Raw genomic sequence first — 144,179 nt, 5'->3', positions numbered from 1 at the left:
CGTTGCGATGGAATGTGTGTCCGTGGTCTCGGGCTGATTTAGGAGAGACTTTCTCTGCCAAGTCAGATCTTAAAGGAGAACTCTATCTTTTTCGTGGTTGTGTGTTCTTTAGTTTCTTTGTGCTTTTCGCATGCTAGTTATCACTCAATCCCTCCGCAGAAAGACCCACAAGTTTCCCACCCAAGCAGTTTAGACATGTCCTAACCTGCTCCAACACTTTTCCACAACCAACATCCCCAAAAGTGCATTAGACCTCCCTGCGTTTGTGTCTGGATTCAGTCATAGTGGTTGATGTTTAAACAGAGGTCCTTATCAGGGAGAACTGCAGCGGTCCACCCTACAAGGCTCAAACTCTCCGCCAACATCATTGCCCATGCCAAACTCTAAAACAAAAAACATGACAAAGACTTCATTCCCAGAGGACCAGAGTTTGGTAACATTGAGTTGGACAATGTTCTGTGTTTCTGTCAGTCCCAGTAGGTTTTCAGCAGAAAGGGAAACAGTTTTGAAACTCTGCGGGATCTTCATACTTTGGAAAAAAGGCTTGCTCAACCAGACCCTGACCAAAAAAAGGGAGTTTTGTAACATACTTGAAGAAACTGTCTTTATTTAAGATGTTTATTAGCAACCAGAAAGTCTGGAGAGGGCAGAAACAGCTGGAATAAATGTGATTATAACCCTAAGCACACTGGAATGCAACCCACAATGACAACAGTTCTTAGAACCTATAACGAAAAGGAGTGCAAATAAATTAATAAACACATAAATTCACAGGAGACGCAGTGGGGCTGTGCATTGTATACGACACTGCGGTACAATGACAGCGCTATGTGACAGCTTGTGAGACTTGTGTGCCTGGGCGGCCCTCTGGACACACTCAATCAAATGCACACCTAACATGAGAAGTTTGTCAGCAGATCAGAGGAGAAGGGAGGCTGCATCAGCAATCAACACCTCCCCCCCCCACCACCACCAGGCCAGGGGACATCATACAGGCAGGCAAAGTGAATCGTATCAGCTCCCAAAGGGGGCAAGCCTGGACCAGCGGAGGAGCAGAGGAGGGACATGCAGCAACACATCACACAACTGATAGTGTCGCTCTGTGTTTGTGAGACTCCCGTCAAGGTTCCCATTGCACTGCACTGCACACCTCCATGCAGTTTGTCCATATTAAGACATCGTGTGGGAATATGCGAGGAGATCTGGCAGTAACAAGCAGGCAAGCCCTGTGCTGGGCTCTGACCTTTCTTGATTAATACAGGTTTTCTTTGCCTCCATTCAAATACCAAGGGAGGAGAGAAAAAAGATGCTGGTGACAAATGCCTTGATTTTATCCATGAGAGAGAGAGAAAGAGACTTTGATGTTGAATCGCCTTTATTTATCAAAAAACAATCGTTGACATAATTCAAACAAGATAAATCTCATGTTAAAAATACATCAAAAACCATTTCCAATATAAAACACTGAAACCCATTAACCTGTTCATTTTTACATGTGGGGGAGCGAGAGACAGAAAAAGAGATAGAAAAGGAGATACAGAAAAGGAGACCTGGCTACAGCAGGTTTCCTCGGCGGTGGCTTTTGCTCTCTGTAACTCAGAACTGGGCGTCAGATTCTTGAGGGACTTCTGCGAAATGCAGCACAGCCCCTTCCTCTGCTAACCATATGGCCGCTGCAAAACAAGACTTTGGCTGCTGGGACAGATGTTCAAAGCAGGTGTGTGTGAACAAGCGCATCAGCACAGGAGAGAGAACAAAGGCAGACTGCACCGAGAGATAGAGGGGTGGGGGGGAGGGACAGGTGTGGAGGTTATGTCTTAGTGTCAATCCAGAGTAAACAGTGTGAGGTGTTGTAAAACACAAAAGCAGGCCATGTGAAATGGAAAATCAAACACAGTTTCATCACAGAGCTGGAGAGTTTCTTTATTCACTGGGTTTGGACAGTCCATAAATCTGCCATGTTGAATGATCAGTATTTAGCTTTGTACTCCCCTATGTGGTGTGATACCTTGGCAGACAGATCATATATTGATGTGGCAAAACACCAAGCACAAAGCCGAGCACGCACCAACACAAAATAACTTCCACTCTGCTGGTTCCTGGATCTGCCATCGCCCCCTGGTGGTGCTGGGCCAAAGCTGGACTTCCCCCTGTCTCACAGCAGGCGGCGTTGGGTGCATATGGGCACCAGACGCTGATGGGTGTGGCAGACAGGTGAGCCCTAATCAGGTAAATCTCTCTCTCTCTCTCTCTCTCTCTCTCTCTAGATCATATTACATGGTTCTCTGTCACAGCGCACATAGTCTGCACACATCAGCAATAGAGAGTGTGCATCACTCATTCAATGGAGCGTTCCCCACTGACGTGTACCCTGAGCTCCCTCCCCCACCACTTCCTCCCTCCTGTCTTCACAAACAGGCTTTTAGATCCAGACAAACGCCTCAGCATCCGTTCTCATATTCACAACAAGGGCCTGGGCCCGCAAGTCAGAGGTGCAAAACCTGCTTGTCATGTGAACCATGACAGTCAATTTCCAGCACGTTAATTTTTCAATCAATGTGTAGCGATGGGGAGCTCTGTGGGTTTAGGAGCCCATCTACGTCCTCTTCAAACATTCACTACATTCACTAAAACCACACAAAACATGAGCAGGAAAATCTAGCCTGGGAAATTGCTGAGGACAGGAAGCACGTAAACGGCTCTAAGGAATCCCCGTCTCCTTCAGCACGGTCCCATCAGGCTCTACAGCTGGAAAAACTGGAAACCCTACAGGAATTGACTAGTGGGCGGGCCTTTCTGAAACCACAATCCCAGACATTTAGACTAAACAATATGTTGCAATTTATTTATTTATTTATTTATCTATTTATTTATTTATTTATTTATTTTATGCGTGTATTTATTTATTTAGTTTTGTTGTGAACACACATGCATATCTATGTGCCTGGGTTTGTCATTTTGCTATAGCAAGGGAAAGAGAATAATTAAACCAAGAGATTCCAGTTGAGATAAGACTCAGACGCCTCCTAAATGAATAAGCTGCCGGCTACAAGCTGCTCCACATAGCTTTTGGAAAACACAAAAAAACACACACACACTCACACACATATACACATGCACACACACACACACACACGCACACACACACGTGTCTAATATGACAGTTGTTTCCCTTTGTCATTGCACTTTTCTTTTTACCATTTGCTATACATTGTCATACCTTTTATTGCAAAGTCTGATGCAAAACTGTGACTAGCTGCAAACCAATACAGATTTGTGCAGCTTGTTTTGGGGACAGCGTGGGCGGGGGTTCGAGTTCTAGACTCCAGGCTGTGGATTAAGTCTTTATACTAGAAATACTGGAGCCGTCACATCCTTGAGCAAAGCAGTTTATCTGGAATGCTCCCTTCAGCCCTACTGTATTTGTGGATACCAGAACTGGCCACTGCTATCCTGCTATGAACCACAGGTCTCTATTCAATGGGAGTCTTTACTCTGTTTGCTTAACACTACAAGGAGCCCAGATAAACTCTGGCCCTCGTGTTGCAGAGGGACTTTAAACTATAAAGAACCTTTGTGTTGTACAAATTTGAAGAAGCCTAACTCAAAGCCAGCAGAAATACTTTTTTCAGGGGTGCTTGAGAGAGAGCAAATGAAACTGATATCTCGTATTGATACCAGGGAGAAGGCTGATATTCGAGATTTCGATTTCAAGTGGTTGCGTTTGCTGTGTTTCAGGTGTGGCTTGGTCCAGACACTGAGATTAGGCCACAAACTCGAGTTAGCATTTGTGGAGTGGACTGGAAAGGCCCACAAAACCGCATTCCTGAGTGACGGTTCATCTTTATGGAGATAGTGAACAGCATGTGTGAGATGCAAAGCCTAGTTATCAGCTGGAATGTGGTCAGTTTCTGGAGCCCAGCTTCACTAACACAATATTATCATCTTATCTTAAAGAGGAAAAAAGCCACGCACAAAGCTCTGACTGAAACCCAAGACCCACCAAAGTGATCCTCTACAATTGTTAACAATGTGTACTATTATCATTGCTATTGTGACTTTACTGTAATTATTCAACCACAAAGTAAACAAGAAGAGCAACTAGAGAAACCTTGGAGCTGATCATCCCATCTCACAATGGGATCACATCCTCAGGGTGGCATCTTGATCAAAGACAACCCAGACAAAGACGTAGAATCATTAACCTGAAGGGGAGAGAGATGGACATTTTGGTGATTGACTGAAAGAGTTAAGCAGTATGCACCAATAGGTCACTTAGTGAATAAAGCAGCTATAAGTAGCTTAATTTTAACAAAGCATCGATTTATTTTTCAAATTAATTATCTTTAAGTGACTTACACTCAGATATTGGGAGTGTGGTAGATCTGTAAAAAATTATGCACAATATCTCAGGGTGGTGGATTTTGGAGCAGAGGGGGGAATCTTTTTAGGAAGTAGGAACAAGGAAAAGTAAATGCATTTTCCTATTGAATTAAAAGTTTGGATATTTTTAGTTTATTTCCAGTTTCAAAAGGTATAAGAGATTGAGCGAGAGAGAGAGAAAGAAAGACAGAATGTGAATGTGGCATGTGAATCTGTGTGGAAACTTTGGGCACGACTTGTCACTTTGTACATAAATATGCCCTCATCCATTCCCATGTCTTAGATCACAGTCTCGGGGTCTCGCAATTCCCTGACACTGAGACACGAAAGTCACATTGCTTGAGTCACTGGAGAGAGAGAGGGGGGGAGGGGGAGAGGGAGAGGGTTTTTTGGTAAAATATGGCGGCCTATTGCTTTTCTACTTTTTATTTTTCCGATTTGCATTTCAGGAAAGGGAGAGGTAGCGGGAGAGGAAGAGGGAGAGGAAGAGGAAGTGGGAGAGAGAGGTTTTTTTGTTTAAATATGGTGGCTTTTACTACTTATTCTTTTTCCCCATTTTTCATTTTTGGAAAGGGTTTTAACATCAGAAGCAAGGAAATCAAGCCACAGAGCTGATAGGATCTGTGAGTCATGCTGTGAGACGGGCAAGAAACCCGGACCTATACCGACCGCCTCGCATCATCGCATGCCCCGGTTGATAAGCAGGAAGAACGTTTAAAGGCGTAGACTCTGGTCAAGCGCTTTTTCCACTCGTTATTGAATGCATTCTGTGTTGTTTTTTCCTCTTCTGAGCGATGGCCTGATATGGGCTGTTTGATGTTTTAATGCACTCCCTGGCAGGTCCCTGAAACTGTAAATTGTAGAGTGCCCTGCAGCCTTGCCTACCAAATCAAAGTTGTTAGTATTGTATAATGCAATGTGTGACTTTAAATGTTTAAATGTTCAATGCGGGAGAATTGTTGGACTTTTTGGATGGGTTTAGACTGTTTATTTTTTTACAGTGGCCTTCCATAGGTGGGTGAAAATAGTATAGTTTCATGGTGAAGAGAGTTTTATTTGGCTTCCCGAAACAGCTACAGAAAGTTCCTAGCTTAGAGGATTCATAAGTGAGAAATCTCTCCCAAGCCTGGAGAATATCACTGGCTTCAGCAAACACTTGTCAATACAGCCGGGCCTGAAAACGATTTCAAAAAGAGGAACTTGCCAAAATTCACTGAGGTGTGTGAAGGAAAAAGAGGCTCTTTATTATTTACAAGAGAAACACTCAGGGGATTGTCGGGTGAAAACCCACATTACAAAGGCCTGAGCCATAGCTTCAGGGGCAAGCAGGTCACGGGCGCTCAGCAGTGCGTACGCTGGACGGCTCCTAACTGTGCACTCATCTTTCAAAGCAGTTTCTGTTTTGACGCTCACCCCCTCCTCCCCTGCCCTGCCTCTCCTGACTATCTCACTGCATTCCTTTTGTTCTCTGTCATGCTGTACCTGCTATTTTTCAGACAAACTCAACATTTTTCATTCTATGTTTTTTTTCTTCTTCACTGCCCTGCAAGGCCATGGACACCGTGCTAATTGACTAGTGAGGAAGATTTTCCAGAAGCCTGTCAAACAAGGCACAAGGGTTCAGCCACTCCTAAGAATGGAAAAGTCTCACGGCACCTGACAAAGTCAGTTCACAACAGGGCACAGAAAATTACCCAAGGGTACCAGCACAGTCCCACTTAATGAGGTTGCAGATACATTCAATCAGATAAATAAGAATCAACAAGCGGTCATTTTCACTTCTTTTCCCCCCGAATACGAGTTATCAGGAGTGGGTGCATTTAAAACAGGAAGAGGTCTAAATCGGATGATTTCATTCCGCCCACCTCATGCTCCTGGTTGATATAAGATGGATCTTCCAAGGTCCAATGGCACCCAATGGATCAGCGCCAGTCCACTGCTCTGCACCCAGTCTTGATTCTTAATTCAAGATTGATTCTTGATTCTTGATTCTTGATTCGATGGCACATCTAATGTCGTTTGTCTATGTATTTGTCGGGCTGCGACCAAGCTTGTTCCGTGTGAAACTTGTTTGTCCAGTAATTTGCAAGACTCAGTGCTCCTGCCTGGTAGGATCAATCAACTCCCTGACTTTCAGAAAATACGGAGAAGTTATACACAGCCCTCCAGCACCTGAGGGAAGATCTGACATATGAAGAATTTAAGTCATGTCCCATGCTGAAATCCCTTTCAGGCACTGAAGGCAGGATTGGCAAGCACAATAACCATCGATGTACGGCTGGGAAATTCGAGTTCTAGTCAGCCCAAGTCCAAATTGCTATTCTTTAGGTTAACTGTAGAATTTCCTGTTCCTCTCCTACAACTACAGCTGACCTGAGTTATTGACCTTTGCTCATCTGCTATCAAAGGCTTTGTTTTATTGTTTTATTGTATTGCACCTTGACGGGATCAAAGGCCCACAGCCACACCTTCAGACATCCCTATAATAGTAATAATAATAATAATAATAATAATAATAATAATAATAATAATAATAATAATAAATGTCCTGTTACTTTCAATGCGGATTACAACTTTCATTCTTGTCCTTCACAACAAGCAGGTAGGAGTTCTATACCAATTATACACCGGGACAAATGCTTTTCCAAAAGTGCATTTTATTTTATTTTTACCATCACTTGTTTCAACAGTTAGACAAAATGCATTGGTGTAGGAGCTGAGGGGACAGTGGTCATTTTGAGCATCTGCCACCTCCTCCTCTCTTCTCTGCACTTCTGCTAAATCAAGTTATTATACATCCTGCACTGGGAGCGAGTCAGGAATAAGCCACTAATGTAAAACCACAAAATCACCAGATGTGTAGATGGCTCTTGAGATTGGCATTCCTCCCAAGTGGCACCCAGGTGTGCGTGAGACATAAATGACTGACCTCTAATTCTGCAGGTTCCTGGACACCTGGCAAACTCATCCCACGCCTGCTTTTCAAAACAGGCCTCCTGCACAACAGAGTTTTAGAAATGCCTGCCCTCGTTAGCGTACAGAAATGTATACGTGTATGGAAATGAGCTGGAGACTTTGATCCTGCCTTGACTTCACCTCTGGCACAGCAAAGCCCAGGTCCAGGCAGAATAAGCCATGCCCTTATTTAAATACATAGGCAAAGCAGAGGCATTTGCCCATGAGCTTAATTCGGTACCAGCAGGACACCGCAGATGATATCCCATAAGCCACTGCTCTGCCTCTCACCTCCAGGCTGCTGTGCTGCTCTGCAAGGCAGTAAATAAAGGCATCATCTCACCCTCAGTAATGCTGGGCTGTGCCTGCTGTCTGACTCCTGTATGCATTATTAACAGGCTAACCCTGCCACGCCCTGGTGCTAAACAATTCATGAAGCAAGAGGGCTAACTGCACAGGGTTGTCAAGACAGCAGCATTGGTGCAAACTCTTAAACTTGTGAACGGGGAGAAATGGAGGTTGGAGCCATCTCTCTCTCCATGCTTTTCATTCTTTATCACAGAGAAAAGTTGTCTAACCTTAACATCCTACAAATGGAAAAAAACATAAAAATAATCTCTGTTTTTGATTATGCCACCATGCTAACCAAACTATAGCTACAACTATAGCAATTTTATTCAAAAATCGCATGCAAGATCTGAGGGGAAGCTTCTTTGTGTCGCACACTCCTCCGGGTGCCGCCTGCTGTGACACTCCATTCTTAAGCCTGGTCACTGTGAGATATCCGTGATCTCATCCAACAACAACACAGGCGGTGAAACAAAGCTGAACAAGTGAAAGACAAAATCCACAGTTCTCAGTTCAGGGCAGGGAGCAGAAAGGTAACAAAATGAACAATGGTAAAACCAACACTGCACAAAAAACACACAAGCGGCCAGACCGGATGAGTTCTGAGGAGGGTGGTAAATGACAGGCAGGCCCCAAGCAAGTCCTCAACTTAACAACTTAATGGCACACTTTTAACAACCTATACACTCACAGGTGTGCAAAGTTCTGGGTGATTGCTTTCCGGTGTTAAAGAATGACCCATGGGCTTTAATTTATTTGAGTAAAGTTTAAAAGGGGAGGGGGGTAATAAACTACGTTACACCCAGACCTTGAGAATGCGAGGGTGGTGGGATGGGTGTGGTGCCGCGCCCACACCGTCCACGCTCAGCGATGGCAACATGAGCCATGGGCTGCTTGGCATGTGTGGGGGCGGCCGTCCGGTAAGCAGAGAGATGCGGCCAGTTGAGCGTTACAGAGTGCTGAGTCAACAGGAACAGTAGAGCGTGTGCTAGTGCAGGTGTGTTTATGAATCAATCACAGATAAGCACAAAAGCGTGTGTGTGTGTGTGTGTGTGTGTGTGAGAGACCCGCAGATTACGCCAAAATACATTTCTGAAGGAGCCAGTGTTGAGTAAAGGTGTGTGGCTGTGTGTGCATTTAAGGGTGAGTTAAGGAATGCAAGGCTGGTTATTCAGAGTGCTCTTATGGGCCTCTGGGTCTATATATCCTATATACTGGTCTCATTGTAATCCTGATAAAAATATTTTGGGGTTGGATTTGTTTGGTTTTATGTTATTTTTTGACCAGTACACAAAAGACTGAAGCTGCTGAACCAAAATAAATAAAGTCAGAACAGTATTATGTAAGAAAGATAAGACTAAAAAAAAACCCAAAAAAACCCCAGTTAATTTAATATTTTCTGTCCTCTTTAAAGGTCTTTACCTCAACTGTCCCACTGTCCCTTGCAGGGCATTTTAAGTACAATTTAAAGCAATCATAATAACAGGTGTGGGCTGATTACATAAACCACACCTTTAACACGCGCTGAGCTTCTCCCATTGAGAGCAGTGGCGATCCTTCACGTTTTAAATGTTTCTTGTCATCTACTGCTAGTGCTCATTTAATTGCCGCAGTTGTTTTCTGACCTACAAAAGGCAAAATGAAAAGACAAAACTAACCCTGAGGGACTGGATTGACCTTCCAGACAGAATAGAGGTCAGTCTAGATCAAGGAAAGAATGCAGGAGCTATAAACACTGTAGGTCTCTTGTCCAGTCCTGTCCAGTCCTGTCCTGTGTGTCTACAATGCCTGGACTTGATCTGAGAGCTGCCCTTCATTGTTCACCCACTTGTGTTTTTGCACTAAGACTTGTACTGCAAGTTATAATGTATTTGGATTTATAAACATGAGTCATCTTGGATAATGACATAGGGCAAATAATATCAACAAGAGCAATAATAATACACAGAAAAAAAGGTACAACTTAGATGTGAATACAGTAGCCTAATTGTACCTGTTTGTAACTGATTTCAGCTTACAAATGCAGGAGAGGAGAGGTGATTATGTGCAACACCATTACAGGCATGAACCTTCTGTACAGGAATTCGATCCGGCACTAATGCCACTCCGCAATGACAGATGGGAACTGCCAATTATCTGGACTGCAGGGGCCTGCACTGCTTCCACTTTATCAGTTGAACTGTCCAGTCTATACCTGGACATTGTTGATAGGCACGTTCCTTTGCACGGCAGTAACCAGTTTGTCAAGACTGAACGTGATCTTTAGCCCCCAACTGGAGAGACCAGCTGAGGTGCAAATATTCAAACTTAGTAAAATGAGTATCTCTGCATTCTCTGGCCCTAATGCAATCTTCACCTCAGGCAGGGAGGGTGAGGTCTACCCCACAGCTTTGAAAGATGAATGTTATTTTACCAGCACATTAAGTCCAACCATATTGTTTTTCTTCAGATCCTACCCTTGTCAGTTCCTTCCAGAAGGAAATCGAGCAAAAAGGATCATTAGTCGCTTTATGATCAAAACTCCTTCTAAGGATGCAAACTCAAGAGATTAAAACCCTTGGGAATGTGTGCGATGTATTTCTGTGGAATGCTTCTTCGCTGGTTTTTGCGGATGTGTTCGATAGGAAAGCTGTCTGTTCGCAGGGCTTTAACCCTTGTGTTTGCTGCCTAAGGAAGCAGAGAGTTCTCCAGAACTGATCAACAATGTAAAAAACTGTTCGATGATCCCTTCACAGCACACAGTACAGTTCGCCCCTCGCTTCCCTTCCCTGCCCTGCCTTGATACGAGATACAACCGCAGATTGGCTTTAAACAATACGCACTCTGCCCCCGTCCCCTGTGCGTCTTGTTCCTTCTCCTTTATTAAGTTTGCCCTTCTCTTGCTGCATTCTTAACTCCGTTCCTGTTTTTCCTGCCCCGGGGAAGACTCTGCCTCTAGGTGCAAGCTGCCATGACAGGATGAGCTTTCCATACTTCCATTGACAGCTTTCTGCAAGTGGGCAGGCCTATTTCTCTTGTCACCTATACATAAAACAGCACTAAACAATTTAACATCCCAAACAGAGCCCTGCAGTTATTAAAATGAGTGCCATGTTCCTGTGCACAGAGCCTAGAATCAAACAGAGCTACTGCCCAGCTTCCACAACGCACTTATGCATCTGTGCCTACATGTATGTCTATGCCAGGCCCTGCATAATGGACAAGGTTGAGCTACCACATCACTGTGGTGTTGCGGTATGCTCCTTTTGTGCATGGTGGGGCGCAACAGTCTGTGTCAAGGCAGCTTGTTTTAGTACAGAAGGGCCTTGGTGCCTAGCCGCCCTGGGAATGTAGATAAAGTGCTATATTATGATTTTTGTAAATACTGTAACTCGCCTTGGATAAAAGGCATCTGCAAAACTAATAAATAACAAAACCAGCTTCTAGACTTTAAACAAGTTCAAGGCTGAAAGTCTCAAGAGCTGAGGAAATCCAATGTTTGTTTTCTGGTATGTCTGTCCCATTTGACAGGTTTTCTGGAACAATAAGACAAAAGGCGGAAGAATGAGAAAAATGGAGCAGGGAGGGAGGGAGAGAGGGTATGTGTGTAAGAGTGTTTTCCGCCTCAATGTTCAGTGAAGGTAAGGGTGTGGGGATAGGGTGGGGTGAGGTGGGGTGGGGGGGGGTGGCTGTACAGTATGGGGATCGTGGGAGTGATGTTGACCGAGGGTGGCACAGGGTGTACATAAGGATGGGTGTCTGTGTGTTTGTGCGTATGTTCCAATCACAGTCTTATCAAGCCCCTGAGAGCATCCGATTCATTACAGATATCTCATATGGGCATATCTGATTGATTCCAATCATGGGAGTTTAAAAAGAAAAATAGTTGCAAAATAGTTAGCCTGTCAGAGAATGCTTGACCCTAAATGAGTGTCCCACACCTAGAGGATGCTGGGATGGCAACAAAGGCCTTCACTGCTGAAGACCAGTACTGATTTATGATTTTTTTTTCTTAAGTTTTGTGTTTCTTTAAAGTGATTAAAGTGGACTCCTGCCTCCATTGCCCTCGAGAGCTCTGCTGTACCTTATCTGCCTGAATTAGAGGGCTGTAGCTGGTCTCCTAGTTTATCATCATCTCTCTCTCTCCCACCTCCGCCAACCTCCCATCACTCACGGCTGGCTTGTTGGGCCTTGTTCCTCTATCTCCGCTTGAAGCTGGCCTACCATAACAATGCCAGGGTGGGCTGAAAGCACAGAGCGCAAGGTAATAGCGAGTCCTCTTTCAGAAGGACAGGTTTTCAAACCAACCACTGACAATCGCATGTCATAAGCTCCTTAATGTGTCATTTAAGAGTTCACTCACTTGTAATAAGCTCTTGATATGAGCTGAAGTGACTAGGTCCCAAATTAGACATCGTGGGAGCTTGTGCACACCTGTGTGACGTACACCTGTGGGCAGGTGAAGGTGTTCCTGGAGCAGCAGCTCCTCCGAGTGCAGTTTTCACTATTCAAACAAGGTGCTGCAGCCAAACACGATGCATAGTCCAAGCATGGCGCCGGAGGACTCACTGTGTTTGTGGGTTTTCACTAGTTGTCAACTAATCACCTCCATATGTGCCACCTGGTTAAGAGCTGAGAAACACTAACAGGGTTGAAATAAGAGTCACTAGGCAATTGTACAGTGCCTTCAGATATTGTTTTAAATGCACTTCATATTCATTATTTGTTTATAATAAAAAAGAAAGGGAAATATGAAAAATAATTCCTATTATTATGATCATCATTCGTGTTGTGTAGGCAATGTTTCCTATAGAACCAGTAACACTGTAGCTCTTTAAATCATGACTTTACACCCCTGTACAACCATTCCAACAAAACATTCCCAGAATTCACTGCTGCTTGAGCACCGGGTACAATAATCCACTGAAACCTCGGCCCACTCCCACATCACAGTACAAAGGACTTTACCCCTTTATCTCTCTCAAGCAAGTCTCTGCAGATTGAGCTTGATTTCACCTCAAATGCTTGGCTTTTCCGATGCCTTGACACAATAAGGCTCTGTAGAAATCTCGACTGTTATTGTAAAGCCAATCAGTCTTCGTCAAGCGCTTAAGTCCCATGGTTGATAATATAATCCTGTCATGATCCACCTTGCTTGTATGTGTTAAACAGCAGCCCTCAATGATTAATCACACCGAGCAGACAGGTGGAGCGCAGTGAGAAAGGAGAACAATGGAGTTGATTACATAAGCACTATAGCAATAAAATAAAATAAATACAAATCAGCATCCATTTAATATACTCATCTGCATTAGCACGGATGCTTGAGTTGATGACTCCAGAAGAGGACAGCTTAAATCAAAACACCGGGCAGACTCCTAGATGAGGGAAAAAACTATAATATTTGCACCTTTAACTGAAGCAGTATTCTTATTTACCTTAATAAACTGGAATTTCAAAACCACTTTAGCCTCCCTGCCACCATGACAGTCCTGGATTTTACACCTAAGGACCAAATTGCATACCGTAGTGTGAAACCTCTCTCACGATCTTCAATTCATCATCAGTGTGTTCTGAGAATAAACCCGAATGCGGATTTGTAGGTTTCAGTGTTCACTCCGATGGCCCAACAAACAAAAAATGCACACATTCACAACTAGGACAGAAAAACTGATTGCGCTTCAAAATACTTTTGACTTGTTGACTGTGTGACTTTTCAGGTAATACATGTCGGTGGCGACCGTGTGAAGGAGCCTAGGGGTGCGGGGGGGATGCACTCTCTCCTCCCGAAACACCTGTTAACAACATGGCTACTTTCAGGTTGCTGTAATGGGCCGCAGCCTGCACCCTGGAGGTTCTCTTATCTGGCTAGATGTGAGGTTCAATTAGTAGGGTGTGGTGCCACGTTGAAGTGTGGTCACTCCTCTCTAGTGCGTCCTGTGAACTGGGGATTGTGGAAACGGGTGGATTCCCTGGTTTGGAAGTCAAAACGTTTACAAAAGGGCTCGCATCTGTAAAATGCGGTAGGATTGTGTCATAATGACTTAATTAGTCCTGACTTAATTAACCCAATCATAGTCTTGGCTGAGGGCAAGATTTGTGTGATCAACCTGTTTTTTTCTTATTAATCTATAACATTTAGTCACAATATTATGTACAACGTTATTACATTATTCATTATGTTTTTCTTACTTTGTTCTTTAAACTTTGAAAAAAGGGCACCAATGGAAAGTGGACCTTGAAGTGAACAAACTGATGACAGTATATCTATTTGAAGGTTGGATATTCAGCAGCATTTATGGATTCTTGCAAAAAAAAAAAAAAAAACATGGCACAGGAGCAAAGCCATCAGGAGTAAATGTAACTGGGTTGATGCAGTACACCCCACAAGGGACATCTTTCCTATAGATGAGGAGATCGGAACTTTCCCAACAACCAAATTTCAAAACAGACCCCATAACAGCCAAAAAAACTGAACGGCAGAAAGACTGAGATATAAACTCCATTCTTCCATTTGCTTCACTTCCCCCCCATTGCTGTAATCATAAGTCTGTGAAGTTCTGTAAAATATGTGGTTAGAGACACACCCTTCATGGCCAAGGTACACACACACACACACACACACACAACCTGACTGCAGTATATTATACCCTGCTAACAGCAGGCAGGGTCTATATAAACACAGGAACAAAAGCAAACAGTGTGCAAACCCCAGTCGCAACCAAACACATCAGATCTGCCTGACAACGTTTCAATGATGCATTAGTTTCTTTCTTATTTACTGTTAAACCTACGGTTTTATAACACTGGCAAGCAAAGTGCATAGCAAAAGTGTTATGGTGCCATTAGCAATAATTAAAAATATAATAATTAAAAAGCCAGAGGAGAGTACAGTAAACAGAACCTCTGTTTGTGATCTTCACAACTGTAAATAAATAAATAAATAAAAATAACCTGCCAGCTATGATTCATTAACAGGATGATTTTCACAACTCTTTTTTTGGTCCTAGTGTTAGATTCACACCAAATACGATAATACGATCCAGGCGAAATTCCAGAGCGATTATAGAAAGTGACACTCTTAAAGTTATCACACTTTTATAATAGTACAGTATGTGGAAAAGTATGGTATTCAAAATGTACTTATCTGGGATTAGGGCTGAGAAGCAGAAGCTAAAAAAAATTCTCACAAACAGCAGATTAATTTTCCGATGTGTTTTTGCTCGGTAATGTACTGCATGTGTATACAGTTCAGCCGGGGGAATCTCTGCTTTCATTTAGTTTCCTAAATCAGAAATGAGCACAGGTTATAGGCCGGCCTGTCTCCAGGGAGACTTTTCCAGAGTGATTGGCCTTGCTACTGTAAGAAAAATCTGTCTGTAATCTGCTGTAATATTTAGTGGTCTCTACTGATAAAACAGAGCTGACAACGACAACAATAAATCACTGACATGACACTGTGGTGACAATTTGTGCAGGCCGACATGGTGGGAAAAGTTTGTGAGAGAACCGCAAATCGGGACGGGTGATTGAACCAGTGAAGCAGGTTTATGTTGAAGTAAAACTGCAGATGTGGGGGAATGTTACAAATGCAAAGAGCTGAGAAGCCTGTGAATATGAAAACTGATTGTCATGTTTTTGGAATCCCAGCTATTTCACCTCTGCCCCCCAACCCAAATATATCCTTCAGATAGCACAGAGAAATGCAAGAATTCAGGGTTTTCCTGAAATGTTTGTGTTGCAGTTTAAAACTGTTGCGTGAAATAAGTTTTGGGTGAATGATAACAAACCAAAACACATGCACAGCTAATCATTCAAGGGGACAAGAAGATGGGCACATGACCTTTGTGACCATGATGATTTGCAATACCTGTCCCCCTAACTGCTGAAATACCTTACTGAGACTTTTTTGTACATTATGCCAGAACTGTGATTACCCCATTGGCCTACTGAAAAAACAGATCATTCTTCACATAGAAATATGAGAGGGTTTGTATTAGAAATCTCCTGAAGGAATCATTGACAGAGCCCTTGGGGGTCAATGGAATAAACTATCCTGTGCTACTACAAATCTGAAAAGGTCTATTTCAGCAAAGAAATCATTTATTGAAGGGTTCATCTCAGACACTGGGTTCCAAAGAACTGGGCTGGGGGAAATCGCTTGCCCCAGAACCTGAATATAACTTGTGGAACTTATTCAAATTTTAAGAATGATGAAGAATTATTACGTTTCCCAGAGTCAATATGGAAATTTACAGGTTGGCTTTTACACCTTTTACTTTCTGTATATAATCCCATTTCACTGGAAATGAATGAGAAACAGATGTATGCAGAAAAAGGGGTTGTTATAATTGTGGCAATAAACCGATGACTGATAGTCCCTTATTTGTTGTGCAATAATGCAATTACGGAGAAATACAACAGGAACTGATCAGAGTTATCAGAGGATTGAAACAAGATTGCAGTGATTCTTATCATATCACTTTTTTGTTTTGTTTTAATGCTACAATGGGGTGTGGTCATTTTTATGAGTTATACATAAAGTAAGCACAAGTTAACTTCTTTAAAGAAAACTGTGCAGATTTCATTCTTAAAAAGTGCAATGAATCAAATATATGGAACCTGTTTTCTTCTCACCTATTTTTTAGTCTCCCTTTTCAGAGGTGCATGAATGACCATCACAAAACTCACACACACACACCCCTTTAACAGCTCTTTGTTTAGTCAATGGCTGGCGATTGTGTCTCTGGTCTGGCTGGCTGTACGTGTTAGGGTGGGTTAGTTTCTGTTGAGATTGCTAGCCCTCAATTAATTAGCTTTTTGTTCAATTAAAATGGTGATTGGAGCAATCTGACCCTTGTGTTTGCCATATATATATATATATATATATATATAAACATATTTAATTCAACTAATTTAAAATGACAAATCAGATGGCCAGATGTTTTGGAAAGAGAACAAATGTAAATGAACTATGAAAATGAAATGAAAATGTATGATCGAAAAGGCAGCATTATTGTTACGGTCGCACAAGTGAAAAACAATTGAAAAAAAGATCAAACATCAGATTTAGGGTTGAAGATTATATTGATGGTTTTACCAGATACAAGAAATACATATAAATATATATACACACACACACACACACACACACACACACACACACACACACACACACACACACACACACACAAACTAAAAAGGAATTTCTGCTTTCGCCTTTTCCTTTAGTTTTTTTTTCAGCAAAAGTCTGAAGTCTCTCTCACTGATTTAATCGCTCTTCACTGTTCTATTAGACGCTCAGGGATGTGAGACATAATAATAACTGTAGCAGTTTAACGGTATGTGTGAAGTATGTAATGGAATGGAAAAAATGACAGGTATTTTAGTGAAACAACCACAGCAACTTGTGCCGCAGTATAACCCTGTATATTTCAGCACCCCTATGACTCCGTCTTGGAGCAAACTGCGCTTTGGAGTACCTCACACAAGTTACTTTTAAGTTGATGTTACAGGAAATAAAATAACCCCTCAACACACATACTTACACATGGGCATCAGCTATGAACACGTGTTTGTGAGAGATTTTACCCCTGTTCTGCAATAGTATATGTTATATATAATTTAACAGCCAGGAAACATTAAACTAAGGGTGCAGCTTTCTGTAAACAGTAATTAAGGCTTGTGATTGCAAGTAAAATCCTCTTTCTTTCCCTGCATAATGATACCATTATTTCGGTAGAGCAGTTTTTCAAAATAATAATAATTACAAAAATTCAACCCCAGCCTCCTCTATGCCAAGCTCAACTAGGAAACGTAAGACCAGAGGTGACAGAATGGCCATTAAGTGTGTTTAGGACTGATAAAAGGAGGCATCTCTTTATTCTAAGAGTTGCAGGGGGGTGGAACAAATTAGCAAACCACTGCCACCTGGCAGTCAAACAATTTCCTTTAATTAAAAATGATTTCTGAAAATGTTATCGTTCCATTGCATCATCTTAACATCAGTTCTCAGGCAACATAGGCAGTTTTGATATTTATTATTAACTATACATAACTATGCAATCTAGATAATCTGCCCAGAAACCAGGAAGAGGTCAGGGGAATCAAATCAGTGTTACACTCAGCTGGAAAAGATCTCTGGCAAAGCATGGGGATGACTGGCATCTCTCCCAGTTATAAATCACTCCCCTTTCTCTCACATTTTATTAGTATTATTTATTTATTTTGGTGAGATATGTCTCCCTTTCTTGCTTTAGGATCAACATTTTGAACCATGGAAAAATAAGGTAAACTTTGGACGAGTAACAACTTGCAATTACACATACGTATGTGTTTTTGTATCTCTATTTATTTATTTTTTGGCAGTTTACATTAGGTTTGTATGCTGTAGGACTGGAGAGAACTGCACTGTACGAAGATCAGGCCACAGGTGGGAGCAGACTGTGTGTTCACAAATAACCCACCCATGCCCTACTGCCACAAACACTGACACACAGGTACCACCAGTGACTAATCACCCAGAGAGAATCACATTCCACAGAGATGAGACCAGTATTATCCTTAGACTGAAGACAATACTGCCCTGACTTGTTGCTTTGTGGAACAGAAAAAAGCTTTAAAAAGAAAGCAAAAGAAAATGCGAGAAAAATGGAAAAGAGAAAGAAGAGATAGGAGGGACTTGTTGGCAGGTAATAACTCCCATTTTTGATTGGGCCAGGTTTCAGATTACCAAGCGACCCCTGCTCCTCCCTCCCTCCCAGCCCCGGCCAATGAGGGCCGGCCTTGCACCCCCTGCCTCTATGGCCTTAAATAAAAGGGGGCGGCCACAGAGAGAGTTCTATCTGCCTCTAGCTCTCTACAATACAGCAGGACAGCTCTCTCTCTCTCTCTCTCTCTCTCCCCTGCAAAACAATCTCAATCTTTGCCAAGATGAGGAGAACCGTGACAACCACCAGCAGGAGCAGCAGCAGCGGTGGCATGGTCCCCCGAAACTACAGCTCCTTATCCTACAGTGGCCCTTCTGTGGCCAGGAAGAGCTTCAGCACTGTCAGCAGCAGCATGGGGAGCTCTGGCAGGGCTGTGGGGGGTGGCTACGGGTTCGGGGCCGGCAGCATGGGCGGCGGGAGCTACATCTCCAGCTCTACGGCTTATGGAGGGGGCTCTGGCCTGGGCATGGGCATGGGCATGGGCTTCGGGGGGGGCAACGTGGCTCCGATCACGGCCGTAAATTACAATAAGAGCCTGCTGGCCCCCCTCAACCTGGAGATCGACCCCAAAATCCAGGTGGTCCGCACCCAGGAGAAGGAGCAGATCAAGACTCTCAACAACCGCTTCGCCTCCTTCATTGACAAGGTGAGTGCCACCCGCTCTTGGTTTTGGTCTTGTTGAAGGATCCAAGTGACTGCCAAGGCTTTAGATGAGGTTTAGCGAAAGGGTTGTAAACGGGAGAGAGAGAGAAACAAGGTGTTGTTGAAATGTAGGGAGTGCATATTTAAGAGATCTCTCCTATCTTTCTTTATGTCTTTTGCTGTGGCAAGATACTTTTGAGCCTTGATGAGTTTTTAGCACTTTGGTGTGTATGTGAGACTAGTGGGTCTGTGTTGTACAAGCAGACAGACATTTTAGCTTCATTATAACCAGCCTAGGGCACTCTGTAAGTGGTCCATAAGCAAAGGTCTTATTCTCCTGCCCAACACACCACCTAGAGGTCAAAGTAACCAAACTTAGGAGGTTTAAAGCTTTAACTTCTGGTGCTTTTGAATCCCTTTGGTGTACCTTAAACTCCTTGTGTAACAGTTGTTCTGATTGAGATTTTAGCCTTTCTGTAGCATATATTTTTCTGTTGTATCTACTGTTAGCAAAATAAATCTTATTTTTTTGTAAATCTTATGTAAAGGTGCAGATATATGTTAACATCTCTAGATGCGTTACTGAGCCAGATTGAAATTATTTGAGGAAAAATGCATTTGAAGGCATTCATTCATTAGATTTTCACTGACTAGAGTGCAATCAGGTTTCTTCCCCTAAAAGAAAGAATAGGAGAATTCTCAGCGTTTCTAGAGCAGAAGAAGGGTTTTCAATCTCAGAGATAATGCTGCTGTTGTTTTCTCCCCACCTTGGTTGTGGTTTAATTAAGCACAAGTGATTAGGGTGTGTAATTTTCTATTCTTTCTTTGCAAGCTTACCTTGTTTTATTGACTTAGCCTAGGGAGTGGCTGGAAGACTATTTCCCAACTGAAGACTGAAGTCACGCCAAAAAAGGGCATAACTAAAACGTTTAACAAAGTGTGGGATTCAGAATTGGAGTTGTGTAGTTGAGGGCTGAGGCTGCAGGCTGAGGGGTTTAGGGCACAGATGCAGAAACTTCTGGCAACACAACTGCATATTGGTTTTGCATGGCTGTTATCCCCTGACGTCTGCACTACCCCCGTTTATAGCTCATGGCGTCAATGTATCGATAATCAATTCTTACCTGAGTACCTGTGGATACCATGGCATTATCTGCCCCTCCCCAGTTTTCCCAGAGTAATAATGCAACTTAATAACTCATTACTGTTATAAAGAAACACTACTGATAATTATATAATTTTAGTCAGTCTTATTGTAATGAATTTAGCCATTTGAGTTTCGATTCTTTGTAATAATAATTAACAATAATCAATCATTGAAAACGCACAGGCGTCATGCTGTATCAAATAGGTGGTCTGGTTTCGTAACGGGTTATAGTGGGAAAAATAATGTTGAATTAGGGAAGAGCTGTTCAATGTCTTTGTACTTCAACTAAAGTCCAGGAAAATGTATATTTGCACTTGTAATATTTGGAATGCCTTTGCTAGAACAACTCACTGCAAAGATTTTGTATACAGCACACAAGTCTCTTTTTGCCGTTTGATGCCCTTCCCCCCTGGTTTAATATCCGTGCCTCTTCGTTAACAATTTACCTGTAACCATGGATGCCAGCCAACCTTGGCCTGCACACTCCTCCGCCCACCGCAGAGCAACAGCACAGCCTCACTTATCAGCTCCACTGAACTTTTCCCCTTTAACGGGAGGGGTAAACGGTGCCGAATGAATGGTCCGATACCAAAACAAAGGTATCTTATAGCGCAGCTCCCCTCAGATCTGCACTTTATGTGTAATACAACTGATTCAAAGTTGCAGATCTGTGTAGAACTGTGGAAATATGCGCTACAAGAATGCGATCAAACTCACAAATCTACGCAGACGCACCCATAGGGAAATATAACACGTCACTGTTCCTCTAACCTGTATACATCACAGGACATGCACATTTTTCAAATACCTGACATTGTCATTGCACTGTATACATATATATATAATTTTATTTCAGCAGAGAGCATACTGAACATACTGTTATTAATACTTGTACCTCACCCCAAAGCCAAATAACCCATAGGGTGTGGGGACTTTAATTCCGTTTTTACTATCTCAGATAATAGCTTCTAAAAGCTTCTACACCTTGTATTGAAACAGGGGAACAACACTAGCACTCAAATGAAGCCCCATCCCCAATTCATCTGATAAATGTGTTGCAATGAGATTTGTGTGAACCTCGGATGCCAGACTCTCACTCACAGCTGCTCAATCCCTGTGCCCCCATCTAGGTGCGCTTCCTGGAGCAGCAGAACAAGATGCTGGAGACCAAGTGGAATCTGTTACAGGGCCAGACCACCACCCGCTCCAACATCGATGCCATGTTCGAGGCCTACATCGCCAACCTGCGCCGCCAGCTGGACAGCCTGGGCCAGGACAAGATGAGGCTGGAGGCCGATCTGCAGAACATGCAGGGCCTGGTGGAGGACTTCAAGAACAAGTGAGTGCTCTCTCTGACCTCTCCCTCTTTCACACACCTGTATGCATACCTCCAGGGATTGCCACTTCATAGCGTGTCACTGTATCAGATCTGCCTCCATACGATTCTATCTATTTATGTTGTTTCTTGTCTCTCATCAACCCCCCCAACACATAAATACATTGATTAATTATTGCAATTGATTGAACAGTTGCATACAGTTTACACAGAGAATGAGAAGCTGGATTTGGGAACATTCTGCACTGATGTGAAAACAAAAGCTTTGAAAATAATTTGATTCAAGGTCTACTGGGTAATTAAATGTCTGGGTAATTTTAAATGTTTCTGCTGAGATCAGAATTTAGCATTCTTCTTCACTTTCATGGGCATAAATCAGCTGGATGGGGAAGAGGGAGGATGGGAGTAGACTGAATTTGGATTGGCTGTAAATAAAGTTGTGACAGATTTGCTGCACTATCATAACCTGCATTAACATAGAGGAACCAAATGGGAAAAGTCGAGGGACCATAAACTCTGCTAAGCTAGAATGGGACACAATAATAATGTGTCTGTGCATGCAGGGAAAGTTGTAAGTTAAAACACCTGCCAGGTAGGCCCAGCCTAACATTACCAAATGTCTCTGAGTAATCCAGCCAGTGCCACACCTACGTGTCAGCTCCATACTTGCCTCCACAGCACCCCCTCTTGTTGCAAACACAAACTGCACCCTGGTTCTACCCAAGGGAATCATAACAGATGGGCTCTGTCAACAAATCTGATTTTAACTTCCCATCTTTGAAGCATATTTCCTTCTTTTTGGCTTAAAGTCAAATTTTGCAGAATGACTGACCACAAAAATAAGAACCAAAAATGTCACTTTTGATTTTATGTTGTTATAACTTAATTTTAAGCTGAGGTTTTACAGCTGGATATGGCTTCAGTGGGTTCTTGGTGGATTTTTGTGAACGAGTCTTTAAACCCATTGACAGTTTGTCTTCATATCTGGATGCAAAGTGTCTCAGATTGTTGACTGTGGATCCTATGGTCTCTGAAATGCTTTTAAAGAGATTACAGCTGGGGAGTCAATAGTGCTACACATGTCGACAGAACAGCAGCATTAAAAAAGACAAAGAGATGACCCATTTTAAAATCAGTTCCTGAAAAGGGGTTATGGGAAAGGGCAATGTTTTGAACTTTTTAGGGATTGCCTTGAAAGTAAGTCTTTAGAGATCCAAGACCTGTTTCCGAGTGGAAAACGCCATGTGAGATTCCAGCACTAATCTTCAGGCAGTGCTTTTGCAAGCTGTTCTGCTCTTCCCACCTAACCCAGCCATCTCTTCTCCCTCCTCCCAGGTACGAAGACGAAATCAACAAGCGCACCGAGTGTGAGAACGACTTTGTGCTGATCAAGAAGGTCAGAGCCCCTGTTTACCTTCTCTAGTATCCCTTGACTCCTTGACAGTTGAATGTATAAATATATGCATGCATAAATTGAAATACACATACACATAGACTCTCTAACACCCTTATTTCAACATCATGGAGACCGGATCAGCAGACGCCCAGTTGAATAGCTGTGCTTTTACTGCATCCCTTTCCTTTCTTTCTCCAAGTCCCAGCCCATGGGACCCACTGAAATCCTGCATTTATGCTTTGTTCTCTATACAATACAAATGCTCAAGATTTTAAAATTGATTACTTAGGATCCAAAGCCTGGACCATAAGTAGGACTGGATTTTTAAAACCATTAAATATACCTAACAGCAAACCGACCTCTTTATTCCAAACTGCGATGGCTTGTAGAGTGGGGCCGATGTGGCCAACTGTGACCAATAAACCCTGGCTGACTCTCTTCTCCCCTTCCTCCCCCCCCTCAGGATGTGGATGAGGCCTACATGAACAAAGTGGAGCTGGAGGCCAAGCTGGAGAGCCTGACAGACGAGATCAACTTCCTCCGACAGATCTACGATGAGGTACCGTAATCTTTAGCACAATCCCAGCCTTATCTCTGCACCCGCACCAGTCAGTGCGTCACTGTTGCCTGTTATGATTAATCCAGTGGACTCCATTTCCTGGTCCCAGAGAGCCACCCTTCAGGTTATGTAGGTGTCTTCAAACGGGAACCAAAAGTCTTGCGGACTAAATAAGCCACACAGCAAGATTCTAGCACAGAAAATGTGCTTCAGAGGACAAGAGAAGAAATTCATTGGTGAGGTAGATTAAGTACACTGTTCCATGCTGTCTACAAGAAGCTCAAGTTGTCATGAAGTTCAGAGCAAGTTAATCAATCTTGGCAGGGCAGTACCACTACTTTTGGTTGGCTATTTTTATCATCTTGATCAACATTTCCATCCTCTCTCTCTGTCTCTCTCTCTCTCTCTCTCTCTCTCTCTCTCTCTCTCTCTCTTTCTCTGCAGGAGCTGCGAGAGCTGCAGGGCCAGATCAAGGACACCTCAGTTGTGGTGGAGATGGACAACAGCCGCAACCTGGACATGGACTCCATTGTGGCTGAAGTGCGCGCCCAGTATGAGGACATTGCCAACCGCAGCCGTGCAGAGGCCGAGAGCTGGTACAAGTCCAAGGTCAGTGTGTCCCCCAGTCAGAGATCTTCACAATCCAGCAAGCTATATGGATCTCTTTGTCCATCTTTAACAGTAAGGAAAAACAGCAGCTGTAGAAATGGGAAAAGGGAAGGGGAAGGATCAATTCAACTGTGTATTTAAAAGCTCAGTTGGAAGTGAAACCTAAAGAATTTGTAGTTCTATAGGAAAGGAGTGCTGAGGAGTATATATCCAAGAGGAGTACATGTTCTTGCTCATATATAGGAGAAAGCGACTTGAATTAGTCTGGATGAAGCGATACAAGCCACAAAGCAGGCTGAAGCAGTTAGGTTCAAGAGAATCTTGGTAGAGGGTGCCGGCTCTTCCAGACCTCATTCCATGTTCTGGTTTTCCTCCCACAGTACGAGGAGATGCAGGCCAGCGCTGGCAAGTACGGAGAAGACCTGAGATCAACCAAGACCGAGATCTCTGAGCTCACCCGCATGATCCAGAGACTGCAGGCTGAGATCGATGCCCTAAAGGGACAGGTGAGGATCAGAGAAACACACTGACCCGAGATAGACGGCTCAAGCACAAGCACAAACACAATGACACACATACACACACAAAACCTTACCATTTTCAACCACCACTGTATCAGATTTCTATAGTGCCTCCATAAATCACATTTTCTAGGGAAAAAAAGAAAGCCCTTAGCAGTACTTCCTGAGTAGGACTGGGGTCTTGAATGGTCTAGAACCTGTAGATAGTTCGCAGTCCCTCTGTCTTCAGCACATGAACTCTGACAATATCCTTTCTTTCTCGGCCCCTCCATCTCTGCAGCGCGCCAACCTGGAGTCCCAGATTAGAGAAGCAGAGGAGCGTGGTGAACTGGCAGTGAAGGATGCCAAGGGCAGGATCAAGGACCTGGAGGATGCCCTGCAGAGAGCCAAGCAGGACATGGCACGCCAGGTCCGAGAGTACCAGGACCTCATGAACGTCAAGCTGGCCCTGGACATCGAGATCGCCACCTACAGGAAGCTCCTGGAGGGAGAGGAGGACAGGTGAGTTCTTTCATGATCCATTAAAGACTTTAAGTCCACGAGTCGGGAATTCATCACAAGTCCTGCAGGCTCTCTCTAACCTGCAGATCATTGTTTTACAATTTCTCAGCTGTGACCGATTAAAGCCTGCCCGATCACAGGCTCTCACTGAGATCTCTTTCCTTGCATTCTTCCCCTAAGACTGACTCCCTCCTCTCTCTCTCCTTCTCCAACAGACTGGCATCTGGAATCAAAACCATCAACATCACCAAACAGAGCTATGGACGTAAGTTACTGTTTCGTTTGGTCTTGCTGTGAGGATTAAGTGCCAGATTTCTCTGAAATCTCTTTGCACTGTGTCATGCAATCCTAATTCGTTCTGAGTTTCTGGTACCAAGAGTTGCATTTGGCCTAGAAATGAACCCAGAGGTTACGGCGACAGAAGCCAGCAAACAGCCCAGCTTTTTAACACAGCAGTATATATTTCAAGTGTGCTGAGGTAGGGTAGAGATCTAATATCTGCTGGGGGGTACAACCTGACACAGTGTCTATGATCTAGCTGTGCTGCAACTCAGTAAAGGCTTAATTCATTGCTGCAAAATCTTGTGCTTTACATATCTCTACAAGACGTAGAGCGGTTACACTCCCTGTTTTCAGAAATAAAGATGTAACTTGTAGGTGTACCAGATTTGTTTGGGCTCAATCCGGGTTTTCCACTTTCCTTCTTTCTCTCCATATAGAGAACTACAGTTCCTACCCGCTGGAGAGCTCCGGCAACACATACAGCTACAGCAGCGGCAGCTACGGGAGTGGCTATGGCGCCGGCCATGGAAGCAGTCTCGGCGGTGGCTACGGCGGCAGCATCAGCAGCTACGGCAGCAGCAGCGGCGGATACGGCGTCGGAGGCGTCAACACGAAGAAGAGTGTGATCATCAAAATGGTGGAGAGCTCAGATGGCAAGGTGGTGTCTGAGTCCTCAGAGGTCTTTAAGGAATAGATGACTCCCCAGCTCCCCCGGTCCCCCCAAAACCCAGACTCCGCCTCCACTATCTCTGGCTTCCATTTTCCATAGCTTTTTGTGAAAGGGGATTTACACACCCCTCTGTCGCCCCTCCCACTCCACTTAGGTGCCTTTTTGATAGGATGCACAATTGCTCTGGACCTTCTGTCACAGTAGATATGTTACAGAACGGAAGAATTTGGGGGTAATATTTCAGGGGAGATCCACTAAACCTGCTGATTTAGTCTTGAAGTTTTCCCATGACTGAATGTCCAGGGTAATTGTTGCAATGAGCAATTCACTGCTACCAGAAGGAACAAATTAATCAGGACCAAAGTATACCTTTTCCCACTCTCCCTGCTGTACAGAAATGAATGTCTTCTGTTTATTACATGCACACTGCACAAGCAATAAACCTCTGTATGTGACAGGTGTTCCTATTGGCTGAGGAAAAAAATTATAATAATAATTTTCTTCCTTCATAGCCTGGCTTCACCAAGTGCCTTCTTCTAAAACTTGTCTGTTCTTCATTCTTTAAAGTGTGTGTCTTTAAAAAAAAAGTTTTGTTTTGTGAATCAACATCTTAGAAATGTTGTGCTCTGTGTCATCTTGCACCTTTGTCAATCTGAGGGTACAATTCTTCCTCTGCTTGTGCTCCGATCTTTTTCTAACCAACAAATAAAGTTTCTTCACTGTTAAACCAACACCTCCTATTATTTTTTGCGTGGGGAAATGTGGGATATGTTAAGCCTGCATTACAAGGCAATGTGTCAGGGGGAAGGAAATCAAGGTTACACCTATGGAAAAGCTGTGTCTGCTGCCTTCTTTTAACTTAACAGCTACAGATACAAGGGTCACAGCTGATGAGCATTTGCAGATTTAAAAGCTGTGTTTTAAATATTTTCAGGGTAAAGCAAAGACTGGCTAATGGTCTGGCAGTGCGTACCTCAATTTATAATATGTGACAAGCTATCAACAGATTGAAAAGAGAGCATCTGCTAAACACTGGGGGTGGCTTCCTATGAAAGCATCTTTCATCACATATGATGGAGGCATTACTAAATAATGTTCTCTTGCTCCATATATAACAAAACCACATATCCTCCCTGCAATGTATTTTTATAACTAACACAAATAGAAATGGTTGGCTTTTTAAAATTGGGGCTGAACGTTGCATTTTCTGGGCCAGTTTTCCTTGGTACCAGAATCAGCAGTTGGTAAGCTTAGCTAGTTGCTACAATACTAAGATAAAAAAGGGCTGCATCAGTAACAAAAAACAATCAGATCAAAGCTGCTGTAGACCTTAAAATCCCCTTCACATTTTTCATGAAAAATAATATAACAGGGCACTCTTACAAAAAGGACACACACGATGCTACCTTGCTCAGACAAGAACATTTATCTCTATGAGGAACATTCTAAACATAGTAACACTATTATTACTATTTTTCATTAATGCCACCGCTGCATCCAAGAGTGTAAATAAAAGACTTGCTATATTGCATTACAACAGTAAACATGTTGTAAACAAGTTCACTGTACAGTGGACTCAGATACCAAGGAGACCTTTGTTGGGAGTCCAAAACTAAATTATTTATTTGAAATATAAACAGTTGAAGGAAAGGGAAAGGCGTCTTTTTTTCCCTGACAAAGTACATAACAAAGAAAAACAAAAAACACAGGCAATATTAAGGTGGCTCTTCCAAAACAAAACTGCCTGCGATAGGAAATGGCTCACAATGTTTATTATACTTGTTTTACAGATCCTGCATACAAAGCTTGTCTATTTCTAACAGTTCTACTGGAACATACGTTACATGTACAATCTTTTTCAGTAGTTGGTGGGTCAAAAAAAGTTCCGCAGGAGGGGGCATTTTGATTGGGGGAGCTGGTTTATTTGTCATTTGGTTGACGCCAGTGAATCCAGCACCAAAAAGCCTAAAAAGCTACATTTGGTGTGAGAAGTGTGAGATACAATCCATGCCTCTACTGAAGAAAAAAAAGAAATGGATTCACAACACCCCACACGAAGAGAGGAAATTAAGGGGGGGGGAGTTCTGCCTCCTTAAAAAGCTGTCTGAGAGTAAAAACTGTTGTATTAACCCTGACTCAACTCACTTGTAATTTGTTATTTTGTTTGCGCAGTAGCAAAAAGCCTAAAGTGATACAATATGCATGGACTTAAGAGCCATGACCTTTACCAGGATGAGCAGAATAGGTAAATGAAACTAATCATTATCTGTAACATGTTGGTAATTGACTTTAGTACTGACCATAACAAATAAATCAGAAAATCAGCACAAATACAGTAATACTAATACTAATTCTAATTACACCACCATCAAAAGTTTTTAGAACACCTCCATTCCAGTTGTTATTGAAATGTATGCAGTTTAATGTCTCAATGCATTCTTTCTACAATAGCAATCAAATATTGTTCAGAAAGTTCTTCCCAACACTGTTTTTCTTTCACCCTTCTGTCCAGTTCATCCCATGTTTTGGGTCATTACCTTGCTGTAGGATGAACCCCCGACCATCTAGGCGCATACCAGAGGGTATTGCATGGCGCTGCAAAATGCTAAGGTAGCCTGAGGAACCATTCTTTCTCCTACTCAACAGCGTACAATAACCCTACGTGATGAACTGAAGATTTCTAGAAGATTTTGATTACTTTCCGGATGCACTGTGTGGGCCGATTATTCACAGTGCGTCACTTTTTCCACATTTTGTTATGATACAGCCTTATTCCAAAATGGATTAAATTCATTATTTTCCTCAAAATTCTACAAACAATACCCCATAATGACAACGTGAAAGAAGTTTGTTTGAAATCTTTGTAAATTTATTAAAAAAAAAAAAAAACACATGTACAGAAGTATTCACAGCCTTTGCTCAATACTTTGCTGAAGCACCTTTGGCACCAATTACAGCCTCAAGTCTTTTTTAGGATGATGCTACAAGCTTGGCACACCTATTTTTGGGCAGTTTCTCCCATTCTTCTTTGCAGGACCTCTCAAGCTCCATCAGGTTGGATGGGGAGCGTCGGTGCACAGCCATTTTCAGATCTCTCCAGAGATGTTCAAATCGGGTTCAAGTCTATGCTCCGGCTGGGCCACTCAAGGACATTCACAGAGTTGTCCTGTAGCCACTCCTTTGTTATCTTGGCTGTGTGCTTAGGGTCGTTGTGTTGTTGGAAGATGAACCGTCGCCCCAGTCTGAGAACCTGCTCTGGACTTCATCAAGGATGTCTCTGTACATTGCTGCATTCATCTTTCCCTCGATCCTGACTAGTCTCCCAGTTCCTGCCGCTGAAAAACATCCCCACAGCATGATGCTGCCACCACCATGCTTCACTGTAGGGATGGTATTGGCCAGGTGATGAGCGGTGCCTGGTTTCATCCAGACATGACACTTGCCATTCAGGCCAAAGAGTTCAATCTTTGTTTCATCAGACCAGAGAATTTTGTTTCTCATGGTCTGAGAGTCCTTCAGATGCCTTTTTACAAACTCCAGGTGGGTGGTCATGTGGCTTTTACGGAGGAGTGGCTTCCGTCTGGCCACTCTACCATACAGGCCTGATTGGTGGAGTGCTGCAGAGATTGTTGTTCTTCTGGAAGGTTCTCCTCTCTTCACAGAGACACACTGGAGCTCCGTCAGAGTGACCATCGGGTTCTTGGTCACCTCCCTGACCAAGGCCCTTCTACCCCGATCGCTCAGTTTGGCCGTGCGGCCAGCTCTAGGAAGAGTCCTGGTGGTTCCAAACTTCTTCCATTTACGGATGATGGAGGCCACTGTGCTCATTGGGACCTTCAATGCTGCAGATATTTTTCTGTACCCTTCCCCAGATCTGTGCCTCGATACAATCCTGTCTCAGAGGTCTACAGACAATTCCTTGGACCTCATGGCTTGGTTTGTGCTCTGTGTGTGGGACCTTATATAGACAGGTGTGTGCCTTTCCAAATCATGTCAAATTAAATGAATTTACCACAGGTGGACTCCAGTAAAGTTGTAGTAACATCTCAAGGATGATCAGTGGAAACAGGATGCACCTGAGCTCAATTTTGAGTGTCATGGCAAGGCTGTGAATACTTATGTACATGTGCTTTTTTTGTTTTTTATTTTTAATAAATTTGCAAAGATTTCAAACAAACTTCTTTCACGTTGTCATTATGGAGTATTGTTTGTAGAATTTTGAGGAAAATAATGCATTTAATCCATTTTGGAATAAGGCTGTAACATAACAAAATTTGGAAAAAGTGAAGCGCTGTGAATACTTTCCGGATGCACTGTAAGACCATCTTCCAGTCTTCAGTAGTCCACTGGTGGTGCTTCATGGCCCAGGCAAACATCTTTTTCTTATTTTGCCATCTTAGCATTGGCTTTTTTACTGCCACTCGACCTGCCAAACCTGCAGCTCGAAGTCTTCACTTCACAGTTGAAACTGAGACTTGCTTTCTTTGACCAGTGTTAAGCTGTGCTTGAAGCTATTGTCCTGTGAGCCGTCTATCACCCAAGCTGTTGACTCTCAGAAACTTGTTTTCTGATTGTGTTGTGGCTTTGGGTCTGCCAGACCTCTTCCTGTCAGTGTTTCCCCCAGTTTCCTCCAGTGCCTTTTGATGGTGCAGGAAACTGTATTTAAAAACTGCTTACATTTCAGTAAAAACTGGAAAAATGGGGGTGTTCTAAAACTTTTGACTGGTAGTGTATATACACACACTAATAGAGGAAGGGAGGGAGAAAAGGCGATATGTGAGCTCTCAACACTAAAGCACTCAACACTAGAGTCAGCCTGAACAAAAATAATTGATATTTTTATTGCTTCTTTAAGCAAAGCTACAGAAAGCAGTGGCACAAGAATGATGTCATTACATCATGAGACCAGTAGGTGGAGTGATTGTTCCAGAAAAACATGGGTAGTTGAACGTGCATGTGTAGGCAGTGAGCAAAACTGGCTACAGTTACAATGACCCACCACTGAAGGGCGATAGTAACCACAATACTTTTTTGCTTCAAGAAAGACATTGTCATTAGGTAAATTGCATGTCATTAATATTTTAAAATGGTTGCGGTAACAACTTGTATTTTTTTAACTGTAAAGAAAATGGGAAACAATGACTCTTTGTTTTAATGTGACATCACTTAATGAAGGGAATTAGAGTACAGTCACATATGTGTTTTCAATATTTATTCAGCTCAGGCACTGAAATAGGACAACTGAACAGCGTACCAATGGGGGGGCTTTGCTGTGTTCAGTAGCTCAGTGTCACAGTTTAGGGCTGCAGTGTGCAGAGTGCATGAGGCGTTCTGGAATAGAGGTTGCTCAATAGTTGTAAAATTAATAAATACATCAATATGAAATGAACTTAATGATGCCTTTAGGCAGAGATCTGTAGAAGGCAAAAAATGTGTTTGTACACACAGTTGAGCCAGATTAAACAGACAAGTGCCCATACCTGTCGACAGGGACTGGGTGGCTCTCAATCCACACACACTTCAACTCGGTTTGGGATTTACATGTGGCTGGAGAAGAGCTGTCAATGCACAGTGCCGTAGGTCAGAGTGCAGATTCCACTGAACACTTAAAGGTGATAGACTGATAGCTACCACTTACACTAGAGAATGCAGCCGCCTCGGTATTCAGTTATCAAAAGGCAAAAATTCTGACCAAGGTTGGGGGCACACCTAATTATATATATACTTTAAAAAAGAGACCTTCACTAGGCTTTGCATAGTTAATGACACGGAGCTGGCCAAGACAAAGGGTTAGATGCACCATTAGGGAAAGTGAAGCCCCTCAGCTTTTGCAGAGAGATGTTTTTGGTCAATCACATGGCTAAAACATTGAGGGGTTTGTCTCAGAACCCATCAGGATTCCACGTCAGCGCAGCCTTTGGGAATTCCGCCTAGAGAAGCATTGGTTCAGCATTAAATCATTGTCTTGTTTTGCTCACCAAATGATCTCTGTGAGAACTGAAAACGCCCAAATTGGGCACTAGCACTGCAAGTAAGTAAATGTATTTAAAACAGTTGGAATGCCTTTGCATGAACTACAAACACAGTTCTTTGCATACCAGCTGAACAGCCTCTGTGCTCCCTGTAGGTGTACAGCTCTGTTCCCAGCCCATGCATCCTTAAATTAAATATTTATCCACATTATAGGGAAAGGAGACAAGAACAACTCGGTCTTCTCAGGCTTTCAAAAGACACCCATGGGGGTGGTGGGGAGTAGGATTTGTCCTGTTTTTTAATAAAGGTAAACATCACTTCTTTGGACAGCAGGAATGAGAGGAGTTTGAAGCTGATTGGCTGATGAGCTGGAAATGAAGGGCTCAATCCTGCTTTGTGGGTTTGAGAAGCATCAACTGACTGAGGTGTCTCAGTATAATGAAGTTAGGTATTTAGGTATGGGGTTGCAATTGGTCAAGAAAAATAATAATTTTAGAGGACCTTGTTGGAAATCCATTCTTACACAAACAGGAAGCTCAATGGAGACTAAATTAACCAGCACACAACACCCTGAAGTTGTTGATCAAAACCAAATGCCCTGCAACTGAAACCATCGGTAGGAATACCTTGCCAGGCTAGCTTTCCTCACCTGATATGTCTTACGGCAACATATGTCATTTAAAAATGAAACAAACACAAACAATCAGCATTTTCTCTCTGACAGTGAAAGTAATAATTACTGGGCACACCTCAATCAGTTCTGATTAAAATTAAATTGGATACAATCTCTGGCAAAAAGAATCCAAGTCAAATAGCTCCTGTTGGCAGAGAGTGCAAAAATACAGGTTTCTTTACAAAATCATCGTAAAATTGATTGTTTGCAGTGACTTTGCAGTTAAAATAGCAAGACTGAAAATCTTCAGTTGCCCTTTGGTAAGAAAGAGACCTTTACAAGTAGCAGGCATCAACAGATCATGTTAACCATAACCTCTGGAATGTACTGAACCCTAAACTGAGGTTACATGAAGTCTAATGACCTTCATTCAAACCCGCCTGAAGCCTGTTCTGTTCATGTTTACAGGATGAAATATATATACTGTATTTAATTATGCCCCTCAGTTTACCAGAAACAGTTCAGTTGAACAGCCAGGATAGCTTTAATCACACTACTGTCATGATGTATTCAACTTGGCTGGGCCTTGTCAGAGCGAATTTCATGTCGGATAGGTAAAGCTTGGCTCTTTGGAGACAGTTGCTTTGTGTTTGTTTTGCGAATTATTGTTTTGATGTCCTTTTTTCTTTGTACATGAAGTTGAATGCCCAATTGCAATCCCCTTCCCTTCAGTTTGGTATAGGCAATACTACTCAATGTGATTCTGGTCTCTGCAATCCATGTCTCATTTCTTTCAGACCTGGAAACAATATATGTATCCTCTAAAACAGGGTGTCAGACTCCAGTCCTGGGGGGCCGCATACCTTACAATTTGTTACAACATTTCAGAGTCTGGAGAGAAGTGTTAAATGAATTAATGTAATTGTTTATTTAGACCAATTAAGGAGCCAAGAGCTGGGCTGGAGCAAAACCCAGCAGACACTGCAGTCCTCCAAGACTGGAGTCTGACACCCCTGCGAGTCTAAAAGGTACACCACCCCCAGAATGGGCCAGTGGCACAACCCAGTTTTGAACCTGCAATTTGCAAACCCCTTCTGCAACCTGAGCCGAGGATTTTACTAGATGTGCCTTCAAAGTCAATAAGAGGAAATTACACGGGGGAAGTATTTCAGTGCGGCACACAGAGAGTCTGAGTCTGGCTGGAAGTGGTTCCAAATTTATCAATTATTCCACCTTACTGTGTTTGTCTGGGTTTCTGTCAGGACAAACTCTACTGGCACTTTCTGGTCAGTGTGTCACACCACCTAGAATGACTATGCAAAGGAACCGAGCAAAACATGGCAGTCCTAATCCCCATTTCTATTTGCATAACCGAACGCTGCTCACACGTGTGCCAATAACCATTTCCGGCCATTCCTGCTCCTCAACACATCCTGTCCAGCCATCACAGGTTGAGTCACTCTTGCTTAAAGAGACAGGCTGGCGTTTTGTCACCACACAGAGGCGCAGCGACGCATTGTACAGCAGGAAAATGACAGACTTCTGCTCCCTGTGTTATCACTACCACAGCATCCCCACGAATCATGTCTTTGGCTTCCAGCCGCTGATGGAAACCTTTGATATTTTCCATATTATAAACACAGTGTCTATGAATACGGAAAATATTATGTAGTCATGGCCTCTTAATCTGTTAACAGTAAAGACCTACGTGGTTGATAGGATCACTAACAATGGGAGACCTATCAAATCCATTCATTGATTTAGCTACAAAAAATATATAATTCCACAACCACTGCCAACAGCACAGCTTGAAGTTAAACCCAATCTGCAACTATGTCTTAACCACCCTAGAAATGAAACCCTAGCCCTAACAGAGGTGTCTGTTTACTGGGAAATCTAATCCCTATCCCAGACCAGAAATATAAGGGACAGGTGATCCCTAAACTACATTCTTGTGCAAAACTTTTCAAAACATGAATTATGAATGCTCTAAAGTAAATGTAACCAGAGTGTGTGACTGTACTGTCCAGAGAAACAGTATATTGCTTCAGTGAGTTATGAGCGCAGTCAGGTTTGCATCAGCAGGTTATTACGTCACAGAGCTGCTGTGCGAAGTATACACTGAGTACTGGGGACAATGGGGAGACTGTATTAGCAGGGATGAGTCAAGGCACCAAAACTATAACTCCAAGTTGTTCACCAGGGAATTTGCCCATTTGCATTTGCTTTTGTGTTATGAATTCGTTTCCAGTGCACGTCTTGTATGAAATCGGCTAGACTTACTGAACCAGTCTGGGGCCTATATATCATGTTCAAAGGCTCAGCAGAAGATTACAGGAAGAAGACAGAACAGAAGGCACACAGGGGATGTATTTTAGCACAACACAACTGGTCTGACCCATCGTCGAGCATTAGAGTTGAGATAACTCATGGTTATCTGTGGCACTTTGTAGCCGCTTTTTCTCCCAGTTCAGTCACTAAGCATGTCAGACAAGCCCCTGCACCAGGTGGTCAAACACAGTGACAGGCATGTCTGTATAGAGCTTGACAGATCCAAGGCAGCTTCAGTGCGAGAGCTTTATTGCGAGGCCCTGTTGCTGTCAAACAGATGATTCATGAGGAGCCCCAGTATTTTATAAATCTGTCCACCTAAGCTCACAATCTGTCGCCCCAGGCCCACTATGCTCAGGCTGAAACATGTGTGTCTTTGATCTCCGCAGAAGTCTCCTAGCAATTTGAGCATTTGAAGGAGATCTCTGATAACAGAGCCTGCCACAGTGTTGCAGGCGTTTTTGGTTGTATGCGCATAAAGTTGGCCCCATTTGTCAAGTACAAAAAAGCCTCCCAGTCCACTCTCAATAACACCGTCTCCCCACCTCCCATGCAACCACCACCCTCTCCACCTTCGGCACATTTCTCCACTAGACACTGTTGGACCTCAGTGTGTCTCCCTCTCTGTGCACCTTGGGTGGAGTGACCTGCTCACCTCACCTGTCACTGGTGCCTCCCAGTCCCTGGAGCGAATAGTTTGTGAGAAATGCACCACAGAATGCTTAGACAGCACTGCTGGAGCAAGTCTGACCATGCTTGGCTGCAAAAAGTAAGCGAGAGAGAGAGAGAGAAACTGAGACAGAGAGAGACACACTGATACAGAGACAGAGAGACACACTGAGACAGAGAAAGAGAGTGTGTGAGTTGGTGTGTGTGGGTGTGAGAGAGAGTGTGCGTGTGTGAGTGTGTGTTTTGCGTGTGTATGTGTGTGTGTGAGTTCTGTGTATGTGTTTCAGTGTGTGACTTCTATGAGTATGAGAGAGTGAGTGTGCTTACTACAATATTTTCCTTGTGACAAGAAGAACAAATAAGTCCTCAGCTCCAGGTCAGCAAATATTTGGCCAAGTGCAGGTCAGGAGCGGCAAAAAAAACACAGTGTAAAAGTGCCATGGGGGCAAGTGGTAGAGGGAAAGGGGGGGGGGGGCATCAGTGGGTGTGGCATGGGTTGTTTACATGTCGGCAAACTTTGTGACTGCCACTCTTAAACCCTGTGCCTCCCCGCACCCCCACCCTGCCACCCCCGGCTGCTGATTTGCATTCTAACCTGCACTTTGCTTCACTGGCACACCCTCTCTGTCACTGTAGTGCGATTCATACAGTCCTAGAACCATGCCATGACTGTGCTGAACAGGCCTCAAGTTCTGTGTAACGCTGAAAGGGTTGTGTCTCTTAGGGCTAGGAGTAGCCACTGGCATCATAGCCTGGGGACTGAGGTTGCAGTGAGGTCTTCCCAAAAATTAAAATAAATTATAAAAGGAGGCTAACAAAACTCAAACAGTATCAACAGAAACCTGCTGCTAGATTGCATGCCCTACTGACTTCCTATACTAAATAAATTAAAACTTACATACATATCTGCATGCATACATAAAATAAAAGGAAAGTCTTTGCCTAAGCCTGTACACACTGTATAATCCAACGCACGATGTTCATCTTTTGCATTCATCTTTTGTGAGGCAACTGGTGCAAAAAAACAACAACAGGACACCTCACCCCCTGGCAGCTGGCCCCCTGGTGATGATGGTCCCTCAGGCTGCTGGCTCTTGGCAGCCCTGATGGTGAGCTGTACCAGGCCTGTCACAGCATGATCACAGCCGGGCAAGAAATGACCAAACTCTTGTCTGCAGGCAAACACAGCCCGCCTGCGTCAGACTGGGAGCAGCATGACTCACCCTGCCCACCTACCCGGACCCTCCACACCTTGGCACATACAGGGAACTAGGCAGCATTGTAATTGTTTTTTTTTTAATTTCATATTTTATTTTTGTTTGTATAATTTTGAAGCACCTAAACTCTCAGGATGTCTCGAAGAAAAGAACGGAAAAGGAATAAAACTCCACGCTTGCCTGAAATCTGATTGCTACCTTTCTCCATTACTCTGACCATCTGCTGTATGGACTGCTGTCTGTGTTTATGTTTATAGTTTTATTTAGTTTCAACATCATGAGGGTAATAGAAAAGTATTTGATCAATGCATACTACCAGTGCTCACCTGGTCACTTTGTGCAAAGATAATACCGAAACTGCGGACACAAAGGAACATGGGAAGACATGTTTTGAATAACAAGAGATAGAACAAGAAACGAATGGATTCAAGATCAAACCAGAATATGTGACATGATTGAAAGAGTGAAAATGTTAAAATGGCAATGGGCTGGACACATTGCAAGAAGAATAGATCAAAGACGGACAAAGGAAGCTATTGAATGGTTACCCAGATGAAAGAACACATAGAAGATGAACACATAAAAGATGGGAAGATGAAATCATAAACTTTACAGGTGTGACATGGACAAGAGAAGCTGAAGATCAATGCAGGTGGAAACATCTTGGGGAGGCCTTCATCCAGCAGTGGATCGATATAGACTGTTATATCGTTTTATTAAACACTTTTTGGATGCATAGGGGAAACACATTCGAGTTGCACATCCCCACTGAAGATGCATGAAGGGTAAAGCTATAAAACTTCCCTCCCTTTTCATGGTTTCATCTTGTTCAGCTATGGGAACCTTTCCTCACTTGACGATTTGCGTTTGCATATGTAATAATTTGGCGTATTTCGCTTGAAAATTTAGGCAACAAAGGGGAAAAAGGAAAATGGCAGGAAAATGAGATGGAAAAAAATAATCCTGTAAATGCTAATTTTATGTGTCTGTTCATCCCTGGGGACACACCTTTTTCACCTTTCATATACCTTTTCTCACCATTTTCTTTGGTGTATAATAATTATGCTGTCAATAATTTCTGGACGATTAGAAAGGTAATACCCAGGCAAGGAAAATAATTGACAAGCTAATTGACATATCTGATTGTCTATTTTATGCCTAATAATCTCTGTTATTAAAGAGAGATTAGCAATTACAAAAGATGACAGATGTGTAACGGGCAAGTCAGCGGATTCACACAGGGAACTCCTGTGATTGAGTGGTTGCTGGTGCTGAGGGCGATACAGCGCAGTATTTTACTCATTGTGTACTCAGCATTTAAGCAGCCTGGCCCGGTTTCCCGGCCATCGTGCTCTCCAACTTGCTGACTGCAAACGGCCAGTCGTGACCTACATTTGAAATGGGACGGCCCCGGTGCAGTGTGAGAGACTGTAATCCTTCTCTATCATATTCTCCACCCCGATGTCACCACCTTACCTCTCGGGCTTTTCTAATCAAAACACTGAAATAAGATCAAACAAAAAAAGAACCACAAGCTCCTATCAATGCCGCTGTCACACTGCCTTATGCAACATTAAACTATCATCGTATTTGAATCTGTAATTTTCATCCTCGGTACTTTTAATGCCATACTCTGGCTCGCTGATCCATGTTCTCATTCACCCTCATCCTATCATATCTCTCAGAGTTTATTGCTTTCTCTAAACAGTCGGCAATGACTATCAGACTGTTTTGGGCTCGTTCGTTGGTGGTCACTTGTTAAACCGGTCTTGTTAACACTTGTTAAGTCTGGGTCTTAAAGATCCAATGGTACTTCTGCCAAAAAGCGGGATGGCATCTAACTGCTGGAACAGAAACCTCACTACACATTTAAGGTGTTCTTTCTTGTTTTTATCATCCTCATCTTCATCATTTACCTTTTCTCACTTATCTGGCTGTTACTCCCACTTCTGATGGCATCACTCCCTACCTGGCAAACTAAGCCCCCTGGGAAAGCTCAGCGATAGCACGCCTCATACAAGCGACAGGTGAGCCTGCATGCATACGTGTCTAACTTTCTGTGCCCACACAGAGGAAGGTGATCTAGGCAATTTGACACAGATTGATTTATTGATGCCCAGACAGGGCAGTGTGGCAACTCCTAGTCACTCCCTTCCCTACTCCACCCCACCCTGAATACCACCTGCCAGGGCCTGACTACTAATGCAGCACCCGAAACACAAGTGAGCTCATCTCTCGCCGCCTGGGGCAAAACTAGAGCTGTGTTAATACAGTACGAGAGAATTACACTCCTGTGCCACACCCAGACTACTACTGCACAGTAAAAACCTAAGAGCAGCTTCACAGGAGAGAGAGAGAGAGAGAGAGAGAGAGAGAGGGAGAAACAGACAGACATTGTATCATCTTTGTTTTTGTGTATGTTTTCTTTGCCTTGCCCAATTTTTCCCCCCCTCACCTCCCACAAATCCAGGCAGAATCCGCACAATCCAGCTCCATGCTAACACGAAACCCCACTGAGAAAAACACGTTGCCAAAATCTCTGCGTATGCAGGTTCACACGGATTCCACCGACAACTACAAAGCCGTGCAAAGCTGCAGATGCCAAGCCGCCCCACCTAACGACGCCATGACTTGTAAAATTACTCACTGAGATCACCAAACTGACACAGACACGTTGGTTGTCCAAACCCAGTACAACTCCACCGTGCTCTTATTAAATGGTGTATCAATGCATTCAATGCACTCAAGCGGATGAATAAAAAGCAGCTGATATGGCATTACCTATTACACATCTCTTTACTGGAAACATATTGGGTGTAAACAATATGCCTATGAACTGGAATTAACTAGTTCATTCTCCAAAGGACATTTGCCTGGGAATTGTTGGTTGTCCCAAATTCATACTATGTATTATCCCTCCCCTGCTATCTCTTGGCTGCCTCGGGTATCAGCCGTCCCAAACTACAGTTACAGCTCTGGAACAAATTAAGAGACCACTTAACATTGATTTCTGAACTTGCAGTGGTCTCTTAATTTTTTCCAGAGCTGTATATACATACATATATATATATACACTCACCTAAAGGATTATTAGGAACACCTGTTCAATTTCTCATTAATGCAATTATCTAACCAACCAATCACATGGCAGTTGCTTCAATGCATTTAGGGGTGTGGTCCTGGTCAAGACAATCTCCTGAACTCCAAACTGAATGTCTGAATGGGAAAGAAAGGTGATTTAAGCAATTTTGAGCGTGGCATGGTTGTTGGTGCCAGACGGGCCGGTCTGAGTATTTCACAATCTGCTCAGTTACTGGGATTTTCACGCACAACCATTTCTAGGGTTTACAAAGAATGGTGTGAAAAGGGAAAAACATCCAGTATGCGGCAGTCCTGTGGGCGAAAATGCCTTGTTGATGCTAGAGGTCAGAGGAGAATGGGCCGACTGATTCAAGCTGATAGAAGAGCAACTTTGACTGAAATAACCACTCGTTACAACCGAGGTATGCAGCAAAGCATTTGTGAATCCACAATACGTACAACCTTGAGGCGGATGGGCTACAACAGCAGAAGTCCCCACCGGGTACCACTCATCTCCACTACAAATAGGAAAAAGAGGCTACAATTTGCACAAGCTCACCAAAATTGGACAGTTGAAGACTGGAAAAATGTTGCCTGGTCTGATGAGTCTCGATTTCTGTTGAGACATTCAGATGGTAGAGTCAGAATTTGGCGTAAACAGAATGAGAACATGGATCCATCATGCCTTGTTACCACTGTGCAGGCTGGTGGTGGTGGTGTAATGGTGTGGGGGATGTTTTCTTGGCACACTTTAGGCCCCTTAGTGCCAATTGGGCATCGTTTAAATGCCACGGCCTACCTGAGCATTGTTTCTGACCATGTCCATCCCTTTATGACCACCATGTACCCATCCTCTGATGGCTACTTCCAGCAGGATAATGCACCCTGTCACAAAGGTCGAATCATTTCAAATTGGTTTCTTGAACATGACAATGAGTTCACTGTACTAAACTGGCCCCCACAGTCACCAGATCTCAACCCAATAGAGCATCTTTGAAATGTGGTGGAACGGGAGCTTCGTGCCCTGGATGTGCATCCCACAAATCTCCATCAACTGCAAGATGCTATCCTATCAATATGGGCCAACATTTCTAAAGAATGCTTTCAGCACCTTGTTGAATCAATGCCACGTAGAATTAAGGCAGTTCTGAAGGCGAAAGGGGGTCAAACACAGTATTAGTATGGTGTTCCTAATAATCCTTTAGGTGAGTGTATATATATATATATATATATATATATATAACACAAAGCCATCCAGTGTAACCTGTGTGTTTTGTATATATATAATTTTACTACATGTCAGGGCGAGTGGGGACCCTTGCCCCTCTCTGCAGCCCCCAGTCTGTTGGGTTTCTGAAGTTGCACCTTGGTATGTCAGCAGGCTTGAAGGGATCCCAGGGCTACATTGATGCATGCTTTGGCAGAACAATACCGCGCCACTCCCTCTAAGCCCACAGACGTTCACACATTCCTGCTGCTTCTTCCCAGGCTACCGAAGCTAGAGACAGGGCTCGCAAAAATAAAAAGTCAAGACTAAATACTGCGTGTGTGTATGCGTGTTTGTGTGTGTGTTGTGTGCGTACTAGTATGTGGTGTCAGTTAGTGGTGTCAGGTGAAGGCCAGTGAAAAACTAAAACTGCTGATCTCACCCCTTCACAGCCTCCCCAAATACCAGGGTCTGCAGAATACAAGGCAGGGCAAGCACAGTCAGGCCTGGCCACAAGCACAACGACCGGGCTTGCTTGCACCACAGCTCGATTAAGGATTCCACAGCAACTGACAGATTACCAAGTCAGAAAAGCTATGGGAGTGCTGTTAGCTGAAACACAGGACTTCCTATTTGCCTACGCATTACAATGGGGAGACACGAGGGAAAGCCAAACAAGGGAAACAGGATGGGAGACTGTCAAATCAAAAACATAAGTAAATTATCCTAGAATTAGAACTCAAAAAAAAAAAAAAAAAAAAAGTAAACTGGTTGGCGTGTTTCAAGGCCCTCGTGCAGAAGGGAAGACCAGATGCCATTTGTGGTTATTGTTTTATACACTTTAGCAATGTTCTACAATTGCCTTCATCTTTATTAATCTGTTACAGGTAGAGACGTGTCACTGTGGAAATTGCAAAGGGCAGCTGAGGATAAAAACTGAGGCGGTATCAACATTTCACTGTTTTTTTAATTAGATTTTCAATTCTTATTCTTATCCTCAGGATCTGTTGCGGCCCAAAAGAGGAAACATAATAAGGAGCAAAACTTTGAACATTGTGACTTGGCTGTGTGAGGGTGCCCAGCATGCACTGTGAGAAGCTGATCTTGATTTATAAATGGGATAAATAAATACATACAAATAAATAAAAAATAATCATGCAACACAGGATTATGTCCGTTTTGAACGCCTAATAATAAATTCACTTAATTCGTAGGAGGTGGTAAGGCTTTTTCTCATATATTGTTCAGAGGGTGTGAAGCTGACAGTTTGGAATTCAGCCCCTGGTGCTTTTGTATTTGGAAAAACAATGTGACATAGCCCATGTGATTTATGTCTTACATAAACTTCTGCAGGTGACACAACTGCAAACTCAGGGAAGGGGTGTGGTCCATTCCACATAGCAGACAGGCTGGGAGGTATGACTGTAGTGGTTATTACTACTACTACTACTACTACTACTACTACTACTACTACTACTACTATAACCACTGCTGCTAAATACAGTACGGCCGTGTTCTCCCACTGTTGCATAAATACAGCAGGACATATTTCCAGTACATGAGGTCTTGTTTGTCAGTACTTTAACGCACAGGGCTGTGGAATTACAAGCGACTGAGAATGATATAAAATATAAATACAGGTGCTACCTTATACATGAACACCCTTGAGCAACTTCTATGGCAATAATAAAATGGATTAAATAATAATAATAATAATAATAATAATAATAATAATAATAATAATAATAATAATAATAATAATAATAATAAAACAATCAACACATTCATTTTCAACTGTTATACAGCTCAACCTTGCTTTTATTTTTTTTAATCCCGTAATGAGAAATCTTCTCCTACCCTCCTGTAAACGTTTGACAAGATTAGTTTTCGCTCAAATTTTCCTTTGAGTTGAGTTCTCATATTAACATTTTAGCCTTAATTATATATATATATATATATATATATATATATATATACACATATAAAATACATTAAAAAAACTGTTGAAATGTAGGTTTGGGGTAAAACACTAAACTGACTTGTGGCTATTCTGTCTTGTCAAGGTGGGAGTGCTGCTTTTATTGTTTTTGACAGCTGGATTAGGTTTAAACCAAGGTGAGACTGCTTATTCAGTCAATGCTGCAGAATTGTTTTCTTTTCCACATGCTTGGTTGAAGATCATTTGAAGGCCTCCCATCTAACAAAAGTACCAGAACAAAAACAAAGAGAACAGGGAAAATCACAAAAAGGAAGGCCTGTAGTGGCTTTTCATCTGTAGGGCTGAGACACAGCCACAGTTTAGCAGATCGACTGATAAGGCCGGTCACGGTCCATTTCGCACTGATCCATCTCACCCTGAAAGAAAGCAGGGTGGGAGCGAGGTGTGGTCAGGCTTAACTGGTATTATGAATAAAACAATAAACAGAAGCAAATCTGTCGCATACACAAGTGGGCCGTGAGTGTGGGCGTCTGCTAAGAAATACATGATAGTAATAAAAGGGGGAATGGCTTGCTGGCTGGCTGGCCCTGTGCCAATCTGATATAAAAAAACATCCTTTTTGATTAACTGTAAAGGTCAGATAGGTGATAATGACACAAAAGATACATCGCCTGCCACACCCTAGCAGAAAAACAACTGTAACCTAGTGTGCTGTCTGATTTAGCTCTGTATTAAAAATAGACTGGCAGCATCAATTATACACTTTAATCCAGTTGATTGTGTGGTTTGTTTAAATATTTATGAGGCAAATTCAACTGGAGGAGATAGGGGTGTTTTGCATCCATGTTACATTGAAGTCTAGCGTGCCTCCAAAGGCCCCGGAGGAAATTAACCACCCCTCAAAAGTGGCTGGCATGGCAGCGCTATTGCAATCCCGGGCACATTAAAAAGACCTAGTTCTGAGCAACCTAGAGTTCACAGGTTTGAGGGTCCAGATCTGCAACCACAGACAGAGGGTTGGAGACCTGCAGACTTTCAGAAACCTACAAATCGCTATTCTGCAAGCGATGATGTGAGAACATGAGCCACTGTGTGTTCTTGTCACGGTGCATCCAACCCTTCCACAACACACCCAGACCAGCGTCCCACTCGAAACGCTGCCAGTACAGGGCTTACTAAGTGGGGAACAAAGATTGTCTGAGTTTCTGGGTCTCTTTTGCACATTTCTCCTGAGACTGTCCTCTCTGCATGTGCTCAGTGGAACTCCGCTGGCTTCAAATGCCAACCCTTTTATGATACCAGCGGTCAACAAAAGATGAGCAAATATTCTGACATTGGTTAATCTTTCCTTATTTGCAAATCTCAAATATAAATTCAAAGATTCTCAGGTGCTGTAAGAACAGAAAAACACAAAGCACTTCTGAACCCTCCGATAGATGGCAGGTTTGAAGTGTAGTGGATTTATTCTCTGTTATCCACAGAGACTCTCAGATTCTCAGCTCTGCATATTTTATTCAATGCATGCAAGGGAAGAGCACCCCCTCACCCAGGAAGTGATGAAGCAACTCTTAAAGCATTGTCGGAAATAATACAAATATATACATGTAGTTTTGATGGGCATATTGGTTGGGAGGACACACACAGTAGTTGGTGTGACCAATCATGATATTGGTGTAACGTGAGACAGAGAAATGGACTAGAGATGTGACCACTTTCTCAAGCAGTCATCCTAATCCTATCATAGCGGGAGGTCACATATCTTGTTTCAGGGTTCCTTTGCTATATGCAGGCAATCAAACAACAGTTATACCCGACTCCTGAGTGTCTGCAAGCTTGACTGGCAAAACCTGTTTCTGGACAAGAGCTGTACCCAGCTATTGTCTTTATGCAAAGCTTGACCCCAGCCCATCTGCAAGTGAGGGCCATGACTAATAGAGTCCAGTTTGATATGAGGAAAGCTCATTTTTCTCTCATATGTCCCTCCTTTTGGACACCCGATGATACCCAATCCGGGGATCCAAACCAGAGGTTACTAGCACATGGTTTGTCTGCAGAGATCGTCTTAACCATGACCCTTAAATCCGCTCCCTTCCTTCTGATCCTTGTTTCAGCAGAGCATCGTCTTGGTGGGTGTAGTTCTCTCATCACACTGTCTTGACATCTCACACACAGAGACCAGTTTCTGTAGACTGGCCTCCGGTCCTTGATTCCATTTACAGAGTTGAATCCAGAATGAATTACACCAACCCAGCCTGAAAGGTTACTAAAGATCTCTCTCTTGATTCTGGATCCCGCATTGGCCCGAAAATAACGAATTTCTCTATGCAACAAATCATTTGGTATTTTTGTAATTTCCGAAATGTTGGACATCTGGCACAGCATAGCCTGGGCACACTATCCAGCTCCTCCCTCATTAATGTTTTGTGCCATGTTATACCTGTATGCAATGTTTTTGTAGATCCCACAGGAGTGAGCCTGTCTCAGGGACCTGGCCATGTCTCCGAACATTCTGACTGGGAAACTTCATTCTCTATCCAATGCCCGGGGTCAATCCCATCTCTATTCTGTTGGATTTTCTGGGCCTATTTCACATCTCATTACCATCCCTGCATACCTCATATTGAGGTCCCCATAACCTGCACATATGAATGATGTCTGATTTTCCCTACAGAGTTTGTGGTGGAACTATTTCTGTAACTGCCGCCACTGCTCCTGCTTGCAGTGAGTTTTCGTGGGGGTCCTGGTATCCCTGCTATGGGAATCATTTCATTTTTTTAATTCTCCACACTCTTGTTTTGCAATGCCCACACTCCAGGCACTGACTCACAGATTTGACCCCACTCGTTAGCAGGCCATTCCCAATTATACAGTTTAACAGAGCTAACATGGGTAGACTGTTTCACACCAGAAGCAAGCATCTTATCTCATTTTTTTACAGTTTATTATAGCCCTAACTGTCCTAGCACATAATTGCCTAGGATTGTTCCTTCACTTGTGTTGGATACATGAAACTGTGTAACTTTGAAAAAGCACCCAATATCTGATAATGTTTAAAAGTTTAAAAGTTTAACTTTTTGTACCACCTATCCCACACTCAGTAATTACATATTCCCTAGTAATGGAAAGAGGCAGGATAGTTATTGAGATGGAGGCTTGCACTGAGATGGAGGCTTGCATAAAGGTGTGAGAGAAAACATCTTTAAAATGCAGATAGAATGACAAATGGTTCACAGTAATGATGAACAAGGACCCAAAGAATTTTACCTTTGTAAAGGAAAACTACAGATATGTGGAAAATGACACATAAGTAGACGTTTTTGGAAACCACATTCTTTGAATCATTGAAAACACCAATGCAAAAACTGAGAGAAATGGCTATTTGTCAAATATTAATGTATAGGAGAGGAGCAGGCCTTCTGTATCCAGTTCTGACAGGCCACAGAGGTGAAGGGATCAGGGGGAAAATACATGGTTGCCACAGGCTTTAGTGCAGCCCTAGCCAGCGGCAAATAAATGATTGAATAATGCAGAGTCCTTCACTCTGCAACAGACAAGTGTAAGAGAATCAGCAGAGGACCAAAAATAAAACAGCAACTTGTCAAACCAGAAAGTCTTCAGGAGAGAAAACAATAAGTTGACTGGTGCATGTCTAAATGTCAGTAGGTGAGCAGTTTATTCTCCACACACAGAAGGTAATTAACATAAAAACTCCTGCAAATAATTAAAAAATATATAATTAATAGCAATAGAATGATACAGATGTGCACAGAAAATTATTAATTTTATTTATCAAGATTTCTTAAACACTTCCCGATAAACCGACAATGCTGCAGTGAAACCTTGCTCCTGTTTTGTCTGATACAAAAATGCATTTCTATTTTTGGTATTTCAGATAGTGAATATGTAAATAGTGGCAGTCTTTTACAATATGAGATGGAAATCTCTACTTTACAGAACTCTTGCACAATAGGTGTATGTCTCACCAGAATATACATAAAACATATTTAAAACATACTGTATGTGCAACTTGGTTCAATGCAGTTGAACTGAAATTATGATTGTTGATGTTACTTCAGGAAAAGTAGTTATTGCAATGTTTCCCGGAATAAAATAGGAATGTTTATGGTGATTGTGCACTACCATACATACCCTGCCACATTTAGCACACTGTCCCTCAGAGTATCACACTTTTACCAGACCTCTCCACACATTCACTATTTTTGATCATAGTACCCTACAGTAAGCCTTCAGAATGATTGTTCAATTAAACCATTTAATTAAAAGGTGCAGTTAGTCTAAGTGCATATGAAACACACACACACATATATATATATTCATGTTAGCATTTCAGAAACTATGTTCAGTACAGATAACTCGTTTAAGATGGCCTTTATGTTCGAGTTTTTTAATTACATTTTATCTTTCTTTCCTGTCAGTGTCATGTCTGCACGCATCTCTCACCTGCAAGGGGAGTGACTCGCCTCGGGCTGTCCGCACCATTCAACATTCTTGGTCTATTACAGTCGCTCTGTGCGCACTGTAGTAGTCTGGCCATGAAAGATATACAGTATGAATAAATACATTATCACATAGCTGCCATTTCATCGCACTTGCTTAAACTCCCATATTGAGTATAGTATATATTTCCATAAATAACTAACTTTATATGTCATCATTTTCTCTCTGCCGCATTCTGACTAGGCGGATGGGCACTGAAGAAATCTGCAAATCAAACATCTAAATGTACATGCATCCTTGAAAAGTCAATACAGAAAACTAACCATTAATTATTAATAACTTTTGATTTTGTTTCCCCACTTAATTGCACAGCAAGAATGTTATCTTTCTATTCTCTCATTTATGAAAAACAACAAATGGATACAATATATTCACCATTTATACTAAAGTCAACCAAAAATCAATATGAATCACATTTCACCTGGACTATAACCCGAAGCACAAGGCCACACTGGAATGCTTTAAAATGAAGAAAGTGAATGTTCTTGAGTGGCCCAGCCAAAGTTCAAACTTGAATCCAGTAGAAAATGTAGCTCCAGATTTAAAGAATGCAGTCCATCAACAATCCCCAACAAACTGAACTGATCAGAACTGGACTTTTTTGTGTGGAAGAATGGGCAAAAATGACACCATGAGTAACAATGACTGAATACTTGTACAATCAGTATACATGAATTTATAGATTTTCCTTAACATAAAACAGTGTTTTGTTTGATCGTTTGATGATGATGAACTTTGAAAAGTCATTATTTTGCGTGCAGTGGTGTACTGTATTGTTTGTTTGTTGTTTTTATAACTTAATACAGCACATTAGATATTAAGGAGAAAACAAGGGAATAGACCACAACTACACAACAACACAACTGTGTAAACTGAGTGAAGCATTAAACCACAGATTAGACAGGGTTTATGGAACGGACTGGGCCGCACACATAGAACACGTAGAATGCCTCAGATATGGCACAGCTGCAGTGTGAATTGTAAGACAGTGGCTTGAAAACACTTTAAATTGATGTTTTTATTTAATTATTTTAAGGATTTGGTGGGTTTAAACTTCTACGTTCACCCCCCAAAACAGTTCCCTTACACTGCTGCAGACACTAGAGTAGCTGTGAAAGATTAGTGGAGGGCTGCTGGAAAATGACATTCTAGTTGCCACAAAGGACTGGTTCCTCTGGTGCTGGAGGCTACAGAAGAGGGACTACTTGTTTTTCATCTTTTATGGCCCAGATGATGGATATCTCGGACAGGATTGTACAGTCAGCACAGGTGTCCGAATACCTGCCTGAGTGTCACCCCAGGCCAGTTGGGGTGTGGCTGCTTGACCAGTAGCTTTGTTGTAACACTGAGCTACTGGACACACTGCAACCCAGCACTGTGACACTGAGCTACTGAACACACTGCAACCCAGCACTGAGACACTGAGCTACTGAACACACTGTAACTGCCCAGCACTGAGACACTGGGCTACTGAACACACTGCGGCCCAGCACTGAGACACTGAGCTACTGAACACACTGCAGCCCAGCACTGAGACACTGAGCTATTGAACACACTGCGGCCCAGCACTGAGACACTGAGCTACTGAACACACTGCAGCCCAGCACTGAGACACTGAGCTATTGAACACACTGCAGCCCAGCACTGAGACACTGGGCTACTGAACACACTGCGGCCCAGCACTGAGACACTGAGCTACTGAACACACTGCAACCCAGCACTGAGACACTGAGCTACTGAACACACTGTAACTGCCCAGCACTGAGACACTGGGCTACTGAACACACTGCGGCCCAGCACTGAGACACTGAGCTACTGAACACACTGCAGCCCAGCACTGAGACACTGAGCTATTGAACACACTGCAGCCCAGCACTGAGACACTGAGCTACTGAACACACTGCGGCCCAGCACTGTGACACTGAGCTACTGAACACACTGCAGCCCAGCACTGTGACACTGAGCTACTGAACACACTGCAGCCCAGCACTGTGACACTGAGCTACTGAACACACTGCAGCCCAGCACTGTGACACTGAGCTACTGAACACACTGTAACTGCCCAGCACTGAGACACTGGGCTACTGAACACACTGCAGCCCAGCACTGAGACACTGAGCTACTGAACACACTGCAACCCATCACTGGGACAATGAGCTACTGACCACACTGCAGCCCAACACTGAGCTACTGAACACACTGCAGTCCAGCACTGTGACAATGCACTCAGTGTTGCAGTCGCTCTTATTGTCTGATTGTCTGCACATACTGCTGCTTGGCTCTGGCACGGCTGGCAGATCCGACCGCACCCTCGCTAGCTGGCACCGCTCCCATGGACAACCTCCCAGCCCGCACAGGCACAGAGCATGGAGGGTTGATGTTTCCATTCAGTTAACAATCAAAGGCGATTGTTTTCTCTTTGCGTGTTAGGGTTTGTTTGTGCCTGCATTGAAGATAAAAAAAAGAAAGCAGGAAAAAGGGAAAAATAAACGTGGCCAGGAGGGCGAGGCCAGGGCCTTACTGAATGGCAGTGTAACAGCAGGGACCCTTCCATTTTACTGAATAGGTAGGGTGCGGTTCCACCGGCGTTCATTAATAATTTGCAGACAACCGCCATATGTTAGCTGTATGTGTCTGAGTGTGTGTTTGACTGCATGTGTGTTTAACGCTGGTGGCTTGTGTGATGAGATTGAGATCCGTAAGCACAACGTCTAGATTTCCACACTGCTGTAGTAGAATAAGCACACAAGCAAACTAGATAGAGATATTAATAGATTATATTTATCAATTAATTAAATGCAAAGTGAGTGAACAGAAGAAAAATCTACATCAAATCCATATTTGGTGTGACCACCCTTTGCCTTCAAAACAGCATCAATTCTTCTAGGTTCACTTGCACACAGTTTTTGAAGGAACTCGGCAGGTAGGTTGGCCCAAACATCTTGGAGAACTAACCACAGTTCTTCTGTGGATTTAGGCAGCCTCAGTTGCTTCTCTCTCTTCATGTAATCCCAGACAGACTCGATGATGTTGAGATCAGGGCTTTGTGGGGGCCATACCATCACTTCCAGGACTCCTTGTTCTTCTTTACGATGAAGGTAGTTCTTAATGACTTTTGCTGTATGTTTGGGGTCGCTGTCATGCTGCAGAATACATTTGGGGCCAATCAGATGCCTCTCTGATGGTATTGCATGATGGATAAGTATCTGCCTGTACTTCTCAGCATTGAGGAGACCATTACATTTGTAGAAATGCAGCCCCAAACTTGTAAGGAACCTCTACCATGCTTCACTGTTGCCTGCAGACACTCATTTGTGTGCCGCTCTCCAGCCCTCCGTGAACAAACTGGCTTCTGCTACAGCCAAATATATCAAATTTTGACTCATCAGTCCAGAGCACCTGGTGCCATTTTTCTGCACTCCAGTTCCTGTGTTTTCGTGCATAGTTGAGTCGCTTGGCCTTGTTGCCATGTCGGAGGTATGGCTTTTTGGCTGCAAGTCTTCCATGAAGGCCACTTCTGACCAGAGCATGATGTGTCTTTCATCTGCTGCAGTAAGTTTCCTTGACCGACCACTGCGTCTATGGTCCTCAATGTTGCCCGTTTATTTGTGCTTCTTCAAGAGAGCTTGGACAGCACATCTGCCTTAAAATGTCTGCCTGGGAGAGACCTTGCTGATGCAGTATAACTACCTTGTGTCTTGTTGCTGTGCTCAGTCTTGCCATAGTGTATGACTTTTGACAGTAAACTGTCTTCAGCAACCTCCCCTTGTTAGCTGAGTTTGTTTGTTCCTCACCCAGTTTTATTCCTCCTACACAGCTGTTTCTGTTTCCTACATATTGAATTGATGATCATTAGCACCTGTTTGGTATAATTGTTTAATCATACACCTGACTATATGCCTACAAAATCCCTGACTTTGTGCAAGTGTACCTAGCAGAATTGATGCGGTTTTGAAGGCAAAGGGTGGTCACACCAAATATTGATTTGATGTAGATTTTTCTTCTGTTCACCCACTTTGCATTTAATTAATTGATAAATATAATCTATTAACATGTCTATTTTTGAAAGCATTCTTACTTTACAGTTTTTTTTTCACACCTGCCTAAAACATTTGTACAGTACTGTATATGAAAATGTGTTCTTGGGGCGGGGGGTCAGAAATACGAAACCAGGTAAAACAGATGGAGTTGCAGATCAGGCTGGCTGACTCACATATCCCCTCTGTTTATCTGTCCATTCTCTCCCCTGCGCTACACACACTCTGAACACCACGGCAACTAAACAACCTTCCGGTTTCCAAGACGACCTGGTAAGCACTGTTTGCATAGCTATCAAAACAAATGACCAGGAATGAAAGATATTCCTCTTGTAATTTACACTTCAGTCTGAACCACGTTCCTCCCCCACCACTCCCCTCTCTCTCTCTCTCTCTCTCTCTCACTCTGTCTGTAAACTACCTGCAGGATAACAATGACTGTGTACTCATAGCGGTTAACACCCTACAATAAAATCCACGTCTTGGGCCGTTGCCATATTGTACAAAAGTTATGGATTGCCACAACTATCAAAGTTAAACCCATCAAAAAAGTGTCCAACTTTTTAGAAATGAACTGTTGCCTTTGCTAAAGTCTGCATTAGTGTAATTGTATGTTTTACAGTGCTATTGTGGTGATCCTGTCACTAAGCACAGTGCAAAAAAAAAACACAACGCATCGATACACACAGCTAAATGTGCACATATACTACAGAAGCCTGTTATCTGATTTCCCCTGTTGTTTATTTTTTTCCTGATCCTAACTGCATGTTTTGCAAGACTTTCCCATAACAAAGCTGTGTAAATCTTTGTGATGCCGTTCTTGGAAGATTACATAGGAGTACAAGGGCAGCAAACTGGCCTCACACCTTGGCTAATATGGTGCAGCACTGCAAATCGCCCCTCGCCCCTTCTGTCATTACATTTTTAAATTCCTCTCGAAGATGACTCGAATACACGTATGGAATCAGTCAGCAGTAGCAAACATCGATCCCAGCAAGAAACAAGAATGTGAGAAACAACATCACGGGTCACTTTATCTACATGTATATAACCTCTGGGCTACACAAGGTCTGGATTCAATCGATTTAGTATCCCACTCAGCCTATTGAAAATTATTTATCTGAAGCCAGCAAAAATCAACTCTTAAATCTCTGGTTTTGGAATCATGGTGACTGGTGAAATTTGTATTATCATTATTAGTATTACTATATTAAACAATCTAAAACACATGCTACAGTCTTTCTGCAGCCCGAGAATACACTGGTTCCATATGCCGTTATTGCTGACTGCCAGTGCAACCGCTGACTTCAAAGATAAGACCGTCGACAATAAAGAGAGCCCGCACTGCCACACCCATAGGGGTCAGGAATGCAGGGCCCTGTTTACACACACACATACACACACACACACACACTCTTAACCTGCAGTCACCACTGACACGCAACCCGGTGCATCGTGCCCTCTGGTCAGTGAGGTAGGTTTTTGAGATGGAGAGAGTGCTGGGTATTGGGAGATTTTGCTGTGTGTTTTTTTATTGCAATTTTGATTTATATTGCACAGCACAGCACCTGGTCTTGAAGTGAGTGACTCATGGCTTGTCAGCCTCAGTGAAACTACACACACTACACACCGAGTTCACTGAGTCAACAGCACCGCCCACTCGCACCAGCCTGGGAAAATGAAAAAATACACGATCTAGAGAAACAGTTGTGATAGAGCTGCTCAAAAAACTTAAAAAGCTGTTTATGATCTATATTATTATTATTTTGTAGGTTTATTGGTATACGGTAGGACACAGGGCTTTGAAATTCTTCTGAACAAATCACTGTGAACAGGGATTTCCCCCGCACCACCACAGGGAAATGCAACCCATTTATTAATGACATGTCTTTATGAATATGTGCTGCAGGGTAACCAACTCCGTGTGACACATTTAGAGAAGGTCTGTTACTGTGCTGCTAGTCAGACTGTTATGGCGGGGGAGGCCATGCGCCAAGCCTTCACTTTCACCGCCGCCTCGTCGTTAAAGAGAGAAAGTGACACAAAGAGGCAGCACTGACAGGTCCTCTAATCCAACATAATCAAATTCAAACCATTAGTGTTGAAGATGTGCTTGAAGAGTGTCTAAGATTCTGTGTGTGCGTTTGTGTGTGTGAGAGAGAGAGTCTGTGTGTGTGGGGGGTATTATTATTACTGCCAATTATTTTAATATGAGCCAGAACGTTTGCAAAAACAGACTGCTTACCTCACTGTATCTGTACAGCCTATAGCGCTGCTCTACTGTACACACTGGCAGCCCAACACTGCTCTACTGTACACACTGCACTACTCTACCTTAACAAAATCAAAAAAACTATACCGACAGCATGCCAGTCAAAGGCTAAACTCCCTTACATAGCTGTGCATCAAGTCCTTACAAGGAGACTGAGAAAAGCAAACAAGCCTGGCTTCTTTGGGCATGGAGTTATGTGAGCAAAAATCAAAAAAATCACAAAATATTTGGTCGAGAGCCCATTGCAGCCGTATTTTTGCTCTGATTGCAGGAGCAATCCTGCCTCCTTCAAACTGACATTTCTAATCTGAGCTGCCGGCACATGAGCAGACGGATCTCTGTTATGCCCCGTAAACTTTGAGCAAAACCACCACTTTCCTTCTGGAGTGAAAGTGCGCTCTGCTGTGTAATACACACTAAATACATACTACATTAGTGCAGGAGCTGCGTTTAGGTAAAAAAGGGCAAGTTTAGTTTCACAATGTTAGCTTAGTGTAGTGTGTTCAGTAGCTCCGTGTCTCAGTACTGGGCTACAGTGTGATCAGTAGCTCAGTGTCACAGTGCTGGGCTGCTGTATGTTCAGTAGCTCAGTGTCTTAGTGCTGGGCATTTCATGTGTTCAGTAGCTCAGTGTCTCAGTGCTGGGTAGTTACAGTGTGTTCAGTAGCTCAGCGTCTCAGTACTGGGCTGCAGTGTGTTCAGTAGCTCAGTGTCACACAAACTGTGATACATGCAAAGTGGGACCTGGGATTGAGGGACATTGCAGCTGGGAGGAGGGGGGTGTTGGTGCGCTGAAATCCTCTGTGCAGATAAACGAGTTACAGACACATGATTATATGTGTGTGCGTGTGCGTGTGCACGTGTGCGTGTGTGTGTGTGTGTGTGACCATAACCCGAGGCAGTGTGTCAGCAGGACATGGCACAGGAGGCTAAATCAGAGCCAGACACCGCCAGCTCAACACTCGTCACACAGACTGATGGGCCGCTCGCCTCAACCAGGTTCACTGCTTTCTCAGTCACTACAGGACACTTCTGCAGGCCAACATTTGCTCCCTTGTACTTATGCACAAAATTTAATGGAGATATATACACTCACCTAAAGGATTATTAGGAACACCATACTAATACTGTGTTTGACCCCCTTTCGCCTTCAGAACTGCCTTAATTCTACGTGGCATTGATTCAACAAGGTGCTGAAAGCATTCTTTAGAAATGTTGGCCCACATCGATAGGATAGCATCTTGCAGTTGATGTAGATTTGTGGGATGCACATCCAGGGCACGAAGCTCCCGTTCCACCACATCCCAAAGATGCTCTATTGGGTTGAGATCTGGTGACTGTGGGGGCCAGTTTAGTACAGTGAACTCATTGTCATGTTCAAGAAACCAATTTGAAATGATTCGACCTTTGTGACATGGTGCATTATCCTGCTGGAAGTAGCCATCAGAGGATGGGTACATGGTGGTCATAAAGGGATGGACATGGTCAGAAACAATGCTCAGGTAGGCCGTGGCATTTAAACGATGCCCAATTGGCACTAAGGGGCCTAAAGTGTGCCAAGAAAACATCCCCCACACCATTACACCACCACCAGCAGCCTGCACAGTGGTAACAAGGCATGATGGATCCATGTTCTCATTCTGTTTACGCCAAATTCTGACTCTACCATCTGAATGTCTCAACAGAAATCGAGACTCATCAGACCAGGCAACATTTTTCCAGTCTTCAACTGTCCAATTTTGGTGAGCTTGTGCAAATTGTAGCCTCTTTTTCCTATTTGTAGTGGAGATGAGTGGTACCCGGTGGGGTCTTCTGCTGTTGTAGCCCATCCGCCTCAAGGTTGTACGTGTTGTGGCTTCACAAATGCTTTGCTGCATACCTCGGTTGTAACGAGTGGTTATTTCAGTCAAAGTTGCTCTTCTATCAGCTTGAATCAGTCGGCCCATTCTCCTCTGACCTCTAGCATCAACAAGGCATTTTCGCCCACAGGACTGCCGCATACTGGATGTTTTTCCCTTTTCACACCATTCTTTGTAAACCCTAGAAATGGTTGTGCGTGAAAATCCCAGTAACTGAGCAGATTGTGAAATACTCAGACCGGCCCGTCTGGCACCAACAACCATGCCACGCTCAAAATTGCTTAAATCACCTTTCTTTCCCATTCAGACATTCAGTTTGGAGTTCAGGAGATTGTCTTGACCAGGACCACACCCCTAAATGCATTGAAGCAACTGCCATGTGATTGGTTGATTAGATAATTGCATTCATGAGAAATTGAACAGGTGTTCCTAATAATCCTTTAGGTGAGTGTATATTAAAAAACGTACAGTTTTGGGTAATTATCTGCAGTCAGGTTAAAAAAACTCAAACAAAATAAAACCTTAGGAAATACAAATAAATAAATAAAATTTGTCTTTGGAGAGTACTGTACTAAATTCTGGAAAACATTCAGCGCATCAGCCTCATGGGAACTCCAGGCACTTCTCTGCCTAACAGTGATTTTGAGTATTGTTGAAGTATCTCCTCTTAAGGAGTTTCTGCTGAAGTCCTTTGCTTGCCAGACAAACACCCATCATAACTGGAGTCAGCTTTATTTGTTCCCTGTAAAATGTTTAAAAACGCCAGGCAAGTGCAGCAGAACACAAGAACTGTGTTTCAGTGGCTTTCAGCCCGCAGGACCCTTCACTTTCCCTTAGCACTTTTTGGCGACCATCTCCCTAGAACCATCTCTGACTTTTAAAAAACGGAGTGCATTAATCCTGCTTGCGCTCGATCACACACCCACCACAGACCAGCCCTGTGACCACTCTCATCTAGATAGACTGCAGATGCACACGGGTGACATTCAAGCTTTTCCCTTTGTTGAATGGGCTTCTTGCTTAACCACAATTTGCGTTCTCGGTTTCGGTATGGGGCCTATAATTTTTGTCAGGAATTACAAGGGAACAGAGTGGGCCTGGTAGACTAGACTGGACTAGCCAAAAATAATCAATTTACTCACAAGCCTAGCAGAGAAAATCAGACGAATCTACCAGGTTAAACAACTATTACCCAGTATAGGGTTTAGCTCTTTTCGTTTTTTTTTTTTTTTTCCAAATACAAGTTTAACGTCTGATTACCTCAAAACATGGCAAGTTCATGGCAAGTTTCGTGATTGATAACCAATTGTCTGTCTTTATTAACTGAACAGATGAAAGCCATGTCAGTTTAGGTTTGCCACCCTACCACTTGGCAGGTATTAAATCGAAAGTGATCACGTAATATCAATGCCCTGCGGTGTGCTGTACAATTGCGGCGATTGAAAGAGGCATTCAAAAAGAAAAACCAACTCTATGGACAGAATAAATAAAAAATCAGATATTAATCAGATAAAAGCAGATATTAAGATGATGTGATCAAAGTGTTTTGTTAAAACACAGGGTGAGAAAAAAACAGAGGCTGCCCCACCTAGATTAAAATCTCTGCTTCTTGCCAAGTAGCTTGTAAAGAACAGGGAACGCCTTGGCATAAGAATCACAATTTGTTTTCCCCATTAAAGTCATCTGGAAAACAAGAGCAATAATTCCTTTAAGTCCAATAAGTCCTTTACTGCTGCCAGTATACTCTGCAGTCTTGCATTTTCTCTTAGAATAGGTTTCCTTTCTCCAGATTTTACCCAGCGCACTCAATGAAAGCATTTCCTGTCTTTACAGCAGACGACTACTCGTGTGCTGCACCTCAACAATGAAAAAAGAACGGAAGTTAAGAAAAAGTTTCAAACGTCTCTTGTGTGAAAGAGTATTCCCTTTACAAACTTGTCAGATAGTAAAGTAGGCCTTTATTTGTTATGTTTTTATTTATGTTTTGGTCATTTGGCATTTGACAGCTGTGCTTTCTTACTTTTTAAATGGAGGAGCAACACTGAACAACCTGAGAGAACTACGTGTCCGTCTGGCATAAAAAAAATACTGAGATCTACAACACCCTTCCCACCCTTGCAGCCCCACCACCCTCCCCCCTTCCAAAACAAGCCAAACCAGAAATCCCCTGTCCCATTTGCAGGCTGTGTCATGCAGACAGCAAAAACAACACCCAGCCTGCACCAATTCACATCAGATGGGAGGCAGGCAGGCAGGTAGGCAACCAGCGCAGGGAGATTTAAAAACTGGATGACAGGTAGTTGTCAGGGTGGGGTGGAATAAAGATTTGTAACCTGAAACTGCCAGGGAAAAAACAGCAGGGCGGATGCAGAGAAACAATTGCAAGGAAGGATCCTGAGCTGAAATCTACATTTGATTCATTTCGTTTTAGTTATAAACAATAATTAAAAAACAGAGTATGGAAAAGCATTAGCAGATCAGTGCTAATTTGCAAACTTAATAATAAAAAGTAAACATTGGGGCTTCTATTTAGAGTTGTCATTACCATTGTCACTGTGTGTTCACTTTGTAATTTTGCTCTGTTGCCCCTACAATAATCCCAATTACCTAATGCAATATTTGAGCACCCAAAGATTTCACTCTTTCATTGCCCTGTGAGAGATGTGGTCCAGAGCACTTCTGTATGCAATCCTTAACTTGGCAACACTCTCAATCTCCCTTGCGCTGGAGTTGCTGTTATATATTTTCCCCCCTCGCCCATGTAATAAATCTGCCTTGTGTTCAGTTCAGCTCTCTGCTCTCTATACACTTTGTAATAATGAATGCCAGCAAAAGCATTAAAAGGAGCCCACAGACTACAACTAGGCATTTAACAGGGATGAGTAGAATAATCAATCCCTATACTGTTTTACAAAAAGTCTGTGCTGTGTATCTGAGTAACATCAGGTAATGTTTGGCTACAGATGTGTGAACAAAAGGTTTCAAAATGCAAGAAAGGTGATAGATGAGAGGAAGTCTCATCATCTCCCTGTTAGCTGATGCCATTTTATCAAGCCAAAAACCTAACAGCGGTTTCTTGCAGGATCCTACAGAAACAGCTTTAATGGCATGGCTAGGGCAGCGAGCTCCAGACAGCTAATTGCTTTAAAGGAGTGACTCCCAGCAGGACCTGTGATGACATGCAGAGTGAAAATGTCACAGCTGGATATTCAAAAGTCATGAATTCTACAGGACAAGTCCCTAACTGTTTTTGCGAAAACAAAGAAAGAGAGTGAGAGAGAAGACAAAAGATCATATTTCTATTCTATGACTCAGAGCTAGTATTCTTTATTATAGGGCAGAGCATTTTCAGGCTGCAGGCTTAAGAATAAACATTATTTAGTGCCTGTGCCAGAGCAATAACTACTCCACCTAGCCACCGCACACCCTTTCTTCTGAAATGCAGAAATCTGCTTGTTAGATTGTTAGAAAATCAGAGTTGGGGAAAATCTCAGAAGGTAATTGTAATACTGGGTTCTCTGATTGGGTTTCATAGCTTTATTTTGAAGGCTTTCCGTCACTGGCCTACTTGCACTGAAGTTCCTGACATAGTTCACCTCTCCAGTATCCAAATAGCTAAAATAACTGTAATTATTCAAGATTTGCAAACATCCAAGTCATCTTTCTCATCTCCCTCATTAACGTGCCAGTGAAACACAAAGCTTTTTTGACACCTGTCACTTCCAGCGTGTGTGGATGGGAGCTTGAAAACTGGAAAGAAATTAAGAAAACAATTTAAAGAAAACAAAATGATGTGTCCTAAACCACATTTTAATCACACTGCCAGAAAATGTGTGATGTAGAAAAGTTAATATTGTGTCTGCATTATGGATAAAAGCAACCCAGTCTATCCTGGGAGAAAAAATATCCTAGATTACTGCTAAGCAACAATCTTGTGCAAACACTTTCCCTGCTAGCAGTCCCTAATTATGCTATCTTCTATCAAAGTCATGAGTCACTCCTAAGTTACCCTGATCTGCATAATACTATACCATATCTTGCTCCATCTTGTACATTACTACTGTGATCCGGCTGGGATGTGGTCTGCAGTGTTATGGTTGCAGTGTGTGTGCGGCGTCTGCAGGAGCAATCGGTTGCCAACATGTAGGCAGGTCCAGGCCTTTAGGTTCGAGTTCCAGCAGGTTTTATAGATCCCTTTCCAAAAACTAAATAAACCTGATTAAAAACGGGTGATATGAATTCTTATCCTAGTAATGGCTGCAAACAGTCGGAATGAATCCCTGTGGTCCTAGAGACCCCCCTCCACCTCCTGCTTTGATTATCCATCACGTTCTGCCAACAGCCTAACCTAGACTGAGCACAGGGGGGTAGTGAGAGATGGGTCTTTTAAGGCCCATCATGCAGCCTAATGGCCTTCACTCACAGAGGCCTACAGAAGCTGGGTTTCACTCCATTGCTCGGCAGGTCTTCAGCTGCCAATGCTGGCATGTGACCTGGAAAGCACGCTGGCCCTCAAGGATTAGAAATGGGCATTATGAGGAATAATGGATCTGGTGGCCTACAGAGTCAACCATGGCTCTCCCATTGCTTTGCATTATCCCATTCTATTGAACAGGTAGTCATTTGACTAAGTCATCCGTAATTACTGAAGGGATTTGCCAGAATCTTCACTTATGCAAATAAAGCACTGATTGGATCAAAGTTCTATGGTACCATAGGGTTTCTGGGGTCTTTCAATACTCAGACAGAGTTCTATCTCCATTAGAGCAGTTTTGGTTGCAAAAAAACCCCTGAAAAGTCAGCTTTGAAGTGGGGAAAGGAAAGGCACTGTGTACAAGATAACAGTTGCATGGACTAATTCATGCCCTGTTTGCATGGACATGGGGTAAAAAAGGAAAATCATATTATGTTGCTCAAATGGTTACAAGTAAGCAAAAATGTACAATATGGCCCACAGTGAACGTCTCAGAGATGACTAGATACTGATCACTGTGCAGAGAGCCCATCAGCAGGCTAGCACACTGGATTGTGAGGCACTGCATTGCAAATGAGGAGAAAAAATGGTTTTGTATTAAGTTTTGAACTGAGAAATTTGCCCAGTGAAACACAAAAGCTGAGTTCTGAAGTCATAAGGGATTTGCATGGTTTTCTCCGGATTCTCTCTCAGCTCATGATTATTTTATTAATCATTCGTATTCTTTCGGTAAACAGTAACAAGTCCAGGCAGGGGCTCGAAGTCATTAGATCAAAGGCAGAGCCCTGACACCTTGAAAAGGTTTCAGGCATTAACTCCACCTCACAGCACTTTACCAATTTAGGAAATGTATGCCACTAAAAAATTAATAAATAAAAAATCCTGTGAGATGAGCTGAGAAAAGGGCGTTTCTCCACTCTACTCTGTTACAGTCTACAAACGTGTAGCAGTTTCAGGAACTGGATTGAATATACGGTGTAGCTATACATTACACACTTTAGCCATTGGGAGTGGGAGACCTGCCTTGAAAAAGCCCTCTCCTGTATTGGGCTAGACCATCTCTGCTGTCACTGTGACCTCCAGCGCAGTTTACCAGGGTTCACACTGATTATATAAGCAGTGTCTCTTCCAGCTAAACTGCCTTCGGTGCAGAGATGGCTGCCTGTGGGTGTGTTACCCTCACAAAAGAATCAGTTTTATATGTATTTGGATGTTACACACACACACACACACACACACATTCCCTAAATGGGGAGGGCTCCCATATGTAAAACTTACATATTTATAACATATGGCTAGATAATGATATTTTATTTGAAATATATTACAAATATATAAAAGCATATAAAATACATTGTAATTGTGAGTTTATGATGTGTGTTTAAATATTTCCCCTTCCACACTTATTTCCAGCCATATTCATGTGTTTTCCATGTAGGATTGTACAATGCTAGGAGACTAATCCTTTTTTGCACACATTGCAATATGAAATAAAGGTGATTACAGATATAATTTTGATTTATTATGGGTATTATGCTGATAATAATTATTATAATGATTAAGGCCTTGTCCTATCTAAAGCCAAATTGGCAGGTGATCAATTTGCAGGAGGATTTATCTATCCAGCGTGCAGAACAGTAACATTGCAGAAGTTCATAACTATTTGCCAAGCCTCACAGTATTGAGTGTAGAAAAATAACACATCATTGCTCACAACCTATGACTCACTGGTACTACGATTTGATTAGTGATGTTTGACCAACATTACATAGGGGTCCTTGTGATTGCATCCCTACACTAATCTTGCCAAGGTCCTTTAAGCAGCAGAAGCTAGAGCAACTGCTCTCGGGTTTGTTACGTTGGCATAAAATTCTTGCGAAGGTTCAATTTCAAACTGCAAGACGCCCGTGGCTGAATCTCACACCCTGCAAACAAATATAGACTTTCACAATGAAAAAAAACCCAGACACTTTTAACATCTGGAAAAGCAGAGACACTAGGTCTCTATCCCTGGCCAGGGTATGCATCACTGTGCCCCACTGAGATAGGGTGTGTAGAGGCGGATCTGTCTCTTCAACATTCCACAATACAATTAAAATGAACTTGCACTGTAAACTCATTACTCGTTGCTTAAAGCATTGCTTTGCTGTATTGGCTTCAACAGTCAGATAAGGTCTCATTTATCACAAATCAATGCTATTCTTGGCAAACTTGCAAGAAGTTAATTAAAAGGTAGCACTCTGATATGATTAAACACTTGTTAGGAGTCCTAGTGCCCCATTGGCTTTCAGATAATTGTTTAATTTATATTATTATTATTATTATTATTATTATTATTATTATTATTATTATTATTATTTATTTAGCAGACGTCAGACATATAAACAGCAATTAACAAAAGAAAATAGAGGAGTAAAAACAACAATAATTTTTGGGGTGTTTTCTCCCCCCTATGTTTTCGTAATCGCCAATTATGCTAATGCATCTCGGCCCGTCACCACGTCCCCCGCCACTACACATGGGAAGGGTAAGAAAGTATGACTGGGCTCCTCCAATCCCTGCCACCCTCAGGCCACACATCAGTTTACACGCTGCAGGCTATACAGCCCTCCCGGGAGGTTCAGTGCTGATTGGAGGAGAGGCACGCCCCCCAGGGCGGAACTGCAAACCTGCAGGAGCCAGGTAGACGGCAGGGGATGTTCATTAGTGACGAGTCAAGAGAGACTTGGCCAATATAGCCCTCCATAACCCGGCCAGACAATTGTGCACCGCCACTGAGCATTCCTGGTCACAATCGGCAAATGATGTGAGTTGGGCTCAAACCGACGAACCACAGCTCATAGGGCCATCTATCCAATGGGGTTCAATTTGCTTACCTTCGATGGCAAAGTCTACCTAATACAAAACAACCCACAGGTGAAGAGCTAGCCCTTTCATACACTCTCCTAGGGAGCTGGCGGAAAAGTAAACCCACTAAACTCTTAGTGTTCTTCCTGGTGAGCATGTACAATGAAGACACAGATTACCAAATAACAAAAACAAAAAACAGTCTAAAAAGGGAAGCTCTAATGAGTGTATGACTATTTTGTTCCCCTAACCCCCTCTCGCCTAATAAGCTGATCTAACATTGTTCTATCTTTGTGCCTAGCTTTACACAAGTGTTGAGAAGTTACAAAAAGTCCATCCTGTGACTACAATGAAAACTTCACCTTGGCAGTAACATCTCCCGCAACATAAAACATCTACAATGTCTGAATTTGTATATAACAATGAGGCTTGCATGTCTTTTATTGCATAAGAGGGAAAAATCAACACATTGTATTTCTTTCAACACAGAAAGACAAATGATGATGTTAGTCAAAGCTCCTGAAGATGACCCGAGAGGCTTCTGCAAGAGCAGTACAGGTGTTTGCTGTGGCTCTGGGCAAAATACTGCGTCTCATCCAGAATGTAACACGCAGTTTCTCATGAAACCCCATAATCAACAACTTTCTAAACAACAATGGAAACTTGGGACTGAATGTTTCTGAGTGTTGCTCACTGGACACTAAATAGGTTTATTTTGGATTCCTTGAGAAGGACGCTTGCTCTTTCATAGGGATGGATTTTGCATTGGAATCCCTGCTTAAACAGCACGAGCCTCTCTTAACACAGAATTGACCTGAACATGGTTAGAATTCATTACACTGCAAGTCAATTGTACCCAAAAGGGATTTTTATTTCCACTGCAAGGTGCCTGCACCCAAGGGCAGCGACATGTGATCTCTGTGGCAGGTTAAGCAATCTTGCCCATTTGGGTTATCACAGAGAGGGCTTGGTTTGGGTTGTCGGAGGCATCAGCCCTTTCAGAAGCAGGTTTGTATCAATTCTGCACCCAGAGCCATGTATGAATGATCTGAAATCAAGAACCACATGAAAGCACATTATATTTCCAATCAGGACAATACCACGCGGAATCACACACAATAAGGGACATTTCTATAGGGCCTGACATTGTCCAATTTAATGCCTAATTAATAAAATCCACAGGGAGTAAATCTGTTTTACAACGAGCAAATTAATCTGGCCCTGAAAGAGACTCAGAGAGTAAATTACACAAGCACTCAGGGAGGCATGGAGGAACATAAAAAGGTTTTGATGTAGGGCATCTGATATCAGGTTGGGGGGGAGGCTATGCTGTGCAGAGCATGGATTCCAATGCACTCCACTGTTAAGCTAAGGGGGATTTAGCAATCATACATTGGAACAAGGGGTGGCAGGATTTGAGAACGGCTTTTCTTTCTTTTTTTAATTTTGAGAACTCGAAAACACAACCAACCCCGTCTGTGAGGCTGTCTGAAGCGTCCCATGGATCCAAGAACAGTTCTAGCTACAGGCCTGTATAACTGCCAATTTCTCTTTCTCTCACTCTCTCTCTCGTTGTGAATAGGAGGGTGTGGCAGGATCATCCGTAATTATAAGGGTTTGGTTCGTAGGCTGACAGCCAGATACAGCTTTTTAAATTCTTCAGATTTTCAATTGCGAGAAAAAGACAAAGCCAAAAGAGGCCTGTTAGGACAATGTACAACCTGAAGGTTTTTATTCTTTTTTCTTTTTTGGATTCCTTCGCTGGGGATGGCGTTGCATATTTCAAAGCAGGAAATTCTGCAGGGCTGACTCTACAGGTTAATAAAAATGGGATGTAAGCTAAGTCTGTTCCTTAACAGCCATGCCCCCCACATACTCAGTTTTATTATGCCGTTAACATACATTTGAAGATATCCCATGTCTGTGGGTCATTGTAGTGATTATTTAAAGTAATAACTTCCATCTACAACCCAGATTGTGTGTCAGTGCCTGGAAAGTGTCTGGACAGAAACCAACTGGGCCAGATTTCAGATTTGAAGGTGATTATTTTCATGTACAAATGGTTTTGTAAATATCAGTAACAACCGAGTAAGTATAAGGTCCTAGTTGGAGAGTTTGTGCAACTTACTAAATAACAAATCCAGGTGGGTTTTTAGGAAACCCAGTGGGGCTTGTGCCATATTGAACAATGTGAGTGCTTAAGGCAGTGTATGTGAACAAGGTTTGTTTAGTTTTTGTAATGCAGAAAGATGATCACATCTACCTCAGCTCCAAAATCACAGGTTTGAAAAAATAAATAAAAAAATGGCACCTCACCCCACTGACACATTCACTGGGTGAGATGAGCAGTTTCTATTCTGCTGGCAACTCAGGGGGTTGGTTGATCACCTTCCTCTTTGTTCTTTGGAAAAATAAAGCAAGAACTTAAAATAAAAATCAATCAATCAATCAATCAATCAATCAATCAATTAAAGGACTTCATAAACTGCCCATATGGCAAATCTGTCCCCCAGCTCCCCTGAAAAAACAATAAATTGTAAAGGGACAACGTTACTGTTTAAAGGACACTAGAGGTCATTGCACTAAATGAATGAATTAATTAATTAAAGTCAAGAAATGTGCATATTACATTTAGCATAACACGCCAACTTTATCATCAGCCTCAAGCACATTCCAGAATGCCAGAGAAAACAGCATCCAAACCTGATACACACAGCTAGACACACACACATACACAAAACTAGAAAGTTAACATTGCAAAACCTTCTCTTTGTATGCGACAAACAAGGGTCACATTGCTAAAATACCACTTTTACTGGATGGGTGACTGGACAACTCTATCTTCAAGAACAGATAAATTATGTTTTTTGGCCCTTCCACCCTCAATTACACTAAGAGGCCTTGAGCTCATTCCAATGCAGAACCACACATTCCTTGGTGTAAAAAGAAAGATAGGCGTTCCTCTTCACCCATACAAGCTGCCCTATCTCACTCTCCATTTTCTTGCTGGTTTCATTGCTGCATGGTGATTCATTCATTAGTTTGGATTTTATACATCAGTGCTGAAGCAATCTTGGCTCCGTGCAAGAGTAAGGAGGGGAAAACACTGAGCTGCACCTATGCTACTGTCCACTGCAAACAGGCTCCAACTTCCACCCTGAATAGCACTTACTAAATAAAATTACTAATATACAATTAGGTACATTAATATTTGGACAGTGACACAATTGTCATCATTGTGGCTCTGTATGCCAGCACAATGGATTTGATAGGAAACAAATCAAGATGTGCTTTACATGCAGACTTTCATCTTTAATTTGAAATCAGTTACATCCAAATTGGGTGAACGGTGTAGGAATTACACCCATTGTTATATGTGGTCCCCCCAATTTTAGGGGCTCAGAAGTCCATTATAAGTACATATGTGGGAGTCCACAGTAGGACATTGGACTGTCAGTGTCCACAGGATGAACAGGGGAAATAACTGCTGATAATTTGTGCAAAGCATGCAGACTGCAGTGATATTAGAGAGCACATGCAGTCCCCAGGTGCTGGGACTTGGCAATACCAATGCCTTACCCCCCATTACACTGGTATTTTTAGTTCCTTCTCTTTGCAGTTTCCCAGAGATGTCTTCCCCACTGCATAGGGGCAACACCCTTGTTTAAGGTTCTTACCGTACATGTGAATCAGGAGTACAGCTCAGACACGGCATGCACAGACAAGCATGCTTAAAGCAGCTGTCCGTCAAAGGGCAACGCGGCGGCAATGGGTAGAAATCGTGAACAGTGCTAACCAAAGAACTACATTAATGACCAATGAATAGTTTCTGCATGACTGAGTTTAAACAACAGAGCCTCTTGCTGAGTTTCCCTGATGCTTTGGGCCATTGCATTTGTGTAGCTCGTTCACTTACAAATAACACCTGCATGCCTACCCATTATATATATAATGTTAAGGGAGACACAGACAATGTTCCCACAAACAGGGAGATCCATGCGTGGTGCAAACATTGTCTAGAACCAAAGCCATGAGGATATATAAGCATACATTTAGCAACCTACAGAAAGCAGAAACTCTTTCATATGCTAGCTCATTGTACTGGGATGGGTGCTGATTGTATCGCTGTGCTTTGTTATGTTTTGCAATGTTTCTTTTGTAAATTGTAAGTTGGCCTGCATAAGGGTGTCTGCTAATAAATACATGAACAAACAAATAAATAATAATAATAACGATACAATCAAAGGGGGAGAAAAGGTCAGGATCGCAGTGCCAAACTGAAGCATATTATCATGGTCGACTGACAGAACTGGAGTCGCCGTCCGTTCCAGAGCTATGGCTGCAAAGTCCGCCTGTGCTTTACTGCACACAACCCTCCCTCCCCCACCTCTCTGCACCTGGGTGTGCCAGGGCTTATCAGTTTACACTTGTTCCAGCACTGGTACCTGCCGGACAGGATGGGTGGGTCTACACAGAAGCAGGCTGCAAGGGAGAGGGCCAGGCCTGTGGGGGAAGGAGGGCTGCTGGGGACAGAGAAAAAGAGAAGTAGACACCTGAGAGGGGCGGAGCTAGTGTCCCAAGCAGGAGGGGGACCCGCCTTCTTGTGAAAGGCTTCATAAGCAGGGACCCATGAAGGTAGTGGCTCAGAGGGATTGATTCTCCTTCTTCTGATCACTTGCTCTTCCCCAGGGCAATTCTCTCTCCTCTTCAGCTGCTCTCCCTTTCTAGGCGAACTTCCTTGGTTTATTTTGTTTTAATTTAACTCCCCAACAACAGCAAAAATGACCAGCATGCGAACCTCGTTCAGATCCAGCAGTGGGGGGAGCAGCATCCGTAGTGGCGGTGGCGGCGGTGGCGGCGGTGGTGGTGGCAGCAGTTTTAGAAGCTTTGGCAGCAGGTCCTTGGCTTCAGCACCAATTGTGCGGAAGTCATCCTACTCTGTCCAATCATCAATGGCTGGTGGTGGCAGCTCTGGTTTCGGCTTTGGATCCGGTGGTGGCGGTGGTGGTGGCGGAGGATATGGAAGCGGCTTCGGATCTGGCGGCTTCGGATCTGGTGGCGGCGGTGGAGGTGGCATGTACGGTGGTAGCATGTTCAGCGGCGGCGGCGGCGGCGGCGGCGGCGGCGGCGGCGGCGGCATGTTCGGCGGTGGTGGCATGTTCGGCGGCGGCGGCGGCGGAGGCGCTGGTTTTGCCCCCATCACAGCTGTCACAGCAAACCTGAACTTGCTCAACCCAGTTGACCTGACAATCGACCCCAACATCCAGGTGGTCCGCACCCAGGAGAAGGAGCAGATCAAGACTCTCAACAACCGCTTCGCCTCCTTCATTGACAAGGTGAGTGCCCTAACCCTAACCCCCAGCTCATCTTGGTGACTCAGGGATGAGGCCATTGCAGAGATGTTTGCGGGTGGGGATTCAGAATACCTTGATGATGATTGCTGTTTGCAATATATATATATATATATATATATATATTCTTAAAATCCAGGGCATCTGTTCAGGTTTCTCCCAGATGGGGTTTCTTGTTGTTTCACAGATCAGTTCAATGGAGAAATGGGTAAAAGTGATCTGAATTTTAACAGGAGGGGGAAAGTGACAGTGTGTTGATGGCACAGTAATATTGGTAGTGGTAGTTTTCATTATTTCTTTTTGTATCTTTATATTCTGGACTATAGGATTAAGAAGCAAAGTCGTCACCCTGTTTCTTTTAGGGATTGTTTGTTTTTGGCTGCTCCCTGTCAAATGCCACAATCGATGCCTTGATTGCAGAGAAATATTCTTGAAAAAAGCATAACAATACTGAGAAACAGAAGTTAACAGAATTTAGAGTAGAGGAATGAAGTGGATGCAGATGCATATTGAAAAAAAAAATATATATTTTATTGCTTTATTGCACTAAACGCAAAGTGAGCTTTACCCTCTTGCATGGCTTCACAACAACTTCAACTGAATCTATATGACTGATTTGAAAAAACTTTGCTCTGTGTTTGTGACACTTCTCACCCCCTCCCCCCCAGCCTGCTGCTTCACAACTCTCTGGGGCAGGCCTACCTCTAGCCTTGATGTCAGAAACGGCCCAGTTTGGCCATTTTCATTGCCAATAATCATGTGACTGCTAAGACTGTCCAAACATAGGTGTTGCTGAAGTGCTCTTGTCTCCCACTGGGGGCGTTTCTCCATACTTTAAAGAGGGTTCAAAGTCTGAGTTATGTGAGGGGAATTGTAACAGACCTGCCTCTACTTAGTTCTGCAAAAGCTACTGGGCAACCTAACAGCCTTGATAAACCACTTTTTCCTCCCTAGGCTCTAAGTGTATAAACAACGCCCATATTTAGTGAAAAAACTTAGCCTAGCTCTAGGCAAACCTAATCAAGAGCCACACCCTGCTCATGAAAGAAAAAAAAGAAAGGCATCACACTGAATTGAAGCCACACCCGCATTTTATTTTACTTTTTTTTTTGACATTGAATGAATCTTTGAATTGAATTGAGATTTTACATATGTTTTATTCAGATTTGAAATCAAGTAAACAGAACCTGCAGCTCAAGCTAAACTTGCTTGTGAAACAGGATAGGGAATGTAGCCGTATATTCAAGTTCCAAGATAATGAATCCACACACAGCAAATGTGGTCCTTTGGGCTTTAACTGCAGGGCTACTGTAAAAATAATTGCTTTGATGTCCAGAGAAGTGCATTCCCTCCAAATGTCTAACCTGTGCATAAGCTTCCCATGGTTTACTGAACTTACATTATATGTGACATGTTTGCTGAAGGGGATTCATTTCTGGTCCGCCGGTGAGGATAGCATATGCTTTATGCAGAGGTTCTTGTAACAGACTCCAGCAGTACCTCAAACTGCACCAGTGGTGTGAATAGAAAGCCTTGTGTCACTCTCACTAGATGTGCATGTTCTTCTGCCTTTTAAACCCAAATATTTGCGAACAATTACATTTTAGGTCAAATCTTCATGAATAAAGAGTGACATTTATTATCCTCTGTCTTTTGAAATGGTTTCAGGAATACAATAATTATAAGAGATTAACTCCAGTCCTGAGACGATCATGCCTTAAACAGTATCAATGCTAATATTTCAAACAATGCTGGATGAGACATTTACCATGCAGGTCCCTTCCTTAATGCTGAGACACAGCATTAAAATTGGCATCAGTTTATGCCAAAAGATGAGATGAAGATAAAATAATGAGTTCTTTCAGGAGGTGGGGGCAAAAAAAAAATGTTAAGACTTGCTGTTGGACTTTCTGTATTAGGCAAGTTGGGACGTGAGTGTCTGCATACCACAGCTTGGTTTGTGGGGTGTTGCCCCGTGCATCTTGGATAAGAGGAATTCTGGATTAAGAGCTGAGAAAAAGTTGCAACACGCCCCAAGTCGTTAGATGTAATGCATAAACTCCCCTAGTGCAGCTTCTCCTCTTTCCTTCCATCATTCCACAATTACAGGAATGGGTAACGCCTCTCCCTTGACACACCTTAGCAATGGCGAATCAGGACAAAGAAGGCAGAGATCAAGGGGAAATTGGCAGGGTGTGGCTTTAAAAGACATTCGTTACAGAATCGGAGCCTTAAAAAAACACACAAAAACTAAACCTGAAGCTATGAAGAAAAGCAAACAAAATGTGGCAGGGCACAAACGAAAGAATCAAAGAAGGGCAGCTGTTCCAATCCAACACAACCCATGAGTATTCCAAAAGACAAAAATACAGGTATATGTTGAGGAAGGATTTTGGAATTCCAGGCCAAGACCAAATGTGAGGTTAATGGGGTCAAGGGCTTTATACTTATTTGTGGGGTCATTAATTTTTCCTGAGAATAAGGGTGGACACTCTTCACTAACCCTTCAACTCCATCCTTACCTTTGAATTTCTAGGTGCGCTTCCTGGAGCAGCAGAACAAGATGCTGGAGACCAAGTGGAGTCTCCTCCAGGACCAGACCACCACCCGCTCCAACATCGATGCCATGTTCGAGGCCTACATCGCCAATCTGCGCCGCCAGCTGGACAACCTGGGCAATGAGAAGCACAAACTGGAGAGCGAGCTGACAAACATGCAAGGGCTGGTGGAAGACTTCAAGAACAAGTGAGTCCCAGACACTGTCCCCATCCATTCACTACACTGCAAGAGATACTGAGGTCCAAGAGACACACTAATTAAGCTCTATCTTCAATAACACAATTGTTCAGACCATCTGCTCCACTGCTTGTTCCCAGGACCCTGTCTTCATTCTCCTAGTCAAGTCCCCAAACAAAGGGGAAGTGCCAATTCTAATTTCCCTGGAATAAATATACATATTTTAAATTACTGATGGATACCATCACTCATCAGCTTTGGTAAAATGTCTAGTTTTGAAGAAGATGTTATGCTACTGACAATAGCATAGCAATTATAACTGCATACCTTCTGCCAATTTAAAAACAGAAAAGAAAATAACATGTCCCCCGCTCCCACTCCCATCCCCGCACCTTAACAGGTACGAAGATGAAATCAACAAGCGGGCCTCAGTGGAGAATGAATTTGTCCTGCTGAAGAAGGTAAGAAATCTCTAATCCATGGTGCTTTAGGTTACTATACAGGTCCATGCTCTGCTGTTTCCCATTAACCCCATTTCCCCCCGTCCTTGTCTCAGGATGTTGATGGTGCCTACATGAACAAGGTTGAGCTGGAGGCCAAGGTGGATGCCCTTCAGGATGAAATCAATTTCCTCAGGGCCATCTACGAGGAGGTGAGCAGTGGGAGATCTTTACATAACATGAGACACTTAAACACCCCAAGAATGTTTAATGTTTGCCAAAATATATAATTTAAATTCCTGTTGGCGAGAATAGATAAAAATAGGGCAATCAAGACTGCAATTGTCTGACATACGAGACTGATCTCCAGGCGATGATTGGAAATCAGGTGGGCTTGACTTTTTGGACCACCCCAGAAAGCATCAGCCTAAAACACGTGTCTCAGTCTCTGAAAACTGGAGGCATTTTGTGACATTTGGATTGTACCTCTGCAGGAGCTGCGCGAGCTGCAGGGCCAGATCAAGGACACCTCAGTGGTGGTGGAGATGGACAACAGCCGCAACCTGGACATGGACTCCATCGTGGCTGAAGTGCGCGCCCAATATGAGGACATTGCCAACCGCAGCCGTGCAGAGGCAGAGAGCTGGTACAAGGCCAAGGTGAGAGCAGTGGACAGATGGGGCTTCATGCCCTGTGTTCATTGGTTTGTCTCTACAATACAGTTCAGGCAATGAACTAAGAATTTCACTCCTGTATCTGTTGGTGTTTCTTATTGTCATTATCATTATTATCATAATTATCATGCAAACACAGCCATTGTGGTTACCCCTTATCTGGTGGGTTATTCCATCTATCAGGAGATTGAATCTCATACTTAGGATAGTCATTCCTGATCAGGCCTGATACATGACTCACAGGTAATACTGCACATTGTACTGCACAAAGTTTAAAACCTGTGATATTAATTTATCTTTCACATAAACTGGCCTTGTCAAAAGAAACTGAAAACTACACATATCCATTTCCATTGAAAGTGTTAACAGCACGGAAACTGTGTGGCTGTTACCCACCATGAGATGACCATCTTGGTTTCAATCCAGGGTACAGGGGATATTCTCCACTTCCTGGTACTGAAGGCTTTTCTCCTATCCCCGTTTCCTGTGCATTTCAGTACGAGGAGATGCAGAGCTCAGCTGGGAAATTTGGGGATGACCTCCGCAACACCAAGCAAGAGATTGCTGAGCTGAACCGCATGATCAGCCGGCTGCAGAACGAGATTGAGGCTGTCAAGGGCCAGGTGAGCACGAGAGCACCATCATTCATAACCTTCTGATTGAGAAAACGGAAGTATGTGTGTTTGTAAACGCGTACAATGCACAACGAGGCTCACCTAGTTTCCATCTCTGTATTTCAGCGCGCCAACCTGGAGGCCCAGATCGCAGAGGCCGAGGAGCGTGGTGAGCTGGCGGTGAAGGACGCCAAGGCCAGGATCAAGGACCTGGAAGACGCGCTGCAGCAGGCCAAGCAGGCCATGGCACGCCAGGTCCGAGAGTACCAGGAGCTGATGAACACCAAGCTGGCCCTGGACATTGAGATCGCCACCTACAGGAAGCTCCTGGAAGGGGAGGAGATCAGGTGAGGGAGCGAGAGATACTCAAGCTTGTCAGATCTGGTCAGCTATATGATTATCAGTCAAAAACACAAACAAAGGAATGCAACAGAACGAGATGAAAGCACCATGGCTGCCCACCCCTGGGATAGAACAACTGTTCTCACTTAACTGACCTCTCCAAGGTGCATGATCTAATTGTGCTGTTGATTTCCCTCGGCAGGCTGACAACTGGTGGTGGACCTACAACCATCCATGTGCAGCAGAGCACTAGCAGTAAGTACCTGCATTCTGAGGAGGATATGTTATATATATATTTCATTTATTTGCTTTTGCAGTTTTTCAAACTCTCTAAAAGTGCTCCTAATTCAGGATTATGGGTACTTAATTGATCAGATTGATATTAATGAATTCATGAGTGATTTCCTTTCCATCAAGCTAAACTCTCTCTCTCTCTCTCTCTCTCCCTCTCTCTCTCTAGACTTCTCCGCCGGTGGTGGTGGTGGCGGAGGAGGATTTGGAATGGGAGGCGGTGGCGGCGGAGGCTATGGAATGGGAGGCGGTGGCGGCGGAGGCTATGGAATGGGAGGTGGTGGTGGCGGAGGCTTTGGATTGGGAGGCGGAGGCGGCGGTGGCAGCAGTTTTGGAATTGGTGGCGGCAGCAGCAGTTTTGGAGGTGGTGGCGGCAGCAGTTTTGGAGGTGGCGGAATGTCATCTGGTGGATCCATCTCAAGATCGTCCTATTCCACGACCTCCTCCTCGAGACGTCATTAAAGCTGAGAGAAGTCCTCCCGTGTCTCTACATATCCGATGTTTAACCCACCCAGAGCTAGTGACACAGCACCCAACCCTGATCTGAGGCTGTTTGGGTGCTGTTGTCGCTGCCTTTCTTGTTATTTTAAGTGAAACGAATTAATAAAAACCCAGCTGTTCTATCCCTCTATCTATCTGTACTCTTGCTGACACCTACCTTACCCTTTAAAATTAGAAAACAGGAAAAGAAAAGAAAAAACAAGAGAAGAATTAATTAAACTTTCCATAAGAGGAGTTTTGTCTGCTCCCTCCAGTCAGTTCTGTCTGTCTTTCTGTCTGTTCGCCACAGTGAGCAAGCAATCCCTTGTGGTATGTCAAGCTAGGAAAGGTGAGACTTAAAAAATATACCAAAGGTATAGAAAAACAAAACAAGTCTTGGGTGCTCAGAATGTGGCCTTTTAGCTGTTGGTCACCAGTGCAGTCACAGACAAGCTTAGGGATGACTGCATTCCTCAGACTGTCCTCCAGCTTCCCCGAACAGCACTCTGGCTTTAATGGGCGATACCACAGACCTTTGTGGTACAATGCTGTTTTATAGTCGGGCGCCCATTTGCTTTGCGAGGGGAAACTGAGAGAGAGTCCAAAAATGAAACTGGTGCACCAAATGCTAAGAGGCAAGGAGAATGTGACACGTTAGAAACATCCCTTCCTTCCCTTTACTTCTGCATCCGCTGAGCCCGCTGTGTTTGTATTAGCGCCATGTGACGATCAACTGAATGCAGACCCAATTGACTTCAAAGTGCGCCCAACTCCTCAGAGGTGGTTTGTAATGAAGTGGCAGCGCTGAGCCCCTTGGCTTTGACTGATCTAGTCCTTACATTCTGTTCACTGGTGTGGTTGTGAGTGCACTGTTGAAGACTAAAGAATTACAATGCAAATACAGAATACTGACTGTTGTAACCAGATTTAATTTTCTATGATTGGCCCTGTAACAGCAAAACTGAAATAAATATGAGTTTTTCAACACAAAGTGTCTTGACTTTTACTTTTCCTGTCTTTCATACCAGGAGATTAGGGTTTCTCGATTTTGTGTTTGTTCTTTTTAAAAATCTTTCAATCTTTCAATTAGACACATTTTATCTGATATGTAAGATTTTATTTAATTAGTGTTCATGGAATGAAACATTTAAAATAACAAATACAAGTCAGCTACAAACCCACTTGGAGCAATAAATGTTAAATATGTTATTATTATTATTATTATTATTATTATTATTATTATTATTATTATTATTATTATTATTATTGAGATATGAGTGACCGGAGAGCATGTGAAATACAAGATTAAGTAAACTCTTCCCTGTTTTAGGGCAAAAAGGAGAGGGTGGCTCCACCTACAGGTGTAAATAAATAGCAGAGGCACAGCACACTATTGCAGCTAGTGTTGGTAGTGCTCTGGGTTTGCTGGCTCCGACTCCAGAGTGGCTCCAGAGGTTCAGCTCCAACTCCAGGCTGGCTCTGAAGCTGATGGAGGCCACCTGCTCCAGCTCCAGGTCGGCTCCAGCAGCCCCAGCTCCAGCTCCACAAAAAACAGTGCAAACTAGGATGCGAACGTTATAAATAATGATTCCTTTCTTACTTCTTTTATGTAAATAACTGTCTAACAAAAACAAAATATTAATAACAAACATCTGTTTAACATGAAAAAGTAGAAACTTGTAAAGATGTCTGTGGCAATTAGAGTTGCCAGCGGACTGTCCGGTATTTGTACACTACATGGCCAACAGTATGTGGAAACCCCTTCTAATTACTGTGTTTGGCATGTGGGAGACTCTGAGACCAAGTAGAGGACGATTCTATGGTCTGATGAGAGCAAAATACAGCTTTTCGGCCTCAACACTAAGCGCTACATTTGGTGTAAACATAACACCACACATCATCCTGAGAACACCATCCCTACCATGAAGCATGGTGGTGGCAACATTATGTAAAATGTATGCAGCAAAGTACAGAGAAATCCTGTAAAAAAACCTGCTGAAGTCTGCAAGAGACCTGGGACTTGGGAGAAGATTCATCTTCCAGCAGGGCAATGACCCCAAACTTACAGCCAAAGCCATATTGGAGTGGCTTAAAAATAAAAAGGTCAATTTCCTGGAGTGGCCCAGTCAAAGCTCGGACAGCAATCCAATTGAGAATATGTGGAAAGAGTTGAACATTGCTGTTCACCAAAGGGCCCTATCCAACTTGATGGAGCTTGAGCAATTTTGAAAAGACGAATGGGCAAACATTGCTGTCTCCAGATGTGCAAAGCTCATAGAGACTTAAACACATAGACTCATGGCTGTAATTGCTGTCAAAGCTGTTTTGTATTTGTAATTAATTTAGAAAAAAATGCAGATCGTATTTTTCACTTTGACATTATGGACATTTTCGGTGTTGATTACATGTTGACTGACATGACTTGTGGAAAAGACCAAGAGGGGTGAATACTTTTGAGAGCCACTGTAAAATCAAGCCACACAGCAATCTCCTTAGACAAGCATTGGCAGTAGAATGAACTTTACTGTGAGCTCAATGACTTTTAATGTGGCATCGTCATAGGATGCCCTGCTAGAGCTGCCCTGGTGAGCTGTAAGTGCTGTTATTGTTAAGAGGAAACATTTAGGAGCAACAACAGCTCAGCCGCGAAGTGGTCAGCCACACAAGCTCACAGAACAGGACTGTTGAATATGTAGTTAAAAATGTTATCAGTACCCTCAACCCCCTCTAGGTTGACATTTCGCAACCCCCCCCCCACCAATGGTCCAGTATTTTCGTAGCTCAAAAGATGCAGGGGGCATGACTCCAGCATGCGACCTTAACTCCCTGGCAACCAACTTTTGGACAAACTAGTCAGGATATTTCAGATAACAGATGGCTATAAAATTAATACATTTTAGGTAAATTTAGGCAGATGAAGAATTTGGTTGGAATAAAATAATTTGGAAATACTTAAAACTTTAGAGTTAAAATGGACTTTACTTCTTTTACAAGTGGTTTATGAGAGATGCCCTGAGATTATAGAATCACTTCTAGAAAGTGAGAGGTGTGAGAAAGTGAAGGTGTCAAATAATTACAATTAATAAAAAATAATGTATTATGTACTAATAGCTGCAGTGAGAACTGATCTTATTTTCTAACTCCCAACACACAGCAATACCTATGAAGTTACATATTTTGTTAATTTTAGATAACTGGACTTAATATCTGGGTGAGTTTAATGAAGGGGGAAAGAGTGGAGCAGCTCCAGCAATGCCAGCTCCAGCTCCGCTCCGGCTCTGGAGTACAACAAACAAAAGCTGTCCAGCTCTGCTCCTGGCTCCGGGTCCGGGAACTGGCCAACCCTAATTGCACCTACAGAATATTCACTCCCATTAGCCTATAGTGTGAAGTGCTAAAGCCTGTTTGATTTGGCTGCATGAAAAGACTTCAGTTGGAAATGTCTTGAACTTTACATCTAGCAACTTTAATGGAAAGCTCAATCAAACTGAACTACCCTTGATATATAAGATGTGGTTTAATTGGTGTTTATAGAAAGGAAAAATAATAGAAAAAAGAAAAAGAAAAGAAAAGGGAATGAGAGCAATATTTTTCCAAACGTATCATTAGACAACATTGACCTACAAGGTGTGAAGCACTGATGCTGGTTTTCTCCACAAAAGTCAGACTATTTTTTTAATTGGGAGTCCAATAATCCTGGAAGACAATAGACAATGCAGCCACCTGAGTAGCAACCCATGCAGTTTACATTGTTCAGCAGCACACAGCATCAGCAGGGGAATGTGTACAAACTCAAGACAGCACTCTATGGGCCTGAGTAAGTAAATGCCAGCACTATAAGTGGGTGGAGCACTGGGAAAGAATGGGAACTTGGACAGAGTTTATAATCAATTCCTTTAAGTATGTAAAGACACATGGCTTGTGAATACACTCAGGGATAAAATGACAGATTGACAGAAATCAATCTCACTGAGAGAAGTATCATACCAAATGTAATGTGTGTGAGGCTTAGAAAGGACGTTTGATATCAGATATGAGAGATACTTGACAATTGAATGTACCTTTATGGTCCTACATTTCTGTACTTTTTTTGTGGAGACGTAGCTAGGTGGTTGTAAAGAACAGAGTTTTAAGGAGAGCTTGTTTGCAATATCTGGGAAATTGATTCTTCACTGGAAAATTCCAGCTTAATATACTGCTCCATTCCTTTATGGATTAATTCAGGGGCTGTGCTGTTAAATGGGTTGCAAATCCAGTCAATTTTACAGTTTCAAAAGGTAAATCCTATTGAACTTCACCATCATACAAATAGCAAATTAATACTAAAATCACTGCAAGTCCTGCTATATCCGTTGATTTATCAAGTTGAACAATGTTAGACATCGAGGCAGTGGGAACAAAGAATCCCTTCATCCCTTCATTGGGATCTGGTATAGGAAAAAAATATGAATTTAAGTATTTTAAGTTTAAATTACTGAGAATTATTAAATGGAATTTATTTTATAAGCTAAAAAACACAATATAGAATCACAACCAAGTGCAAGAAAAAATATAATCAGCTTTGGAACTAACCATGATCGATTGTTTCAGAGTTTTTCTGTTAATATGAATCTCTTAGTAGTTCATTTGTTTTGACATGCGGTTGCAGGTGATATAAATTTAAGAAAACTATGAAAAAACATATGTAAAAAATCCTATCTATTAACTTTTATCTGTGAATTCAGATCAAACCACCATTTTTCGATTTTAGTGGCAGAATACCTTGGTCCAACACCAATGTTCAGCGGGAACATAGTTTGAGAACCACTGGCCTACTGTGTGAAGTGCTAAAGTCACACACCAGCCTGTCTGATTTGGTTGCACGAAAACTGTTTCTTTGGAAATGTCTTGAACTTGAGCTTTAAAATGGTCCAGGACAGCTCTGATGAAGCGAAGCAACACATAGTAATTACAATAAAAATATAACTGAGATCTAATTCAAGTAAAAGGCTCAAATATCAGGATTTGACTTAAGCACTTCATTGTGTTCATATCTGATAAAAAGGTTTATTGGTCTTAAAAACAGCCCATTTGCAGGGTTCTAATTGTTGCTTAACCTGTATTATTCCAGTTAAGTGTTTGAAAAGTCCAGGGAACTCCCAGCAGAGAAACATGAGAGAAAACTCCCAAATATATTCTACTTTAATGCATGTTTTCTATTGGGGAGAGATAAAAAGAGAGGTAGGCACCTGAGAGGGGTGGAGGTAGTGTCTCAAACAGGAGGTGGACCCGCCCACTCTTGAAGGGTATATAGGTGGGGACCAAGGCAGGTAGCGGCTCAGAGGGGTTGATTCTCCTTCTTGTGATCGCTGCTGTTCCCTCCTCGCCTGCTCTCTCGTTCGAGGCGATACCTCTGGCTTATTTTACTATTACCATTTATCAGTTCTCAGCTTGACTTCGACCTTGCACAGGAAAAACAGCAACAGCAGCAAAAATGAGCAGCAGTCGTTCCTCTATCAGTTTCAGATCCAGCTCTGGGGGTGGGGGGGGCAGTGGCCGTATCAGCAGCGGCCGCGTCAGCATGGGCGGTGGCGGCGGTGGCGGCGGTGGTGGCGGCAGCGGGGGCAGTTATAGAAGCTTTACCAGCAGGTCCTTGGCTGCGGCGCCAGTGACTCGAAAGTCAAGCTACACTGTGTACTCATCAGGTGGTGGCTTAGGCTTTGGATCCGGTGGTGGTGGTGGTGGTGGCGGCATCGGCCTGGGAGGTGGCATCGGCCTGGGAGGTGGCGGCGGTGGTGGCAGCGGCTATGGAATGGGCATCGGATTTGGCAGTGGCGGTGGCGGTGGCGGTGGCGGAGGCGGTGGCGGAGGATATGGCATGTTTGGTGGTGGAAGCGGAGGCGGAGGGTATGGCATGTTCGGTGGCGGAGATGGCGGCGTCCCTCTCATCACCTCCGTGACTGCCAATCTGAAACTGCTGAACCCCCCGGACTTAGTTATCGACCCCAACATCCAGGTGGTCCGCACCCAGGAGAAGGAGCAGATCAAGACTCTCAACAACCGCTTCGCCTCCTTCATTGACAAGGTGAGTGCCCCCCCTTCCAGCTCCCTGATGGCGAGGTAGAGACAGGAGATGCTTGTGAGTGGCTGGGTGGGGGGGAAGTCAGAAGACTGTAATGATCATTATTATGGAAGAAGGTGTGATGCTGTTTGGGGAAAATATAAATATTCAATAGAGAAATGGGTTAAAGTGACAGTGTGACATAAGTATGATGAAGACACAGGAATATTACAACATTACATTAAGTGCAGAGCAAATTAATCACTGGTGGTTCTCTTTTTTCATGTTGAAACTTTGAATTCTGGCCTATAGGATAAAGCCCAGTATTTCTTACTTTTTCTGCTGCTCCCTGTGAAATGCCACAATCAGTTACAGCCTAGAAATACTGAGAAAGTTAAGGGAATGGGAAGTGGATGCAGGATCTAAGCAACGCTGATATTTAGCGGGACATTTAGCTCACCTCTAGGCAAACCTATGCCAGAGCCACACCCAGCTCACAGAAGAAAAATAAAAAGCCTTCACACTGAAACAGAGCCACACCTACATTTTAGTTTTTTCAGGAATGAATGAATCTTTGTATTTAAATTAGTTCTCATTCACATTTGCAATCAAGTGAACAGAACCCGCAGCTCAGGCAACACTTGTCTCTTGCTTGTGAAAGGGTACTTGGGAATGTAGCTGTAATAGCAAGAATTCAAGTTCTGAGTACATTAATCCATACACAGAGATTACATTATATGTGACTCACTTGCAGAAGGGGATTCATTTACGGTCCGCAGGTGAGGACAGCATATGCTTTAAACATGCAGAGGAGAATAAAGCTCCAATAGAATTAATCTGCTCTGTCAGTTTCTTGCTAAAGCGTGTCCTTCAAACCCCTCCCAACCCAAGCCCACCTCACCCTCACCAATCATGCAGTTAAAATGGAAGCCCAGATGTTACAGACTCCAGCAGTAGCTCAAACTCAGTGGTTTGAATTGATGAGCATGTTTTTTTGCCTCTTAACCGAAATATCTGTTACAAATTTGAAAAATAAAGTGTGAAATGATTTACACTGTCCTTGGTTTCAGTAATACATGACTAAAATAGATGAATTCCAGAACTGAGATGTTTGTGCACAAAATGTATCATTGTTAGTGTATATATATATATTGTATATGTAAAACTGGTTGAGACATTAACCACGCAAGTCCCTTCCTTAATGCCGAGATTGTAAAGCAGCATTAAAATTGACATCAGTTTATGCCAAATGATGAGACGAAGGTAAAATTATTCATTTGTCAAGATCTGCTGTTGGACTTCTTGTATACGGACTTAAATTGTTGGGCAAGTCAGGACGCTACTGACTAAATAACTCAGTTTGGCTTTTGGGGTGTTGCCCCGTGCATCTTTTAGGATAGGAATTTTGGATTAAGTGCTGTGGAAAAGTTGCAACATGCCCCAAATCATTAGGCGTAATGCAGAAACTCCCCTAGTGGAGCATCTCCCCTTTCCTTCCATCATTCCATAATTACAGGACTGGGGAACGCCTTCTCCCTTGACAACCTTTAGCAACAGCCAATCAGGACAAAGAAGGCAGAGATCAAGGGGTAATCGACAGGGTGTGGCTTTAAACAGCCCTGTCTCCAGGCACCACCATTCAAAAAGACAGAAGTAACAAAATCAGATCCTTAAAAAAAAAAAAAAAAAAAAAAAGTTAAACCTGAATCTATAAAGAATAGCAACCGATACATGGCAGGGCACAAAAGAAAGAGTCAAAGAAGGGCAGCTGTTCCAATCCAACACAACCCTAGATATCATGATCAATGAGTTTTCTAAAAGACAAAAATACAGGAATATGTTGAGGAAGGACTTGGGAATGCAAGGACAGGTCCAAATGTGAGGCTTATGTGGAGAGGGGCTATATGCTTAATCATGTGGTCACTCTGCACTACGAGGTGGACACTCTGCACAAACACTTCAACTCCGTCCTTACCTTTGAATTTCTAGGTGCGCTTCCTGGAGCAACAGAACAAGATGCTGGAGACCAAGTGGAGTCTCCTTCAGGACCAGACCACCACCCGCTCCAACATCGATGCCATGTTCGAGGCCTACATCGCCAACCTGCGCCGCCAGCTGGACAACCTGGGCAATGAGAAGCACAAACTGGAGAGCGAGCTGACAAACATGCAGGGGCTGGTGGAAGACTTCAAGAACAAGTGAGTCCCAGACACTGTCCCCATCCGTTCATCAAATTAACTCAATTGACCTTGCGTAAGCACCAGGGACTAGTCACATGCAAGAGACACACTAATTTAACACTATGTTAAAAAACACTGTTTGAGGTCAGCAACCTGTCCTTAGTTTCCTAGACAAGTCAAGTAATCTTTCTATACCAGTACCGATTTTAATTTGCCTGGAATATTTAAATTTACATTTCATATATATATATATATATATATATATATATATATATATATATATATATATATATATATACATACATACATACATACATACATACACACACACACACACACACACACACACACACACACACACACACACACATTTTAAATCGCTGATGGATGCCGTCAGTCATCAGCTTTCCCTATGGTAAAAGATGCCTAGTTTGGAAGACAATGTTATGTTACTGGCAATACCATAGTAATTATAACTGCACATCTTCTGCCAACTTAAAAACACTCCTGCACCTTTACAGGTACGAAGATGAAATCAACAAGCGGGCCTCAGTCGAGAATGATTTTGTCCTGCTGAAGAAGGTAAGAAATCTCTAAACAACGGTGCTTTGGGTTAGTATAAAGGTCCATGCTCTGCTGTTTCCTATTAATCCCATCTCCCCCTGTCCTTGTCTCAGGATGTCGATGGTGCCTACATGAACAAGATTGAGCTGGAGGCCAAGGCGGATGCCCTCCAGGATGAAATCAACTTCCTCAGGGCCATCTACGAGGAGGTGAGGTCATGCAGACTCTCTGAACCTCAGTTATTTTGGCAAAATCCCTTTGCTTTTTAACAGTGGGAGCTCTTTACGTATTATAACACATTCATACACACCAAGAACTGCCAAAATGTTTCTTTAAATTATTGTTGGCATTCAGCAAGAATGTATCAAATAGGGCAATCAAAACTGCAATTGTCTGATATACGAGACTGATCTCCAAGGCGATGATTGGAAATCAGGTGGGCTTGACTTTTTGGACCACCCCAGAAAGCATCAGCCTTAAACACAGTCTCTGAAAACTGGAGGCATTTTGTGACATTAGGATTTTGCCTCTGCAGGAGCTGCGCGAGCTGCAGGGCCAGATCAAGGACACCTCAGTGGTGGTGGAGATGGACAACAGCCGCAACCTGGACATGGACTCCATCGTGGCTGAAGTGCGCGCCCAGTATGAGGACATTGCCAACCGCAGCCGTGCAGAGGCAGAGAGCTGGTACAAGGCCAAGGTGAGAGCAGTGGACAGATGGGGTTTCATGCCCTGTGTTCATTAGTTTGTCTCTACAATACAGTTCAGACAATGAACTAAGAATTTCACTCCTGTATGGGCTGGGGTTTCTTCTTATCATTATTATCATCATGCAAACACAGCCATTGTGGTTACCCCTTATCTGGTGGGTTATTCCATCTATCAGGAGATTGAATCTCATACTTTGGATAGTTATTCCTGATCAGGCCTGATACATGACTCACAGGTAATACTGCACATTGTACTGCACAAAGTTTAAAACCTGTGATATTAATTTATCTTTCACATAAACTGGCCTTGTCAAAAGAAACTGAAAACTACACATATCCATTTCCATTGAAAATCCCTTAGTGTTAGCAGTGCAGGAACTGTGTGACTGTTACCCACCATGAGATTACCGTCCTGGTACTGAAGGCTTTTCTCCTATCCCCGTTTCCTGTGCATTTCAGTACGAGGAGATGCAGAGCTCAGCTGGGAAATTTGGGGATGACCTCCGCAACACCAAGCAAGAGATCGCCGAGCTGAACCGCATGATTAGCCGGCTGCAGAACGAGATCGAGGCTGTCAAGGGCCAGGTGAGCACGAGAGCACCATCATTCATAACCTTCTGATTGAGAAAATGGAAGTATGTGTGTTTGTAAACGCGTACAATGCACAACGAGGCTCACCTAGTTTCCATCTCTGTATTTCAGCGCGCCAACCTGGAGGCCCAGATCGCAGAGGCCGAGGAGCGTGGTGAGCTGGCGGTGAAGGACGCCAAGGCCAGGATCAAGGACCTGGAAGACGCACTGCAGCAGGCCAAGCAGGCCATGGCACGCCAGGTCCGAGAGTACCAGGAGCTGATGAACACCAAGCTGGCCCTGGACATTGAGATCGCCACCTACAGGAAGCTCTTGGAAGGGGAGGAGATCAGGTGAGGGAGAGAGAGATAGTCAAGATTGTCAGAGTTGGTTAGCTATATGATTATCAGTCAAAAACACAAACAAAGGAATGCAACAGAACGAGATGAAAGCACCATGGCTGCCCACCCCTGGGATAGAACAACTGTTCTCACTTAACTGACCTCTCCAAGGTGCATGATCTAATTGTGCTGTTGATTTCCCTCGGCAGGCTGACAACTGGTGGTGGACCTACAACCATCCATGTGCAGCAGAGCACTAGCAGTAAGTACCTGCATTCTGAGGAGGATATTTTATATATATATTTCATTTATTTCCTTTTGCAGTTTTTCAAACTCTCTAAAAGTGCTCCTAATTCAGGATTATGGGTACTTAATTGATCAGATTGATATTAATGAATTCATGAGTGATTTCCTTTCCATCAAGCTAAACTCTCTCTCTCTCTCTCTCTCTAGACTTCTCCGCCGGTGGTGGTGGTGGTGGTGGAGGAGGATTTGGAATGGGAGGCGGTGGCAGCGGAGGATTTGGAATGGGAGGCGGTGGCAGCGGAGGCTATGGAATGGGAGGCGGTGGCGGCGGAGGCTATGGAATGGGAGGTGGTGGTGGCGGAGGCTTTGGATTGGGAGGCGGAGGCGGCGGTGGCAGCAGTTTTGGAATTGGCGGCGGCAGCAGCAGTTTTGGAGGTGGTGGCGGCAGCAGTTTTGGAGGTGGCGGAATGTCATCTGGTGGATCCATCTCAAGATCGTCCTATTCCACGACCTCCTCCTCGAGACGTCATTAAAGCTGAGAAAAGTCCTCCCGTGTCTCTACATATCCGATGTTTAACCCACCCAGAGCTAGTGACACAGCACCCAACCCTGATCTGAGGCTGTTTGGGTGCTGTTGTCGCTGCCTTTCTTGTTATTTTAAGTGAAACGAATTAATAAAAACCCAGCTGTTCTATCCCTCTATCTATCTGTACTCTTGCTGACACCTACCTTACCCTTTAAAATTAGAAAACAGGAAAAGAAAAGAAAAAACAAGAGAAGAATTAATAAAACTTTCCATAAGAGGAGTTTTGTCTGCTCCCTCCAGTCAGTTCTGTCTGTCTTTCTGTCTGTTCGCCACAGTGAGCAAGCAATCCCTTGTGGTACGTCAAGCTAGGAAAGGTGAGACTTAAAAAATATACCAAAGGTATAGAAAAACAAAACAAGTCTTGGGTGCTCAGAATGTGGCCTTTTAGCTGTTGGTCACCAGTGCAGTCACAGACAAGCTTAGGGATGACTGCATTCCTCAGACTGTCCTCCAGCTTCCCCAAACAGCACTCTGGCTTTAATGGGCAATACCACAGACCTGTGTGGTACAATGCTGTTTTATAGTCGGGCGCCCATTTGCTTTGCGAGGGGAAACTGAGAGAGAGTCCAAAAATGAAACTGGTGCACCAAATGCTAAGAGGCAAGGAGAATGTGACACGTTAGAAACATCCCATCCTTCCCTTTACTTCTCCATCCACTGAGCCCGCTGTGTTTGTATTAGTGCCATGCGACGTTCGACTGAATGCAGACCTTATTGACTTCAAAGTGCGCCCATCTCCTCAGAAGTGGTTTGTGCTGAAATGGCAGCGCTGAGCCCCTTGGCTTTGACTGATCTAGTCCTTACATTCTGTTCACTGGTGTGGTTGTGAGTGCACTGTTGAAGACTAAAGAATTACAATGCAAATACAGAATACTGACTGTTGTAACCAGATTTAATTTTCTATGATTGGCCCTGTAACAGCAAAACTGAAATAAATATGAGTGCTTCAACACAACTTTTACTTGTTCTGTCTTCCATACCAGGAGATTGGTGTTTCTTGATTATGTGGTTGTCTTGTTTTCTAAACATGTTTCTCTTTGAAGGATATATATTTGAGTTCATACGTAAGATTTGATTCATTTAGTGTTTATAAAATAAAATGTGGCAGGAGATCACCTACAAACCCACTGGGACCAATAAAGGTAAAATAAATTAAGTATGTACAGACACATTGGCTTGAGAATACACTAAGGGATATAATGACAGGTAGCCAGAAATCAGCTATAAACCCACGGAGAGAAGTATGCAGCCCAGATTGAAATCGAAAGGCAGCCATTACCGAATCGGAAGACTAAAGCGAGTCCTGACACATTATTTAAGCCCCAATCCCATCATGGCAAGTGCAGCAGAGCCTAATGGCGCCTGTGTGCAAGATGCTTGTAGTACCTGAGTGCCCAGTGTGGGACGCAGCCGGTCCTCCACGTTGAGACGGTAGAACCTCGTGAAGGTCTGATGACCGGACCAAATTGCAGCATTACACAAGTCTGGTCTGTTCCCTGGTAGAGTGCGCTGAGATGTGTTCAGGCATGGGGACTTTAGCAGTCTCATAGGTGAGCCAGATCGTGTCTGCCACCCAGTGTGCCAGTTGTTGTTTGGAAACCGCAAGGCCTCTGGTGGGAGAACTGTAGCAGACAAACAGCTGGTCAGATCTGCGGCTGTGTGCAATCATCTCCATGTAACACTTTAAGGCCCGGACGGGGCAGAGTGTTGTAGTCTGCGGTCCTCATCCAACGCATGTGGAGGGGGGAGAATAGACTCCTGGACAATTGGTTGATTTATGTGAAACACCCACACGACCTTGGACAGGCTTTATTCACACACAAGGCGTGAATTTCATTAATTCTCCTTGCCGACATTATCGCTACAAGGAAGGCCACCTTGAGCAAGAGAAAACGGAGCTTGGTTGTGGAAATGAGCTCAAAGGGTGCTCAGCTAAGCCCTTGTAGAACTAATTCCAAGTCCCATACCGGAAATTTGGCTGTTACTGGTGGTCTCAATCGTCTCGCACCCTTGAGAAATTGGGTCACCAGGAAGTGAGCTCCTGGAGAGACATTTTCAATCTTATCATAACATGCTAAGATAGCAGCCAGATATACCTTCAGCGTGGATGCAAATTTCCCTTCCTCCAGCAGCTGTTGCAAGAAGCACAGGATGGTCGACATAGGGCACAACACCGGATCCACGAGTCTGGCTAGGCACCAGTTTTGAAAGGCTCACCATAAGTATATTGGGCTCTGGTAGAGGGGGCCCTGCCCAACTGTAGTGATGCCACGACATTATCTTGCATACAGCAGTTTGGTTGAGCAAAGGCGTCCACGCCCAGGGGCCCCCTAATGTCTCCAGTGAGAACCACATAGAGCAGTGGGTCGTTGCTTGAGGTCGACCCGAGCTCGTCCCAGCTTCTCCCAGATCTGTTCCACCACTTGAGGATTGAATCTCCATTCTGAGCTATCCAGACCTCCCCAAGAGAGAATGTCCACTGCTATGTTGCCAATCAGAGATTGTCCTGTGCCCACAGGAGAAGTCTGCATGCCACACGATGTAGTCTGGGAGAGCGCAAGTCCCCCTGGTGGTTGATATAAGCCACTACTGTCATGTTGCCTGTCCAAACTAAGACGTGTCTGTCTAACAGGACATGGCGAAAGTGGTGCAGCGCCAGCAGCACTGCTTGCAGCTCCTGTGCCTTGAGGTGGGCGGCCAACCAGAGTCTGCTCCATGTCCCCTTCACTCCTACTCCATTCCAGACAGCGCCCCAGCCTGTGTTTGAGAATCTGTGGTGATAACTTCCTTTCTGTGATTTTGCCTCCAGGACAGTGTCCTCCTGCATGTTGGGGTCACTGTCAATCTGTGATGTTTGTCTTTCGCTGGGTGTAACCTGTAGGCGTTTACCCAGCATTGTAATGGACGCATGTGCATGAGTCCAAGGGGAAGAAAATTCGAGGTGGCTGCTATCAGCCCAAACAGTTTTTGAAATTGGACCAGTTGGAGAGTGGATATTCTCATGAATAATGCAAGTAATGACTTGATTCTGCCTTCTGACAAATAGGCAAGCATGTTCCCAAGAACACTATAGTCTGTGCAGGCTTGATAGTGTTCTTCTCTGTGTGAACGGAGAGACCCAATGCAGTCACGTGACATATGACCTCTGTTGTATGTTCCTCAACCTGAAGCCTGGAGTCTGTGCATACCAGCCAGTCATCCAGGTAGTTCAGTATCTGTATCCCCTTTGTTCTGAGCGGGGCCAGGCCTGCATCCATGCACTTTGAGAATGTGCGGGGCACCAGATAGAGGCCGAATGGCAGCACACAGAACTCGTACAGCTGGCCCTGGAAGGCGAAGCGCAGGTATTTCTTGTAAGCTGGGAGGATGGGGATGTTGAAGTAGGCATCCCTGAGTTCAATAAAGTGCAATAAACTTAGGGCTGAAACGTTTTTACACAGTCTTATAGTATAAGTTATACCAGATATTCAAAAGTACAAACCGGGACACATTGAAACAATATATAAAACAAATGACATCACTTAAAATTTCATCTAGTTTATTTTGTTTACCAGCACATCGTAAATAACCGTGTTAGTTCTCCCTGTATCATGATCCGATTAACATTGACAATATAGATTAATTTAAGTATCCTAGATATTCTCCCTTATTATTTATCTGTGGGAGAATGAACTGCGTTGCATTATGAAATACCGTGCGCTGGGTTTAAATCTGTCCCATGTAGCCACTACATATCTATATAATGAAATACACAGTATGACAGTTACAGTCAGTTTCTTAAGCAAAACTCATACATGTATATATAAATACGGCTACAGCACTCTGGGATCCATAACTTACTCGAACAGTTTTTCCACAAATTCAGTGTTAGCATGTTTTCTCTGTGTACCTAAAGCTTTATCAATGTTGCAAAATAAAAATCACACATCAATAACATTGTGCGCGGCATCAAATTTAATTGTGAATGAGATACCTTTGACACCGCAATTAATGGATCAGTTTTATTAATCGCTAAGTTTTGTAAGGTTTGTATTTCTGCAGTCGGTAACGCGTCTATATTTGGATTACCATTAACATAGTTATAGCGATAATGAGGGATTACAAATATAATTAAAATATACGATTCTTCATTGCGATTGATCACATAAAAATTAGCCTCTTTTAAACATTTTAATAGTTTTAAGATAGTGTAAACAGGGGGAAGCTAAAAAACGTTCCATTTAAATAACTTTGAGAGAATTTATAAGACATCGGGACATTTAATTTAAATACAGGATGAATAATTCATAGTTGTGTGTATTTATAACAAAAAAAGGAATGCATTTCATCACGGCACACTGTATTTCAATTCGATGCAGTCGTTTCTCCAGCAGGAGTTTTGCAATCTTTTCAAATACTCTTAAATGTCTTTCTGCTCCAAGCAATTAATCCTGTGTGGCACTTTTCCACCGTGCATTAATAACAGCTCCAGATGAATCGTTTTCCCAAGGTAAACCCACATATTCCTTCATTGCAAAAGTTTCTACCGCATCTCTCGCATGGTTGAATAGTGAACATAGTGCTTGGAGGTGCTGTCCGCTGGGACTCTGCCGCTCTTTAGTCCTCCATTGCTCACCCGACAGCCCGACAGCCTTCGTTTTTTGCCATTTTATATATATATATATACTGTGTGTGTGTAATATATATATATATATATATATTTTTTTTTTTTTTTTCTTTTTTTTTTCACCACTGTTCTAGTTGCAGCACGCTGACACCATGTCGGGTTGAGGCGTTTAGAAAGGATTCACTTCTGCAACTGTAGTGTTATTCAACTAGTTTATTACAGCGTATTGTACAGACACACCATGAGGCTTCCCCAGCTCCTGGTGAACTCTCAACTCTCGCGTCACCCCCTCCATATGCATAACCCCACAAGGCGGAGGTGCAGCTGAGCCCTAGTGGAAACCCCCTGGCACAGCACGGCCATGCTGAGGTGCAACTAAACATGGCTAGTGGAAACAGGGCATACGTTTATTTTCTTCAAAAACATCTTGAGGCCCCTCAGATCAAGAATGGTCCTGAAGCCTCAGTCCTTCTTTTGCACTAGGATGTATCCCAAGTAGAACCTTGGTCAGGAGTCCTCTGCACCCACTAGCTAATTTCTCTCTCAACACAGAGATTTCCTGCGACAAAGCTCTCCACCTTTCGGGGCATCCGACAGTAGTGGTCAGCACCCCCAGAAGGGTGGGGGGCCAGAGTGGAATTGGAGGGCGTATCCGTGGGTCATCGTTGTTCACACCCAGGAGTCCTGGGTGCAGGCTTGCCATTGGTTGAGTCCAGTCGGTCTGTCGGGGGGTGGTGGGGGTGGCGATGGCGGCCGCATCCCTTCTGGGACACTCCTGCGGCTTCGTAGGGAGCTTACGGGGATCACTTTTGCCCCTAGGTCTCCAGCCAGAGAGCCTGTTCTTTCCCCTTTGCTGCATCTGGCCCCTGCGTCTGAAGCTGCCTTGGGCACTGTTGGTCTGTGGCTGTTGTTGTTGTTGTGGGGGATTTTGCTCCTAACCCACTGCCTTCCCTGGTGCGTAGGGCCAATGGTATGACTGGTGCAGGTCAGCATATTTTGAGGCCGTTTCCTTGGCCTTCGCTATGTGCTTAATGCTGAGGTCTACGGTCTCCCCAAACATCTGCTCCGGTGTAATACTAGTGTCAAGTAACACAGACTTGTCGGCATCCTGCAGCTTGGCCTGTGTCAACCAGAGATGTTGCCTCGGCACAACCATTGCCGCCAAAGACCTGCCTCTTTCCTCAGCAGCATGTTGGCTTGGACCAGGCGTGAGACACCCCCGATGAGAGGGAAGGGTCCCAGGCCCATCTGTTCTGCCGCTTCCATGACGCACATCAGCTCCACCTGACGTAATGTCATGGGTCCAGATGCTGGCTTCGTCCAGGAGGACTGAACTGCCTCCACGAACTCCTGAAAAAACGGGAGTGTCTCCGTGGACTTCACAGGCTTCTCCCTCATGAGATGGTTCCTGAGTGCCTCTGTATTTGGGTTCCAGGGAACATCCACCGACTCTGTTGCCCTGCCCATCAGCACCTTAAACTCTGCACTGGGCCCTGCAAATAGCGCCGTCAGTGAGCTAGCTTCCTCCGATTCCCCAGTGAAGGGGGGGCTCCGAAATGTCGGACCTGGAGGCTATACAGCAGAACCCCTCTTCCTGCTGGAGGACGGATGGGGGCAGGGTGCAGGGTGATGGCGGGGCCTCACGCTGGCTTCTGGACAGTTCCCTTTCTGCCCAGATTGTGCCACAGATCTGCTTCATAGTAGACATTTGGGTCAGAAGGGAGGCTCTGAAATCCTGCTCACCTTCCTGGTTGGTGGAAGTATCCCCATGGAGCGTCACTGCGGAGGGGGAATGGGGGTGGCTGACCTCTCTCTAGCTCAGGAGCCCCTTGGGCTAGAAGGTGAAGAAGCAGAAGAGATGCTTCTTTTTGGTAGCGAGGGCTGACGGATTGGTGGGGGTCGCCCTCCTGCGGAGCAAGCGGAAGACCCTCCAGCTGATCTCCTCTGGCCGCTTGTCGAAGCCCTGGAAGAAGATGGGGAGTGACCAGCTCTCCTACGCTTGTTGGTCTTGTTGAAGTGAGTGCAGCCCCCCTCTCCCCTGAGTTCCTGAAGTGCATGCTCAATGCCCAGGCACCACACACAAAGATTATGCCCATCATCTTAGGGCAGTTTTGCTTTGCCGCATGAGCAGCGGAGAAATGTTCCCTTTGGCTTCATTTTCATGAGAAGTTCCAGCTGCAAATCCTCCTCCCTCAGCCCTTCAATATAGATTGCAATGTCAGGCAGTGCAAACTCTCCCAGCTCCCAATAAAGCCTGTCTACTTCTCCCCGCCAGTTGGCATCACAGGTCTTGTGGGAGTCGACTGCTCGACGTGGGTCGACGTGAGCTGATATGTAAGATTTGATTTAATTAGTGTTCATAGTGGCAGGAGATCAGCAACAAACACACTGGGAGCAATACATATAAAATAAATTATTATTATCAATATTTATATTGAGATATGAGTGACTGGAAGGATTCTGCAGTACAGGATTAAGTAAACTCTTCCCTGTTTTGGGGCAATAAGGAAATGGTGGCTCCCCCTACAGTTTTAAATAAATAGCTATTGCAGCTACAGAATATTCAATCCCTTTAGCCTACTGTGTGTTACATCAGTTAGCGGGGCACTGGGAAAGAATGGGAACTTGGAAGAGTTTATAATTGATTCCTTTAAGTATGTATAGACACATGGCTTGTGAATATACTCAGGGATAAAATGACAGACAGAAATTAGCTACAATTCCACAGAGAGAAGTATGAAGCCCAGATTGATTTGCAACACAACACAGATCACAAACAAGCCTGACAGGATTCCAGGTAAGCAGCACACAGATCCAAGCTGCTATAGTAAATGCTCCTCCACTGTTTCAAGATCATCATTATTGATAATATTATTATAATGATTATTATTATTGAGATGTGAGTGACTGGAGAGCTTGTGCAGCATAGGAGTAAGCAAACTCTTCCCTGTTTTAGGGCAAAAAGGAGATGGTGGCTCCACCTACAGGTTTACATCAATAGAAGTGTCACAGCACATTATTGCAGATACAGAATATTCACTCCCATTAGCCTACTGTGTGAAGTGCTAAAGTCACACACCAGCCTGTTTGATTTGGTTGCACGAAAACTGTTTCTTTGGAAATGTCTTGAACTTGAGCTTTAAAATGGTCCAGGATAGTTCTGAAGTAACACATAGTAATTGCAATAAAAATATAACTGAGATCTAATTCAAGTAAAAAGCTCAAATATCAGGATTTGACTTAAGCACTTCACTGTGTTCATATCTGACAAAAAGGTTTATTGGTCTTAAAAACAGCCCATTTGCAGGGTTCTAATTGTTGCTTAACCTGTATTATTCCAGTTAAGTGTTTGACCAGTCCAGGGAACTCCCAGCAGAGAAACATGAGAGAAAACTCCCTTTAATGCATGTTTTCTATTGGGGAGAGATAAAAAGAGAGGTAGGCACCTGAGAGGGGTGGAGGTAGTGTCTCAAACTGGAGGTGGACCCGCCCACTCTTGAAGGGTATATAGGTGGGGACCAAGGCAGGTAGCGGCTCAGAGGGGTTGATTCTCCTTCTTGTGATCGCTGTTGTTCCCTCCTCGCCTGCTCTCTCGTTCGAGGCGATACCTCTTTGGCTTATTTTACTATTATCATTTATCAGTTCTCAGCTTGACTTCAACCTTGCACAGGAAAAACAGCAACAGCAGCAAAAATGAGCAGCAGTCGTTCCTCTATAAGTTTCAGATCCAGCTCTGGGGGTGGGGGGGGCAGTGGCCGTATCAGCAGCGGCCGCATCAGCATGGGAGGTGGTGGCGGTGGTGGCGGTGGTGGCAGTGGTGGCGGCAGCGGGGGCAGTTATAGAAGCTTTACCAGCAGGTCCTTGGCTGCGGCGCCAGTGACTCGGAAGTCAAGCTACACTGTGTACTCATCAGGTGGTGGCTTAGGCTTTGGATCCGGTGGTAGTGGTGGTGGTGGCGGCATCGGCCTGGGAGGTGGCGGCGGTGGTGGCAGCGGCTATGGAATGGGCATCGGATTTGGCAGTGGCAGTGGCGGTGGCGGTGGCGGTGGTGGAGGATATGGCATGTTCGGTGGTGGAAGCGGAGGCGGAGGATATGGCATGTTCGGTGGCGGTGGTGGAGGCGGAGGGTATGGCATGTTCGGTGGCGGAGATGGCGGCGTCCCTCTCATCACCTCCGTGACTGCCAATCTGAAACTGCTGAACCCCCCGGACTTAGTTATCGACCCCAACATCCAGGTGGTCCGCACCCAGGAGAAGGAGCAGATCAAAACTCTCAACAACCGCTTCGCCTCCTTCATCGACAAGGTGAGTGCCCCCCCTTCCAGCTCCCTGATGGCGAGGTAGAGACAGGAGATGCTTGTGGGTGGCTGGGTAGGGGGGGATTCAGAATACTGTAATGATCATTATTATGGAAAAAGGTGTGATGCTGTTTTTCAATAGAAAAATAGGTAAAAGTGACTTGAACTTAAATAGGAGTGGGGAAAGTGACAGTGTGGCATAAGTGTGATGATGACACAGGAATATTACAACATTATATTAAGTGCAAAACAAATTCCACTGCTCCCTGTGAAATGCCACAATCAGTTACAGCCTCGATTGCAGAGAAATATTTTCTTGAAAAAGCTTAGAAATACTGAGAAACAGAAGTTAAGGGAATGGGATGTGGATGCAGGCTCTAAGCAACGCTGATATTTAGTGGGACATTTAGCTCACCTCTAGGCAAACCTATGCCAGAGCCACACCCAGCCCACAGAAGAAAAATAAAAAGCCTTCACACTGAAATGGAGCTACACCTTCATTGTATGCATTATGGCATTAAATGAATCTTTGTATATAATTTAGTTTTTTAATTATTATTTTTCACATTTGCAATCAAGTGAATAGAACCCGCAGCTCAGGTGATGCGTGCCTCTTGCTTGTGAAACAGGACTGAGGAATGTAGCTGTAGCAGCAAGAATTCAAGTTCCGAGCGCATTAATCCACACACAAAGATTACATTATATGTGACTTGCATGCTGAAGGGGATTCATTTCTGGTCCGCCAGTGAGGATAGCATGTGCTTTAAAATGGAAGTCCAGGTTATCCGAGTACTGCCTCGCCCTCTGCCCTGAGGTTCTTGTTACAGACTCCAGCAGTGGCTCAAACTGCACCAGTGGCGTGAATAGAAAGCCTTGTGTCACCTGCAATAGATGAGCATGGTCTTCTGCCTTTTAAACCCAAATATTTGTTTAAGCATATTTGCTTAAATATTTAAATATTTAAGAATAAAATAATTAAATTAATTACTCACAGCTCCATGGTTCCGGGTTCGAGTCCCGGCTCAGGGGCCCCGTCTGTGTGGAATTCGCATGTTCTCCCTGTGTCCAGTTTCCTCCCAATGTCCAAAGACACATGGGTGAGGTTGATTGGTCTCTCTAAATTGCCCTGTGTGTGTGTCTGTATCTGTCTGTGTGTTGCCCAGCGATGGACTGGTGTCCTGTCCTGGGTGTATTCCTGCCTTGTGCCCTATGCCTGCTGGGATTGGCTCTGGCTGCCTTGTGACTCTCACCAGGCTAAGTGGATTCAAAGATAGATGGATAATAGCACTGTCCTTGGTTTCAGTAATACATGATTAAAAGAGATTAATTCCAGTACTGAGATGCTTGTGCAGTAAATGTATCATTGTATCATATATATATACTGACATTTGCCATGCAAGTTTATTCCTTAATGCTGAGATTGTAAAATGGCATTAAATTTGGCATCAGTTTATGGCAAAAGATGAGATGAAGGTAAAATAATTGTTAGTTTGTTAATACACTTCTTGTATAGGAACTTAAATTGTCAGTCAGGAAGCTTCTGTCTGAATTCCTCATCTTGATTTTTGGGGTGTTGCCCCGTGCATCTTTTAGGACAGGAATTTTGGATTAAGTGCTGTGGAAAAGTTGCAGCATGCCCCAAGTCATTAGGCATAATGCAGAAACTCCCCTAGTGGAGCATCTAGGGTGACACCCTCTCCCTTGACAACCTTTAGCAACAGCCAATCAGGACAAAGAAGGCAGAGATCAAGGGGTAATCGACAGGGTGTGGCTTTAAACAGCCCTGTCTCCAGGCACCACCATTCAAAAAGACAGAAGTAACAAAATCAGATCTGTAAAAAAACCTGAAGCTATGAATAAAAGCAACCAATACATGGCAGGGCACAAAAGAAAGAGTCAAAGAAGGGCAGCTGTTCCAATCCAACACAACCCTAGATATCATGATCAATGAGTTTTCTAAAAGACAAAAATACAAGAATATGTTGAGGAAGGACTTGGGAATGCAAGGCCAGGTCCAAATGTGAGGCTTATGTGGAGAGGGGCTATATGCTTAATCATGTGGTCACTCTGCACTACGAGGTGGACACTCTGCACAAACACTTCAACTCCGTCCTTACCTTTGAATTTCTAGGTGCGCTTCCTGGAGCAACAGAACAAGATGCTGGAGACCAAGTGGAGTCTCCTTCAGGACCAGACCACCACCCGCTCCAACATCGATGCCATGTTCGAGGCCTACATCGCCAACCTGCGCCGCCAGCTGGACAACCTGGGCAATGAGAAGCACAAATTGGAGAGCGAGCTGACAAACATGCAGGGGCTGGTGGAAGACTTCAAGAACAAGTGAGTCCCAGACACTGTCCCCATCCGTTCATCAAATTAACTCAATTGACCTTACGTAAGCACCAGGGACTAGTCACATGCAAGAGACACACTAATTTAACACTATGTTAAAAAACACTGTTTGAGGTCAGCAACCTGTCTTTAGTCTCCTAGACAAGTCAAGTAATCTTTCTATGCCAGTACCGATTTTAATTTGCCTGGAATATTTATATTTACATTATTTATATATATATAAATATACACTCACATAAAGGATTATTAGGAACACCTGTTCAATTTCTCATTAATGCAATTATCTAACCAACCAATCACATGGCAGTTGCTTCAATGCATTTAGGGGTGTGGTCCTGGTCAAGACAATCTCCTGAACTCCAAACTGAATGTCTGAATGGGAAAGAAAGGTGATTTAAGCAATTTTGAGCGTGGCATGGTTGTTGGTGCCAGACGGGCCGGTCTGAGTATTTCACAATCTGCTCAGTTACTGGGATTTTCACGCACAACCATTTCTAGGGTTTACAAAGAATGGTGTGAAAAGGGAAAAACATCCAGTATGCGGCAGTCCTGTGGGCGAAAATGCCTTGTTGATGCTAGAGGTCAGAGGAGAATGGGCCGACTGATTCAAGCTGATAGAAGAGCAACTTTGACTGAAATAACCACTCGTTACAACCGAGGTATGCAGCAAAGCATTTGTGAAGCCACAACACGTACAACCTTGAGGCGGATGGGCTACAACAGCAGAAGACCCCACCGGGTACCACTCATCTCCACTACAAATAGGAAAAAGAGGCTACAATTTGCACAAGCTCACCAAAATTGGACAGTTGAAGACTGGAAAAATGTTGCCTGGTCTGATGAGTCTCGATTTCTGTTGAGACATTCAGATGGTAGAGTCAGAATTTGGCGTAAACAGAATGAGAACATGGATCCATCATGCCTTGTTACCACTGTGCAGGCTGGTGGTGGTGGTGTAATGGTGTGGGGGATGTTTTCTTGGCACACTTTAGGTCCCTTAGTGCCAACTGGGCATCGTTTAAATGCCACGGCCTACCTGAGCATTGTTTCTGACCATGTCCATCCCTTTATGACCACCATGTACCCATCCTCTGATGGCTACTTCCAGCAGGATAATGCACTATGTCACAAAGGTCAAATCATTTCAAATTGGTTTCTTGAACATGACAATGAGTTCACTGTACTAAACTGGCCCCCACAGTCACCAGATCTCAACCCAATAGAGCATCTTTGGGATGTGGTGGAACGGGAGCTTCGTGCCCTGGATGTGCATCCCACGACTCTCCATCAACTGCAAGATGCTATCCTATCAATATGGGCCAACATTTCTAAAGAATGCTTTCAGCACCTAGTTGAATCAATGCCACGTAGAATTAAGGCAGTTCTGAAGGCGAAAGGGGGTCAAACACAGTATTAGTATGGTGTTCCTAATAATCCTTTAGGTGAGTGTGTGTATGTGTATGTGTATATGTATGTATATATATATATATATATATATATATATATATATATATATATATATATATATACACACACACACACACACACACACATACTCATTTTAAATCACTGATGGATGCCGTCAGTCATCAGCTTTCCCTATGGTAAAAGATGCCTAGTTTGGAAGACAATGTTATGTTACTGGCAATACCATAGCAATTATAACTGCACACCTTCTGCCAACTTAAAAACACTCCTGCACCTTTACAGGTACGAAGATGAAATCAACAAGCGGGCCTCAGTCGAGAATGATTTTGTCCTGCTGAAGAAGGTAAGAAATCTCTAAACAACGGTGCTTTGGGTTAGTATAAAGGTCTATGCTCTGCTGTTTCCTATTAATCCCATCTCCCCCTGTCCTTGTCTCAGGATGTCGATGGTGCCTACATGAACAAGATTGAGCTGGAGGCCAAGGCGGATGCCCTTCAGGATGAAATCAACTTCCTCAGGGCCATCTACGAGGAGGTGAGGTCATGCAGACTCTCTGAACCTCAGTTATTTTGGCAAAATCCCTTTGCTTCAGCAGTCAGAGATCTTTACATATCATAAGACACTTTCACACACAAGGAAGTGCCAAAACGTTTCCTTAAATTATTGTTAGCATACGGCAATGTATGTATCAAATAGGGCAATCAAGACTGCAATTGTCTGATAAACTAGACTGATCTCCAGGCAATGATTGGAAATCAGGTGGGCTTGACTTTTTGGACCACCCCAGAAAGCATCAGCCTAAAACACATATCTCAGTCTCTGAAAACTGGAGGCATTTTGTGACATTAGGATTTTGCCTCTGCAGGAGCTGCGCGAGCTGCAGGGCCAGATCAAGGACACCTCAGTGGTGGTGGAGATGGACAACAGCCGCAACCTGGACATGGACTCCATCGTGGCTGAAGTGCGCGCCCAGTATGAGGACATTGCCAACCGGAGCCGTGCAGAGGCGGAGAGCTGGTACAAGGCCAAGGTGAGAGCAGCAGACAGATGGGGCTTCATGCCCTGTGTTCATTGGTTTGTCTCTACAATACAGTTCAGGCACTGAACTAGGAATTTCACTCCTGTATGGGCTGGGGTTTCTTCTTATCATTATTATCATCATGCAAACACAGCCATTGTGGTTACCCCTCATCTGGTGGGATATTCCATCTATCAGGAGATTGAATCTCATACTTTTGATATTTATTCCTGATCAGGCCACACAGACTCACAGGTAATACTGCACATTGTACTGCACAAAGTTTAAAACCTGTGATATTAATTTATCTTTCACATAAACTGGCCTTGTCAAAAGAAACTGAAAACTACACATATCCATTTCCATTGAAAATCCCATAAGTGTTAGCAGCGCAGAAACTGTGGCTGTTACCCACCATGAGAAACCTTCTTGGGTTCAATCCAGCGTACAGGGGATATTCTCCACTCTCTGGCACTGAAGGCTTTTCTCCTATCCCTGTTTCCTGTGCGTTTCAGTACGAGGAGATGCAGAGCTCAGCTGGGAAATTTGGGGATGACCTCCGCAACACCAAGCAAGAGATTGCTGAGCTGAACCGCATGATCAGCCGGCTGCAGAACGAGATCGAGGCTGTCAAGGGCCAGGTGAGCACGAGAGCACCATCATTCATAACCTTCTGATTGAGAAAATGGAAGTATGTGTGTTATGTTTGTAAATGCTTATAGTGTGCAATAAGGCTCACCTAGTTTCCATCTCTGTGCTCCAGCGCGCCAACCTGGAGGCCCAGATTGCAGAGGCCGAGGAGCGTGGTGAGCTGGCGGTGAAGGACGCCAAGGCCAGGATCAAGGACCTGGAAGACGCGCTGCAGCAGGCCAAGCAGGCCATGGCACGCCAGGTCCGAGAGTACCAGGAGCTGATGAACACCAAGCTGGCCCTGGACATTGAGATCGCCACCTACAGGAAGCTCTTGGAAGGGGAGGAGATCAGGTGAGGGAGAGAGAGATAGTCAAGATTGTCAGAGTTGGTTAGCAATATGATTATCAATCAAAAACACAAACAAAGGAATGCAACAGAACGAGATGAAAGCACCATGGCTGCCCACCCCTGGGATAGAACAACTGTTCTCACTTAACTGACCTCTCCAAGGTGCATGATCTAATTGTGCTGTTGATTTCCCTCGGCAGGCTGACAACTGGTGGTGGACCTACAACCATCCATGTGCAGCAGAGCACTAGCAGTAAGTACCTGCATTCTGAGGAGGATATTTTATATATATATTTCATTTATTTCCTTTTGCCGTTTTTCAAAGTCATGTGGTCTTGAATAATTAGTGCTCTTAAGTCAGAATACAGGGTGCTGAATTGATCAAATTGATATTAATGAATCCATGATTGATTTCCTTTTCATGAAACTCTCTCTCTCTCTCTCTCTCTCTCTCTCTAGACTTCTCCGCCGGTGGTGGTGGTGGAGGAGGATTTGGAATGGGTGGTGGTGGTGGCGGCGGAGGCTTTGGAATGGGAGGCGGCGGCGGTGGCGGTGGCGGTGGAGGCTTTGGAATGGGAGGCGGCGGCGGAGGCTTTAGAATGGGAGGAGGCAGCAGCAGAGGCTTTGGAATTGGCGGCGGTGGCAGCAGTGGTGGCGGTGGCAGTGGGAGCAGTTTTGGAATTGGCGGCAGCAGTCTTGGAATTGGCGGTGGCGGCGGCGGCGGCGGCAGCAGTTTTGGAAGTGGCGGAATGTCATCTGGTGGATCCATCTCAAAATCTTCCTTTTCCTCGGTCTCCACCTCGAGGCGTTATTAAAGCCAAGAGAAGTCCTACCATGTCTCTACATATCATATCTAGCCCCACCCAGAGCTAGCAACACAGCACCCTTCCCTCCTCAAATCACAGGATAGCAGCATTGAGCCCTGGCTTTCAAACCAGCTCATCCCCTTATCCTGTTCCCCCACATTCCCCTGCCTGTGCTTGCAATCTATAGTTTTGGACAAATAACCCACTTCATCCATCCACACACAACTTCAAATTTCAAAGTATTCCAGTCTTGATTGGAAATCAGGTGGGCTTGACTTTTTGTGCATCTGTCTCAAAAGAAAAACACTTATAAAAGCCCTTTGCTGTCCCCAACCCTGATCTGAGGCTGTTTGGGTGCTGTTGTCACTGCCTTTCTTGTTCTCTTAATTGAAACAAAGCAATACAAACCCCTAGACTCAGCTGTTCTATCCCTCTCTCTGTACTCTTGCTGAAACCTACCTTACCCTTTAAAATTAGAAAACAGGAAAAGAAAAGAAAAAAACAAGATCAGAATTAATAAAACTTTCCATAAGAGGAGTTTTGTCTGCGCCATCCAGTCAGTTCTGTCTGTCTTTCTGTCTGTTCGCCACAGTGAGCAAGCAATCCCTTGTGGTACGTCAAGCTAGGAAAGGTGGAAGACTTAAAAAATATACCAAAGGTATAGAAAAACAAAACAAGTCTTGGGTGCTCAGAATGTGGCCTTTTAGCTGTTGGTCACCAGTGCAGTCATAGAGAAGCTTAGGGATGACTGCATTCCCCAGACTGTCCTCCAGCTTCCCCGAACAGCACTCTGGCTTTAATGGGCGATACCACAGACCTGTGTGGTACAATGCTGTTTACATAGTTGGGCACCCATTTGAAACTGAGAGGCAAGGAGAATGTGACAAGTTAGAAACATCCCATCCTTCCCTTTACTTCTACATCCGCTGAGCCCGCTGTGTTTGTATTAGTGCCATGTGACGTTCGACTGAATGCAGACCTTATTGACTTCAAAGTGCGCCCAACTCCTCAGAGGTGGTTTGTGCTGAAATGGCAGCGCTGAGCCCCTTGGCTTTGACTGATCTCGTCCTTACATTCTGTTCACTGAGGTTGTTGTGAGTGCACTGTTGAAGACTAAAGAATTAAAGAATACTGACTGTTGTCACCAAATTAAATTTTCTACATTGGCCCTGTAACATCAAAACTGAAATAAATATGAGTGCTTCAACACAACGTGTCTTGACTTTTACTTGTCCTGTCTTCCATACCAGGAGATTGGTGTTTCTTGATTATATGGTTGCCTTTTTTCTAAACATGTTTCTCTTTCAAGGATATGTATTTGAGCTGATATGTAAGATTTGATTTAGTGTTCATAGAATGAAAAAAATAAAATAAAATGTGGCAGGAGATGACCTACAAACCCACTGGGACCAATAAATTAAGTATGTATAGACACATGGCTTGAGAACACACTAAGGGAAAAAATGACAGGTAGCCAGGAATCAGCTATAAACCCACAGAGAGAAGTATGCCATTACCATATCGGAAGACTATCATGAGTCCTGACACCTGATTTAAGCCCCAATTCCATCATGGCGAGTGCAGCAGAGCCTAATGGCGCCTGAGTGCAAGCTGCTTGTTGTACCTGAGTGCCCAGATTGGGACGCAGCCAGTCCGCCAGATTGCGTCTGCCACCCACTGTGCCAGTCGTTGTTTGGAAACCGCAAGTGGCAGTGGGGGGAAGGCATACAGCAGTTTGGTTGAGCAGAGGCGTCCACGCCCAGGGGGCTGCCTACTGTCTCCAGTAAGAACCACACATGGCAGTGGGTCGTCGCTTGTGTAGCGAAGAGGTCGACCTGAGTTCATCCAAGCTTCTCCCAGATCTGTTCCACCACTTGAGGATTGAATCTCCATTCTGAGTTATCCAGACCTCCCCGAGAGAGAATGTCCGCTGCCATGTTGCCCTTATCGATCAAAGATTGTCCTGTGCCCACAGGAGAAGTCTGCATGCCACACGATGTAGTCTGGGGGAGCGCAAGTCCCCCTGGTGGTTGATATAAGCCACTACTATCATGTTGCCTGTCCGAACTAAGACGTGTCTGTCTAACAGGACATGGCGAAAGTGGTGCAGCGCCAGCAGCACTGCTTGCATCTCCTGTGCCTTGAGGTGGGTGGCCAACCAGAGTCCGCTCCATGTCCCTTTCACTCCTACTCCATTCCAGACAGCACCCCAGCCTGTGTTTGAGGCATCTGTGGTGATAACTTCCTTTCTGTGAGGGCAGACGATGGGGGAGCCGAGGTGCAGGTTGTCATGATTTTGCCTCCAGGACAGTGTCCTCCTACATGTTGGGGTCACTGTCAATCTGTGATGTTTGTCTTTCGCTGGGTGTAACCTGTAGGCGTTTACCCAGCATTGTAATGGACGCATGTGCATGAGTCCAAGGGGAAGAAAATTCGAGGTGGCCGCCATCAGCCCCAACAGTTTTTCATATTGGACCAGTTGGAGAGTGGATGTTCTCATGAATAATGTAAGGTACGTCTCCAATGACTTGATTCTGTCTTCAGACAAATAGGCAAGCATGTTCCCAAGAACACTATAGTCTGTGCAGGCTTGATAGTGTTCTTCTCTGTGTGAACGGAGAGACCCAATGCAGTCACGTGACGTATGACCTCTGTTGTATGTTCCTCCACCTGAAGCCTGGAGTCTGTGCACACCAGCCAGTCATCCAGGTAGTTCAGTATCTGTATCCCCTTTGTTCTGAGCGGGGCCAGGCCTGCATCCATGCACTTTGAGAATGTGCGGGGCACCAGATAGAGGCCGAACGGCAGCACACAGAACTCGTACAGCTGGCCCTGGAAGGCGAAGCGCCGGTATTTCTTGTAAGCTGGGAGGATGGGGATGTCAAAGTAGGTATCCCTGAGTTTAATAAAGTGCAATAAACTTTGGGCTGAAACGTTTTTACTATATCGAACACAGTCTTATAGTATACAGTACATGTATATATAAATACGTCTACAACACTCTGGGATCCATAACTTACATGAACACTTTTTCCACAAATTCAGTGTTAGCATGTTTTCTCTGTGTACCTAAAGCTTTATCAATGTTGCAAAATAAAAATCACACATCAATAACATTGCGCGCGGCATCAACTTTTAATGCGAATGACATTCCTTTAAAAAATACCTTTGACACTGTAACTAATGGATCAGTTTTATTAATCGCTAAGTTTTGTAAGGTTGTAAGGTTTGTATTTCCACTCTGTACTCCACTCCACTTTGTAGAACCACTCAAATTTAACTGAGGTTAAGTACGGAGTCCCACAGGGCTCAGTCCTCGGACCTATACTTTTTTCATTGTACATGCTCCCTTTAGGTGATATCATTCGACGACATAATTTTAACTTTCACAGTTACGCAGATGACACACAATTATATCTGTCAGTAAATCCTAACAATACCATAGACCTAGAAAAACTAATTTGCTGTCTGTCTGAGATTAAAACATGGATGACAAAAAAAATTCTTATGCTTAATTCTGGAAAAACAGAAGTCCTATTTTTAGGAGACAAAAATCGAACTGTTCATCATGCACTAACAAAACTGAGTAATGATAACTTTAATTTCTCCCCTAAGGAGATGGCACGAAACCTGGGTGCCATCTGTGATCACAATCTCTCCTTTGAATCACATGTTCAGAATGTGTCGAGATCTTCCTTCCTCCAGCTTAGAAACATTGCTAGACTAAGACAATTCTTCTCGTTACAGGACACTGAGAAATTGATACACGCATTTGTTACATCTAGATTGGATTACTGTAATGCCATTCTGTCAGACAGCACAAAGAGAGCTATTTCTGCAGTTCAGTTCGTCCAAAACGCTGCTGCAAGAATCCTAACAAAAACGATCTTCCAGCCAATGTAAGAGATGACCCCTCTGTCTTAGCCTTTAAATCACGTCTGAAGACTCATCTGTTTAGTCTCTATTTTTCTAGCCCATAGTGCCGCCGGTGCGCCATGGAAATGCAATTGCACAACTGTCTTTGGAAATGTCCTGCACTGCATGACCGGTATCTGAGCACGACTGCCTTCTTGTCTTCCAGCAACAGACCCCTCTGAGGGTCCAACGAGGCACATCGTCCCCCACCATGGAAGTCTGATGAGGCACAACCCACCCCAGAGGCACCTCACCACAGAGGGCCAACGGGGCATCCACACCCAAGGTCTGACGAGCCATCGAAACCCAAAGTCTGTTGATGGTCCAACCCCCCACCCCCGATGGCCAGCGAGTGGCCTCCTCCAGAGGGAAGAGCACAGCCAGCAGCACCGATAATGAACTTTCTGATCTCCTTGATGCTGTAATAACCATACTGCCCGGAGGGGAGGCAACCATTAGGCCTAGGCCCTAAGCTGTGGACCCCCAGAGATTCATTTTCTCCTACATGCCATCCATAGGAGTTTTTTTGTTTTTCTCTCCTCCGTACCTAAATGGTTTATTTACTTAAATGTTCACTCACTTTATTCTAGATCATTTAAAATGTTTACAGGTCTATATTTTATTTTATTGTATTTATGTATTATTTTATTTTGCTGTACGTTTGTTGTATGTTCACCAGTCTGTAAAGCGCTCTGTGGCTACCCTGTGAAGGGCGCAATACAAATAAAAATTGATTGATTGATTGATATTTCTGCAGTCGGTAAAGCGTCTATACTTGGATTACCATTAACATAATTATAGCGATAATGAGGGATTACAAATATAATTAAAATATACGATTCTTCATGTAATTGATCACATAAAAATTAGCCTCTGTTTTAAACATTTTAATAGTTTTAATAGTTTCTAATAGTCATCAGGGCACATTTTATTGCAGTCCGATGCAGTCCTTTATCCAGCATGGGGTTTTGCGATCTTTTCAAATACTCTTAAATGTCTTTCTGCTCCAAGCAATTAATCCTGTGTGGCATTTTTCCACCGTGCATTAATAACTGCTCCAGATTAATCGTTTTCCCAAGGTAAACCCACACATTCCTTCTTTGCAAAAGTTTCTACTGCATCTCTTGCATCGAGAGCGGCCACCATTACTGTAGTTACAATTCCCAAATGCAGTGGCGTTGTGTTAGGGACGTCACAGTACGTGACCCGGACCTGTTTGGGACTCAGACAATACCATGTACGAAACTGTGCCACCTGAAACTAGTTTGGGCACAGGCAGAGGTGCAGCTGAGCCCTAGCGGAAACCCCCTGGCATGGCACGGCCACGCTGAGGTGCAGCTAAACGTGGCTAGTGAAAATAAGTTTATTTTCTTCAAAAACATGTTGAGGCCCCTCAGATCGAGAATGGGCCTGAAGCCTCAGTCCTTCTTTTGCACTAGGATGTATCCCAAGTAGAACCTTGGTCAGGAGTCCTCTGCACCCACTAGCTTGTTTCTCCCTCAACACAGAGATTTCCTGCGACAGAGCTCTCCCCCTTTCGGGGCATCCGACAGTAGTGGTCAGCACCCCCCGATGGCTGGGGGGCCAGAGTGGAATTGGAGGGCGTATCCATGGGTCATCGTCGTTCGCACCCAGGAATCCTGAGTGCAGGCTAGGCATTGGTCGAGTCTGGTCGGTTTGTCGGGGGGTGGTTGGGGTGGCGATGGCGGACACGTCCCTTCAGGGACACTCCTGTGGCTCCGCAGGGAGCTTTCGGGGATCACTTTTGCCCCTAGGTCTCCAGCCAGAGAGCCTGTTCTTTCCCCTTTGCTGCATCTGGCCCCTGCGTCTGAAGCTGCCTTGGGCACTGTTGGTCTGTGGCTGTTGTTGTTGTTGTGGGGGATTTTGCTCCTAACGCACTGTCTTCCCTGGTGTGTAGGGCCAATGGTGTGACTGGTGCAGGTCAGCATATTTTGAGGCCGTTTCCTTGGCCTTCACTGAGTGCTCAATGCTGAGGTCTACGGTCTCCCCAAACATCTGCCCCGGTGTAATAGGAGTGTCAAGTAACACAGACTTGTCGGCATCCTGCAGCTTGGCCTGTGTCAACCAGAGATGTTGCCACGCCACAACCATTGCCGACAAAGACCTGCCTCTTTCCTCAGCAGCATGTTTGCCTGGACCAGGCATGAGACACCCCCGATGAGAGGGAAGGGTCCCAGGCCCATCTGTTCTGCCCCCTCCGCCTCCGTGAACTTCACAGGCTTTTCCCTCGTGAGACCGTTCCTGGGTGCCTCTGTATTTGGGTTCCAAGGAACGTCCAGCGACTCTGCTGCCTTGCATATCAGCGCCTTAAACTCCATGCTACAAATAGCTCCGTCACTGAGCTAGCTTCCTCTGATTCCCCAAAGTGCATTCTCTGGATGGCTCCCTTTGCAGCTGGCTATCCTGAGCAGTAGTAGAAGTCAGACTGAGCACGTGCAGCAGCAGTGTGTGCTCTCCCTCTTCAGGTCTCTCGTGCTCTCCAGAGCGCAACTGGATTACAGTTTCTACAACCTCATGGGAGACCTGGACGCCTTTCTGCGGATGTGGGGGGTCGGGGCAGCCCTCTATGCCATTGACTTTGGACACTCCAACCAACTGATCATATTTATTTGAATCTTTTATTGGTAGCACGTGTGTAGTGTTTTTTTATTGAGGGTTTTAGAATAGGATGGGTTTTTATGTCGGGAGTATTTTTCATGTTTTTATGTGTTTCTAGTTTGTTTTTAATGTATTGTTAGTTTTCTTTTGTAAAATAAAGGTGTTAAAAATAAAAACTCTCTCTCTCTCTCTCTCTCGCTCTCTCTCTCTCTCTCTCTCTCTCTCGCTCTCGCTCTCTCTCTCAAATGTCATTATACGACACTTTTAGCACAGCATGCACGGCACGGTACCTTGCAGGCGCACGCCTCACCCTATCGCACACTGTTAGACACATCAAACATATGTCTAAACTCCTCAAATCTTAGTTTTTCGCCCCTTATTTTATTCATTAAACTAGAACCCCAGGACATATCAACAAGGTAATACTAAAATAGTAAAATAATAATAATTTTTGTGTGTATTTTATGAGGAGCTGAAATTAAACACAAACTCAGTTATACTGCATTATTATTATGTATTAATTCACTGTTATTATGCATTGATCATTTGTATAAACTGAAGAGACCTTGTAGAGCCCCCAGCTGTTTACAATACCTTGTTTGCATACTTTTTGCATTTGGCTGATTGGCTGAGTACTTCTTGTAGGAACAGAACAGAACATTTTTCTTGAACTCCTCGTAAATTACAACCGTGCTCAATTATATTGTAGATTTTGCTGACAGGTTACTGATGAACATCAATCTTCTCACTGAATGAAAACATTCACAAAAGTATACAAGAGTTCGCTCTTGTACTGTGCATGCAAGTATGTTTTTTTTCCCCCCCTCAACCTGGGTTTTATACCTATGCCAAACCCGGGCTTGTGGGGGTTGATAAATCATCCTGGTTGCCCAGGTTTACGGTGCCCCAGGTCCCTGGGCTGGAAACACTAGTTGCAATGACAGGCAATGCAAACTCTCCCAGCTCCCAATAAAGCCTGTCTCCTTCTCCCCTGCCAGTTGGTGTCACAGGTCTTGTAGAAGTCGACTGGTCGACTCGTGGGTCGACGAGAGCTGATACGTAAGATTTGGTTTAATTAGTGTTCATAGTGGCAGATCAACACATTGGGAGCAAAACATATAAAATAAATTATTATTATCAATATTTATGTTGAGATATGAGTGACTGGAAGGTTTCTGTAGTACAGGATTAAGTAAACTATTCCCTGTTTTGGGGGAATAAGGAAATGGTGGTCAGCACTGCTGCCTTACAGCTGTAGGGTCCCAGGTTCAAGTCCCAGCACAGGGTGCCTGCCTGTGTGGAGCTGGCATGCTCTACCCATGCCCACATGCCCCCCCAGCCCATCCAAATCACCATGTGTGTGCTGCCAGCAATGGTCTGTGTGGAAGGAAAGTTAGAAATTCTTTACTAATACCTGTTTTTCTCTATTGTATACTTAAGAAAGATAAGGTCAAGCTAGAAAGTCAGGCCAGAAGGTATTTTGATTTCAGTTTGTTATTTATAATGAGAATCTTGGAAGCAATGTCAAACAGTATGATTTAAGTGCCTGCTCCCTAATCCATGTGTTGATCTATGAACTCTGTCCTATAATGATATATATTCTGCTAACTTTTAAGATAACATAGTAATGACTTTCTGATTATAACCAGATCTTTGATTTCTGTGTATAAAAGCTCTGACTGTTAAAATGAAGGCAGAGCAGCTTTGGGATCTTCTTGATTCACTGTTCCTCTCCATGCTGCGTGTATTAAAAGCATTGCAACTAACGTTCCAACTTCATTGAAGATGATTGTTCTTCCATAACTGGCATCCAGCACACTATTACAGCTACAGAATATTCAATCCCATTAGTCTGCTGTGTGAAGCGCTAAAGCCTGTCAAACTGAACTACCCTTGATACATAAGATGTGACTGAATTGGCAAATCATGGTATGGAAAAAAATAATAAAAAATAAAATGGAATAAGAACACTATTTTTCCAAATGTATCTTTAGACAACATTGACCTACAAGCAGAATGCATCCTGAACACATTAACTGAGATACAGGTGTGAAGCACTGATGCTGAATTTCTCCACAAAATACAGACTCTAATTTTTTAAACTGGGAGTCATTCCAGTATCCCAGAGCGGTGGTGAAAGTGAATTTGCACAAGGGGGTCCTGAAAGCCAATAGACAATGCAGCCACCAGAGTAGCAACCCATGCAGTTCACATTTTTCAGCAGCACACAGCATCAGCAGGGAAATGTGTACAAACTCAAGGCAGCACTCTATGGGCCTGAGTAAGTAAATGTCAGCACTATCAGTTGGCAGAGCACTGGGAAAGAATGGGAATTTGGACAGAGTTTATAATTGATTCCTATAAGTATGTATAGACACATGGCTTGTGAATACACTCAGGGATAAAATGACAGGTAGACAGAAATTAGCTACAAAGCAACAGATTATTTATAAAATTATTATTATGATTATTATTATTGAGATGTGAGTGACTGGAGAGCTTGTGCAGCATAGGAGTAAGCAAACTCTTCCCTGTTTTAGGGCAAAAAGGAGATGGTGGCTCCACCTACAGGTTTACATCAATAGAAGTGTCACAGCACATTATTGCAGATACAGAATATTCACTCCCATTAGCCTACTGTGTGAAGTGCTAAAGTCACACACCAGCCTGTTTGATTTGGTTGCACGAAAACTGTTTCTTTGGAAATGTCTTGAACTTGAGCTTTAAAATGGTCCAGGATAGTTCTGAAGTAACACATAGTAATTGCAATAAAAATATAACTGAGATCTAATTCAAGTAAAAGGCTCAAATATCAGGATTTGACTTAAGCACTTCATTGTGTTCATATCTGACAAAAAGGTTTATTGGTCTTAAAAACAGCCCATTTGCAGGGTTCTAATTGTTGCTTAACCTGTATTATTCCAGTTAAGTGTTTGACCAGTCCAGGGAACTCCCAGCAGAAAAACATGAGAGAAAACTCCCTTTAATGCATGTTTTCTATTGGGGAGAGATAAAAAGAGAGGTAGGCACCTGAGAGGGGTGGAGGTAGTGTCTCAAACAGGAGGTGGACCCGCCCACTCTTGAAGGGTATATAGGTGGGGACCAAGGCAGGTAGCGGCTCAGAGGAGTTGATTCTCCTTCTTGTGATCGCTGCTGTTCCCTCCTCGCCTGCTCTCTCGTTCGAGGCGATACCTCTTTGGCTTATTTTACTATTATCATTTATCAGTTCTCAGCTTGACTTCGACCTTGCACAGGAAAAACAGCAACAGCAGCAAAAATGAGCAGCAGTCGTTCCTCTATAAGTTTCAGATCCAGCTCTGGGGGTGGGGGGGGCAGTGGCCGTATCAGCAGTGGCCGCGTCAGCATGGGCGGTGGCGGCGGTGGCGGCGGTGGTGGCAGCAGCGGGGGCAGTTATAGAAGCTTTACCAGCAGGTCCTTGGCTGCGGCGCCAGTGACTCGGAAGTCAAGCTACACTGTGTACTCATCAGGTGGTGGCTTAGGCTTTGGATCCGGTGGTGGTGGTGGTGGCGGCATCGGCCTGGGAGGTGGCATCGGCTTGGGAGGTGGCGGTGGTGGTGGCAGCGGCTATGGAATGGGCATCGGATTTGGCAGTGGCGGTGGCGGTGGCGGTGGCGGAGGCGGTGGCGGTGGCTATGGCATGTTCGGTGGTGGAAGCGGAGGCGGAGGGTATGGCATGTTCGGTGGCGGAGATGGCGGCGTCCCTCTCATCACCTCCGTGACTGCCAATCTGAAACTGCTGAACCCCCCGGACTTAGTTATCGACCCCAACATCCAGGTGGTCCGCACCCAGGAGAAGGAGCAGATCAAGACTCTCAACAACCGCTTCGCCTCCTTCATTGACAAGGTGAGTGCCCCCCCTTCCAGCTCCCTGTTGGCGAGGTAGAGACAGGAGATGCTTGTGAGTGGCTGGGTGGGGGGGGATTCAGAATATTGTAATGATCATTATTATGGAAGAAGGTGTGATGCTGTTTGGGGAAAATATAAATATTCAATAGAGAAATGGGTTAAAGTGACAAGAATTTAAACAGGAGTTGGGAAAGTGACAGTGTGACATAAGTGTGATGAAGACACAGGAATATTACAACATTACATTAAGTGCAGAGCAAATTAATCACTGGTGGTTCTCTTTTTTCATGTTGAAACTTTGAATTCTGGCCTATAGGATAAAGCCCAGTATTTCTTACTTTTTTCTGCTGTGCCCTGTGAAATGCCACAATCAGTTACAGCCTAGAAATACTGAGAAAGTCAAGGGAATGGGAATTGGATGCAGGATCTAAGCAACGCTGATATTTAGCGGGACATTTAGCTCACCTCTAGGCAAACCTATGCCAGAGCCACACCCAGCTCACAGAAGAAAAATAAAAAGCCTTCACATTGAGCCACACCTACATTTTATATATTTTTCATTATGACAATGAATGAATCTTTGGATTTAATTTAGTTTTTTAGTTATTTTTTTATTCACATTTGCCATCAAGTGAACAGAACCCGAAGCTCAGGCGATACCCGTCTCTTGCTTGTGAAACAGGACTGAGAAATGTAGCTGTAACAGCGAGAATTCAAGTTCCAAGCGCATTAATTCATATATAATGTAATCTGTGTGTGGCTTGCATGCTGAAGGGGATTCATTTCTGGTCTGCCGGTGAGGATAGTATATGCTTTAAACAATCAGAAGACAATAAATGAATGTGCTCTGTCAATTTTTTGGTGTCATTGGTTAAATCTAAATGCAAAAGTCTCTCCTTCAAATCCTCTCCTGCCAAACCAACCCCACCCTACCCTCACAAATCATGCAGTTAAAATGGAAGTCCAGGTTACCCGAGTACTGCCTCACCCTCTGCCCTGAGGTTCTGGTTACAGACTCCAGCAGTAGCTCAAACTGCACCAGTGGCGTGAATAGAAAGCCTTGTGTCACCCGCACTAGATATGTATGTTTTTCTGCCTTTCAAACCCAAATATCTGCTTATGCACATATTTGGGGTTAAAATCTTTAAGAATAAAAGAGTGAAATTAATTACACTGCCTTTGGTTTCAGTAATACATTATTAAAATAGATTAATTCCAGTACTGAGATGTTTGTGCAATAAATGCATAATTGTTAGTGTATATATATATATATATATATATATATATATATATATATATACACTAACAATATACACTCACCTAAAGGATTATTAGGAACACCTGTTCAATTTCTCATTAATGCAATTATCTAACCAACCAATCACATGGCAGTTGCTTCAATGCATTTAGGGGTGTGGTCCTGGTCAAGACAATCTCCTGAACTCCAAACTGAATGTCTGAATGGGAAAGAAAGGTGATTTAAGCAATTTTGAGCGTGGCATGGTTGTTGGTGCCAGACGGGCCGGTCTGAGTATTTCACAATCTGCTCAGTTACTGGGATTTTCACGCACAACCATTTCTAGGGTTTACAAAGAATGGTGTGAAAAGGGAAAAACATCCAGTATGCGGCAGTCCTGTGGGCGAAAATGCCTTGTTGATGCTAGAGATCAGAGGAGAATGGGCCGACTGATTCAAGCTGATAGAAGAGCAACTTTGACTGAAATAACCACTCGTTACAACCGAGGTATGCAGCAAAGCATTTGTGAAGCCACAACACGTACAACCTTGAGGCGGATAGGCTACAACAGCAGAAGACCCCACCGGGTACCACTCATCTCCACTACAAATAGGAAAAAGAGGCTACAATTTGCACAAGCTCACCAAAATTGGACAGTTGAAGACTGGAAAAATGTTGCCTGGTCTGATGAGTCTCGATTTCTGTTGAGACATTCAGATGGTAGAGTCAGAATTTGGCAAGAAACAGAATGAGAACATGGATCCATCATGCCTTGTTACCACTGTGCAGGCTGGTGGTGGTGGTGTAATGGTGTGGGGGATGTTTTCTTGGCACACTTTAGGTCCCTTAGTGCCAATTGGGCATCGTTTAAATGCCACGGCCTACCTGAGCATTGTTTCTGACCATGTCCATCCCTTTATGACCACCATGTACCCATCCTCTGATGGCTACTTCCAGCAGGATAATGCACCATGTCACAAAGGTCGAATCATTTCAAATTGGTTTCTTGAACATGACAATGAGTTCACTGTACTAAACTGGCCCCCACAGTCACCAGATCTCAACCCAATAGAGCATCTTTGGGATGTGGTGGAACGGGAGCTTCGTGCCCTGGATGTGCATCCCACAAATCTCCATCAACTGCAAGATGCTATCCTATCAATATGGGCCAACATTTCTAAAGAATGCTTTCAGCACCTTGTTGAATCAATGCCACGTAGAATTAAGGCAGTTCTGAAGGCGAAAGGGGGTCAAACACAGTATTAGTATCGTGTTCCTAATAATCCTTTAGGTGAGTGTATACAGTATATTTAAAACAATGCTAGATTTAACATGCAAGTCCCTTCCTTAATGCTGAGATTGTAAAACAGCATTCAAATTGGCATCAGTTTATGCCAAAAGCTGAGATGAAGGTAAAATAATTATTCATTTGTTAAGACTTCCTATACAAAAAGCAACTTAAATTGTTGGGCAAGTCAGGACGCTACTGTCTGAATAACTCAGTTTGGCTTTTGGGGTGTTGCCCTGTTAATCTTTTAGGATAGGAATTTTGGATTAAGTGCTGTGGAAAAGTTGCAACATGCCCCTAGCTGAGCATCTCCCCTTTCCTTCCATCGTACCACAATTACGGGACTGGGTAACGCCTTCTCCCTTGACATGCCTTAGCAACAGCCAATCAGGACAAAAAGGCAGAGATCAAGGGGTAATCGGCAGGGTGTGGCTTTAAACAGCTCTGTCTCCAGGCACCACCACTTAAAAAGACAGAAGTAACAAAATCAGATCCTTAAAAAAAACACAAAACCTAAACCTGAATCTATAAAGAAAAGCAAACAATATGTGGCAGGGCACAAAGAAGTCAAATAAGGGCAGATGTTCCAATCCAGCTCAACCCTAGATATCGTGATCAATGAGTTTTCCAAAAGACAAAAGAACAGGAACATGTGGAGGAAGGACTTGAGGAAGGAACTTAAACATGTGGTCACTTTGCACTAACCCTTCAACTCCGTCCTTATCTTTGAATTTCTAGGTGCGCTTCCTGGAGCAGCAGAACAAGATGCTGGAGACCAAGTGGAGTCTCCTTCAGGATCAGACCACCACCCGCTCCAACATCGATGCCATGTTCGAGGCCTACATCGCCAACCTACGCCGCCAGCTGGACAACCTGGGCAATGAGAAGCACAAACTGGAGAGCGAGCTGACAAACATGCAGGGGCTGGTGGAAGACTTCAAGAACAAGTGAGTCCCAGACACTGTCCCCATCCGTTCATCAAATTAACTCAATTGACCTTGCGTAAGCACCAGGGACTAGTCACATGCAAGAGACACACTAATTTAACACTATGTTAAAAAACACTGTTTGAGGTCAGCAACCTGTCTTTAGTCTCCTAGACAAGTCAAGTAATCTTTCTATGCCAGTACCGATTTTAATTTGCCTGGAATATTTATATGTACATTATATATATATACACACACACACACACACACACACACATACACATATTTTAAATCACTGATGGATGCCGTCAGTCATCAGCTTTCCCTATGGTAAAAGATGCCTAGTTTGGAAGACGATGTTATGTTACTGGCAATACCATAACAAATCACTACAAATCTTCTGCCAACTTAAAAACAGAAAAGGAAATAACATGTCCCCCACTGCCCCTCCCACCCCCGCACCTTGACAGGTATGAAGATGAAATCAACCAGCGGGCCTCAGTGGAGAATGATTTTGTCCTGCTGAAGAAGGTAAGAAATCTCTAAACAACGGTGCTTTGGGTTAGTATAAAGGTCCATGCTCTGCTGTTTCCTATTAATCCCATCTCCCCCTGTCCTTGTCTCAGGATGTTGATGGTGCCTACATGAACAAGATTGAGCTGGAGGCCAAGGCGGATGCCCTTCAGGATGAAATCAACTTCCTCAGGGCCATCTACGAGGAGGTGAGTTCATGCAGACTCTCTGAACCTGTTATTTTGGTGAAATCCCATTGCTTTAGCAGTCGGAGATCTTTACATATCATAAGACACCTATACACACCAAGAAGTGCAAAAACATTTCTTTAAATTATTGTTAGCATATGGCAATAAATGTTTCAAATAGGGCAATCAAGACTGCAATTGTCTGACATACGAGACTGATCTCCAGGTGATGATTGGAAATCAGGTGGGCTTGACTTTTTGGACCACCCCAGAAAGCATCAGCCTAAAACACATGTCTCAGTCTCTGAAAGCTGGAGGCATTTTGTGACATTAGGATGTTGCCTCTGCAGGAGCTGCGCGAGCTGCAGGGCCAGATCAAGGACACCTCAGTGGTGGTGGAGATGGACAACAGCCGCAACCTGGACATGGACTCCATCGTGGCTGAAGTGCGCGCCCAGTATGAGGACATTGCCAACCGGAGCCGTGCAGAGGCGGAGAGCTGGTACAAGGCCAAGGTGAGAGCAGCAGACAGATGGGGCTTCATGCCCTGTGTTCATTGGTTTGTCTCTACAATACAGTTCAGGCACTGAACTAGGAATTTCACTCCTGTATGGGCTGGGGTTTCTTCTTATCATTATTATCATCACGCAAACACAGCCATTGTGGTTACCCCTCATCTGGTGGGCTATTCCATCTATCAGGAGATTGAATCTCATACTTTGGATAGTCATTCCTGATCAGGCCTGATACATGACTCACAGGTAATACTGCACATTGTACTGCACACAATTTAAAATTAAATTACCTTTCACATAAATTGGCCCCGTAAAAAGAAACTGAAAACTACACATTTCCATAGAAAATCCCTTAGTGTTAGCAGCGCGGAAACTGTGTGGCTGTTACCCACCATGAGAACACCGTCCTGGTACTGAAGGCTTTTCTCCTATCCCTGTTTCCTGTGCATTTCAGTACGAGGAGATGCAGAGCTCAGCTGGGAAATTTGGGGATGACCTCCGCAACACCAAGCAAGAGATTGCTGAGCTGAACCGCATGATCAGCCGGCTGCAGAATGAGATCGAGGCTGTCAAGGGCCAGGTGAGCACAAGGGCACCATCATTCATAACCTTCTGATTGAGAAAATGGAAGTATGTGTGTGTGTTTGTAAACGCGTACAATGCACAACAAAGCTCACCTAGTTTCCATCTCTGTATTCCAGCGCGCCAACCTGGAGGCCCAAATCACAGAGGCTGAGGAGCGCGGTGAGCTGGCGGTGAAGGACGCCAAGGCCAGGATCAAGGACCTGGAAGACGCGCTGCAGCAGGCCAAGCAGGCCATGGCACGCCAGGTCCGAGAGTACCAGGAGCTGATGAACACCAAGCTGGCCCTGGACATTGAGATCGCCACCTACAGGAAGCTCTTGGAAGGGGAGGAGATCAGGTGAGGGAGAGAGAGATAGTCAAGATTGTCAGAGTTGGTTAGCAATATGATTATCAATCAAAAACACAAACAAAGGCATGCAACAGAACGAGATGAAAGCACCATGGCTGCCCACCCCTGGGATAGAACAACTGTTCTCACTTAACTGACCTCTCCAAGGTGCATGATCTAATTGTGCTGTTGATTTCCCTCGGCAGGCTGACAACTGGTGGTGGACCTACAACCATCCATGTGCAGCAGAGCACTAGCAGTAAGTACCTGCATTCTGAGGAGGATATGTTATATATATATTTCATTTATTTCCTTTTGCAGTTTTTCAAACTCTCTAAAAGTGCTCTTAATTCAGGATAAAGGGTACTTAATTGATCAGATTGATATTAATGAATTCATGAGTGATTTCCTTTCCATCAAGCTAAACTCTCTCTCTCTCTCTCTCTCTCTCTCTCTCTCTCTCTCTAGACTTCTCCGCCGGTGGTGGTGGTGGCGGAGGAGGATTTGGAATGGGAGGCGGTGGCGGCGGAGGCTTTGGAATGGGAGGCGGTGGCGGCGGAGGCTATGGAATGGGAGGCGGTGGCGGCGGAGGCTTTGGATTGGGAGGCGGTGGCGGCGGAGGCTATGGAATGGGAGGTGGTGGTGGCAGCAGTTTTGGAATTGGAGGGGGCGGCAGCAGTTTTGGAGGTGGTGGCGGCAGCAGTTTTGGAGGTGGCGGAATGTCATCTGGTGGATCCATCTCAAGATCGTCCTATTCCACGACCTCCTCCTCGAGACGTCATTAAAGCTGAGAGAAGTCCTCCCGTGTCTCTACATATCCGATGTTTAACCCACCCAGAGCTAGTGACACAGCACCCAACCCTGATCTGAGGCTGTTTGGGTGCTGTTGTCGCTGCCTTTCTTGTTATTTTAAGTGAAATGAATCAATAAAAACCCAGCTGTTCTATCCCTCTATCTATCTGTACTCTTGCTGACACCTACCTTACCCTTTAAAATTAGAAAACAGGAAAAGAAAAGAAAAAACAAGAGAAGAATTAATAAAACTTTCCATAAGAGGAGTTTTGTCTGCTCCCTCCAGTCAGTTCTGTCTGTCTTTCTGTCTGTTCGCCACAGTGAGCAAGCAATCCCTTATGGTACGTCAAGCTAGGAAAGGTGAGACTTAAAAAATATACCAAAGGTATAGAAAAACAAAACAAGTCTTGGGTGCTCAGAATGTGGCCTTTTAGCTGATGGTCACCAGTGCAGTCACAGACAAGCTTAGGGATGACTGCATTCCTCAGACTGTCCTCCAGCTTCCCCGAACAGCACTCTGGCTTTAATGGGCGATACCACAGACCTGTGTGGTACAATGCTGTTTTATAGTCGGGCGCCCATTTGCTTTGCGAGGGGAAACTGAGAGAGAGTCCAAAAATGAAACTGGTGCACCAAATGCTAAGAGGCAAGGAGAATGTGACACGTTAGAAACATCCCTTCCTTCCCTTTACTTCTGCATCCGCTGAGCCCGCTGTGTTTGTGACGATCGACTGAATGCAGACCCAATTGACTTCAAAGTGCGCCCAACTCCTCAGAGGTGGTTTGTAATGAAGTGGCAGCGCTGAGCCCCTTGGCTTTGACTGATCTAGTCTTTACATTCTGTTCACTGAGGTTGTTGTGAGTGCACTGTTGAAGACTAAAGAATGCACATAAAGAATCCTGAATTTTCTACAATTGACCCTGTAACAGCAAAACTGAAATAAATCTGAGTGCTTCAACACAACGTGTCTTGACTTTCACTTGTCCTGTCTTCCATACCAAGAGTTTGGGGTTTGTTGGTTTTTCGTTTCTTTTGTGTATTGGTATGGTACTAAGGATTAAGTTTGTTGTTAGGCTACCAAACAGAAAGTGAAGACAGATGAGAAAGTGAGTCTCCACTCAACTAGCAAATGTGAGCGATTGTTTGTAGCCTATTGACATAACACAGGTGGTGACATGCTATTGCGTATTGTTGATGCTAATTGTGTTACAATGCTACATTTCTTTAGTAGAATATCAATATTTTTTCTGCTTAATTATTTTTTGTTTGTGAATTCATATCACCGAAATGTATAAAGAAAAAATTGTGACTAAGACATTTGTGTATGAAAATGTATTTATGGCACAAAAACACATGACTAAATTGCATTTCACATTGCTCAAATACAGTATCTAGACTAAACATTGAATACAACATTGAATTATTTTAAAGAACATAACTAATGTAATGCACAGGCAGAGGTTCAAACCTGGCACCTGCAACACCAATCCCCTGTACAAGTTGTGGTCCCAAGTTGGAGCTCAACGCTGAACCACTTACCTGCCCGGGCACCATATAGTCCACCATGCACTGAAACAGTCAAATTATATAATAATTAGCCTATGTATAAATAAATCGACCAATATAACAATGTGAAAATAAATATTGCGCTCTCTACACATGAAATCGAGACCAGATGGGTGACGTCAAAGGTTTAGTTATAGGAAACAAGTCAAATTTAATAGAAAAACTACTATCGACAGAAAAAATACATTCAGTCTCGAATACTGTGGAGAGGAGAGAAACACAAAGCCTGACACACAGCTGTGTAAATGGGGAACTCCGTAGTTTATTTCAATCAGATGGTGGTAAGCCCAAAAACGAGTTTAGCAACCCAACAAGTATGTCATCAAGGAATCAGACAAGAGAAAATGTGGATTATGAGGTCAAGGAAAAGGTATTGTATATAAAATGTTTACAATTTTAAGTCAAAGTGCTACGTAACCAACCTGTCTAATACAGATTAAGCGCAAAGCGCTGGTTAGTCATGCATTTGCTTGCTATACATATGTATGGCTATGTACTGTCTGTAGCTTATGTATATACAATTAATATAGTTGTATAAATTTGTTGTTAGGCTATAGATTAAAAGCTATATTTAATTTACAGCTATATATTTATTTTGTGAGGATTTAGTTAAATATTTAATCAAATGATAAATATTTATTAAAAAAAACTGAGATTTAACATTTATTTAAGTATTTAAACAAACAAAATATTTATAAATGTGCAAAAAGCTTCTTAGGTATTTAAAAAAAAAAAAGGTAAATCTGTGAAAAAAGATACTCGGAAAGGAGTGTGCGCTGTTTTACATTTGGCGCCCATAAATACGTTACTATGAATTTCAAGTAGTTGCAATAGGTATTAATCTTGCATACTAGTTAGTACGCTGCTTTCAGTTCATTGAATTGACCTACTAAGACTATTATTATTATTATTATTATTATTATTATTATTATTATTATTATTATTATTATGTTTGATGCATTGTTCCCTAATTGCAGCCGGTGTCCTAATTGAATAATTGCCAGGTTGTTGCTATTTAAACTTGCTGTTATTTTAAGCAAGAGTCGCTATAACACAGACACGGGGCCAGTCTAGCAGTGTTGCTTTCTGCTGTTGTTGGTAAGCCTGGCTGCATCGCCCAAGTATTCTATTCTATTCTATTCTGTTACATCACATCTATATACTAGTATCCTAATATTGTCTATTTATTGGGCAAGATTGGGTGGCACATTTCGCATCCTGGTTGTGGTTGCCCAAGGTAAATGTTTTTTATTTTATTTTAGTGATGTTAAGCACTTGTATTTGAGATCTGAATGTATTCAATTGTTAATTGTATGTGTTTTTATTGTAGCGAGCATCAATCGCTGTTTTCACTATTGGGTTGTTTTTATTGTTTTTCTATTTTATTTTAGTTTGCACCATTTGGTTAGTTATTTTGTATTTGTACTGGCGTTAGGTTTTACGTATAGTTATATTTTACGGTCTTGTATTGTGATTAGTTTGTTCTGTTTAAACTATTACTTTCAATCATTCTTTTTGATAAAGATTTCTGCTCACCATGTCACAAAGGTCGAATCATTTCAAATTGGTTTCTTGAACATGACAATGAGTTCACTGTACTAAACTGGCCCCCACAGTCACCAGATCTCAACCCAATAGAGCATCTTTGGGATGTGGTGGAACGGGAGCTTCGTGCCCTGGATGTGCATCCCACAAATCTCCATCAACTGCAAGATGCTATCCTATCAATATGGGCCAACATTTCTAAAGAATGCTTTCAGCACCTTGTTGAATCAATGCCACGTAGAATTAAGGCAGTTCTGAAGGCGAAAGGGGGTCAAACACAGTATTAGTATGGTGTTCCTAATAATCCTTTAGGTGAGTGTATGTTTGTTATGAGATACACATATAGAGCATTGTGTTATTTTAACATTTTTTTGATATAATTTTTGTATGCTAAGTGCAGCGAAACATGGTTAACACATGTTAATATCGTGTATACTAGCAATGTAAACGTGATTGGTTTTTTTGGTATTACACTTATTTTATCTGAGCACTCCGGGCTTGCTTCTTACAGACCCGACGCTGCATGCGCAGAGCAATAAAAGCTGTTGATTTATGAAATGTCGTCCTGTCTGCTTTACGTGGGCCTGCACTGAGTGGAAATCAGTGCACACGAAAAGAGGAAAAAAAAAAGTTTCAACGCAGAGTACGAAGGAAGTGGGTTACACCAAGATCAGGCTGTCCTCAAAAACTGAGTATCCTGGCGAGAAGGGTAATAGTCAGGGAGGCCACCAAGAGGCCTATGTCAACTCTAAAGGAGTTAGTCTTCCACGGCTGAGTTGGGAGACACTGCATACTGCAACAATAACTCGGGTGCTCCGGCCATGAGCTGTTGTGTAGTTCTGTTCTTAAATAACGCTGTCCTGTTGGTTCTGTTGCTAAGTGACAGATGCCATACTACGGACCGCGGGCGCAAGCTGCTTGCTGCAAACTGTTTTGCTGCTTTACGTAAACTGTGTGTGTACAAATAAAGAGAGGACAGACGTGTTAAAATGCTGGTCTGTCGGAGTTTATTAAAAAATAACACTGGGGTGCTTCACAAAAGTGGCCTTTATGGGAGAGAAACACTCACAACAAATCTGGGCTAGAGTTTGCCAGAAGGCATGTCGGAGACTGAGACCAAGTGGAGGAAGAGTCTATAGTCTGAGACAAAAAATAGAGCATTTTGGCAATCCTAACACCGTACATCATCCTGAGAACACCATCCCTACCTATGGTGGTGGCAGCATCATGCTATGGGGATGCTTCTCTGCATCTGGACCTGGAAACCTTGTAAAGATTGAAGGCAAAATGGATGCAGCAAAGTACAGAGAAATCCTGGAAATAAACCTGCTGAAGTCTGCAAGAGACCTTAGACTTGGGAGAAGATTAATCTTCCAGCATTACAATGACCCCAAACATACAGCCAAAGCCACACTGGAGTGTCTTTAAAAACAAAAAACTGAATCTCCTGGAGTGCCATTCAAAGCCTGGACCTCAATCCAATTGAGAATATGTTGAAAATTGCTGTTCACCAAAGGTCCCTATCCAACTTGATAGAGCTGGAGTAATTTTGCAAAGAAGAATGTGCAAAAATTGCTGTGTCCAGATGTGCAAAGCTGATAGAGACTTATCTACATACTCATGACTGTAATTGCTGCCAAAAGTGCCTCTACCAAATATTGACTGAAGAGGGTGATTACTTATGCATTCAATTATTCTGTTTTGTATTTGTAATTTAAAACAATTTGCAGATTATATTTTTCACTTTGATATTATGGACATTTTCTGTGTTGATCAGTGGCAAAAATTCAATCCATTCTGATTTAATGTTGTAACACCGTGAAATGTGGAAAAGTCTAAGCGAGGTGAATACTTTTGAGAGCCACTGTAAGTGCTGGTCTTTCTCTGATTCCAGACGAAATTGGTTAAGGTTATGATTTGTGTTTATTGGTTACTACCAACAAAACATTCTAGAACATGACATCACAATATGAACATTCTATAACATTCTATAATCTATTGTATAGAAACCAGATCAACAACTCAGGAATGGGTTCTGGATTCACCAGCAAAGTACAACAAAAGTAATTTCCTATAGAAAGAGAGAAACTGATAGCAGTATAAGCTTTCTTGTCTTCAAACATATTAAATGTTTCTGGCAAAACGTAAGCTGGTGACAAAGTATTGAATTTTCCTATAATTTTATTTGTATAATTTAATCTCTAACAGAAGATTCCATTGTAGGGCACAATTTCTGTTAACCTCAAATAGTGAAATAGCTGAAAACCATTTCAGCACTGGGCAGAGCACTGTCATCATGGTTACTGTGGCCTCGGTCTGCAGGGTTACTCAGCCTCCATTACTCACTCCAAGAAAACCAAGCATGGCAACATGGTCTTCTGGGAATCGATCCCCTGCAGAATCGTCCTGAAGAGGGACTGGACTCATCAAAACCCACAGGCCCCTCCTGGCACTGCAGCCCTAGAGGAGGCTGAGGCCTCTGCTTCCTGTGGCCCTTGTGACTCCTTGGTCAATGCAGAGGTCCAGTGGGGCAGTGAAAGATGGGCAGTGTTGATCAGTGGTATCGCAGGTGTGTCTCTGTCTCAGCACTGTGTGTCATCCCAGGTGGAGGAGACAGAGCTGGAGGAGGGCTGTACACAGACTGCTGCCCTCATTCCTGACCTGAAGCCCCAAACGGAGACCCTGCAGCCTGGCCAGGGCTGCCCACCAAGCCCCTCCAGCATGAGGGAGGACAGCTTCTCCACTGGGGGGCACAACAGATCTCCTTCCCAGGCAGAGGTGGATGTCTGCCTGGAGCCAGTGCACAAGAAAGCCAAGTGCTGAGTGTCCCCTTGCTTCAGCAGGATTACTGGGAACAATTATTTATTAATTTTATTCAATACAAATATTGATTTCTTTTAAAATGTCTTCAGTTTTATCATAATTTCTCATTCAAATGCACTAGCACTAACACATTGCTGTATAGTTTTAACCCCCCGCCCCTTTACAAAACTCCTTTGTAACATTTAAGTGTAAATAAACTACACAAACTACAGCTTATTATTTCTATAGTCATAATGGACCTTATTCATAGTCCCAGCGAAAACGAGGCTCGGAAAGCATCAGTTCCAGAAGTGTGATAACCAAATGTGTATCACTGTTGTGTTCCTAACCTTGTGAGTGATTCCCGTTATGACCGAGATAAAGCCCTGTCATTTCACACATTTCCAGTAGAAAAACAAAAGAGGAAAGCCTGGGTTATCACAATTTGCAGAGACATTAGACCAATTTTTTTTAGGAGTTTTTCCAATTGGTATTGATTGGTATTGATTGGACTGCTTACAAGACCTGTATTTACAAAATGTGATTAAGTGTTTGTTACTCCATGTAAGTCATTTTATATAAGAGTGTATCCTAAGTAACCTAATAATAATATTGATTATTAATAAAAAGTATAATATAGCTTTTTCTAGTTAAAGTTAAAGTATAAATGTGTTACTTTTGGTATGCCCAGTACTGATATTATTTTCAACCATGGCTATCAATAGAGTGTCTATTAAACTTCAAGGATGATGTTTTCCTGTTATTTACTGTATTCTTATTTGTTTGGTCTGTAAAGACTGGTGTGTGTTACATGCATGTTCTGTATATCAAATTAAAGGGCATTAAATTCCTATATGGAAAGAACACTACAATAAATTATAAATTGGTGTACTAATAATGCCTTAAAACATTAATGTACCTATTGACTGTAAGCCAGTTTAAACCAGTCTCAGAAGGCTATGTTATGTCAGTCAGAAAAAAAAAAAAAAAAAAAAAAAAATATATATATATATATATATATATGCGTGTTAGCTCCCTTCACTCTTTTCATTGATCGAAAACACAGCCCTCTCAAGCTGCAACCACTGTCTTCCTCTTTCACTGCAACTATTTAATCTAGATCTACACTCACCTAAAGGATTATTAGGAACACCATACTAATACTGTGTTTGACCCCCTTTCGCCTTCAGAACTGCCTTAATTCTACGTGGCATTGATTCAACAAGGTGCTGAAAGCATTCTTTAGAAATGTTGGCCCATATTGATAGGATAGCGTCTTGCAGTTGATGGAGATTTGTGGGATGCACATCCAGGGCACGAAGCTCCCGTTCCACCACATCCCAAAGATGCTCTATTGGGTTGAGATCTGGTGACTGTGGGGGCCAGTTTAGTACAGTGAACTCATTGTCATGTTCAAGAAACCAATTTGAAATGATTCGACCTTTGTGACATGGTGCATTATCCTGCTGGAAGTAGCCATCAGAGGATGGGTACATGGTGGTCATAAAGGGATGGACATGGTCAGAAACAATGCTCAGGTAGGCCGTGGCATTTAAATGATGCCCAATTGGCACTAAGGGACCTAAAGTGTGCCAAGAAAACATCCCCCACACCATTACACCACCACCACCAGCCTGCACAGTGGTAACAAGGCATGATGGATCCATGTTCTCATTCTGTTTACGCCAAATTCTGACTCTACCATCTGAATGTCTCAACAGAAATCGAGACTCATCAGACCAGGCAACATTTTTCCAGTCTTCAACTGTCCAATTTTGGTGAGCTTGTGCAAATTGTAGCCTCTTTTTCCTATTTGTAGTGGAGATGAGTGGTACCCGGTGGGGTCTTCTGCTGTTGTAGCCCATCCGCCTCAAGGTTGTACGTGTTGTGGCTTCACAAATGCTTTGCTGCATACCTCGGTTGTAACGAGTGGTTATTTCAGTCAAAGTTGCTCTTCTATCAGCTTGAATCAGTCGGCCCATTCTCCTCTGACCTCTAGCATCAACAAGGCATTTTCGCCCACAGGACTGCCGCATACTGGATGTTTTTCCCTTTTCACACCATTCTTTGTAAACCCTAGAAATGGTTGTGCGTGAAAATCCCAGTAACTGAACAGATTGTGAAATACTCAGACCGGCCCGTCTGGCAACCATGCCACGCTCAAAATTGCTTAAATCACCTTTCTTTCCCATTCAGACATTCAGTTTGGAGTTCAGGAGATTGTCTTGACCAGGACCACACCTCTAAATGCATTGAAGCAACTGCCATGTGATTGGTTGGTTAGATAATTGCATTAATGAGAAATTGAACAGGTGTTCCTAATAATCCTTTAGGTGAGTGTATATGCTAGCAGAATATAAGACTTGTCGAGCTATGGAATAGTTATTTATGATGGCAGTGTTTCTCCTAGAAAATCACATCGGTCTGGCGCTTAGTTGGGGGGGATTTTCAATGTGCAATTTTATGGGATTATTTGGCTCTTATTGCATGGTGAATCACTACATTTTTTGAAGCAAACGGGAAAAACAAACTTCACACATGCTTTTTAAAATCTGTTTATTCTCTGCCTGGCCTGGAGAATGATAGCCGAGATTGCCGTTTCACCTTTTGCAAAAATGGCAAAAACATCTGCCGTTCCCTACGATATCATGCACATAACCCTCAACTAAATCACTGTACCCCTTCTCCTGCTTTGACCTTGGAATTCTCCCTTCTTCATCGGCCCACTTTTCTGTTTCCACCTGCGTAATCTCTGGTAAATACTCAAGATTTTTGGACCAGATTGCCATGACTGACTGCCAGAATGTATGGTTGCTTTCCGAGGCTCGATTTCAAACTAAGATGGCGCTGGCATGAAAAAAATCTATTCCTGGTTTGTGGAGTGGTGATTGAGAGTCTGAGATTGAGAAGACCAGAGGAAGAGCTATTCACTTAAATGTATATGAACTTTGTTTATGGACTGAGACATGACAGTGGATTTGTGGATTGGTTTGGTTGCTGTATGTGTGTTTCTTTGTGGGATCTAAGAGCCTGGCACTGTGTCCCTCCGGACACGGTGCCACCACTCATTAGTGTAAATGTATTCCAACACTACTGTGGGTTTGTCTTAGGAAGTTTACCATTGCAGGTTTACTATTTACTACTTAATAATAGGAAACCTTGGTCCGCCCATAGTAAGACTAAATGTGTAGAAATTCTATGGTAAATTTACCAGGGTAAACTTGCATAATGGTGAACATTTTCCTCTACACACCCTGTAGATATGTGCACATCTCAGGAACACTGAAGGACAGTTTAGGGAGGTCTAAGAATAGCCACTAGGGGGAGTCCAAACATGATTATAATCCAGCAGTTCTGTTCATACCCAGTTTGCTATAGTTGTGCAAACACACACATTGGCGACTTTTTTAAACATGCATTACAAGCCCAGTGCGTAGAGATGGTTCTGGACATGTGGGGTGGGAAGTGTTCAGCTCTCTGTGTGATTATACTTCAGGCACTCACGCAATGTGGGCAAATGTTCTTGATACATGGTTAAATACGAACAGTGTGTCACTTCAGGGAACTGCTAATAACAAATGTATAAATATAGCATTACCATCCTGGCACCTTACCCACCTGGATCTAAACCAATCCAGATTGCATCTGACGCCTAAAGCCAAGTGCTCCGTCTTTGTCCGTTGATGAAAACTCTTTCTTGCACATTTGTTATTCAGTCTATTGAGTCATCACAGCAGCCAGCTGCAAGCCTGGACATGACCACCTCACAGAAGGGTAGCAGAGTCAAGTGTTCTCCTGTTGTTTCACTTAGGCACAGTTCAAACTCTCCCCAGCAGAGGTCATTGTAACAACACTTGCTCCTTAGCAGGCTGATCACAGTGTCAGAGAGTGCGGTGTTCATCCTTGTGTGTCTAGCAGACCAAAAGTTTCCCTTCTAGAGACCCCAGATGTTGCCTCTTGGATGGCTCTGTGTAACACATACACTAGGTGATAGATTTTTTGATGAGTTTGTGCCCATACCAAATATATATAAAAACAATAATCTTCAGCTTCTACTTCAACACTGCTGGATGAAAGTCTCTGGACAGTTTCACCATCCTCAGGGCAGGGTTGTGAGAAGCTGAAAACATACTTTGCCAGTACCAGCAGGAGGCACAATTTCCCCCCAAAAAACACAACAAAAACTGCTATCACCAGCTGACATATGGATTACGCGAGTTGGGAATCTTATATAGGGAAAGTACAGACACCACGCTGTGAGGTTAAAGCAAAAAGAGTTCAAATAAAATAGTTTTTCACCTTTCAAAGCCAGTGCTTCATAGTTGCTTTTTGCTGGGTGGATGTGAGAAACCACTGGTATACAGATATTCGGTAATAAACCGAGTGCAATAACATTCACAAAGCATAATTCCAGCCAGAGTACAGAGGAGGAATACAAATGCACCACAGGCAACTATATATCCATCATGCTAAATTATGGGCTAGAGCTAGACCTGGGGTAGTCAATAGGCAGACCGCGGGCCCAGTATTGTGTGGAACCCAGTAGCAGCCCTTCCTGGTTATTAGCCAATAGGATGTTAAGTACTAATATGGGATGTCGTATATAGAGCCTGTGTTCGGTTAGTTAGTTAGTTAGTTGATGTCATGTGGACATATTTCAACCTCGCCTCCAAAATATAAAAGTGCACACACAACCGGAGGGGTGCATGGTGCCATTACTTGTATTCAGAAACTCCTACATCAGTGGTGGAAACAGCTGATTTCCAATGAAGACGCATATTTCTAGCAGGTGCACAAATAGAAAATTGTGCATCCTCACCCGTTACAATTACAGAGCTACACCGAAATAGATCTGTGTGATTGACAAGCACCAGAACCGCGTCTAGTTTGCCTGCATAATATCGGTTGATGTGTGAAAGGGGCAGTTGGATTTGCAATTTCCATCCCCCCTCTCTGGAGTCTGGACCTTGACTATACCTTGACCAATAAATGTGGATCCTGACAAAAAATAATTGACTACCCCTGGGCTAGACCAAATCAAACTTTGACTTACCCACAAATCACAAAGTACAAATCCGTACCCTATCATGCTTTAATTTAATGTTAGGTCTAGCCCTATGTAGCACTAATTAATTCTACAAATGCAATTCTAACAAAGCGCCTGAACCTTTAAAGGACTCTTTCAAGTTATTATATGACTTTGAAATATTGAGCACCCTATTGCAATAATTTGACATGCCATGTAACTATGCAAGGGAAAATAACACTAGATGAAAGCCTCTCAAATTTGCATTTCAAGTGTACAAAGGGAAACTTATAATTTCCAAATTATGAACATTAACTATTGTAACAATTATGCTGCCACACAGAAACAACTACACCTCTAACTTTCAGTCTTGCAGATACTAAAAGGCTTTGGACTTTTAACTTTGCCTTTAATTATTTTTTATTAATATATCACCTCCTTTCTGAGAGTTGTTCAAATTTGACAGTCTGGATCGTTTTTTTACCTAGCATAGCAAACAAACAAGTGGATCAGGAAGGGTAGCTTACAAACGCTTTCCAAAGAATAACACACAAAAGACAGAGATCCCACACACAGCCGCAAAGTGAGCCACATCTACATAGTTTACATTTTTGTTATTGTTTTTTAGACAATCGTATAAAACATAGTTTTAATCTTCTATTAAGCTATTCTCAACCCTCAGTTATTATCTAAACTTTTAAATGCATTCCTTTGTACCACAGTGATGAGTGAAGTTGGTGAATATGAATGAAAGGGAATGCTTGCAATGAAGATTCTCCATTCTGAAGCATATCTAGCATTGTTACTTTTGTCAGAAAGCCTGTGCTGTCTGAACTACTGTCAACTGAACAGTCTTTTGTATTGGTTGCTATTTGCTGTTGCTAAAACATCAATGACAAAAAAGTGCAGTTTTTTTCACCTCCACCTCCACACAGAGCTGTGTATATTCCTAAAAACTGAAATTGAGAAAAATGGCAATATCACTCAGAAAAGAGTTGGCAACAAACTATTGCCATCCAATTGTGGATAGTCAGAATCTGCCAACGAGGGGGACAAGGAGCAGGAGGAATTGCCAAACTAAAAGTGGCCAGTTGCATCAAATGTAAGTCATCGTTAATACATGGAGTATTGCATGTTGCAGTTTTTCCCTGATTAAATGTACTGTAGCACTGTCTGCCAGAGAACTGGCGCTGCTCAGAGAGACTGTGCCAGGCAGTCCCTGAGGAGGGCACGGGGCATGCTGGGAGCGCCCTCTCAGTCATTTAGTTGGATGCTACAGACAATAGGGGGAGTGGCGGACTTTGTGGCAGCTGTGTTTGGGACTACCATACACCGATCAGCCATAACATTATGACCACCTGCCTAATATTGTGTAGGTCCCAAAACAGCCCTGACCCGTCGAGGCATGGACTCCACTAGACCTCTGAAGGTGTGCTGTGGTATCTGGCACCAAAACGTTAGCAGCAGATCCTTAAAGTCATGTAAGTTGCGAGGTGGGGCCTCCATGGATCAGACTTGTTTGCCCAGCACATCCCACAGACGCTCGATTGGATTGAGACTGGTCCCTGACTGGTCTGCGGCTATGCAGCCCCACATGCAATAAAATGCGATGCACTGTGTGTTCTGACACATTTCTATCAGAACCAGCATTAACTTTTTCAGCAATTTGAGCTACAGTAGCTCGTCTGTTGGATCGGACCACACGGGCCAGCCTTCGCTCCCCATGTGTATCAATGAGCCTTGGCCGCCCATGACCCAGTTGCCGGTTCACCGCTTTTCCTTCCTTGGACCACTTTTGATAGGTACTGACCACTGCAGACTGGGAACACCCCACAAGAGCTACAGTTTTGGAGATGCTCTGACCCAGTCGTCTACCCATCAATTTGGCATCAAAGTCGATCAGATCCTTACGCTGCCCATTTTTCCTGCTTCTAACACATCAACTTTGAGTACAAAATGTTCACTTGCTGCCTAATATATCCCACCCACTGACAGGTGCCATGATAACAAGATTATCAGTGTTATTCACTTCCCCTGTCAGTGGTCATAATGTTATGGCTGATCGGTGTATGTGATTGCTGTCCTTGTTAGTCCAGACCCCCTTGTGCGAACCCTTGACTAGCCACCCTGTCTGGGTCAGTAAAAGCTTGTCACAACTCATAAATGTAGTGTAAATGCTTGCCACTGAATAAAAAGGGCAATTCCTGTTTAAAACTGTTTCCCACACATCCTTAAGAAAACCCATCCACAGATAGAAACTCTTAATAGTATTGACGTCAAGGTACTGTGTGCAACACCCTTAAAGTCAAAACGTGTAAAAGGGAAAACCAGACTGTTGCTTGTATACATCTAGCTGCTGATTCTTAGTAGAGTTTGTTTTTTACCCACTTTCCACCTTTCCCTTTTCTTCACTTTCAAGTTGGCATCCATGCAGGGGACACACGCTGGAGCGCCACTGTATTTGAGTGATCTCTCACGGCTGTGGAGGAAAAGCCGCTGCAGCAACTACTTCTCTGTCACATTGTGGATGGGAGATGGAGGGGTTTCTAGAACACAGGGTGATGGACAGGGGGGATATGTCCGCTGCAGGTATGGATCAGACTTCAAATGTGTTTGTTAAAAAGTGCACTGGGATGCATAAAGAAAATATGGCCACATTACATGAACAGCTGAAGACGTCAGCTGTTGCGATCTACCAGAAAATGAGATTTGGTACAATGGGACGATTCCCAGGTAAATATTCTGATAGGATTTTCATATCTTTAAGGTTTTAAAAACTTCAGGAAGTGAGGGAAAGAAAAATGATAGGCTTGTTATAAAAAGCAATGCAAAGAACTTGGAACGATGCACAGGACAACCGAATACGCTTGCAATAAGGGCTTTCCCAAACAGATTAAAAATCTACTGTTTTAAAAGACAATAATCAGAATTGCCTTGGTTTACCAGGGCACTTTGTCTTCTAAAGCCGGTTTATTACTGCCTAAGAAGGTAGAGAAACTGGTTTCAGAAACCTGGGGTGTTTATAGTTGGGCCATTTACAAAGTGCAATTGACTTGCTGATGGAGTTGTGCAAAGGATTCAAGTTCAGTTTACAAGAAGTTTAAAAATCAAATAAAATAAGACTGAAAGGGATTGGTAGAGTTTATTAGAACAATTTCAATTTTATTGGGACAAACAAATTAAATACCCTTCTGAATATGAATATCCAGTCTTCTCTTGCTAGGGGATCTTCGGATGTGGTTTAAGTGCAGATTCTGGGGACCCCTGCGCCCTATGGTTTGCGGTTCTGAATGAGCCCTTGATCACTTTGCCAAAATCAAAACCTGCTGCTAAGTGATTGTCTTCCAAAAGACCTTTATTATAACACATCCCAGCTCTTAACAGGACCAATCGTGTGCCAAGAGCCCTCTGCTTTAGGTGTCCTAAAAATTTCAGTGACTGATTGTGCCCATGCAGAATGAACAGCATTTATAAATGGGAGTGTTTAAGACAGAATTCTGTTATATGTGTGTTATATGAATACAGTTGTTGTTTTTTTGCAGCTGTCAATGTTGTTTTGCTCAATCAGTGTGTAATTCTAAAAATAAAACACTTAGTAGAAAATAAATAGTTTGATATCTGAGCTGCAGGAATGGGGAGGAATTGAAAATGTTTGAGAAATCAGAGATGACAAAAAAAATTGTGTATGTGGGGGGGGGGGGGGGGGGGTGCTGATGGCGCCCCCATCAAAATACAATCTGCAGACTGGGAAGGCTGGCTCAACAGCATAGCATATATTGGACATAGGGAGGGGACTTCTGTGTAAAAGGGGGTAGAAGGATTTGGTACAACCAGTTCTTCCACATGACATGCACACCTTCACTGCCATACTCACCTGCCCTGCCCCACTGTACCACTGGATAAAAGCACAGTGAACAGCTGATAGCTTCTTCACAGGGTCAGCCTCGCTATCCTCCTTCACAGCCTGGGTTGCAGCTCCTCTTCTCTCGCTCTCAAGAGTCTCTCCTAGTTGACTTGTTGTCAGTACCAGCAACAAAACCAAGGCCAACATGAGCTTCCAAACTAAGAGAGTCAGCACCAGCAGCCGGAGCATGAGGAGTTCGTCGGGGATGTCCAGTCAGTCCTACTCGGGCTACGGCCGGGAAGCGGCCATCAGCACCCCCATCACGAGCGTCACGGCCAACAAGAGCCTGCTGACCCCCCTCAACCTGACGATCGACCCCAACATCCAGGTGGTCCGCACCCAGGAGAAGGACCAGATCAAGACTCTCAACAACCGCTTCGCCTCCTTCATCGACAAGGTGAGTGCTCCGCATCCCCAGCTCCCTCTTGGTGAGCCAGGGATGAGGCTGTAGAGGAGGTGTTTGTGGGTGGGTGCAGGTTGAGTGGGGTGTTAGAGGACAGTGGTGATTACTAATGTGGAGAATTCCAGAGCACCCATTAACATCTCACAATTAGAGCATGTCTGGGATTTTTGGGTTCACAGATTAGGACAGAGAAGAACAGACATGGTCGGGTGGGAATTTGGTTTGGTGGGGACAGGTCGTTAAGCTGCTGCTGTACCTTCCTCCGGTCAGTGGATTCCAGTAGGGATGCATATAGGCATGCATGGCAGACAATGTAACAGTGGATCTGTTTTGGTTTTCTAAATGTCAAATTGAAATGGAGAACATGGGTTATATGAGCTTTAAAGAGATGTGATCTAGGGAAGATTTGAACCCTGAGTGGGTTCCCAGTGGGTTGAAAAGGTTTGGGGCCCACTGGGAGTTTAGGAGACTAGACATGGTGAAAGTGAGAAAGTGATCATTTTGAGTGTGCTCAATCTAAGGGACTGTGGCAGGCTGAATTGTGAGGCAGATTTGAGCAAAGAGTAGCTCTTAAGAGCCATCGATATGCATGAAGCTGTAACCAATGGTCTTATTTTTGATTAACGGGTATCTAATGATTAGTTGCTTTTAGTAGTAGTTATAGGTTGTATTTGGATGCCTAATAGCACAAGTGATGCTACGAATACATACACAACATTGTACTTGGAATTCAAACTCTTATAAAATATCATCTGTATGTGTCTGTCTGCAACAGACATGGTTAAAGGCAATCAAATTAATTTGTTTTACAGTAACTGAGACGTGCATAAGACATGATACCCCATAAAAGACAAACATCTGTTAATTGCATTGATGGTTGTGAATGCATGTATGATGTAGCTATTCATATCTGCATTTATTTATTTCTTTATGGTGATTAATATTATGATTTTCATCCGCCGAATGTCAGTCCAGTAGCTTGCGGTTTATATCACTCTCACACTGATAGTTACATTTGATGAGTCTGATGGTAAACTGGGCCAGATTGTTACAACACAGCATAGATCATAGGGCTTAAATCTGCATTGACATTATGCCTCAGATCAACAGAGTGATCATTCACAGCTACAGTGCTAAGAACAATTGAGCAGGTATACATTTCTGCAAGTTGTCTGGGGTCTGAGGAAACTGAACAACTGTGTTGCAATTTCTCTAGTGGGGACAAGAGCAACATAATGCATTGACAGGTTGCAATCGATAAGCACACTATAACTCTCTGTTGCAGCTGCAGAAATTGTACAAAGTTGGACCACGTCTGTGTTGTAGCTCAATTAGCTTGTTTGAGTATTACAGTTTCCTTCCACAGAATCTGCTTGAATTCCAGTAGCTTAACGCACTGCCATGATTGAATCTGGTGTCTGAGCCAGTCCAAAAATCCTGGAGCATTCTTCTGAGGGTTAGGTTACACATCACCGGATGTTAATTAGTATTTGTAATATTTGTTGATATTAACAATTGGCAGTTAATTCTTGATATCAGCAATTGTATTTTTGAGATCAACAATTGTATTTTTGATATCAGTAATTGAATTCTTGATATCAACAATTTAATTATTGATATCAAAAATGCATACTAATTATCATCCAGTTAAGGATTAAATGTCACAATGGCATGCCATGAATTGCTGATATCAGCAATTGTATTTTTGATATCAGTAATTATGGATTAAATGTCATAAAACAGCTTGCCATAAACCCTACATTCGAAGCCCTACATTTGGCACTGTTTCTTGCCCAAAATGTCAGTGCAATGGGGGTGTGACTGAGACTAGGCTGGGCTGGGCTTGGCTGCCTGTAATTGCAACCCACAATGAAACCCGACAGACCAGTTCATTTCTGCAGCTCTGGTGACAGTGAAAAACCGGCACAACTGCCACCGTCCCCGAATTGAAAGGAAAAGTCAGGAATGCAGAAATTCAAGCCAGAAACCCTGCAAATCAGATACCCAAGAATGTATCCTAACCAACAGGATTTATAGTAGAAAAACTCATCTACTGTAGCTACACATGAGTTTTTCCTCTGGTAGTCCTCATAGCAACATGCATCCCTGATTGTATATGGGGAATTATAGCATATGATTTACATAAGACAATTACCGAGGGTACACCCTACTCAACAGGGTGAAAAACTATTCCCCAGGGAAAGCATGACCCTCTTATCCTCACCCCTCACTTTCTTCTCATCTTCCTCCCAAACACCACCACAGGTGCGCTACCTGGAGCAGCAGAACAAGATGCTGGAGACCAAGTGGAGTCTTTTGGAAGGCCAGAGCATCAGCAAGTCCAACATTGAGCCCATGTTCGACCAGTACCTCTCCAGCCTGCGCCGTCAGCTTGACATCATCACCAATGACAAGAGCAAGCTGAATGGGGAACTGACGAACATGCAGGCAATGGTGGAGGACTTCAAGCACAAGTGAGTGTGACATTATCCCTGGAGAAGCAGCAGGAGCAGCCACAAATCCAGGCTGCATAATGGCCTTCAATCCGTGGCTAAGGATCACCCTGATTTCTTGTAGCCAACAGCTGGTCCCCGGTGTGTAGCTCAGGGCAGAGGGTTGCAGGTTTCTGGGCGGAGCCGAAGAAACTCCTCTAGGGGTGTTCCTATTACTCTGGGGTTTGTGTCTTCATGTTCCCACGTTAATCCCATAAGCATCACAATAACTTGCCCCCTCCCTTCTCCGATGGGCTTTATCCCTGTGGATCATTTGCATAAAGCATGATGTTTCATTCGTTTTTTCCCTTAAGCGTGCCTTCAGTTTAGGGGTGTTTGCACAAAGCACCTCAGTGCACAGAAGTCAATACACTTGTAAAGGGGAATCTGCTGTGTTTAAGTCTTAAAGTAATGCAGTACTTCAGGCATTTAGTGCAGTTGTTTGCTGCTCCTGCTGTTGAGTTGTTTTGAGCTCTCACTGACCAGATAAAGCAGCACACAAAAGCCTGCTAACTTTAGGCATGCATGTAAACTTGGTAATACTTGATCAGATGACGCAAATAGGGTTCCAAGGGAGAAAGGGGAAGGAACCTATAAAAACAAAACAACCCCACTAATTAAGTTCACTCTTCTTCTCCCTGCTCTCTCCAGGTACGAAGAAGAAATCCACAAGCGCACTGGCCTGGAAAACGACTTCGTTGTCCTGAAGAAGGTGAGATCACAAGGCCTTTTGCTGGAGCTCCTGCCGTGTACTAAGCCCTGCACCCCCAACTTATTAGAGCGATGCAACTCATCTGCTACTGTGTACTTGTTGAAAATTGAGATAAAAAAGAGAAAGTAAGCCGGTGCAATTGTTATTGCAATAAGTAATGTAGGTTTTTTTTTTTTTTTAAAGTACAATTTGTTGTCCCCCCCTAAGCAACTACTGACTAGTCTCGTCCCTGTTGAAAATCAATAAAGTTTACACAGCAGGGTTTTAACAATACACTCCTTGTTAAGTTCCAGTCCTGGTCACAGTTCTGTCCTATCTGCTCCCCCTTGAGAAGAGGGGCGCTTGATTCCCACCCTGTCAATGGCAAAGCACTATTCCTCTGCCCACAGAACACACTCCATCCCTACTCCGTTTCACACTTGGGCCTTGGTGTCCATTCCAGCAGCTACAGGTAACGTCATCTGGGAGAACAGCCTCGGTTTGTGCTCAGATCTTGTTTTTTCTTGTCTTGTGCATCCCCTGGTGTTTTAGGATGTTGACACAGCCTACATGATGAAAGCTGAGCTGGAGGAAAAAGTGTACTCCCTCACTGATGAGATCAACTTCCTGAGGAGGATCTATGAGGAGGTAAAAATTACTTACATAGGCCCGTAGCCACCGCTCGGCACAGGGAGGATTCAGAAGGCAGCCCATTACTACCAACTGTCTTGGAGCTTCACCTTAAGTGTACACAGAACTGAAGGATTTACCTAACTTTCTGTGTTGTTGTCTTTTGTAATTAAACTTTTTGAACAGCAGGCTGCACGCTATAAAAAGCACACATATATCAGCTAAGCGGCCATTGAAATGCAACCAAACAACCTGTATAAGTCAACTAGCAGTTTGTCGGTTTACCAGCTCAAGTATCTTTTCTGGCACATTTCTACAGATATCCTATCCACACAGTGATCACAATATTCAGACGCCTGTTAAAGTGTAGTTTAATGTACAAATGGCCTTCAAAAGGGTCAATGATCCTGTGTCATGCTACATTTATATAGTAGGGGCTCCTACTGACTGCCGTCCTCTCTGCTCTGGCCCACAGGAGCTGCGCGAGCTGCAGTCCAGCATCAAGGACACCTCAGTCATCGTGCAGATGGACAACTCTCGCAACCTCGACATGGACCAGATTGTGGCTGAAGTCAAGGCTCAGTATGAGGAGATCGCTGCCAAGAGCCGCCAGGAGGCTGAGTCTTGGTACAAGACCAAGGTAAAAGCGTGGACTCTGGGTGGACAAGCAGGGTGAGGGGGGGACAACCCTGGAAAGGTCATGGTCTCTGCTCCATCTAAAAAAGGATCCACACATTTTCAAGCTAAAAGAGAAAGTCTTCTGCAAGAAATGTAACTGAAGAGTTGTGGTGGTCATCCTACCACATCAACCAACCACTTTTTCTCCCTCTCTCTCTCAGTTTGACCAGATGTCTGCCCAGGCCACCCAATACGGAGACGAGCTCCACAACACCAAGTCGGAGATCGCTGACCTGAAACGTTCAATCAGCCGGCTGCAGAACGAGATCGAGAGCGTCAAGAGCCAGGTGAGTGTGAGGGCATGTCTGACATCAAGCAGGAAAAAAGCAGCAAAAGCCTGTCCATCAATGAGGAGGATACAGCACCAAACATACATTAAAGACATGTTAACAACATGGTAAGAATAGCTGCTCATGGTAAACCTGTTAAAAAATAAATCTCTCTCTCATCCAGCGCACCAGCCTGGAGGTCGAGATCCGAGAAGCCGAGAAGAATGGTGAGAAGGCAGTGAAGGATGCCAGAGCCAAGATCAAGGACCTGGAGGACGCCCTGCAGCAGGCCAAGCAGGCCATGGCGCGCCAGGTCCGAGAGTACCAGGAGCTGATGAACGTCAAACTGGCCCTGGACATTGAGATCGCCACCTACAGGAAGCTCCTGGAAGGGGAGGAGATCAGGTGAGAATGTCAGGGAACCCCAGTGATTCCCCAGTGAAAGCCTCTGAAGGTGTTGAAGCCCATAAAGCATTTGATTGTCAAGACTACACTGTCCATTTGATCATACTAGATCTCGAAGATCTATGGATCTAATGCAGCACAGTACAAACCAACACCTTGTATGAGTTTGTATCAGGGTTTCCTGACATTTCCCTTTTTCTTTTTTCAGGCTTACACAGCAATCTGTGATCAATGTCCACACTATGCCTAGCTACAGTAAGTACTGAGTGCACAAAATACATGACGTATCAATCGAAGGAGGTTTAAACTAGCTTTGCTATTAATCTTTACAACTAGCAAATCATTTCGGAAAATCGTAGGATCTGGGATGGCTGCCGGCTTACCCTGCTCTCCCTTTCTGTCCCCCTTCATTCAGACTCCCAGCGGGTGATGACTGACTACGCCAGTGGTGCCAGCAGCAGCTCTTCATCCAGGGTGCTGATCAAGATGACCGAGGTCCGTGACAACAGCAGACTAAGCTCCCGCTAAGACAAAGCTCAGAGGACCACAAAGCCCAGCGACCATTTCTGCCCCTCTTATCGCTATCACCTCCTTGGCGATTCTCCAGTTCTTAATTCTGCTTCCGTCTCTTCCTTGGAATGAGTTGATTGCCTTTGTCTTGCTTCACTTGCATCCTGCACTGTGTCCATTTTGGAGGAAGAGGTCTTATGCTGTAGTCGTGTGCAGATTACTCTTGACTTTCCATTGTGTTCTTTATTTGATTTGATTTTTGCAGAATGTTATTGTCAAAGTAAAAAAGAGCAATACAGAAATAAATATTGCCTTCATGTAAAAAACAAACAAAAGGAAGACTTACAGGGATTGTTTGCCCTGGATATATTTAAAGGGATTGTTTGCCTACATTCTAATTGTACAATGAAGAAATTATACTTAATTTGTTCAAAATTAGACTACCCAGTTTTAAAACAAAACTAAAGAATGGAAATGTACATTTTCTGTCACAGCCTACAAAACATATTCCTCTCAAATGAAGATGCAGATGCAGACCAGAATAAGAAAATAATCAAAAACTCACAGCCTGCTGAAGGCCAACAGCATGTAATTTGTTTTTCAAGACTATTGGTAGCATGGGAAAAATACACTAGGTGCAATGGAAATCTTGCTCTCTGACTGGTCTGAGAAGGGTAAGGCAGCAGTGGGGCAATCTCAACAGCCAAAGCCACACTGACACACAATTGTTGTTTTCAGTTTATGTTGGTACCACCTGCATTATATAGTTGCTAACCCAGCAATTACCAGGCAGTCCCATAGCAGGGCTTGCAAGTGGAGGCCTGAAACAAAAGCAGAGGCATACATTAATGAAAGAAAACAAATGTAAGTCATGCTATAAGAAAGTGTCCATGTTGCTCTAATAGTGAAATCTGTCTGTCCCTCTTATACCAACACTGCCTGATAACAACTGGTTCACCCATTTTCAGTCTGGAAAGGAGCATGTAAATATCTTTAAATGTGCCAATAAAAAAAGTCCTCTAAATCCTATCCACTGGCTTGGGCGTGTCAATTTCTTGATAGCAAACAGATATGAGCAAAATGGGTCCAGCTGCATTTCCCCCCCAATTTTTCCCTTCTTCTTTCAACTCTCCCTTCAATTAAGAGAAACTGTCATGCTGCTGTGACAGATATATAAAGAACGTGAACACACCGGTTTTTCAGTCCCCTTGTTGAAATACAGGTGTTTCCGTGAGCAGTCACACAGCTGACACTGAATGGCAAACTGCGTAGATATTTATTTATTTACTTATTGACAGCGATCTCTAGTCATTTGACATCCAAGTAGACTTTTAGGTTATATCAGTGGGGTAATACCCAAGAGTTTTTAACCTGTAAAACAACAACACCTGTTGATATCAAGGAAACAGAAGAGTTAATGTAACAGCAATGGCTGCCATATGGCTTAAAGACTTACTCAACTAGCTCCAATAGCTTTCACCAGTGTTCACATCCAGACCTGTTCACACAGGGAGAAGCCGGAACGCACCGATGAGTTTCTGAAGGATCTCAGTTGTGGTCTCATAAAAATAACATTAAGGGCTCATTTCTCAAAGATGTCAATTTCATCGTTGTTTCGCCCCGGTAACAGTCCATCCAAAAGCAGGATAACCGTCTTAAGAGTACAGGTCTTGATTGCAGTGGAAACAGACTTAGAGCTCTCCCCTGCCCATGAGGAGCCGACTGGGGGGGACCCACTTGGCACAGCATGAGTTTGCATTGAATCCTGTACAAAATTTTGCAGTTGTCCAGGCAGCTTCTCCCTTCGTCCGCTCTGAAACTCTCTCTGCTCTTTGCTCTGGGAAAGTTAGCAAGCCCTAGATCAAACTGTCCCTTTCGTTGTAGTCCTTCACAGGCCGAGGAAGTGAAAAGGAAGATCATAAAAGTAGCCCAATCATACCCATGGCGGGGAAATCCAGATACTTGCAGAGTTTTCAGCTGCCCGCAGTGTAACTCCTCTGAAAAGAACACCGACTTTTCACGGCAACCTCCGCACCACCTATTCAAAGAATTGAGAGCGCAAGAAGGATGTTCCTGGCTGCAATTTCTCTCTACTACTTACTAAGCAAGAAGGACCAAGACTTCCGCTCAGAAATACTTTCGGCGTTAGGAGGTCAAACGGCAACAGGTTAAATGACTCACATGGGCATTTTTCGGAGCACAAATATATCTGTAGTGGCTTCCGCAAAATATTTCGTTCAGGGCTTTGAATGTGACAGATTTATTAATATTCTGATTGTGTTCACCTCTGAGAACTACAAATCGAACCCGGCCAGAGAGAGAGTGCTACCGCGAGAGTTTCCATTGTTTACAGTGAGTGCCAATTCCAGAACTGAGAACAGTGACGCTGACGAAAAGGCAGCGTATTACTTTGCAGTTCTCTGGGACAGATGTCCTTCCTTGTATTTAAAGAAGGCTTTCTCCATTGGCAATCTAGAACAGAACATGCTGCAAAATCAACACCAGTAAGTAAAGGATCTCTGCCTAGGGAATGCTGGGGCAAAATGTTATGGAAGATGTCATCTTGGCTGCTAAGGTGGCCTACCCTAGTCTCTTATTGCTCATGGAGTAACTACCATGTACAGATGGTTCTTTTTCCAAAACAGTTCAGATCTCCTTGCTTCAGTGAAAGTAATGGTATTAAAAGTAATCAGATTTTTTGTAATCAGCTTCTTTTGGTGTTTTTGTAGCTTTACTGTGGCAGCGCTAGTAATTCACTTATCCCTTTGCAGGTTGCAGATAAGATTGACATCTCAAGAAAAAGAACAGCAAGATGTTCTCTGTCGACAGAGATAGCAGAATGTCTAGACAAGAGAAGGAACAGAAATGTTTTAAATTGTCCAAAGTTTAACTAACCAGAAAAGTACATTTGTAGAAATGTGTTTTAATGTAAGATCTTCTGAATCTGCTAAAGAACGTAGATAAATCGTATGCAAATCAGATTGCTGCATGGTTTTCAGAGGAATGAAGTGTATTCACATATTTTAAATGACAGATTTATTTTTTAAAACATAACTGCATCAACAAAACAAAGACATAAATACCAACAATGCTAAGAAACCTATTATTATTATTATTATTATTATTATTATTATTATTATTATTATTATTATTATTATTATTATTATTTATTATTACCATTAATGGAATAGTATGATGTAGATCTAGCAAATGTGGACCAGGGTCATTAAAGACTAGTAAGAACTCTTTGTTTTCTTAAGAAGGAGAAATTCGTACAATGTTTTCTGTCCAGTTGTGTCAGTCACATTTTACTGTGCCTGTTAAAGCTTTGCTACAAATCATGTTTTGAATACTCATTTGCCAGTTGCTAGAATCCTTCTTTCCTTGGCCAAAACTCTGATTTGTTCCAACAAAATGTTATTAAACTTACACCTAAAACCTAAAAAATACTCTTAAACTGGAAGCACACAGGTAGGTACGTCTGATAAAGATTCACATGGTCATATAAGTAATAGTATTTTATGGGTATTTTATGGCACTATCTGAATAAAAAGGCCACCACCTTCATTCGTCTTGTAACCCACACCCTTCACAAACAATTCCTGACAAATGTCTGCTCACAAACAAACGATACAATCTCTAATTCCAACAAAATTCCCTTGTATGCAAAACTCTGGTTCACCAGTCAAGGCTTCAGGCAGCAGGCAGGTCCTGGATTTGTATCTACATGCAGGCTGTGCAAAAGTCATTTGGTGTTTATCAACAGAAATAAAACATCTCTCATTATGGAGAGGTGTTCGAGGTGTGACTATAATGCAGTTCCACAGCCTGCAGCTGAATTTGTGTGGCTCTGATAGGAATGCAATAAATCGCACAGTTAACTTCCTGAAAGACTGTATGCAGTGGTGTGGTTTCCCAACACACAAACCATGCAATTGCGTGGGGCCCCGAGGGGCTAGGGGGCCCGATGCCTAGTAGCAGTGTTGCATTACAAGCTGAATTGTAACTTGTACATTTGTAATGAAACATTTGCAATGTAATTTGCACTTCTGTCTTTTAAATATTTATTTTATTCAGTTTGTTTTAATTTTGTATTTGTGTAGTAACTACAGTTTGGTTGAACAATAAAACAGAATAGCGGAACAAAGCCCCCGGAATTCCGCGATTCTGTCAGTGTTCATAGTGACCTACACACCCCATCTGCACGTCTATCTATTTACAAACAGTAATTTCATTCAGCCTCATGACACATTTGAGCCACCGTACCTCAGCCAGCTTCAGTCAGTGTAAGACCGCAAAGTGAAGAAGTTTTCCAAGGTAAGAAAATTCTTCACTCTCCTATTTTATAGTTCGAGTGCACTGACGATACTCTAGTCCACCCTTATAATGACACAGGACTGTGGCAGACACTGGTGTGTGTGGCGACGCTAGACAGCTAGAGGTGGAGGGGCCCCTAAACTGAGCTTTGATTGGGGCCCCAAAATTGATAAACACGCCCCTGACTGTATGAGAATATTTATGTTGGTTCATATGGCTAAATGGCATTGTTTCTGCTTTCTTTCACTCAGTGTTTTTGTTAGGAGTTTAATGTTAAGTTAACCCGGTGCTAACCTTTTTCTTATGCATCTAATAGGTGTTCCGATGATCACCAGGGACCCATGAAATGTACATAGGATGGCAACAGGAAATCTGACTCCTGGTAACGCTGGTCAAAGAAAAAGCCCACAGTGCAAAATGCCTCCTAAGCCCTGCATATCTCTTGTTTCGAATCCAAGCTGTGCCACTGACTTGTCATCCATCCCATGCAAAGTAATGAAATTAAATTTAAATGGCAAAAGAATTAACGTAAAAAGTAAAATGAAAGAACATTCCTGCTGCACCACAACTTCCTTGTGTTGCATTAACTACCTGAATGATAACTAGAGTGACGCACGTTTTTCACATTTCCACATCAAAACCCAAACTTAAACACATTTCGACGAACATCTTAGACATTCTTTGCTACTCAGTTTGCAAACAAGATCTGGGCCTTGAGGGCAAATGGCACCACTCTCTCCTTCACAGATTCTCCTCACCGTGGCAGATCTGCACGCCATCATAATAAGATAATAACAACATTTCTGCAATTTTCAGGCTGTGAGTCAGAGGGTGGGGCACGGTGGGGATCATTTCTGATCAAGCTTCCAGAAACACAAAATCTTCCATTCCTAAGTTAATCTTTGTGGTGAAAACCTACTTCTGTAAAACACGTAAATTGTAGATATTATCACAAAGGGAAAGGGGCACCACTCCCACTTGAAAGGCTGGGCAGCGTATTGGTGCAATACAAGTCAGAAAAGACTGCATGCAGTATGGCAGCTGTGACTGATTCCAAGACATTTGGGGAATAAATGACTAACACATTCTTGGTGCAGTTTCAACAAGGACCATTTTCATTTTGGACAACTTTCAATCCGTTATCAAGTCTTACTGCGGCAGATGCACATTAGCACTAGTCTTGAGATGTCACAAACTGCCTGCCGGTTATCTTTTCATTGCATAACCACTTTCAATTCAACACTGTTTACCCCCAACGGCAGGACCAATTGGTGGCCAGGGGTAGCCTCGGCACCCTGTTATGTAGCTCGGCCACACCACTGGCTCCCCCACTCATCACCCCAATTTTAGGGACAGAGAGGAAAAAAAAATTGCAGTGGAATTTCAACACTTTAAGGGGAAAGACTTGCTTCATTGTCATGCAAATGCATAGATGCAAAG

General features: G+C 43.5%; 6 protein-coding genes across 6 annotated transcripts; all 6 read left to right on the top strand.

The window, feature by feature from the left end:
* The first annotated feature begins 18,497 nt into the window (after nucleotides 1-18,497).
* On the top strand, nucleotides 18,498-26,764 carry krt8 (keratin 8). The gene is made up of 9 exons (XM_066708351.1): nucleotides 18,498-19,020; nucleotides 21,294-21,502; nucleotides 22,835-22,895; nucleotides 23,359-23,454; nucleotides 23,899-24,063; nucleotides 24,444-24,569; nucleotides 24,865-25,085; nucleotides 25,301-25,350; nucleotides 25,805-26,764. The coding sequence occupies exons 1-9, from the start codon at nucleotides 18,598-18,600 to the stop codon at nucleotides 26,059-26,061; spliced, it is 1,608 nt and encodes a 535-aa protein (XP_066564448.1). The 5' UTR covers nucleotides 18,498-18,597; the 3' UTR covers nucleotides 26,062-26,764.
* A 40,941-nt stretch (nucleotides 26,765-67,705) lies between these two features.
* On the top strand, nucleotides 67,706-74,992 carry LOC136752765 (intermediate filament protein ON3). Its single transcript, XM_066708348.1, has 9 exons — nucleotides 67,706-68,409; nucleotides 70,961-71,169; nucleotides 71,561-71,621; nucleotides 71,717-71,812; nucleotides 72,095-72,259; nucleotides 72,772-72,897; nucleotides 73,015-73,235; nucleotides 73,433-73,485; nucleotides 73,691-74,992. Exons 1-9 carry the CDS (start codon nucleotides 67,855-67,857, stop codon nucleotides 73,981-73,983), a joined length of 1,779 nt encoding a protein of 592 aa, XP_066564445.1. The 5' UTR covers nucleotides 67,706-67,854; the 3' UTR covers nucleotides 73,984-74,992.
* A 4,321-nt stretch (nucleotides 74,993-79,313) lies between these two features.
* Nucleotides 79,314-86,193, top strand: LOC136752764 (intermediate filament protein ON3-like). The gene is made up of 9 exons (XM_066708347.1): nucleotides 79,314-80,065; nucleotides 82,031-82,239; nucleotides 82,743-82,803; nucleotides 82,899-82,994; nucleotides 83,321-83,485; nucleotides 83,955-84,080; nucleotides 84,198-84,418; nucleotides 84,616-84,668; nucleotides 84,860-86,193. Exons 1-9 carry the CDS (start codon nucleotides 79,475-79,477, stop codon nucleotides 85,183-85,185), a joined length of 1,848 nt encoding a protein of 615 aa, XP_066564444.1. The 5' UTR covers nucleotides 79,314-79,474; the 3' UTR covers nucleotides 85,186-86,193.
* A 7,204-nt stretch (nucleotides 86,194-93,397) lies between these two features.
* On the top strand, nucleotides 93,398-101,934 carry LOC136752763 (intermediate filament protein ON3-like). The gene is made up of 9 exons (XM_066708346.1): nucleotides 93,398-94,149; nucleotides 96,274-96,482; nucleotides 98,205-98,265; nucleotides 98,361-98,456; nucleotides 98,788-98,952; nucleotides 99,456-99,581; nucleotides 99,704-99,924; nucleotides 100,122-100,174; nucleotides 100,381-101,934. Exons 1-9 carry the CDS (start codon nucleotides 93,538-93,540, stop codon nucleotides 100,734-100,736), a joined length of 1,899 nt encoding a protein of 632 aa, XP_066564443.1. The 5' UTR covers nucleotides 93,398-93,537; the 3' UTR covers nucleotides 100,737-101,934.
* Nucleotides 101,935-110,372: 8,438 nt separating this feature from the next.
* LOC136752761 (intermediate filament protein ON3-like) lies at nucleotides 110,373-117,656 on the top strand. The gene is made up of 9 exons (XM_066708344.1): nucleotides 110,373-111,126; nucleotides 114,392-114,600; nucleotides 115,050-115,110; nucleotides 115,206-115,301; nucleotides 115,631-115,795; nucleotides 116,250-116,375; nucleotides 116,497-116,717; nucleotides 116,915-116,967; nucleotides 117,177-117,656. Exons 1-9 carry the CDS (start codon nucleotides 110,539-110,541, stop codon nucleotides 117,491-117,493), a joined length of 1,836 nt encoding a protein of 611 aa, XP_066564441.1. The 5' UTR covers nucleotides 110,373-110,538; the 3' UTR covers nucleotides 117,494-117,656.
* A 14,678-nt stretch (nucleotides 117,657-132,334) lies between these two features.
* On the top strand, nucleotides 132,335-139,451 carry LOC136752762 (intermediate filament protein ON3). Its single transcript, XM_066708345.1, has 9 exons — nucleotides 132,335-132,741; nucleotides 135,013-135,221; nucleotides 135,891-135,951; nucleotides 136,483-136,578; nucleotides 137,036-137,200; nucleotides 137,400-137,525; nucleotides 137,692-137,912; nucleotides 138,121-138,167; nucleotides 138,328-139,451. The coding sequence occupies exons 1-9, from the start codon at nucleotides 132,490-132,492 to the stop codon at nucleotides 138,438-138,440; spliced, it is 1,290 nt and encodes a 429-aa protein (XP_066564442.1). The 5' UTR covers nucleotides 132,335-132,489; the 3' UTR covers nucleotides 138,441-139,451.
* The last annotated feature ends 4,728 nt before the right edge of the window (nucleotides 139,452-144,179 follow it).

Source organism: Amia ocellicauda, chromosome 7, assembly GCF_036373705.1.
Source record: "Amia ocellicauda isolate fAmiCal2 chromosome 7, fAmiCal2.hap1, whole genome shotgun sequence".
NCBI classification, from domain to species: domain Eukaryota; kingdom Metazoa; phylum Chordata; class Actinopteri; order Amiiformes; family Amiidae; genus Amia; species Amia ocellicauda.
This window is presented reverse-complemented; position numbering and strand designations above follow the sequence as displayed.

Coding starts and splice junctions, on each gene's coding strand:
- LOC136752762 (XM_066708345.1), top strand. CDS start 132,490: ATGAGCTTCCAAACTAAGAGAGTCAGCACCAGCAGCCGGAGCATGAGG. Junction 135,222..135,890: donor GTGGAGGACTTCAAGCACAA/GTGAGTGTGACA, acceptor TGCTCTCTCCAG/GTACGAAGAAGAAATCCACA. Junction 135,952..136,482: donor ACTTCGTTGTCCTGAAGAAG/GTGAGATCACAA, acceptor CTGGTGTTTTAG/GATGTTGACACAGCCTACAT.
- LOC136752763 (XM_066708346.1), top strand. CDS start 93,538: ATGAGCAGCAGTCGTTCCTCTATAAGTTTCAGATCCAGCTCTGGGGGT. Junction 96,483..98,204: donor GTGGAAGACTTCAAGAACAA/GTGAGTCCCAGA, acceptor GCACCTTTACAG/GTACGAAGATGAAATCAACA. Junction 99,925..100,121: donor TTGGAAGGGGAGGAGATCAG/GTGAGGGAGAGA, acceptor TTCCCTCGGCAG/GCTGACAACTGGTGGTGGAC.
- LOC136752765 (XM_066708348.1), top strand. CDS start 67,855: ATGACCAGCATGCGAACCTCGTTCAGATCCAGCAGTGGGGGGAGCAGC. Junction 72,260..72,771: donor AGAGCTGGTACAAGGCCAAG/GTGAGAGCAGTG, acceptor TGTGCATTTCAG/TACGAGGAGATGCAGAGCTC. Junction 73,486..73,690: donor TGTGCAGCAGAGCACTAGCA/GTAAGTACCTGC, acceptor CTCTCTCTCTAG/ACTTCTCCGCCGGTGGTGGT.
- krt8 (XM_066708351.1), top strand. CDS start 18,598: ATGAGGAGAACCGTGACAACCACCAGCAGGAGCAGCAGCAGCGGTGGC. Junction 22,896..23,358: donor ACTTTGTGCTGATCAAGAAG/GTCAGAGCCCCT, acceptor CCCCCCCCTCAG/GATGTGGATGAGGCCTACAT. Junction 25,351..25,804: donor CACCAAACAGAGCTATGGAC/GTAAGTTACTGT, acceptor CTCTCCATATAG/AGAACTACAGTTCCTACCCG.
- LOC136752761 (XM_066708344.1), top strand. CDS start 110,539: ATGAGCAGCAGTCGTTCCTCTATAAGTTTCAGATCCAGCTCTGGGGGT. Junction 115,111..115,205: donor ATTTTGTCCTGCTGAAGAAG/GTAAGAAATCTC, acceptor TCCTTGTCTCAG/GATGTTGATGGTGCCTACAT. Junction 116,968..117,176: donor TGTGCAGCAGAGCACTAGCA/GTAAGTACCTGC, acceptor CTCTCTCTCTAG/ACTTCTCCGCCGGTGGTGGT.
- LOC136752764 (XM_066708347.1), top strand. CDS start 79,475: ATGAGCAGCAGTCGTTCCTCTATCAGTTTCAGATCCAGCTCTGGGGGT. Junction 82,804..82,898: donor ATTTTGTCCTGCTGAAGAAG/GTAAGAAATCTC, acceptor TCCTTGTCTCAG/GATGTCGATGGTGCCTACAT. Junction 82,995..83,320: donor TCAGGGCCATCTACGAGGAG/GTGAGGTCATGC, acceptor TTGCCTCTGCAG/GAGCTGCGCGAGCTGCAGGG.